Raw genomic sequence first — 144179 nt, 5'->3', positions numbered from 1 at the left:
TTTTCGGCTCCCTTTATATACTGTATTACCCTTTCAATATCCTCATACACTTTCTCTGTATCATCTTCAGCTTTCGACGTCGGCATACAAACCAGAAATACCGTTGTCGGTGTTAGTTTGCTATGGACTCTGATAAGAAAAACCCTATCACTAAACTGTTCACAGTAACACACTCTCTGCCCTATCTTGCTATTCATAACGAATCCTACGACCATTTACAATTTTCTGCTGCTGTTGATATTACCCTTAACATATCTGAGCATAAATCATTGTCTTCTTTCCACTTCAGTTCACTGACCCCTACTACATATAGATTGAGCCTTTGCAGTTCCCTCTTCAGATTTTCTAATTTCCCTACCATTTTCCAGCTTCCGACATTCCACGGCCCGCCTCGTATAACGTTATCCTTTCGTTTATTATTCAGTCTTTTTCTCGTGGTCACCTCTCCGTTGGGAGTCCCGTCTCGGAGATCCGAATGGGGAACTATTCTTGAATCTTTTGCCAACCATGATGCGTTTTAGATACAAGCTACATGTCCTATGGATACACGTTACGTGTCGTTAATACAGTGGAATCCATTGCCTTCTGCGTCCTCATGCCGTTGGTCACTGCTGATTCTTCCTCCTTTAGGGGCAGTTTCCCACCCCTAGGACAAGAGAGTGCCCTGAATCTCTTCCCGCACCTCGGCCCTCTTTGACAAGGCCGTCGGCAGAACGAAGGTGATTTCTTATGCCGGAAGTCTTTGGCTGCCAATTCTGATTATTAATCAAAATTTAAGCAGTAGGGGGATTCGAGTCCGGGACCGCGGACATTTTGATTGCTAATCAAAGATGCTACTCCTAGACCGCGGATGAATTAGGCACTGCATATACGATTGTTAGTCTGCTCGGCTCTTGTCTCCGAAATGGCAACACACTGGGCTTCTGAAGTATTAGTAAGGCAGAAGCTGGGCAATCATGACGTCATTTACACCAGATTTCACATCATGTCAGCGTCTCCGGGAGCAATGTATGTGCTGCGATGCGTAGCAACTGCTAAGCCAAGGGCTCTGGGCGGCGTCTTCTGCAATGTCAGCTTCCACCAGGTGGTGTAGTTAATGAGTCGCCCTGTGAAATCATCCTTATGACTCCTTTCTCATGAGTCAGTTAAAAGAGCAATTCGCTTGACTAAGTGTAGCCGCCGTGCCACATTTTCAATATCGAGTTTTATCCCGCAAGTAATTCTACATCTATTATACTGATGCATCCAACGCACGTTGCATAAAATATGCCATCGTGGATTATATTGTCGTGGGTAGAGCAGAATATGATATTACTCTGAGTGATCCATATATACAGTCGTCTGCGTTGTTACATTCCTCTACAGCGGTTAGTCCTTCATTAAATCACGATTTAGTTTGCAACCTCCAAGGGAAACTCAGGACGCTCAAGTCGTTGGCATCCACCGTTTCACTCGCTTCTGGCATCCTTGCGTACTGGCAGCATGTCTCACTTCCGCTACGACATCGTTACAGATACGATAGTGAGTGCAAGTCCCACTTTTGTGTCTGACATGCGCATTATGACTTGTCTGCAAAACTGCTGAAAGCTTTCGCCATCTGGACTGAATAAAATATCCAGTACCTTGAACGTACATTATTTTGCACTCCTATTTCGTGATACTACATAAGTGGCAAATATTTTTGTTGAGAGTGCATGTGAAGTGAGATTTAAGTTTATGAAATTGATTTGTAGTCTCTCAATTTATTGATTGGCGACTCCATAGTGTCCTGTGCACTACGACCAGATAATGGGTATACTTGAAAGGAGAGACAGCATTGGTCGTATATCTTTGTTTATTATCGCAAAATCGATTTTCGGTCACTTAGTGACCATCTTCAGTGCTGTAATATATAACTTAAATTAGTAAGCACTGGTGTTAATAAGCTTACGGCGATCACATATACTACAGTCTACGTGATCGCCGTAAGCTTATTGACACCAGTGCTTACTAATTTAAGTTATATATTACAGCACTAAAGATGGTCACTAAGTGACCGAAAATCGATTTTGCGATAGTAAACAAAAATATTCGACCAATGCTGTCTCTCCTTTCAAGCTCTCAATTTATGTTACATTCTAAAGCTTATCCTATAATAAGTTACGTTACCAATACTCATTAAGCTTGTAGCTACAGTGATCAAAATGATTAATATGTTCTAGTTAATAAATTTACTACAATTATGGCAATACCTGACACAGTAAAATTGTGTGCCGAACCGGGACTCAGACAAGGATATCACGGGCAAGTGGTCTACCCACTAACCTACCCAAGCACGACTCACGACTCTCCTCACAGCCATACCTTGGCCATATGTAAACACCAGAGTAACTATTAATAGTTCATTCACTGAGAGCGAACCGTAGACTTAGACATTCATCATGAGTTTTCTCATTTGCATGCCTCATAATCTTACAAGCAGAGGTCCCTTGCGGTGTGATCGACATTTTGGAAAACATCTGTATGTTAGGTTGAGGTCCCAGGTACCACATCCTGCAGTCACTAGCTCTGGTAGGCCCTAGCTTGCGAATAATCGACGAAAGAAGTTCCGGAATGCCGCATGATGCTCTAAAGCTTTAAGAAAGAAATATTATACAGCATGAAAGCGTAATGGTTACAGTACATGCATTACCTACAGTAGATTGTGAGTTCGAATCCAATCACGTGCTTCTAAATATATGTTTTTGTTTTATAACTGTTATTGAAATGACATTGAACATACACTCCTGGAAATGGAAAAAAGAACACATTGACACCGGTGTGTCAGACCCACCATACTTGCTCCGGACACTGCGAGAGGGCTGTACAAGCAATGATCACACGCACGGCACAGCGGACACACCAGGAACCGCGGTGTTGGCCGTCGAATGGCGCTAGCTGCGCAGCATTTGTGCACCTCCGCCGTCAGTGTCAGCCAGTTTGCCGTGGCATACGGAGCTCCATCGCAGTCTTTAACACAGGTAGCATGCCGCGACAGCGTGGACGTGAACCGTATGTGCAGTTGACGGACTTTGAGCGAGGGCGTATAGTGGGCATGCGGGAGGCCGGGTGGACGTACCGCCGAATTGCTCAACACGTGGGGCGTGAGGTCTCCACAGTACATCGATGTTGTCGCCAGTGGTCGGCGGAAGGTGCACGTGCCCGTCGACCTGGGACCAGACCGCAGCGACGCACGGATGCACGCCAAGACCGTAGGATCCTACGCAGTGCCGTAGGGGACCGCACCGCCACTTCCCAGCAAATTAGGGACACTGTTGCTCCTGGGGTATCGGCGAGGACCATTCGCAACCGTCTCCATGAAGCTGGACTACGGTCCCGCACACCGTTAGGCCGTCTTCCGCTCACGCCCCAACATCGTGCAGCCCGCCTCCAGTGGTGTCGCGACAGGCGTGAATGGAGGGACGAATGGAGACGTGTCGTCTTCAGCGATGAGAGTCGCTTCTGCCTTGGTGCCAATGATGGTCGTATGCGTGTTTGGCGCCGTGCAGGTGAGCGCCACAATCAGGACTGCATACGACCGAGGCACACAGGGCCAACACCCGGCATCATGGTGTGGGGAGCGATCTCCTACACTGGCCGTACACCACTGGTGATCGTCGAGAGGACACTGAATAGTGCACCGTACATCCAAACCGTCATCGAACCCATCGTTCTACCATTCCTAGACCGGCAAGGGAACTTGCTGTTCCAACAGGACAATGCACGTCCGCATGTATCCCGTGCCACCCAAGGTGCTCTAGAAGGTGTAAGTCAACTACCCTGGCCAGCAAGATCTCCGGATCTGTCCCCCATTGAGCATGTTTGGGACTGGATGAAGCGTCGTCTCACGCGGTCTGCACGTCCAGCACGAACGCTGGTCCAACTGAGGCGCCAGGTGGAAATGGCATGGCAAGCCGTTCCACAGGACTACATCCAGCATCTCTACGATCGTCTCCATGGGAGAATAGCAGCCTGCATTGCTGCGAAAGGTGGATATACACTGTACTAGTGCCGACATTGTGCATGCTCTGTTGCCTGTGTCTATGTGCCTGTGGTTCTGTCAGTGTGATCATGTGATGTATCTGACCCCAGGAATGTGTCAATAAAGTTTACCGTTCCTGGGACAATGAATTCACGGTGTTCTTATTTCAATTTCCAGGAGTGTAATTTATAATCCCGTCATTCATTTAAGACTGCATCTACGTTGTTTTTGTCCATAGTCCAATAAGAATGTATGTTTTAAGTGTTTGTACGATGATTACCATCCAAGAAAATGAACATGTTGTAATGCAAAATTACATTTTGACACCACTGTACATTTTAAACATTATGATAGTTCAATAAAAATAATTAAATTTACGTGCAGATAAATTTGAAATAGAGAAACAATAATCTGAAGAAATAATGAGACACCTGGAACAGTTAATATGGTGATTAAAATGATGTGACAAAGGAATAGAAATAAAAAATTCATATAAACCAATTAATTTAATAATACTAATCATGAAAGCTATACCGATAAACATTGAAAAATAAAAGATAACAAGACACTTGACAAAACTGGATCGAACAATGTCTCGCCTAAGAGCCTTGCACTATATCCATTGTGTTACGCGACCTCCTTCTACAACATTTATTTTTTAAGGCTGCAGAGCATCACTCGAAATTCTCAATAGTTCTTTCGACGATTAGCTGCACACGAGATCCTACCACTGAAAATGGTTGCAGCGTGTGATTTCTGCAATCTTAACCTACAATACCATATAGTTGATCTCAAAATCTCGATTTCACCCCTGGGAAACTAACCTTGTTAGTTTGTTTATTGAACAAAGCTGTGTTGACCGCGTTTCATTAGCTGCCGCAATTTACTTTGTGTTTTTAATACACGTACAAAATTTATTACGAGGAACCTGTCAACTCTTCCTGAATGTTTCACATTATCTGCGTTAACACGAGTTATCCCGTAATGGTGTGTAGTACGATGGCGCAAAATTCCGCCTGCAGAGAGACGTAAGGGAAGTAATATTTTAAAACGAATAGTGGTAGCTGACGGCAGCGAGAAAAATGTATTCGTGACTCAGAAGACGATTTACGGTTATGTGGCTCCTGGGTGTGGCGGTCTGAGGTTAGTACCTCCCAGGAAACTCTGGGCACTGCATCACGATACAGTCGCTGCGAGCGGCCGGGCAGTTAAAACTAGCTTCGATCGCGCGCCGGTAACTTACCGGCCGTGCGCTTCCGCGCGAGTTCGGGTCCCATTTCCTGTTTTTAGGGCATCGGAAGTTCGAGTCGAAGAGGTAACTCGCATCACAAAAGCATCGCGCGCCTGGCACGGCACAATCACAATCGAAAATCTGATTGAGAGTAATTCACGGCGAGGGATCTTTACCAGTACTGGCCACATGGGAGGTGTAAACACATCTCCAAATGTAGATGTAGATTACATGCTAGTGGTCTACGGCTCTGACAGGCAGAATGGCTGTCTCATCAACGTTGATTCCACCACTGTCATGGTTAGACGACTTACCAGCTACCGCGAGGTATGTAGGAGGTGGAAATTCTGCGTCTGTGGAAAACACGGTTAATGTTTCTTTAGGTACAGTAGCGCATGATTTATTCTATGTGGATGGAAGTAAACTTCTGGAAGAAGTACAAATTTGCGATATTAAATGCCCATTCAGTTATTGAAATTAAAATTTCCACTGATTTACATCGTTCATTGCAAGTCAAAGAAGCAAAAACATAACAGTGCAAGTATAGCATCACGAAAATAGAAAGGTTTTTTAAATGAAACGTAGACATAATGACCGTAATAATAATGAAAGATGTGCTATTACCGTCTTAAGCTGTTGGTAAAATATTTTATTCGCACAACCAGTTTAAGTCGTCTCACCATTATCAGGTTCATAAAAGTTTTCACAGCATCATCTTAGCCGAAGTATGTAATCATTATCACTAGGTGAAAAAACAATGAATTATACAATGTTATCGTAATGTTATATTAATTACAACGTCATATTTTTTATAGGTGAACGATGTAAGTTATACTGCATGATAACAGAGCATATTTCATGGTTTTTCACCTGACGATAACGATTTTAGGGTGCCACCCAACACGATGCTGTGATTCATTTTATGAACCTAATGACAATCAGATGACTGAAATTGGTTGTGTAAATAAAGAATTTTACTAGCAGCTCAAGGAGGTACCATAACATTTTTCAAATATATACAAGGAGCGGGGCACAACCCTCTGAAAATACTTCTTTATAAGCATGGGACACAACGACGGAACATCACGTCATGAAACTGGCGTCAACATGATTTGTTAGTACGAATATAATCTAATGACATTGCGCAATGTGTTGTAGTCCATAAAGAGCGTCCTCACAACGGAAATCGTATCAGCGTTCACAGTAATTACAAGATGGAATGTTTAAACAACAAATGTGGCTTAAACCTTGCACATCTGTTAACAAAACTACTTCTTAAACGTGAAATTTCAGTTAACAGGTTGAAAATGGCATTTCAATTCGACGACGTCAAGCTACCTTGAATTGTATTACAATGTGAGTCATGTAAATGAACACAATATTTCATGACTCTCCGAAAAATCCTTAGGTATTTTTAGCTATAGTACTGAAGCAGGACTTGGAGGCAATCTGGGGAAGCGTCCAGCTACTCTTGACGTGGGAATCATATTATCTTGCGTTCGCGTAACTAATGGTCTATCAGTTTTTTACACTACTGGCCATTAAAATTGCTACACCAAGAAGATGACGTTCTACAGACGTGAAATTTAACCGACAGGGAAGACGCTGTTATATGCAAATGATTAGCTTTTCAGAACATTAACACAGGGTTGGCGCCGGGGGCGACACATACAGCGTGAAGACATGAGGAAAGTTTCCAACCGATTTCTCAAACACAAAAGCAGTTGACCGGCGTTGCCTGGTGAAACGTTGTTGTGATGCCTTGTGTAAGGAGGAGAAATGCGTAACATCAAGTTTCCGACTTTGATGAATGTCGGATTGTAGCCTATCGCGATTGCGGTTTATCGTATCGTCACATTGCTGCTCGCATTGGTCGAGATCCAATGACTGTTAGCAGAATATGGAATCGGTGGGTTCAGGCGGGTAATACGGAACGCCATGCTGGATCCCAACGGCCTTGTATCACTAGCAGTCGAGATGACAGGCATTTTACCCGCATGGCTGTAACGGATCGTGCAGCCACGTCTCGATCCCTGAGTCAACAGATGGGGATGTTTGCAAGACAATAACCATCTGCACGAACAGTTCGACGACGTTCGCAGCAGCATGGACTATCAGCTCGGAGACCATGGCTGCGGTTGCCCTTGACGCTGCATCACAGACAGGAGCGCCTGCGATGGTGTGGTCAACGACGGTCCTGAGTGCACGAATGGCAAAACATCATTTTTTGGGATGAATCCAGGTTCTGTTGACAGCATCATGATGGTCGCATTCGTGTTTGGCGACATCGTGGTGAACGCACATTGGAAGCTTGTATTCGTCATCACCCGGCGTGATGGTATGGGGTGGCATTGGTTACACGTCTCGGTCACCTCTTGTTCGCATTGACGGCACTTTGAACAATGGACGTTACATTTCAGATGTGTTACGACCCGTGGCTCTACCCGTCATTCGATCACTTCGAAACTCTACATTTCAGCAGGATAATGCACGACCGCATGTTGCAGGTCCTGTGCGGGCCTTTCTGGATACAGAAAATGTTCTATTGCTACCCTGACCAGCACATCCTCCAGATCTCTCACCAATTGAAAACGTCTGGTCAATGGTGGCCGAGCAACAGGCTCGTCACAATACGCCAGTCACTACTCTTGATGAACTGTGGTATCATGTTGAAGCTTCATGGGCAGCTGTTTATGTACACGTCATCCAAGCTCTGTTTGAATCAGTGCTCAGGCGTGTCAAAGCCGTTATTACGGACAGAGATGATTGTTCTGGGTACTGACTTCTCAGGATCTATTTACCTAAATTGCGTGAAAATGTAATCACATGTCAGTTCTAGTATAATATATTTGTCCAATGAATACCCGTTTATCATCTATGTTTCTTCTTGGTGTAGCAATTTTAATGGCCAGTAGTGTATTATACTACAATCAAGCAGCATTAACTCGATCGAGGACGGTAAGTTAACGTAGATGTATGACTCAGTTGCGTGTTCATATTTAGTCATGACGTCGCAGAGGTACACCACCCCAAACTTTAAAATACGGCACAGGAAACATTCCAACGAAATGAAACTATGTGGTTCCGGAGTTTTTTGAAGAATCAAACGTCTATGATGTATATGTACAGAGTGAAGCAACGAATGAAAATTCGTACCAACGCCGGGGTTCAAACCCAGGCCTCTACTCAGCAAGCAGATGCTCTAACCGCTACCCACCCTGGCATAGGCTCTTCGATCAACAGTAATGACTACCATAACACACCTCCCTCCTCAGTCCAAATCAAGTGGGTTGAGGCGTGACTGGTAATTTGGACTGAGGACGGAGGGGTTTTAGGGTATTCCATACTGTTGATCGAAGCCCCTATGCCTGGGTGGGTAGGGGTTAGTGCATGTGCTTACTGAATAAGAGGTCTGGGTTTAAATCTCGGCCTTGGTGCAAATTATCAATATCCTTGAATACTTTTTGTGGTTCTGACTAGTAGGTTCAGCAAACCAAATTTGTTTCCTTAGGTTCTCCTCTGCTTGATCAATTAAGGGTATAGCTGCAGGTGTTCAGCGGAGTTGTTGTTCCATGTTATGCACTATATTTTGACTACCGATCCAGTTGTTTGTGTTCAGGTGCTGCGATATGTGCCATTCCGCAGCACAGAGTGCTGGTTGACCAACCCTCCACACCCAGGCATCAGGCGAAGACGGCTGGGATGCTCGGAGCAATATTGCACATAAGATGCAAACATATAGGCGGAATACCTGGAAGCACACATTAATCAAAATCAAACAGTTGACTGACGTGATTAACTAACGAATAAAAATGCCAGAAAACAACGATGCTAGTATATAACATATTCGCGTCGCTCAATTGCTTCATGCAAGCCACTTAGACACTGCAAGTAGGCTGTTTAGGTTTTTATATTGGTAACGCCACGTAGCGTTCTGTATGAAAATCACCGGCTGTGCTGTGTGCAGTCTGTGGCTGGTTAGCATTGTTTTAATATTTGCTATTGTAGTGTTGGGCAGTTGGCTGTTAACAGCGCGTAGCGTTGCGCAGTTGGAGGTGAGCCGCCAGCAGTGGTAGATGTGGGGAGAGAGATGGCGGAGTTTGGAGAGCGGATGATCTGGACGAGTGTCCATTAGAGATAGTAAATATGTAAGACTGGATGTCATGAACTGATATATATATATATTATGACTTTTGAACACTATTAAGGTAAATACATTGTTTGTTCTTTATCAAAATCATTTGCTAACTATGCCCATCAGTGGTTAGTGACTTCAGTAGTTAGAATCTTTTATTTAGCTGGCAGTATTGGCGCTCGCTGTATTGCAGTGGTTTGAGTAATGAAGATTTTCGAGAGGTAAGTGATTCATGAAAGGTATAGGTTATTGTTAGTCAGGGCCATTCTCTTGTAGGGGTTATTAAAAGTCAGACTGCGTTGCGCTAAAAATATAGTGAGTCGGTTTAGTGTTGATCAGAATAAGTAAAGAGAGTAATGTTTGAGTACGTTCAGTTTTGCTCAGCTGTTCGAAAAGCAGATAACGTAAGAGGTTTATCAGCACAGTCATTCATTAATTTTTCTAAGGGGTCGTTTCAACACTACTTTGGCGACGTATATGTCCATAACTTCTCTAGTAATGTTATAGGGGAAATAACGTGATATCCGAACTAAGTGCATTTAGTGATGGGTCTTCATATCATTGAGAGGTGAAGGTTAAATTCAGTATACCGTTTCCAGAGGAAGCTTGATCCGACATCTTTCCGGTTTCCAGGCAGGCGCTCTACCGCTGGATCACAAGGCCTGAGTGAGAAACACTTAAGTACAAATAGCATAATGATAATGAGAATTATATATCCAGATACACAAATAAGATATAAGTGGCGTCTCTTATTTCGAACATGTGGACTCTATTTTTGATCCTATGAACTGTAACGTCCCCTTTGAACAATTATACAAGACTGTGCTTAACCTGACACACAATATTTTTTAGCGCAATGCAATCTGACTTTCAAAAATCCCTGCAAAAGAATGGCCCTGAGTAACATTAAACTATACCTTTCACAAATCTCTTACCTCACAAAAATCTTCGCTACTCAAGCTACTGCAATACAGCGAGCGCCACTACTGCCAGCTAAATAAAAGATTCAAACTATGGAAGGCACTAACTACTGATAGGGATAGTTAGCAAATGAAAGATATTAATAGAGAACAAACAATGTATTTACCTTGATATCATCATATATAAATATAGCAGTTCATGACAAATTTCAAAACTCCGCCATCTCTCTCCCCACATCCACCACTGCTGGCGACTCACCTCCAACTGCGCAACGCTACACGCTGTTCACAGCCAGCTGCCCAACACAACAATGGCGAGTATTACAACAATGCAAAGCAGCCACAGACTGCACACAGCACAGCCAGTGATTTTCATACAGAGGTGGCGTTACCAATAAAAAACCTAAACAGCCTACTTACATAGCCCCCATGCTCCCCACAAAAAATTTTACAGATTGGATTGGGCAGTGGCCAATACAGATTTGAAAAAAATTTTTCATAATTACAATAACAAAGAAATCAAATGCACACACTTATTGATACTATGTTGGTCAAAAGCTAAAATTTTCTCACAGTCCATTAAGATAGTCCTGATCATTCATCATAATAGTAATTACAGGTTTCTTTTTCACAAAGTCTCATTAGTAAAAGAAATTGCACACAGAAGTAGTGGATTTCTATGCAGTCTTGAAGAAGTAGTGTTGTCCTTCCAACGGAAAGACAGTGCTGACTCTTGACATGCTGACAGGTAATGGGCCACAATGGAGCAAACCAACAGCAGAGTCATTCGAAGTTTTGAAGAATATTGGTAGGTAGGTCATCACAGAGCAGACCCACTGGAGTCCTGGTAGAGATTGTGGTATTGGTGGGCCACCAGAGGTGCAGACCCACTGCAGTCCTTGTAGAAATAATGGTATCGGTGGGTCATCAAAGATGCAGACCCACTGTAGTCCTTGTAGAAATAATGGCGTTGGTGGGTCATCATAGATGCAGACCCACTGTAGTCCTTGTAGAGATGGCCAGCAGCCCTCTGTTGCGATTGTGCAGGTGCACAATCACCATTGAACAGTCTTGCGGATAATATTGCAAGTCTATAACCACCACTTGTGCACTCACAAAGTTTTTGGAATTGTCCTTAGAACTAGCAATGCTGTTATCCAGTCCCTTGCAGAATTATTAACACACGTGCAAACACTAGCAGTCCCTACTTCTCACATATTGTCCATATACTATGACCAACAGAAACGTGTGCAGTGAAATGTAACTTACATGTTAATAATATCATGAACTGGTGACAATTACAATTTTATAACATAAGAATACAATAACAAAGGTACAAAATACATCATTAAAAACATAACTATACAGATAACATTTGTAGTACAGGCTTTACAAAAGAATCGAACTAACATATACATCAGTGGAATTATGACATGAATACATACATAAAAGATCACAATAACTTTTGAAACATCAACTTCACACATGAGCATTAAACAGAACGGAATTAATAATGTCTAACATCTTTACAAAGTAAATAACATATTATTAATGTCAATTATATTCGAGGATAACAGTATTCCTCATCATAGTGAATGTAGCTTAATATTAAAAGAAGAAAAAATTCTATGAAACTACACAGAGGCAGGAAGAAAACAAATACACAAGGGTACACAAACACATAGTGGGATAACACTAATAGGAAAGGACAGGGTTCGTTTTCAGTGTAACATTTGGTACTGCAGTCCAACCCAAAACTTCATATATCTTTTTTCTTATTTCATCCTTTGTTTCCACCAAAAAAATTCTATCTAAGCATGCTTTCTGTATTTATATGTTCACACATTTCTTACTTCAACATTTATTTCCAAGAAAATCCTACCTAAACCTGTTTTCTGTACTTTTTTTCGTATAACTTCTCAATGCATTTCTTCCAATTCATCGCAACTCATTCTCTTAGAGGCTACCCCCTCTTAAGCTAACTTAAATCTACTGAGCTCAGATGCTAAACTAAGGGACGAGGCAATGCAGCAGCACAAAATAAGTAACACAAACAGCAATGACCTAAAAAATGGAAAATTACAAAGCAAGCTACAGTAAATCTAAATTACCAAGCAATGCAACATTACAAATAATATGAGCCAATGTGCAGCAACAAGAAAAATAAATTAGTAGTAAAACTGGCTTAGCAGAGTAACACAAAGTCAAATTCAGTAACACTATGCCTGGCAAACAGCAGTAACTTATACCTAAACATGCCATAGCTCAAGCAGAAAAAATATTACAGTAAAAACAACAATGCAGATAAGGGAAATGTATATTCACATCTTAATGTATATGTAATTAATGTGGTGCACCACAACAACTTATTGTAAAAAAAAATATTACCATGTACTTGAAAAGAAAATTATGTGTCCAGTTACTGTTACTAGTCCCTTCTTATTGTTCTTTCCTTTCCAAGTGCACCTTTTTTTTACAGAATGTGGATTACAAAATTATCATTTAATAGATCTGTTGACAGAAAGTGTTCACATTAGCAAATGCATCTAAGTTTATTTTATAAAACTAATGCTGTAACACAGCTGGAAAACAGGTATCAAATGAAATAAGCAATTACGCAAACCAAAGCATAAAAATATCATTCAATAGTCATGTGACATTTCATAAGTTAGTAGAAATTCTCTCAACTCTCGTAGAAAGACGCTTGTCGTAATCAGGTGCGCAGATGTAAAAATATTTCTCGTCATTTCATTAGGCATTTCAGTAAATATCATAAATTACGAGCTCGACAGTATGCTTTCAACAAGAAAATGTCAATAGCGAGGATTATGGCCTCCCCTTTTTTTTTCTACCTGTGCTTCCGGAAAGGCACACCCTAATGGCTTGTTCTCCAGGTGTCTGACACAGCTGTGTGCCGACGACGCACGTGCAGGTGGTCACTTAACTTTCTTACGGAAATATTTACGACAGCAGTTTCCGCTACAGTGACAGTCTCATATAAAATGTTTCACAGGTCAAGAATTTGCGTTGCAAATGTGTAGAAACAAAATGCTATTGATATAACAGTGTCCAATAAATTTTCGCCAGCATTGTGATACATTCACCCATATACACACATTTCATAACTCTTAAAGTACGATTCTTGGTTTCCAACAACCTTTTCCACAAATCAGAGTCCCTAATCACTACTCATTATTCCTTACCTTATTCGTCGACACTTCTTCAGTATTTCATCATAAGAAATACGTAGCATAATCAAACTCCTCATATACGGTATCATCATCTTATTGATCATGAACGTACCTCAACAGCATAATACACATCGTCGTCGTAATAATATCATTACACCTCAGTCAAATCTCAAAAACGTCGTAGCTTTCTGCATTAATGTCAAAACCTAAAAAAATTCTCTGCTCATGTCAAAAGTGTCATCTGCCTCAAACGTACTTTAAAAATCATGATCTCATACCAAATACATCATTCAAAGCTCTCATAATATCACAATGATTCCGAGAAAATATGAACAGTTTACAAAGTACAGACAAAATACAGTTTCATAAGTGTGAAGTTACCCAACTGTGTATTGCGTAAACATGTGACACTGATGTAGTAAAAAAATGTTTATCTCTCAGTTAAATGATCAGATAGCTGTGTAATTTGTGTGTTAGAGAAATATGGTACCGATGTGTAAAGTTGTATAAGCAAATACCATATTAGCTAGGGTTCCTTGTGGTTGCCACACACATGGTACACAAAGTAAGTGTGTACCCCCCTGAGGATTAATGTAATTATACCCTCAGGTGTTACAGATTACAGCAATGGAATGAAATGTATCACGGAAAACTTTCTTTGTAATTCAAAAATCTTTAAAAATAAATGTTTTAAGTACAAAATTAATCACTGAAATGCGTGTCCTGTAGCGCTAAATGTGCATCTTGTTGTAAGATAATCTCTGTGGAAGTGTCGTAGTTATTTTCCTCCGAAAGCTAAGTTCTGCAGAAGCCAATGTATTTACCTCATGATAAACAAAAGTGAAATGCTTTATGTATAGATATCTTAGTTATTACGCTTATTGCCATGATGAATAAAGTACTGTGCTGTAACGTATTGTTGTGCTACGGAAAAGGCAGTCTCATTGTAGCTATACCACAAAAGTTACTACCAAAACCTATTTTACTTTCCAGAATAAAACAGAAAACTGTGCAGATATAAAACAGAAACACTGCAAAAGCAACATTGTAAATTGTCACTCATTAGTAGCGTCATGATAAAATCGTGTAGCTGTCACATAAACTAAGCACTGTGCCATCTGGTATCTCACTGAAAGTACTTTAAATCCAGAATATATTTTCAAGTAAACCAAAATGTTGCATTAAAATCTCATTAGCACTACTGGTAAATGTTCTAAGTATGTAAGCCTTATAGTCGTTCCATAATCGTGCAACTAACAAGCAAGAATATACACACACAATAACACTGTGACGTCTGTTCACTATAACAATGCATTCATCATTTCTGTTTAAATAAGTTCTCTTGGTTCTTGATTGGATATTTAACTTCAAACATTGTTGCATATTAACAGATTCTAAGTCTGACAAAGCATACTAGAAATGTGAAGTGAAAAGTTTTATGGCAAAGACAAAGTTAAAAAGCAGATTATCTTTCAATAAACGGTTTTACATGTGAAATGTGGTGTAAATCTTTACTCTTCCTAGGATGCAGAGTTTCAACTTTAACCCAATTATCATGCGGTATACGTCGTTAAGCAATACTGGAATTTTTCTTAAGGTTAGCGTCTATGTCATTTTTCTCTGAGCCAGCCGGCGCAAGCGGCTGCCTGTGGTGCGAGTCATTGTCTGTCCCTTTGTTGGCGCGCGTCGTTATTGGGACTTGGAGACCTAACTTCTACAAATTCACCGTGACGAGAAGCCCCTGCTCTGTTGGAATCCCGCCAGTTCTGATGCAATTCAGGTCTGTCGTTACGATCACATCGTCTGTCGTCATGTCGGTAGTTCCTGTAGTTTCTTTCTTGTCGGTTAAGTGGTGGAGAATTTCTCCCTGAATCGTAACTGCGCGCTGGACCGTTGCGTCTAAAGTTATTCTGTCTCCCGTAATAATAATTATTTTGGTTCCCATATTGTCTGTTTCTCTGATTGTCTCTGTGATAGTCACTACCGCGGAGAGGTGATCTTTCCCTGTAATTATTACTACTCTGCCAACGGTTGTCGTATGGGTGGTGTCTATTTTGGTCACGATTTGCGTTGTAAGAATAGACCTGTCGTGTCCAGTTATTGTTTCTGTCGTCACGGAATTGTGACAGAAGTGACCTGTAGTGATTGTTTTCCTGTTTTCGCATCCCGCGACTGTCTGTGTCAATTTCCAGTTCTTGTAACAGACCCTGAAAAGCTTCAATGTTGTCTTTGCGACGTCCTGCCAAAATAATATGTCGTAAATGTTCAGGTAATTTGATTAAGCAAATGCGGATGAGTTCTGAGGGGCTGTATGGGTTTGACAGGTACTGATTCTTGTGCAACATGTCTTCAAAATATTTCACAAGACTGGAGAATTCAGATTGTTCGAAATGTTTCATCATTATGATGCCATGTTTTACTCGGTCTTGTGTAGCTTGAGACCAATATGCTGAGAGGAAGGCATGGTAAAATTCTCCTTCACTGTGACAATCGTCAATGACCGATCGCATTCTCACAGCTGGTTCATTCTCTAAATAGCCACACATAAATTCTAACCTGTGCTCCAATGACCAGTTGGGAGGAAAATAATGAGAGAATTAATGGAGCCACGCTTGTGGATGAATGTCGTTGCCGGAATTCTTAAATGTTTTGAATTTACGTGTAGTAATGAACAGCTTATAGTCAAAATCATCATGTCGGCGAGTCGCATGTCGGTCATTGTTACGTCGTGTCGGCTGTTCAATCTCAAAATTCGGTGCACATTGCCAATTTCTTTCATAATTTCCGAAATGCGCTGTGTTATTATTTTGTGGCTGTTCCGTATTTCTATGTCCCTCTTCCCGTATTGGGGCGCGAGTGTCCTCTGAAATACGTAATTCTTGTACTACTTGTGCCAACTGATCTTGCACTTCCCGGATTTCTCTTTTGTACTGTGTATTGATTTGATTTTGATTTTGTTTGAATTTTCTAATTTCTACATACTCTTCAGTGTCAGTGAAGGCTACAGGTCTTGTGTCATTCAGATCATCATCTACCTTTGTAGATAAGTAAGTGACCTGATCCGAAAGTTCGGCTACTTTCTCCGTTAGTGTACTTATTTCCTCCATGTGTCTTTCTGAACCAATTTTCAGGGTATCTACTGTGTCCTTTAAGTTTTCCTGAGTTCTTGCAAGTTGCGTAACCGAATCGGTAGATGCAACAGAGTCAATTTTAGCTTGCAAGGTCTCATGATTTTCATGAACAATAGTTTGCAGTTCTTTTATGGCTGCTTCGTGATTCTGTAATACATTTTCATGACGCGAAAGAATTGGTTGGAAATGCTCACAAATTTGTATTTTTACGTCATTACAGACCTTTTGACATTTCGATTCGATGTTATGTAACTCAGTGGTTAAATCTTCACGTGTTTGTTCAAGTGTAGTGTCTAACTTTTGAAGATTTTGTTCCATTGTGTCTAACTTTTTGAGATTTTGTTCCACTAACTGTTGCTGTGTTTGTCTCTGGTGTTGTTCCATTGTGTCTAACTTTTCAAGCTTTTGTCCCATTTGTTGCATTAATTGTAATAACAACGCACTGGTGTCTGAAACATGTTCCTCAGTGCTTTTCGGCAGTGAAGTTGCACCGGCAACATTCACATTTTGACAAGCAGAAAATGTTTCTTGACTCATTTGAGAAAACGGTGAGAACCCAAAACCTGAGTCTACAGTATTTGCAATATTGTGTTCTGTCATTCCCGATTCCTGAGGCGAGCTGTTGCCGATCGATCGATCGTTAATGCTTCCCTGTTCACTAATTGTTTCACTGCCTACGCCATTGTTTGCCGCCCGCTCCATTGCCCTATGCACAATTACCAAATTACTACTTTGAACATCAGTTAATTCATTACTCGGTGGCGCTAACACACTGCTTTCGTTTTCACTGTCATTTCTCAGTTTACTTTGGAGCCTAGTATTACGTTTTTCACACGCCATAATTCTCACAATATTTCACACGATAACACAGAAAAGCACAATTTGAAGAGCAAAATAAGAGAACACATTAATACAACACTGAAAATAATATCTAGTTAATTGCAAGCGCAGCTGCGAAAAACTTGCTGCAAATCTACATGCATGCCACAACTGTTTTACTGTACAACAATGAAAAACTACAACTACAAAGGAAATTCTCTCTATAATTACGCGCTAGCATTAAACAAAATCTACACTAATTACACAAACTGCAAGAAAAAATCAGAAGATTCCAGGTTCGAATCCTGGCAGGGTCGACATATGTAACGTCCCCTTTGAACAATTATACAAGACTGTGCTTAACCTGACACACAATATTTTTTAGCGCAACGCAATCTGACTTTCAAAAATCCCTGCAAAAGAATGGCCCTGAGTAACATTAAACTATACCTTTCACAAATCACTTACCTCACAAAAATCTTCGCTACTCAAGCTACTGCAATACAGCGAGCGCCACTACTGCCAGCTAAATAAAAGATTCAAACTGTGGAAGGCACTAACTACTGATAGGGATAGTTAGCAAATGAAAGATATTAATAGAGAACAAACAATGTATTTACCTTGATATCATCATATATAAATATAGCAGTTCATGACAAATTTCAAAACTCCGCCATCTCTCTCCCCACATCCACCACTGCTGGCGGCTCACCTCCAACTGCGCAACGCTACACGCTGTTCACAGCCAGCTGCCTAACACTACAATGGCGAGTATTACAACAATGCAAAGCAGCCACAGACTGCACACAGCACAGCCAGTGATTTTCATACAGAGGTGGCGTTACCAATAAAAAACCTAAACAGCCTACTTACAGAACCAAGACGAAAGGTAATTAAAGACATCAGATACCAGTAGGCACTGATTATAACAACGTGGCAAGTTGAAAATTCATACCCGGGCCTGCTGGTTACGAGGAAGATGCACTGACGACTACGGCATGTGGACACAGTGGTCACCGCAACTGCACAGACTTTCCTCCGCCCATCTATCTCACCCAAATTCTCAACTTCAGCCAAACGCTACAGATGTTGTGCCCCTGTCATTAGCGTCATTAGTCGCGGCGTCTCGTCGATTCCCATAAGAGTTCGAGCCGACTAAGGCGATGTTGGTTAAAGATCCCTTCAATGAGGATATCAGCGAGCTGGTGCACAGCATCAGTAGTGTGTGGTTGAAGTTGAGAATTTGGCGCTGACAGGGGTCTTGCTACTGTAGTCCGTCCAGTTACGATGGCCACTGTGTCCAGATGGCTAGAGGTCAGCGCATCTGCCTAGTGAACAGGAGATCCGGCTCGAATCCCTGTCCAGAGCAAATTTGCATCTTGTCCCATTGATATAAATCAATGCTTACTGCCCGCTAATACTTTAATTCCTTCGTGTCTTGAGACAAAAACGTGAGGTTGTCTCTGTGTATTGTATTATTCCGAGAATTATTCAACCACAGGAAAGTTTCTCAGAATTTTACTTTGAAATTTTGATAGGCATAACTGTTGTGTTCGGCTTGAATCTAAATCTATGTTCCAAAGATTGGATCTTTTAGCAGTTCTGCCATTGAAATATCTGTACAATACCTTTACAAGACTTTAATGCTAAACTACCCGTCTTCTCATTTTTGTGTTGGTTACTCCTAAAATAACGTTCTATGAATAATTTCCGTAACATGTTTTCTGTGTACTGAACAGTTTAATGGTAAATCACTTTTCCGTAACAATTTATTCAGATTTTTAGAAATAACGCGGCCTCACAGTTTTTGAGGCTTTTATCGTGTTATAAACCTACTTGAAAACGATGACTGTGAACTGCATTTTCTCGAGCGTGGAACAGCTTGGAGCAGGCAGATCAAATTTAAAAGAGGACCTAATTGTAGTTAGGATGTTACATGTGACAGTATCAGATACGTGGGGCGTTTATTAAGGAACCGAATAGCTTTTTTTTGGAAGTAAGTTGGCTTTATTCAGGATTCCAGAACACCACATTATTCCCGATTATTTCAGCTGAAAACCCTAGTTTTCAACGTAATTTACATTCAATACTACGGCCTTACGCCACCTTGACAGAAGGGCCTGTTTGCCCGCATCGTATCACTCTACTGGTCGACGTCTGAGTGATTGTTTTGCTTCATCAGTAAACTCCTCATCATCTCCATACTGCTAACTACAGAGTGCATCCTTCATTGGGACAAAAAGATGGAAGTGAGACCGTGCGAGATCCCGGCTGTAGGGTGAAGTTTTGTGAGCTTCTCTCAGGTGCGCAGGCTTCTGTCATTCTTGCGTTGTCGTGGATACGGAGAAGTTCGTTTAAATTTTTGCGGCGACGAACGCTATCAAGTTGTTCCTTCAGATTCCTGAGGGTAGTACCGTACACTTCAGCGTTGATAATTGCACCTTCAGAGTCCCATAAGATCGACTCCATGACTTCACCAGCTGAGGGAGCGGCTTTGAATTTTCTATTCGACATTGCAGGAATCACATATGTGTGCGGCTGGCCGGCAAGAGGGAGATCAGACAGATTTCCGCAACATTGTTGCGATGATGGCAGACTTCTCTCCCAACGACTCACCGTAATTTTGTTTACTGCCAGGACTCCGTAGACATTCTGTAAGCGCCTATGAATATCTGCGATGCTTTGGTGTTCCGCGAAAATAAACTCAATGACACATCTCTGCTTGGAAGTCATCTCCGTTACAGACACCATTTTGGAGGCTACGTATTACGCCGCCACCTATCAGAACTTCATAAAACTATAGGGGCTGAAACGGCAACTTTGCATGACGTTCCACAAAAAGTTCCGCATTTTTTCCACCGAAATTGCGGAGATAATAAAGTGTTTCGTTACTTACTGAATGTCCCTCATATTTTCAGTGCAGCCTGTTTAACAAAGCACACCAATCACAAACCTGCAGACAAGAAAATGTTACTTAGGCTGGCGTCGCCATGTGTACGAGTGTTTTCTAAAATGTCGTGATCTTGACACCTGTAGCAGTGGTTTAGAACAGAAAGGTACTTGATGGAGATGAGCGTTTGGCGTCATTGGCCGGGAGCCCCTTACGGGGCAGGTCCGGCCGCCGTGGTGCAGGTCTTATTACATTCTATGCCACATTTGGCGACCTGAGCGGAGAAAATCCCCGACCCAGCCGGGAATCGAACCCGGGCCCCTTAGGACTGCTGTCCTTCACGCTGACCATTCATCGGAGAGGGAGGGGGGGCGGGGGAAGGTATTTTACAAAAACGATAACGATTTTAGCAGTACTTCTTGTCTTGGGTCGTAAGTACTATGCAATACATATTCTAAGACAAATACTAATCTATTCTTCAATTAAAGAATTTGGAAGGCATACCTGAAAGACAGTAGGGAAGACAGATCCATTTCAAAGGCTGAGAGATCAGCGCGTCGAAAGATCGTTGGCTTTCCGGTCCATACCAGGCCGCCGGTAGCTGTGCTTTGTGAGGGTTCTGGAACCGACCACAATAAGCTACACGAGAACAATGAAGAGCAACTTTGGGGACAAGCATAGGCTCTTGTTTCGATAGCGGGAATTACCAACCACGATATCGGTGTACTAGACGCATACACTCCTATAATGGAGTCCAATGAAGCATAGAAGAGGCGATGTAACAGCAGTCGATGGCAGTAGGCGAATGTATAACACGGACTGTACTGCTAAAGATTTTATCTTACCTTTCGCTGATGATGAGTCATGATATGGATTCAAAGAACTTTTGGGAAAAATATTGCTTGCATCAGGACATGCCATAATTGTTAGTGAATAAATCTAAAGTATTTATCTATTCGAAAAAATTAAATTTCTTTTGAATTTCTTAAGCAGTACAGATTATCACAGAAGGAAAGCGCTGAAATCAGCCACCCTTTTAGATGATTGCTTTAGTTCGTCGTAACTCCTTTCTGGCTGGAGCCTAAAGTCAGACGGCACGGAGGGTGTTTCTCTTACAAATGTCACGTTTTTGGATATCGAGGTAACTTTTCATTTATAAATTACAGCATCGCCGAAGACAAAATAATGTGACATTTTTACAAGAAGTCGTCGATCACTTCTGACAATGGGCTCAGTCCTGAAACTAGTTACAGGGAAGCAAAGCTTTTACAAAAATGTGTGGCTGGTTTCTGTGTTTTCCTTAACGTTAACAGCAGTACTTTTTTCAAGACATTATGGGCAAAATAAACAATTTTCGTTGTCACTGACGACTAAAATGTATCTGTATATATGCCCAGTAAAAAAATCCGATTAATCTATATAAAACAAAATTGGGACTGGTGTTTCATGGTAAAGCTCGTTTCTGTAAACTGAGAGGTTGTGGAATCGAAACCAGTCGGAACGCGAGAATTTTCAGTCTGCCTTTTTCCTCGCCTTGACCTTTCGACGATCTGAGAAGTCACCACAACGACAAGTAGTTCGAACTCCACGTTAAACTGTAGGCACTCTTTCTCCGGTTTGTTAAATGGGATAGATTGAGGGAAAATGGTTCAAATGGCTCTGAGCACTATGGGACTTAACTGCCAAGGTCATCAGTCCCCTAGAATTTAGAACTACTTAAACCTAACTAACCTAAGGACATCACACACATCCATGCCCGAGGCAGGATTCGAACCTGCGACCGTAGCGGTCGTGCGGTTCCAGACTGGTAGATTGAGGACGCGCAGGTCACGGAAGTTGCGTCTAATCGAAAGACTTGCTACCAGTCATTGACCCACAACCAGTTATTATTATTATTATTATTTTAAATTGTTACTAAAATTAAGATTTACACACCTCAGTGTATTTAGAGTATATTATGCCTCGTAATATCCTTTGTTTATGTGCTATAATTTCTTTGATATGTTTTCATCACATCTGCATGAAATATATAATTCGCTCGTTAGTGACACTCAATACATTGCAGTTTAAGGCGAGTGCTATTCACCAAAAATGCTCCATGTATTCACCTATCACGTTCGAACATGTAGTATATTATAACCAACCTAGATTTTTTCAGTACAGACATGTAATTTCACTATCCTACCGTTTGTAATGAAGAGAAGTTAAGTAACGCATTCGTCACATCAAGTAAAGAATTAATTCAAAGAGAGTTGGATTTCATAAACAAACACTTCAAGAAGTTCAGTTTTACCAAGAACGCGTATTGTTACCAACAAAATGGAATCTTCTGCTTGTCCTGCATTCTAACACGGCGTATATTTTATTTTCATTTACGCATATCATTAAAATATTCGATAAGTATCATAATTCTTTGTAGCTGTATACAAAGTAACCATAACTGAGCACCGAAATCTGAAAAAGAAAATGTCTCCATCATTGTGATTCCAAGTATCTGCATTTAGAAACACGGATTCCTCGAGAAATGATCAGTTTTCCATCTCAGCCAATATACCAAGCACTATTGTTTCCACGAAACATAACCTATATGGTAGGGAATGCAAGTGGAAGATATCTGGAAAAGTGAAGTGGACGTCATATGGAATCTATGTACAAGACACAAAACTGACCTACGCTACAGTACTGGTCTTGTATTTGGAGTACTCATCACATAGGAATGACAGCAGAAATTTGTTTGACTTCAATGACGTGTTAGCATTATCGTGAAAGGTCGGTGTAGTTCAGACGAAAGTGTAACAGATATGCTCAGGGAATTTAAATGGGGCTCTTTAGAAGAACGTACTTCCAGTGTAGCCGTGATGGGTTAAATTAAATAACTGATATTCGAACTCTATTCAGCGCCTCCACTGACTCCGCTGTACATCACGGGTAGGCTGCTAGCTAAGAGAGACCATACTAAGTGGGAGTCAGAGCTCTGTTGAATTTGTAATGACATATTGGTGTTCTGGTACATATCCGAAGATTGATCTGATGCTGCTCTCCATGCACCCTCATCATCTCTGAGTAACTTACATCACGTGAGCTAGCTTGTTGTATTCATGCATAGTTGTTACTCTACAATTTTTACCCCAACCCCTAACCCCATCACACAGGCCCCTCTATTATCAAACTGTCTACTTCTTAATGACTCAGAATGTGCCAGATCAACCGACTATTTCCTTTAGTGAAGTTGTTCCGTAATAATTTTCCCCAATTCAAATCGGTACCGCTTTATTTATTTCGATAGAGCCATATAATATTCAGTATTCTTCCAGAGCACCATTTTTCAATAGCCCCTGCTGCCTTCATGTTTCAAGCAATTCCCATTCACCTTTCACTTTCATTCACAACACTTTCGTATTGTCATAGGTTAGGTAAATCTAATATAAATTATCCTCATGTGTTATCTGTTACGAGGTTTGCACTGCATATACTTTTTCGAAATCTCGTAATCGTTTCCCATGGTGACGCCTAAGCTTGAAATGTGACTTAAACATGCCTAAAACCTTCCTCTGTAATAACGCAAAATCACGGCGCCCTGTGACGTCACCCTTCAAACAAAAAGATGTTTACACATGCGAAGAAAAGGCTACAGCTCAAAATGTCATGCGATGTGTAAGGTGGGTTAATGGAGTCACGCGGGCACGAAAATTCGCCGCAATTCTGCTCAACTGTCGACGAGTCGAACGATGGGAAGGTCATCACACCTCCTCTTACCCACATTTCACACCTTCTCTCGATGCCCCTGCGGTCTCGGTCAGAACTGCGATATCCGGATGGTCTCCTAATGGGTGTCAGAGGAAAACATTTCAGGTACGCCGCCGCTCGTAACCAAGAGGAAAAGTCCTGAGCAAATGACATACAGATCGCCAATGAAACCAACCCTTCCCTTGAAGCGTTGATTCATTTGCTGGTCAAAAACGACAGTTCGCAGCGCGATGAACAGCAGGACACTAAAATACTATGCTGTGATTGGCTGCTTAGTTTTAACACTACGCTGTTAATTATCTGCAGAGAGTGAGAGAAGAACAGGAGGAGGAGGAGGAAGGAATGGGGAATAGGTGATGCGAGAGGAGGAGAGGTAACGGGAGTGTTGGGATGTGGTTCGTCACGCGGAGATACTGATGATGATGCTGACAATGATAAAATCACAGATAAAGACGGTGTGGCGCATTACGTTATAGATTAGGAGAGAGCGTGACTACTGGCATCTTGGTTTGCAGTGTCACTGCGCCATATGTACGCACCCAGCACTAACTTGACACTGATTTACTTACAGCCCACATCCCGTATTTCTAAGACTTCCTAGACAGTTAGCTAAGCAGTTAGGATTTTGAAATATGACGTGGGCGTCCATATTTAGACAGGGTTATCATCAATAAAATGTTATCAGCTACGCAATGTCATGTCACAGTATCACAGAATATTTCCTAGACCGTAAAAGCTACCCTGTTTGAAAGACACTTCGTAAACTTTATTCGTATCGAACCATCACATAGCATGCAGTTTACACAGTCGTAAGGGCTGGATGGGAGCCAATAACAATTTGGCAGCCTGAGTCAGTTCGTCCCATCTGTTCCAAAGGATCAATTGGAACAACGTTGTTCACAAAACTCAGCTGTCCAGATATTGAGTTTCGGAACACATATTCAACGTGACAGAAAAAATTTAACACATACTACTTATCTTTCATGCATTGTGAAAACTTGCTTCATTAATATTATCTATTGTCAGTTGTCCTTCACTCATAAACAAGATATCCTCACTCAGTCGGATATTTTGTATTCTGTGATATTTTGCGTCCTCCGACAATTTTTTGCATAAGCGGATGATCAGCTATATTTTACTGTTCGTTTGTGCCTTTAAAAGTATTAAATAACATACAAAACAAATAAGTAATTCTGCGTATAGGTACCAAAAGAGAATTTACTTGAATGGCATAATTTCATAGAAACTCGCCTGCCGTACATTACTGTCTTCAAATGGAATACTCAAGCCTGTCAACGAAGACAAACAGTTAGAGGTAATGAAACATGAAATAGACACTGATATTATACACAGGGTTGATACAAAACCCATGAAACGTTTGAAAATTTTACATAAATAGGTGGGTAAAGTTGCTAAAGTTCGTGATTACTTTATCGAACGTTTTGGCGGCAAGTTAGTTTAGGAAACCGAAGGCAGGGGGACCACAGAGAGTAGTTGTTGAAAATGACGGTGAATGAGGAAGAGAGAGCATTTAGTGTGATAGAATTCGCTGGCTGCCAATCGGTAATGAGCGTGCAAATATCTTTCCGTGGCAAGTTTCGCAAGAGACCACCAGCTTACAACAACATAGTGAAGTAACACATGAAATTCGAGAAAGATGGTTGGTTGTTTAATGTAAAATGTTCGAGCCGACCAGCGTGTGAGGACAATAGTAGACCGAGCGAGGGACGTGTTGCTGCTAAGCTCCATAAAGTTTATCTATCCAGCTAGTGGAGAACTGAAAATCCCTCAGCTAATAGTGTGGACTGAGACGTTCCCATGACCGTGCATAGACCGTGTTGTTGCCGCTGAATTTGTGCTGCTCGAGTGGGCACGAAGAAAGGTACCTTGCGAGGCAAGGGATACCGATTTCATAGATTTCATCTATTAGCTTTACCCGCTGACCTCACAGAATATGCATGTCTATGGAGTGAGCACAGCATCGTCAGTCAGTTACCGATATCAAACGGCAATTCTCAAGTGACTTCAGTTTAAAGCTATTTGCACTAAGATCCTGTTCTTGCAGAATTATTTCTTAGTTTCGTTAGGATCAGTGACGGCGAATAACTGTTGCTCCTAAGGATCTACATCTACATCTACATGACTACTCTGCAATTCACATTTAAGTGCTTGGCAGAGGGTTCATCGAACCACAATCATACTATATCTCTACCATTCCACTCCCGAACAGCGCGCGGGAAAAACGAACACCTAAACCTTTCTGTTCGAGCTCTGATTTCTCTTATTTTATTTTGATGATCATTCCTACCTATGTAGGTTGAGCTCAACAGAATATTTTCGCATTCGGAAGAGAAAGTTGGTGACTGAAAATTCGTAAATAGATCTCCCCGCGACGAAAAACATCTTTGCTTTAATGACTTTCATCCCAATTCGTGTATCATATCTGCCACACTCTCTCCCCTATTACGTGATAATACAAAACGATAGTTGCACCCTTTCGATGTCCTCCGTCAATCCCACCTGGTAAGGATCCCACACCGCGCAGCAATATTCTAACAGAGGACGAACGAGTGTAGTGTAAGCTGTCTCTTTAGTGGACTTGTTGCATCTTCTAAGTGTCCTGCCAATGAAACGCAACCTTTGGCTCGCCTTCCCCACAATGTTATCTATGTGGTCTTTCCAACTGAAGTTGTTCGTAATTTTTACACCCAGGTACTTAGTTCAATTGACAGCCTTGAGAATTGTACTATTTATTGAGTAATCGAATTCCAACGGATTTCTTTTGGAACTCATGTTGATCACCTCACATTTTTCGTTATTTTGCGTCAACTGCCACCTGCCAGACCATACAGCAATCTTCTCTAAATCGCTTTGCAACTGATACTGGTTTTCGGATGACCTTAGTAGACGGTAAATTACAGCATCATCTGCGAACAACCTAAGAGAACTGCTCAGATTGTCACCCAGGTCATTTATATAGATCAGGAACAGCAGAGGTCCCAGGACGCTTCCCTGGGGAATACCTGATATCACTTCAGTTTTACTCGATGATTTGCCGTCTATTACTACGAACTGCGACCTTCCTGACAGGAAATCACGAATCCAGTCGCACAACTGAGACGATACCCCATAGGCCCGCAGCTTGATTATAAGTCGCTTGTGAGGAACGGTGTCAAAAGCTTTCCGGAAATCTAGAAATACGGAATCAACTTGAGATCCCCTGTCGATAGTGGCCATTACTTCCTGCGAATAAAGAGCTAGCTGCGTTGCACAAGAACGATGTTTTCTGAAACCATGCTGATTACGTATCAATGGATCGTTCCCTTCGAGGTGATTCATAATGTTTGAATACAGTATATGCTCCAAAACCCTACTGCAAACCGTCGTCAATGATATAGGTCTGTAGTTCGATGTATTACTCCTACTACCCTTCTTAAACACTGGTGCGACCTGCGCAATTTTCCAATCTGAAGGTACAGATCTATCATTGAGCGAGCGGTTGTATATGATTGCTAGGTAGGGAGCTATTGTATCAGCGTTATCTGAAAGGAACCTAGTCGGTACACAATCTGGACCTGAAGACTTGCCCGTATCAAGCGATTTGAGTTGCTTCGCAACCCCTAAGGTATCTACTTCTAAGAAACTCATGGTGGCAGCTGTTCGTGTTTCAAATTCAGGAATATTCCATTCGTCTTCCCTGATGAAGGAATTTCGGAAAACTGCGTTCAATAACTCCGCTTTAGCGGCACAGTCGTCGGTAACAGTACCATCGGCACTGCGCAGCGAAGGTATTGACTGCGTTTTGCCGCTTGTTTATTTTACATACGACCAGAATTTCTTCGGATTTTCTACCAAATTTCGAGACAATGTTTCGTTGTGGAACCTATTAAAGGCATCTCGCATTGAAGTCCGTGCCAAATTTCGCGCGTCTGTAAATTTTAGCCAATCTTCGGGATTTAGCGTTCTTCTGAACTTCGCATGCTTTCTCCGTTGCCTCTGCAACAGCGTTCGGACCTGTTTTGTGTACCACAGGGGATCAGTTCCATCTCTTACCAATTTATGAGGTATGAATCTCTCAATTGCTGTTGCTACTATATCTTTGAATTTGAGCCACATCTCGTCTACATTTGCATAGTCACTTCGGAAGGAATGGAGATTGTCTCTTAGGAAGGCTTCTAGTGACACTTTATCCGCTTTTTTAAATAAAATTATTTTGCATTTGTTTCCGTTGGATTTGGAGGAAACGGTTTTGAGCCTAGCTACAACGACCTTGTGATCACTAATCCCTGTATCAGTCATGATGCTCTCTATCAGCTCTGGATTGTTTGTGGCTAAGAGGTCAAGTGTGTTTTCGCAACCATTTACAATTCGCGTGAGTTCGTGGACTAACTGCTCGAAATAATTTTCGGAGAAAGCATTTAGGACAATCGCGGAAGATGTTTTCTGCCTACCACCGGTTTTGAACAAGTATTTTTGCCAACATATCGATGGAAGGTTGAAGTCCCCACCACCTATAATCGTATGAGTGGGGTATTTATTTGTTACGAGACTCAAATTTTCTCTGAACTGTTCAGCAACTATATCATCGGAGTCTGGGGGTCGGTATAAGGAGCCAATTATTAACTTAGTTCGGCAGTTAAGTATAACCTCCACCCATACCAATTCGCACGGAGTATCTACTTCGACTTCACTACAAGATGAACCACTACTGACAGACACAAACTCTCCACCACCAATTCTGCCTAATCTATCTTTCCTGAAGACCGTCTGAGACTTCGTAAAAATTCTGCAGAACTTATTTCAGGCTTTAGCCAGCTTTCTGTACCTATAACGATTTCAGCTTCTGTGCTTTCTATTAGCGCTTGAAGCTCAGGGACTTTCCCAGCACAACTACAACAATTTAAAACTACAATTCCGACTGTTCCTTGATCCAAGCACGTCCTGTATTTGCCATGCACCCTTTGAGATTGCAGCCCACCCCGTACTTTCCCGAGGCCTTCTAACCTAAAAAACCGCCCAGTCCACGCCACACAGCTTCCGCTACTCGTGTAGCCGCCAGCTGAGTGTAGTGAACTCCTGACCTATTCAGCGGAACCCGAAACCCCACCACCCTATGGTGCAAGTCAAGGAATCTGCAGCCAGGATACAATTACAAAGACTTGAAAGGAGTAACAGTTACGTTTTACAGGCAAGTATGCGACACATATGCTTCAGGAGGCAGCGTATGTTGAAGAAAAAAATTCCATTCTACTTATCTGAGTGTTAATTTGACATACTTTCATTCTCTACGTTTGGCCTAGAAGACTATAAACATGTTTACGTAGATGAAAGTATGGCAAATAGTGTGTCGAGCAATCAGTCTGAAAAACCGTTGAACGAACTGCGGTCTTTGAGTACGAATGAAGTTTTTATACCTAATAGTTTCATTCTTGCTATCTTCCGTAATGAAACCAAAATATACGTAGAGGACGACCTAAATAATTATTTAACGTGCGTATGTTATAAGTCACAGCAAGGAGCTGTAACCTCTTAGAAAAATTATAAGGCCATTATTAAACATTTGAAAGAATAACTGTAGTAAATATATGCTTGTGACCTAAAACAAATTAATGATAATAATGAATTACAAGTGTTTTGCTGAAACACATAAAATGTCTGTGTAGGAAAATTCTAAAAAATTGGTTCAAATGGCTCTGAGCACTATGCGACTTAACTTCTGAGGTCATCAGTCGCCTAGAACTTAGAACTAATTAAACCTAACTAACCTAAGGACATCACACACATCCATGCCCGAGGCAGGATTCGAACCTGCGATCGTAGCGGTCGCTCGGTTCCAGACTGCAGCGCCTAGAACCGCACGGCCGCTCCGGCCGGCCTGGAAAATTCTGATTAATATGAACTTTGAGATACACATACCTTACTTGGAAGTGAAGAGATTGTGAAATGATTAATAATGCAACACTCTTTGGACACAGGTAGAGCTGCCAACAGTTAAGTTCTTCTGCTGACTTTATCTTGCGCACGCGCGAAGCTGCAATGGGTGTAAGATATTAAGTGTATTACTCTGCGAGGCATTTTGAAAGAGAGATACTACAGAAAAATGCCATTCCCGTAACTGCGATATGCGGATGTATTTATCACGCTTCTGTTAAACTTGCTCTGTAACATACACATACGACAGATCTACTGCTAAGTCGAATTCTGTAAATTGATACCCTCACGGGAATATGTATATCTGAACAAAATATAAAGAAAAATTTTCAACAAAACTCTATCGTTATGGCTGCAGATAGGTGATAAGGAAACAAAATATTCCAACACGTTTATCTCGGAAACATTTCGTGCGTGGCTTTTTCCCACAGAAATATATTCACTTGAAATGAGCGCTTTTGTCTCTCCTGGACTACTGACCTTTCCTCCTGGGATGCACTGTATGCAAACTACACTGGACATTGATGCTGAATGTAAATTTGGCGGCATAGCTACACCGAAATTACGGATCAGGCAAAAATGTTCACTTCCATTCACATCTAATTTCATTTATACTTTTGAAAACCCGTTTAGTTGGTTAGAAGATACGAAAACATAGATCCAGTATTTAGTTGCAACATTATCGTGGAAACCAGTGATGTTTACCGCTTTGACTCAAAAAAGTAAGGGATTATATGTAAAGTTTCAGGACAAATAGTATTCTAGGAGGTGGTAGTATATCCTATTTCGAAAAAGCGTTTAGTACAACACATGTACAGTTTTGTTTGTGGAGATAGAAATGTTGAATTAAATCCAAACAAATAAGCACATAAGATATTAACCAAAGGCAAGAGATTAATTTCAACAGTGATGTTCATAAATTCCACCTCCGACTACAATGCACTTTCGAAATCTCTTGAGATTATCACACATAGCTTTTTTGAGGTACTCGTGCCATTTTTTATGAGGATAGTAGTAGTATGGTAGTCTGCCTTGAGGGAGGTCTTGTCATGGGTTAAGCCTCTTCCACTTTTGTCTGTCCATAACCACTCTTTTCATTTCTGAATATTTGTCTCTTTTGATATTGTCCACCATTTGATATCTTATTTTTCCTCTTCCCCTTTTTCCCTCTACCACTTCTTCTATTCCTTCCTTCGATAGACAGTCCCTCCTCAATGTCCAAGCCAGTTCCGTTCTTTTCTTTCTGATGAATTTCAGCATGTTTCTTTCTTCTCCAACTCATCTTAATACTTCATTCCTTACTCGGTCTTCCCATTTCGCTTTTTCCATTCTTCTCCACATCCACATCTCTAGTGCCTCCAATCTTCTTTCATCTCCCTTCCTCAATGTCCAGGCCTCTGCACCGCAATGTGCAACGCTCCAGATGTAACATTTGGCAAGCCTTTTCCTCAGATTTTTTTTTAGTGGTCCTCAAAATAATTTCTGGTTTCTCTTGATTCCTTCTTTTGCCATTGCAGTTCTTTTTTTTTAAATTTCTGTTGAGAAATACATATCATTCATTATTACACTTACCAAGTAATTGAAGATATTCACTTGCTCTGTTTCCTCTCCCCATATTTCCATACGGCATTTTCTCACCTTTCCTCCAATTACCATGCTTTTCGTTTTATTCTTGTTAATCTTCATTCAATATCCCTCACATTTTGTATTTAGATTATCTAAAATTTGTTCCATCTCTCTTGTACACGCTACCATCACAACCATGTCGTCTTGCAAGCACTATTAAGCACTATTAATTTTCCGAAAGATCAATTGATCTCTTGTGTTTGCTTTTTCTTTGTAGATTTCCCATGTCATACACACCCACTGGCAGAAACCCGAAGCGCCCATTTCTGCTGATCCATATACCGCGAAATGTTAGGTTTAGATGATGTGTCACCTGATAGCTAGAATTTGCAGAGGCCCCGTCATCCTGGAAAAACATACCCATCCACGCAGCCATCGGAACCTCCTCCAGTAATTCTGGAACCTCATTTTCAAGAAATGTAGATACTGGGCCTTGTAAGACCATGCCTTTAATACGAAACCACACAGTCTTGAAAAGTATCTCCAAAAAGCGGTGTGGGTTGAGATTTTTGCCGAGGCATTTTTGTGAGCTATGTGTATTAGTGATATCGTGATTTCGTGGTGAATGGAAAAGTGGCTTCTTCAATCAACAGTACGTACTGGATTACTCGGCGATTCGCTGTCAGCCATTGACAAAAATTCCAATCGTCTGTCTTCGTGGTAGGTGCTGAATCCGTTATTTATGCTAAAGTTATAGTTCGTGAATTCATAACGCCCGTCAGTGACAGGTACAGAAATTTTTCATATAACTGTTGAATATTACGGTCTATGGTCTTCTACGTCATTCATAGTGTGTTGATTTGCTCATTCAGATGAGAAATGATGCTGGCCACTGCACCAATCTCACACAATTTAGTGAAAACACAACTAATCTCTCTTGACTCAGATACCCCTATGGTTAGGACGTAATCTGTCTTTTTCTGTACAAGCAGCAGCAGTGTTATGTAAAACGACAAACTTTGGGAGATGCCTCGGGACACCGAAACAAATGTTTGTGTCTAATATCAAATTTCCCTACGAGGACTTTTTAAACCGGTAGCTGATGTTGTCTCAGGATCAGTAAGCTATCATACTCTGCGAGTTTGCATGGGACAATGAAAACACTTTATAATGTGTTTTCCTGGTTGCCAAAAAAGTAAAACATAAAAATTTTGATTCTTTATTATCGTGAGACAACAACATTATTATAACACAATTACTCTAAAGCACCTCTACTGACTTTTAAGCAGAGGTTACACCGATGGTCATGTTCAGTCTAACACGGTTAAAGGCTACAGGATTGTCCTTAAATCCTACTGTTATTCCTATTGTCCGGACAACCGGATCCTTTTCTCATGCAACAGGTGATTTGTAAGCCGTGGTACAGGACCACCGCTGCCAATACACTTTCCGGGAAACTGTCGGTTCAAGCACCGAAGCACAAGGCGACTGAAATGTGCCGGCGCCCCGCCACGCTGGAACCATTTTCACTGTCTAGTAGCGAGTGGCACGTCATCCAGGAACTCTGGTAACGGTCTGGGGAGGAAACTCTAATAACGCCTGTTGTTTAATGGCCTAGGCACTAGGGGTGGTCCAATTGAACAGTAACCAACATCGTCCCACACATTTACGTAGAACCGCAATTGATGAGTGCGAGTATACGCTGCATGTGGGTTAGCCTCACTCAAAACATGCAAACTAATGGCTCCATCACCCCGAACGTTGCATCTTCTGTACACGGCACAGAGGACGGAAGCGTAGAATGCTTTTGTCACTGTTCCAGGTACCACTGAGGAAACCAAGCTCTGTTTGGTTCCAGATTGTACACACGCTAGAAGACAAATAGATAAACAATTGCTCATGAACGACGTTTCTTGCATTCGTCTGATTCGTTCCCATGCTATGCGCCATTGTACGAGCACTGAGAGTGATTACGGTCTCCACTGGGGAAAAATGTGTCCGTAGGTAATTGTGACACTTGAGAAAGATATTTGGTGTCCCGTACAACCCTTCAGAGTATGTTGGTTTAAATAATTTTCATCCTGTCTTGTGACAGCCAGAGCGACAGCACCAGCAGCAGCGAGTACTGTTTGTATAAAGCGTTTATTTTGCATTTTGTTTACGACCTTCCACTAAGGAAGGGGTTCTATTTGTGTTTATCTGCTCTGCATAGTAACTAACAGTTCTTGATAAAACTTTACGTAGTTTTCGTGTTAGATTTCTTAGTGTTTTCTTGATCGTTTAGAACAGAAAGCGCCCTAAAACCGTCTTTTGTTTGTTTCGCGGCCGTTAGCCACTAGTCACTTGAATCAGCAGTTGTCTTGTGACAGCCAGAGCGACAGCACCAGCAGCAGCGAGTACTGTTTGTATAAAGCGTTTTTGTACTTATTTGCTGCGCTTAGCTTTTAAATAGTTTTTCTGGGAAAACCTAGCGTAGTTTTCGCGTCTCGTATTTCAGTGAGTGTTTCTTTATTATCAGAGTAGCTCATCAGAAGATTATCTTGGGAATTTGTCACCGTATAGAGTAGGGTAAACATAGTCATGTGTAGGGGCTGTGGTTGTTGTGAGCGGACGCAAGGAGAATTGGCCACTCTTCGGGGGCAGGTGGAGGCTTTCTCTGTTAGGCTCATCGAGCTCGAGGCGCAGGCGTCGGCTCGTAGTGGCGTTGGGGCAACTGTGGTGAGACCTATGCCTACTTCGGTGGCCTTGGAATCACATGGAACCCCTGATGTCGCTGCGTCTTCCGGCAGTGAGCATGTTACCGGTCAGCCATCACTCCAGGGTGAATGGCGGACAGTGGTGGGCTCGCGCGTGCCTGGCCGAAAGGCGAAGGTGGGATCTGGCCGCGTGGCAGCTGCCTTACCCCTTTCCAACAGGTACGGGGTGCTTCCTAGTGGTGATGACAGCGTTTCCGAGCCACCACAGGGTGCCTCGCCTGTTGGGCCAGTGGCCGATTCTCCGGCAAGGTCCCGACAGTCACAGAGGGCGGGCCTATTAGTTATAGGGAGCTCCAACGTTAGGCGGGTTATGGAGCCCCTCAGGAAAATAGCGGGTAGGTCGGGGAAGAATGCCAGTGTGCACTCGGTGTGCTTGCCGGGGGGTCTCGTCCGTAATGTGGAGGAGGCCCTTCCGGCAGCTATTGAACGCACTGGGTGTGACCGGCTGCAGATAGTAGCACATGTCGGAACGAATGACGCCTGCCGCTTGGGTTCTGAGGCCATCCTTGGTTCCTTCCGGCGGCTGGCTGATTTGGTGAAGACAACCAGCATCGCACGCGGAGTGCAAGCTGAGCTTAATATCTGCAGCATAGTGCCCAGAGTCGATCGCGGTCCTCTGGTTTGGAGCCGTGTGGAGGGTCTAAACCAGAGGCTCAGACGACTCTGCGACTATAATGGTTGCAAATTCATCGACCTCCGTTATTGGGTGGAGAACTGTAGGGCCCCCCTAGACAGGTCAGGAGTGCACTACACACCGGAAGCAGCTACTAGGGTAGCAGAGTACGTGTGGCGTGCACACGGGGGTTTTTTAGGTTAGAGGGACCCCCCCTTGGGCGAAACGATAAAATACCTCACGGCTTACCAGAGAGGACATTATCATCGTTGATAAAGAATGTCCGTCCTCAGAGACCAAAAACAGGAAAAGTTAACGTAATATTGGTAAACTGCAGGAGTATCCAGGGCAAGGTTCCTGAATTAGTATCTCTAATTGAAGGAAATAGTGCGCATATAGTATTAGGAACGGAAAGTTGGTTAAAACCGGAAGTGAACAGTAACGAAATCCTAGACACAGAATGGAATATATACCGCAAGGATAGGATAAACGCCAATGGTGGAGGAGTATTTATAGCAGTAAAGAATTCAATAATATCCAGTGAAGTTATTAGCGAATGCGAATGTGAAATAATCTGGGTTAAGTTAAGTATCAAAGGTGGGTCAGATATGATAGTCGGATGCTTCTATAGACCACCTGCATCAGCAACCGTAGTAGTTGAGCGCCTCAGAGAGAACCTGCAGAACGTCGTGAAGAAGTTTCGTGATCATACTATTGTAATAGGGGGAGACTTCAATCTACCAGGTATAGAATGGGATAGTCACACAATCAGAACTGGAGCCAGGGACAGAGACTCTTGTGACATTATCCTGACTGCCTTGTCCGAGAATTACTTCGAGCAGATAGTTAGAGAACCAACTCGTGAAGCTAACGTTTTAGACCTCATAGCAACAAATAGACCGGAACTTTTCGACTCCGTGAATGTAGAAGAGGGTATCAGTGATCATAAGTCAGTGGTTGCATCAATGACTACAAGTGTAATAAGAAATGCCAAGAAAGGAAGGAAAATATATTTGCTTAACAAGAGTGATAGGGCACAAATCGCAGAATATCTGAGTGACCACCATCAAACGTTCATTTCTGAGGAAGAGGATGTGGAACAAAAATGGAAAAAATTCAGAAACATCGTCCAGTACGCCTTAGATAAGTTCGTACCGACTAAGGTCCAAAGCGAGGGGAAAGATCCACCGTGGTATAACAATCATGTACGAAAGGTACTACGGAAACAAAGAAAGCTTCATCATAGGTTTAAGAGTAGTCGAATCATAGCTGATAAGGAAAAGCTGAACGAAGCGAAAAAGAGCGTAAAGAGAGCAATGAGAGAAGCATTCAACGAATTCGAACATAAAACATTGGCAAACAATCTAAACAAGAACCCTAAAAAGTTTTGGTCATATGTAAAATCGGTAAGCGGATCTAAATCCCCTATTCAGTCACTCGTTGACCACGATGGAACCGAAACAGAGGACGACCGAAGAAAGGCAGAAATACTGAATTCAGTGTTCCGAAACTGTTTCACTGCGGAAAATCGTAACACGGTCCCTGACTTCAGCCGTCGCACGGACGCCAAAATGGAAAATATTGAAATAAACGATATCGGAATTGAAAAACAACTGCTATCACTTAGTAGCGGAAAAGCATCCGGACCAGACGAGATACCCTTAAGATTCTACAGTGATTATGCTAAAGAACTTGCCCCCTTTCTATCAGCAATTTATCGTAGATCGCTGGAAGAACGTAAAGTACCTAGCGACTGGAAGAAAGCGCAGGTCGTTCCCATTTTCAAGAAGGGTCATAAATCAGATGCGAATAATTATAGGCCTATTTCGCTTACGTCAATCTGTTGTAGAATAATGGAACATGTTTTGTGTTCTCGTATTATGACGTTCTTAGATAATACAAATCTCCTTCATCATAACCAACATGGATTCCGCAAACAGAGATCATGTGAAACTCAGCTCGCCCTATTTGCCCAAGAAATTCACAGTGCCGTAGACACTGGCGAGCAGATTGATGCCGTATTCCTGGACTTCAGGAAGGCATTTGATACGGTTCCGCACTTACGTTTAGTGAAAAAAATACGAGCTTACGGAATATCGGACCAGGTTTGTGATTGGATTCAGGATTTCCTAGAAGAAAGAACACAACATGTCATTCTTAACGGTTCAAAATCTGCAGATGTAGAGGTAATTTCGGGAGTACCGCAGGGAAGCGTGATAGGACCTTTATTGTTTACAATATACATAAATGACTTAGTTGACAACATCGGTAGCTCCGTGAGGCTATTTGCAGATGACACGGTTGTCTACAAGAAAGTAGCAACATCAGAAGACTCGTACGTACTCCAGGAGGACCTGCAGAGGATTAATGCATGGTGCGACAGCTGGCAGCTTTCCCTAAACGTAGATAAATGTAATATAATGCGCATACATAGGGGCAGAAATCCATTCCAGTACGATTATGCCATAGGTGGTAAATCATTGGAAGCGGTAACGACCGTAAAATACTTAGGAGTTACTATCCGGAGCGATCTGAAGTGGAATGATCACATAAAACAAATAGTGGGAAAAGCAGGCGCCAGGTTGAGATTCATAGGAAGAATCCTAAGAAAATGTGACTCATCGACGAAAGAAGTAGCTTACAAAACGCTTGTTCGTCCGATTCTTGAGTATTGCTCATCAGTATGGGACCCTTACCAGGTTGGATTAATAGAAGAGATAGACATGATCCAGCGAAAAGCAGCGCGATTCGTCATGGGGACATTTAGTCAGCGCGAGAGCGTTACGGAGATGCTGAACAAGCTCCAGTGGCGGACACTTCAAGAAAGGCGTTACGCAATACGGAGAGGTTTATTATCGAAATTACGAGAGAGCACATTCCGGGAAGAGATGGGCAACATATTACTACCGCCCACATATATCTCGCGTAATGATCACAACGAAAAGATCCGAGAAATTAGAGCAAATACGGAGACTTACAAGCAGTCGTTCTTTCCACGCACAATTCGTGAATGGAACAGGGAAGGGGGGATCAGATAGTGGTACAATAAGTACCCTCCGCCACACACCGTAAGGTGGCTCGCGGAGTATAGATGTAGATGTAGATGTAGATGTACACTTGTATCATACCGAAATACTCAGCATCTGTAAATACGTGTGGCATACTTAAGCAACAGAGCAAAATTGGCCAATAAAACCCCATTACAACGAAGGTTGATAAATTCAATTATATCAACGCTCACCCTAACAGCTTGAATTTCAAAACGAACCTGACAATCGATAAAAAGACCTATAGAAATTTGAATTTCATTACTCGGAATGAAAATCTCTGTAAGCAATAGAAACTGTAGATGTACTTCATGATTATTGGAATCTATGCATACTAAACCTCCTAAAATATATATGCTCCTACTGAAACGCCTTGTGTTATATACTTCTGACTGCTTCTAGGAGACAGCGTACTATAGGTTTCATTTACTGTCATGAATTAAGCTTAAACGCTGGAACACGTGCATTTAATGCAGCACTTATCACTTCCCATGCGAAATTACTTGGTGTAAAACCTGCACTCCTCTGAGTTTCCTTTTTAACTAACGATCTTTCATACATTTGAATATTAGACCGACTCATTGTAAAACACTAAAGCAGCTAAAATGTCGACGATTCGACATACTTTCTGCGGTGTTCTTCAGAGCGTTTAACTGGTGGGTATTGGTGAATGCCTTCTCTTATATGCCGTCTATTTCGGTTATTTGGTGGAAATGACGTCATATATCAGGGAAGTCACTGGACAATTTGAAGGAAGGTTGCTATGGAAGGCTATGGCTGTATGTTTGTGGCTGACTGGAAGTAACACTAGTAAGTAATTTTTGAGAACATTTCTCGTGTAGAATATCAGTGGTCACGATAAAATTTTAAAAAAATTGACCTAAAAACAGTCTTGACCGCAATAAATTATTTATTGGAAATAGAAACGAGTCTCCGTCAAAATGTGACAATCTTCAGACCAGTTGACGTTCGTAGATCCACAAGAGCTGCTCTGTTCAACGTCACCGCCTACCTCCATGGCGTAATATTTTCTGAAGATGATCACATTTTGACAGAAACTAGTGACCATTGCATATAAATACTTTATTGAGGTCAAGACTGTTTTCATTTCAATTTGAAAACTGTAGTAGGTGATTGATAGGAAGTAGCGTATCGACAGGCTGTTGCCTTAGTCACTTTGGTACCTAACTGGCATATCACTTTCGGTGGTTATTGGTAGGAATAAGCAAATCGGCAGCATGAATTCAGCGTGTAATGTTTTCCTGCAGCTCAGCTTTGAAGCTGCACGACAGGTCTCTAGTGGCAGCTGCTTTCGCTGTATTTTTTTTTTATTTCTTTATTTCGGCTTTGTGTTACGAGGACCAGACAGCCGACAACGATTATAAAATGCCAAAGAAACATAACTGCAAAAAAGCAGGATAGAACAAAGTTATGTAGCTGGCATACAAACACACTATAAAGTAAAATAAAAGAGCAATTAGACAAACATCAGACAGCCGGCGGTATTGTTAACAATGACATTGGTACAGAATTACAAACACCACTACACAACAACATTATAAAGAACGTGCATATTCTCTTACAGAAAACGACAAAAACATGAAAGGGCAAACACAATACCTCAAACAATCAGTACGACAACAGCTAAAGAACGAAATTACAAATAACATCATGCGTATAGCAATATGAGAAATGTAGCAAACAGAATGACGTACTTACAGTAAAAGAAAACCCCAAAATGAGAAACACAATACAATTAAAGATATGTACAATTGTGCAGGTAGAACAATGACATAAAATGCACAAGAGGCCAATAATGAAAATTTAATGTACAAATAGAGGTCTGTACAAAAATTGAAACACAAATCGTGCACCCGATTACGAACTGGACTGATGCCATGTCAAAATGAAGACCTCGGCAACTCGTAAATAAAATTGGATGCCGCTGGCTTTCAAATAGTCTGTGAGCAAGACTATATTTCTCAAAACGGTGGAGTAAGACATGAAAGCTCGTGGGGAAGGGGGGGGGGGGGGCTCCAGCAACCAATTTCTTACACAAGACTAATTGTGCAGTCGTGCGCTTGGGACATGCCAATATGAAGTGGTTAAGATCCGCTATTGCCTTTGAGTGGTTATCACAGTGTCCAGAAGTGATAATCTTCAACCGATATAGGTGCGCGGGGTAACATCGTGTCCTAGCTGCATGCGAATGATAAAAGTCACAAAATATTATAAGCGTCCAGAGCATAATCGTTTCCGACCCCACCATACTCGGGAACCATAAGGAAGTTACTCACAACGTTATCTACCTTGTGGTTGAGTTACGCAATATGTTACTTCCACGTGAGTTTCCTATCAAAATAGACACCAAGGAGCTCAGAATGTGACCGAATAGGAAACGCGTACAGGCCAAGATGAAGTTCGGATGAGAAGTTATTGCACCATTTCCTCGTGAAATAGGTTATAAACAGCTCTGGTGGTTGCTTTTTGTGCTGTGATATAGTGATAATTTAGATTCTACTTATAGGTTGCGTGGACAATTTTTTACATATTACCGTTCAGTAAGTATAGCTTTTCTGTATATTACGTTTCTGTAATATGTAGAAAGTCGTCCACAAAACATGTAAGCAGAATTTAAATTATGACTATATCGCAGCTAAAACCAACCGCCAGAACTGTTTATAACCTGTAGGTACATTGCCCTCAAATGTAAACTAAACAGTAAAAATATGTACATATTCCATGCCACTGAAGATGCCTTGCAGAAAATAAAGACGAAACGCGTATGGCACAAAAATTTTGTTTCATTGAGTTATAGTCAGGCGGTCTAAAAAGTAAAAATTATCGATATGCAGTAAAAGGGTGACACCTCCTCGACCAACGTCTCTGTCCTGTCGATAAACCTGGTATCCTCGAAAGCAGAGCAGAACCCTGATGAAACCACTTCGCTGAGAGGGTAGCCACTGTTATCCTCCGTAACGAAAGTTCATGTTGAACGGGACCTTAACTGGCAATCACAGACCATGTATTCTTTTGGAGGATCCTAAAGCCCGCCACAGCTATTAGGTGTAAGAAGGGTCGTTAATAGTTGTCGTAGAGGTTGTGTACGTAAAGCTTCACGTGGCTGAGCCTTCCCATCTTCCAAGCGGTGCATAATAAAAGAGGTAATCTTTTAGATGACATGGTCATTGTTATTACAAAGTGGCAACGGTTGTTGACCGTACGGAGGAGGATATGGTTTGGGTGATGGTGGGCTTGGGAGATATGATGAGAGACAGAATACTCGTGATGAATGTCTGAGAATCGCTACTGCCACACTGACCTAGGAGCACTCCATGTCGACGGACCTCTTGTGCCAGAGACAGCACCCGATCTGTCTGCCGACTGGAAGTCATGTTGACGATGCCTGGTATCCTGAGGGAGAGACCCTAACTGAGGCGACTGCTGCGGTGGCGTTGGTCGTGTAGAAGAATCATGTAAAACAACTATTGGTTGCGTGGAATGCCTTGGAACTAGAGGCGAAAATTTCACGGGATTTTGGGGACTAGGAGACTGTTGGAGGCCAGCGGAGTAGGAGAGATGCGTACTGCCAGTTACCCTCCCCGATGCAGCGTAGGCCTTTGCACGTTCGAACTCTTGGATGGAGAAAGGGCGCGCATGAACGTTCTGTCACTGGGTGCGGACCAGAGCAATTTAAACACATTGGAAACGGCGCCGCATATGATTCCGCTGCGTGTGGACCACCATACTTACTGCAATGACTTCAACATTGGCTTGCCCGATGATGTAAACGCGAACGATTTCTCCACTGGCCGATTAGAGCTACGTGTAGTTCCACTGGACAACGCGTCCACAGAATAGTAACATATGAGACCAGAGTTTGAGAGCAAAACACTGGCAGACAGACTGGAAACGGTATTGTTTGTTCAGGATGTGAATAATGTTTCTTAGTTTATCGTTTCATGCTTGCGACAGGATTTATGCTCTCCATTGCGTCAACGATTTCCTTGTCTGTCTGATGTCGACATCACGAGTAAGGCCGTAAGTATGAAGCAGGAAGTTGGGAATGTAGATATATGTAGGAAGTTGGGAATGTAGATATCAAACTTGCGATGTTGAAAACAGGGACTTCTATGAAACAGCCTGAGCAGTTTTCGTTTCTAAGTCAACTCTGTGTGTACCTGACTAACTAATGTCAACAATGTCGTGTTTGAGATGAGAGTTATAGGAAAATAATAACTTACCTACCGATATTGGGTGGAGTTTGCCAACGTTCTTATCTAAGCTTTCCAGAAAGGTAATGTTGAACCCTGCTTCGGAACGGTTATACCGATTCTTGACAACTGACTTTACGGCCGCAGCAGTGGAAATCAACGGTTGACTCTGAGAACGTTCTGAGTTTATATGCACTGTACCATTACTAGAACGGGTATCCGAACCCGATAAGTGACACATATTACAGTCTTGGACAGGAAGTGAGTCGGCACACAGCCCTTTACTAAGGGTACCACTTTCCTGCTGCTGACTTGCAGGTGAGTTGGCAGCAAGTGCGAAGTGGGACGGATCGCTGGAACTATTGATGGTAATGGAAATGAGCGTTTGGCGTCATTGGTCGGGAGGCTCCTTGCGGGGTAGGTCCTGCCGCCTTGGTGCAGGTCTTATTACATTCGACGCCACATTGAGCAACCTGCACGCCGTTTGGGGATGAAATGATGATGAAGACGACACCCAATCCCTGAACGGAGAAAATCTCCAACCCAGCCGGGAATCGAACCAGGGCCCTTAAGACGGCAATCCGTCACGCTAACACTCAGCTACCGGGGCGGATGGTGATATTGCTGGAGTAGCTGTTGTTGAAGCCGCAGTACTTGAAACTGCTGCTGTTGAGCCAGTTGTTGCTACTGAAACTGCAGTTGTTGATGAGGGTGGTGCGAAAGCTGCTGTCCTGATGATGTTGTAATTACTGTTGTTGTTGTTGGTGGTGGTGGCGGTGGTGGTGGTGGTGGTGGTAGTAGTGGTGCAGCTGCTGCTGCTCAGATGCTGTGTATCCGGGAGAGGTAATTCACCCTGCTAGATCTCATCATGATTGACTGACATCTGTGGGAAACACACATCTGTCGGTGTGTGCAGATGACATATGTCTAGTGCCTATTAAATGACGTGAGCGGTATCAGGGAGATCGGCCATTTTATGGTGAACTATACAGCACTATCACCGCGAACGTGTGGCAAAGAAAAAATACATAATACTGCGTATGCTAAAAAGTAGGTAAACGATTCTCCTCGAAAAACGACTGTATGAGTAGTGAACTACTAGTACGAACGCTAAGAGTATTAAGCACTACGCTCGTTCGCGAAACGCAAACAAGTTACGGCCACTTGGAGCGCACTAGCGCGTACGTCTGAACGCCGTGGTAGGCGGATGTGAACTCCTTTCTTAGTTGAACCCGGGTCATGTGCTACTGCTGGCTGACGAAGACAGAAAGAAAAAAAACAGCGTCCGAACAGGCCTTAAGGGTCCAACGGTGCCGATCGGCCGCCGTGTCATCCACAGCCCTTAGGCGTCGCTGCGTGCGGGTATGGAGGTGCGTGCTGTCAGCTCACTCCACTCCCAGCCGTTGTCAGTTTTCGTGACTACTGGCGATACTTATCAGTCAATTAGCTTCTCAATTGGCCTCACAAAGTGTGAGTGCACCCCGCTGGCCAACAGCACTCGGTAGATCCGGACGGTGACCCATTCAAGTAATAGCCTAGCCCGACAGTGCTTGACTTCGGTGAGCTGACGGGAACCGACATTACCACTGCGGTAAGGCCGCTGGCGGCTGATGGACACAACCGGGCTGAAACCTCTGACAGCCAGGCCGTAGGTGACTTGTAGCCTCCTCCCTGTTCGGGCTGTTAGGGCGCCTGATTATTTCAATAGCCACTCTTACTTTCTGCTGCGGAGAGAGCACGCGAAGTTCTTGAAAAGGAGAACTGTGACAATCCTGGAGGTGTTCAGCTACATCTGACTTGTTCTGTACTAGTCGTACGTAGCGCTCACGTTCCGACAAGCGAGTGCTAATGGGTTTCCCGGTTTCACCAACATAGGCTTCGCCACATTCACACCAAAGTTCGTAGACGCCTGCAGTGTGGAGGGCATCCGAGTGATTCCTGGTGGCCCTCACGGATCTTGCATCTTGCGACCTCTCTGGAATATGGGTTTCTTTCCTCCGCAATGCAGAACCTTGTTTATGTCGTCACTGACACCTCTCACATAAGGTAAGCGAGGAACAGAAAGAGTTTTCTCTGTACCTTTGTCTCTACTGTCTTCGCCGTACTTCACAGCTCGTTTTATGCATCTGGTGTTGTATCCATACGCGCGTGATGTCGTGAACATGTTCCATTCATGTTGGACGTGGGACCTGCGTGCATACGTCATAAATATGGACGCGAAGTTTATGGCCATATAGGTGAATTGGAACAACAGAGGAAGACAAAGGAGAAACTGCTCAAATTATTTCTGCTAAACTGCACCCCATACACCGCCTTTCAACACATTCGACAAATATGTCGTTGTTCTTCTGACATTATTAAAACCAAAATGACAAATACGGCCAAGAAAGGTGTTAAGGAAAAACTTAAATTTTAAATGTATCTCTAAATCCTTATTTATCTTTTTATTTTGTTTGGTCATACTTACGGAGTTTCGTTGTTCTACTAACATTTTGCGTCCTATAAATGAAATAAAATAATAAACAATGATGGGAAGAACTACGAAACAAATGACACAAAAGGCAATAAATTACATTTTGTGGAAAGAGCATCGTAGAAACCCTTATGATATTTAGGTATGATGTTGCGGTTAACCAATTTATTTAGATCTCCATATCGTTCTTTGCGAGAGTTATTTTCGTAGCATAAGCAGGTTTTAAATCCAAATTGCTTTCACCGATATTTTCTCTCTCTACATTTAAACTGAACTTGCCTCCACTCAGACTATCTGTGGCTATTCTTATACTGAAACACGTGACTTCCCTTTCCACATCGAAATTATTTAAGTTCAGACAGTTTGAAGACATTCCCGTCAACGTCCTTGGCCATATAGAGAGCCATCTCATCATGGAAAGATTTAAAGTCCTTGAGATCTTCAAAACACATGTCTCTAAGATGTAGACGATATCCCTTCTCTTTTGCATTTCGGATGACTGATAAATATTGATCGGGTTCGTAAACTGGACATTTCTTCCTATCACTCTCAACTGATCTCTCAGCGATGCTATCTGAACTACGTCTCCACCGTTCTGCGTGTGACCACGAATCAGACACTTGTGCGTAGTGGACCGACTATCCAGCCGTTGTAACGGGTATAAGTACACTGCAATTACATATCTGTAACTGAAAATAAAAGTTTTAATCAATGGGGTTTTTGCAACAGAACCATTTTGTTACACGATTTCTGCGAATCGCAATCTGAACTTCTGGTGCTTCCTTGTTCTTCTGCCATCCTCCACAGCTGTCGTTGTAAAATAGGGCATTCGTTCCAGGAAGGTTCTTAGATAACTCCTCATTGTATAAGACAAGTTATTATTTCTACCACGTCTCTATTCCTAATTCGCTCATGCCAGAAATAGCAGATACCTCTGTAGTTTCCAAACCTAGTAACACGCAATAAACAAAAATAAGTAAAACAGACTTCAAGAGTAATAACAGATTTTGGAAAATTGGATATATGGACAGTTACCACGAAATTGTAACAGTTGGCCTCGACTTGTAGAGACAGGCAGATATTTTTCCCGTTGGAACTGGTAAGACTGCTTGTGAATCACAAACCGCTAGTTGTATCTCCTTGTTTTGAGCTAACTGCTTTTCCTAGTTTTTATCTACGCGACTGAATTCTTTCTCTTCGTGATGTTCTTGAAAAGCACTTTCTACATTTTCTTTCTATTCATCTGAATCGTTTTTGTAAGATTCACATTTCTCGCACTTACCCTTCATTGGCACAAAATTTCCGATATTAAATTCGGTCTTGAATAAACGCTCATGGGCTTGTAAATTCGCAGCTGGCAAGCTAGCGGAAGATCACTCTCAAGACTGATTTGTTTGTGTTTCTGCAATGGTTCAGCCGCCGTCGATGAATTCCTCTTGTTGTGTCACTCCTTACATACTGATTATCAGTAAGGCGAACTGAGTTTACATGATTCCTAACTGACTCCAAGGTCTCTGGATGTTTTCCATTTTGCCCCTTTTGTCCGCGGGTGACATCCCAGTCCTAGTCATTTCGCTTCGATAACGCTACGGATTGGCCTCTCGGTTATTCCCAAAGTGTTTATCAGAAACGTTTTGTGTACATGAATCTATGCTCATCCTTCATCAAGCAGAAACCGCTATTCGGCTTTTTAGGTTCTCAGGCAGTAAGGCTACGTCATTTCAGAACGAGCGTTTCAGTACATGAAATCAAAAAATCTTGTCGTCTTTGTAACAACCCCAGTGCCCAGTAATCGCCGGCCGGAGTGGACGAGCGGTTCTAGGTGCTACAGTCTGGAACCGCGCGGCCGCTACGGTCGCAGGTTCGAATCCTGCCTCGGACATGGATGTGTGTGATGTCCTTAGGTTAGTTAGATTTAAGTAGTTCTAAGTTCTAGGGGACTGATGACCACAGATGTTAAGTCCCATAGTCCTCAGAGCCATTTGAACCATTTTTTGAACCCAGTAATTGGTGAACAGCTTTCATCTGTAGTGTTCTGATAGTTTTTTTGTAAACGTAGCACCCATTTAGTGAGCACTAACAATTTTTCCCTTTTTTTTGATACATAAAATTTTCCACTCTTTCTCAACGATTTAGTTTTTACTTTGCTCCAGTCACTAACATTCGGCATTCTTTTTTTTAGGTTTTTTAATGGGAGATTTTTCATTATGGGTTAGTGATATTTGTCTTAGATTTGACGATTCATCACTGGTTGAGGGTTGATAATTCTCACTTGATTCATAAGACAAATCTGGACTGCTGCTCTGTAAAATAGATGTTACTGGCACACTTTTAGAAACTGATTTTGTCGCACTTGCCCTTTCAGCCACATACAAATCTGTGGTTTCCGTCATTTGTATCGCGCTGAACTTATGTTTTGATTGTGATGCCTCTGGCTCCACCTTGCTCAGTTGGTTTTTTTTTTTTTTTTTTTTTTTTTTTTTTTTTTTTTGTTATTTCGCGGTGTGGGATTGATGGCTGTTTCTCTATGCTCCTGGCCCGTATTAGTACTTCATTTTTCTTGCCCATCATGAGCAAGGCGCATAATCTTCTTTGCTCGGTCGCTCAATTTTGTCCCCATAAAACAGAAATGAAACTGACGTAATTGTATTCAAGCCATTTTGATCACATCAGCATCGACGCTAAGAACATTTCTAACACGAAAGTTATTATAAACGTCCAGGAAACAATGACGCTAAAAGCGATTACGACGCTGGAGCTACTCAAACGTGGGGAAAACAGAGTATACTTCCATTGTTATCGCACCCAGGGCTTCTGTTGAATTTAGTCTCAATCTGCACTATTCAACACTTCCGTTGTTATGTGAAAGAAATCGTTATTTTTTGCAGCGTCAATTCGGGATAAAATGTCGGGCTGAAAGACTCTAGCCTCCATCATCATCATCAGGAGCAACTGACTGTCTTCATTGCTTTTTTTTCCTTTATTGGATTACGATTCCCCCTGAAGGGGTTGGACTGGCAGCAGCTTAGTACGCTGCTCTTCAGCCTACAGAATTTTTAACACATAAGAAGATAAGAAACAATAAAAGCAGGCGATAAAACGGTGACGTAAATTGTAAAACGGCGGAAAATTGTTGAAAGTTAAAACAAATAGTTGGCAATGATAATAAAATACACAGGAAGCAGACAGGGGTAATAGTAGACAATCAATTAAAAAAAAACCACGGCGACAGTCTGGTTTCTGTTCGCAAAAAATACAAAAATCACACCCAGCGACATTAAGATGTCCGTTCGCAGCACTTCGGAAAAGATGCACAACAGTTAACAATCACTGGAAACACTGCACTAATAAGTCGGCACAACACACCATGGGGAAGGGCAGGTGTGAGGGAGGGGAGCGGGCTGGACAGATGAGGGGGGAAAAAGGGAATGGGGAGAGGGGAGAAGGGGGGAGGGACGACGGAGCGAGAGGACTCAGAAAAGGTGGAGCAGGCAGGCGCGAGAAGGAATGGGGAAAGACAGAGGAAGGAAACGCAAAATGACTTGGGGGTGAGAAGGGAGGCAGAAAGAGGGGAGGCAGAGAAAAAACATGATGGAAGGGGGGGGGGGAGAAGAAGGAGTCCGGGAAAGTAGATGAAGGGTGTAGAGATGGAGGGTAGGGGGAGACACAACAGTAAAAGCGAGGCAGAGGGTGGGGGTCGAGAGGAGCAACCTGGGGATGAGGGGGATCAAGGGAGTGAGAGGTGCACAGTACGCGGAATTGTTCAAGGAATAGGAGCAGATGGGGGAAAGGAATCAGGTCGTAGAGGATGCGCATGGGGGACGGGAGGTGTATATGGAAGGCGAGGCTGAGTGTATGGTGCTCGAGGATAGGGAGGGAGTTATAGAATTTGGAGGGAGGGGAGGCGGGTCTTCACTGCTGCTGTGGTGGCCTTATACAGCCCATGGATGGCTTGTGACTGGTCGGTTTGTGATTGGCCGGTGATGACATACTACTGTCGCAGACGATGTCAATGTCTGCGCTGGTGGCGCCACCACTTCCGTGGGAATGTAAACACTGCAAGGAATGTCTTTGCTGCTTCCCTGCATGAAGTGCTCTTTCCCATGATCCGCTCAGATAATATCTGCTAACACGATTGAAGGAACCGATGGGCTTTGTAGTCTGGTCCCTTCAACCCCCACAAACCAACCAACCATCACAGTTGAAGTTCTTCTCGCTTATTCTTATTTCAACACCCTCCTTAATAACAGAATCTTGATATGTGGAGGCGTGTGACAAAATATTTTTTTCATCAAATAGTATTTTATGTTTGTTAGTGAGGTTGTGCTCCGCTATTGCCGATTTCTCTAGTCCTCTATTTTTAAAATGCTGTTGGTGCTCTGCATAGCTGCTGGAAATGGTATGAATGGTCTGACCTATATTACTGTTTCCACATTCACAGGGGTTATTACAAATTCCAGAAAGCCTGAGGCCGAGACTGTCCTTAACGGGGCTCATCTCTCCTTAATTTTCTTAGGAGGACAAATAATCGGTCTTATACCCCGTCTACCGAGGACTGTTCCTATTTTACTGGATATAGCGTCGCAAAAAGGAAGAACCACAATCGGTGGTTCATCCTGTGAATGTGCAGCATTTTCACGTTTCCTTTTCTTGGAGAACGCTGTCTCTATACTGCGTGCATCATAACCATTCTTTCGGAACACGTATTTGAGATGGTTAATTTTGGAATTCAAGTGGTCCTCGTCAGATACAGTACGTATCCAGTTAAACAACAACACAAGGGTGAGAACGAAATCTTTCGTGGCAGCACTGTTATGTAAAACTTTCTCGGTTTTCTTGCCGCAGGATAAAATCTCGAGCTTTCAAGGATAGCCACTATCGTCATCGTCCCCATCCGTTGAGTCAGGGATCGAGACGTGGCTGCACGATCCGTTACAGCCATGCGGATAAGATGCCTGTCATCTTGACTGCTAGTGATACGAGGCCGTTGGGATCCAGCACGGCGTTCCGTATTACCCTTCTGAACCCACCGATTCCATATTCTGCTAACAGTCATTGGATCTCGACCAGCGCTAGCAGCAATGTCGCGATATGATAAACCGCAATCACGATAGGCTACAATCCGACCTTTATTAAAGTCGGAAACGTGATGGTACGGATTTTTGCACCTTACACAAGACATCACAACAACGTTTCACCAGGTAACGCCGGTCAACTGATGTTCGATTATGAGAAATCAGTTGGAAACGTTCTTCACGTCAGCACGTTGTAGGTGTCGCCACCGGCGCGAACCTTGTGGGAATTCTCTGAAAAGCTAATCATTTGCATATCACAGCATCTTCTTCCCGTCGGTTAAATTTCGCATCTGTAGCACTTCATCTTCGTGGTGTAGCAATTTTAATGGCCAGTACTGTATGTTGATTGGTAAGTCTGGATGATATGTCCAACAATTTAGCAAGTTAAAATTTATTAATTGGTAGATAATTTCTCAGCGAATTATGAACGTGGAAAATGCAGGTTCGCACTGTCGTTCCGAACTTCACCTGCGAGCAATCTACGTCTCGTAATATCTGTATCGTAATAATTAACTAATTTCGGTATGGCGATATACAGACCTTGAGTACTTGATTTTCGTTAATTGGATTTTATTTTTATGCAAAAACTATTGGATCATTTACCATATACGGTAACGGCGTCTTACAACAATACAATTTCTCTCCTCCTGTCACATGTCCGATCGCTCCATTTTCTTCACAAAGTATCTATAAAACAAAATCTTTGATTCGGTATTACACAGAGATGCGTTGCGTAGCGCGGAACGTCCGATTCACGAAGTGAGTATATGCCGTTCGCCACAATATTAATTAGTCGTATACAGATTAGAGTTTTTCACATCACAATGTCATGGTTATTCGAATGGAGATACGTATTATCTGAAGCTTGGTTAAGTATGTCTTTCATTATTAACGAAGGCAGCAACAGTGGATTTGTTGCGGTCAGTGTTCTAGATCGAATTCCGAAGTGACACCCAAATTAGAAAATAACTAGTTTTTAAATCGCAAACACGAAAGAAAGAGAAGAGGAGCTTCAAAACTTTGTAAAAAAGGACCAGTTACATGGCTGAATATCAATGCAGATGATCCAAATTCATTTTATCTGTGTCTTAGTCACAATGTCATTCACTCCTGGCACGTCGTTCTCTTCTAAAAACAAGAGAAAATCAACCTCAAGTTAACATGTCGATATGTGTTACGTCTTATAAATTTTCCTACATCTACATGACAACTCAGCGATACGCAGTTAAGTTAAAATTGCTACACCACGAAGATGACGTGGTACAGACATGAAATTTAACCGACAGGAAGAAAATGCTGTAATATGCAAATGATTAGCTTTTCAGAGCATTCACACAAGGTTGGCACCGGTTGCGACACCTACAACCTGCTGACATGAAGAAAGTTTCCAACCGATTTCTCATAAACAAACATCAGTTGACCGGCGTTACCTGGTAAATGGAAATATCATGTGGATAGGGCCTCCCGTCGGGTAGACCGTTCGCCTGGTGCAGGTATTTCGATTTGACGCCACTTCGGCGACCTGCGCGTCGATGGGGATGAAATGATGATGATTAGGACAACACAACACCCAATCCCTGACCGGAGAAAATCTCCGACCCAGCCGGGAATCGAATCCGGGCCCTTAGGATTGACAGTCTGTCACGCTGACCACTCAGCTACCGGAGCGGACAGGCGTTACCTGGTGAAACGTTGTTCTCATGCCTCGTGAAAGGAGGAGAAATGCGTACCATCATGTTTCCGACTTTAATAAACGTCGGATTGTAGCCTATCGTGATTGCCGTTTATGGTATCGCGAAATTGCTGCTCACGTTGGTCGAGATCCAATGACTGTTAGCAGAATATGGAATCGGTGCGGTCAGGCGGGTATTACGGAACGCCGTGCTGGATCCCAACGGCCTCGTATCACCAGCAGTCGAGATGACAGGTCTTATCTGCTTGGCTGTAACGGATCGTGCAGTCACGTCTCGATCCCTGAGTCAGCAGATGAGGACGTTTGCAAGACAACAAGAATCTGCACGAACAGTTCGACGACGTTTGCTGCAGCATCGACTATCAACTCGGAGACCATGGCTGCGGTTACCCTTCACGCTGCATCACAGACAGGAGCGCCTGCGATGGTGTACCCAACGACGAACCCGGGTGCACGAATGGCAAAACGACATTTTTTCGGATGAATCCCGGTTCTGTATGCAGCATCATGATGGTCGCATCCGTGTTTGGCGACATCGCGGTGAACGCACATTGGAAGCGTGTATTCGTCATCGCTGTACTGACGTATCACCCAGCGTGATGGTATGGGTTGCCATTGGTTGCACGTCTCGGTCACTTCTTGTTCGCATTGACGGCATTTTGAACAGTGGACGTTACATTTCAGATGTGTTACGACCCGTGGCTCTACCCTTCATTTGATCCTTGCGAAATTGTACATTTCAGCAGAATAATGGACGGCGGCATGTTGCAGCTCCTGTACGGGCCTTTCTGGATACAGAAAATGTTCGACTGCTGCCCTGGCCAGCACATTCTCCAGATATCTCACCAATTGAAAAGTCTGGTCAATGGTGACCGAGCAACTGACTCGTCACAATACGCCAGTCACTACTCTTGATGAACTGTGGTATCGTGTTGAAGCTGCATGGGCAGCTGTAGCTGTACACGCCATTCAACCTCTGTTTGACTCAATGCCGAGGCGTATCAAGGCCGTTATTACGGCTAGATGTAGTTGTTGTGGGTACTGATTTCTCAGGATCTATGCACCCAAAATGCGTGAAAATGTAATCACATGTCAGTTCTAGTATAATACATTTGTCCAATGAATACCCGTTTATTATATGCATTTCTTCTTGGTGTAGCAATGTTAGTGGCCAGTAGTGTACTCGCTCTCCCGTTAACTTCGTTATTTCCGATGGTAGAAGACACTGTTTAAGGCAACATTTCTAAACCAATTACGAATGATGAAGTTCTGTAAACGGAATAAACTTACAGAGACGTCGATAACCTACACCGACAGTTACACAAAGAAAGATTGAAGAGGCTTCGATAAGTACGACAGAAGTAAGGTGCATCTTGGCCTTAAAATACCATGGTGTTTATGCTCAATCGCCACTTATATTTTTGACAGTTTCGTTCTGTTTGCTAATAGTCGCTCAAATCTCTGAGAAGGATCTTATGCCGATTAAGTGGCTGTCGTCTGTCTCGATATTGTTGCTGATGCAGTCTTAGTGTGGGTTGCATAAAATGGCAGCGGTAGGGGCAGCTCAATCACCTTGTATATCGTTACTCACTCTTTCTTTACCTTCCCTCTTTCCTTCAAAAACTTCAGACAGTGAAAACAATGAAAATATCTGGTAGGACGTGGCACACACCTTTCTTGAGGCAACTGCATAGCTATTGATGACTTTGTTGACTTCCAAAAACAGTTTCCATTCTAAAGATGTAATGTGAACAGACAATATCAAAAACATTATCTTCCCCCTCTGTCTCTTTTGTAGAGGTATTATGAACAGTTTGAATTTGTTTTAGGAAATCTTCCTGTAGTACCGTGTTTGGAATAGGAGTATAATTGTTATAGCTATTGAATTACATTAGAAACTGCCGTCTGCGGAGCAACAGTCGACGTCGTCATAAGAAGAATGAAGAACTCAGCTCAAAGCCACGTTTTTGCGGTAAACAACATTCTGTGCGCTCGTGCGATGCTTTGCGGCGACAGCAGAAATCCTTTTAACGGAAGTGACTTTCATTTCGCGGTCGCCACGTCTGCGCCTGGGATATACAGACCGACGGACGTGGAATAGCGCGGAAGTTCGTTTCATTTCTCAGTAGACTGGACACGAAGTCAGGCAAAACTCGCCACCACCACTGCAACGGAAATTACTCCGTCCTTTTCTTCCGCTGACATTTTTTCCCACAATCCACTGAAACGGTATTCTCTCAATATCGCTCGAATTTATGTCTTTCCATTATTGCAGATGCCATTCCTGTACAGCCTGTCTGAAAGCTCTGTCTGTGAAACAGACCGCCAGAAGTAAGATAGCTTATGGCATTTTGGGTAGCTCTGTCCCCTTTATCGTGAGCGCACCGAATCTGCTTTCAAGAGAGGAGGAATTTGAGGCAGAAGAGTCACGTAAAATTCGTGTATATTTCCTGAACTGATGGATCTGACATATTTCGTTTCTATAATAGCATTCTGATGTCGTCATACAGTCACACAACTTGTAGACATTTGAAAGAATACTTCATATTTGCAGACAGGCTGATGTTTAGAAGGCTAACGGTTTGTTATTTTCTTTTACCAAACAGTTAGCTACAGGGAAATAACAAAAAAAAAATCCATTTTACACCCATACATCTAATTTATTAATCTGTATGACCTAAACATGACAGATAGCGCTACAGGGAAATAACAAAAAAAATTTCATTTTACACCCATACATCTAATTTATTAATCTGTATGACCTAAACATGACAGATAGCCATGAAAGAGAAAAATATCATCTGTGTATGAATATTAGCTACGAATATTACGTAAGGATGTACCAAGCGAGCCACTTTCGTCGGTGCATTACGAGGTCATACGCATTGAACAACCGCTGACTGATTGCGAGTTCGAATTAAAAAGCGACACAGTCACACCCTGTCTGTAAGCAAACATCCCACAACGCAGTATGGAGAGCCGCTCAAACGCCGAGCAAGGCAGAGTTCAAGAGTTTAACATTTCGAAACTTCAGGAGTTCAGTGATCAGAAGAGTTGCCGCCTTGGACGACCGACAGCCTACAGCGGATATCATGCGAATGAGCATGACCTTCAGTTAAGCTTGTACACTAAGGACGTGGAAACCTTGTCTGTTCGTACGTCTGGACTACAGCTGTTGGTTTGGATCGCACTTGTCTCCCTGCTTATTCCATTTTTAATTATCAGCATTAGTTTTATCTGTGCTGCAGAATTTTTTTGAAATTACAAAAATTACTCTGTAAAGCAATTTTTTTCCAAATAAGAAAAACGGTTCCAGTGCACAACATTGTAAAGTGCCAAGGAATTGCTATTCTACTCAAGATTAAAAATGTTGTAATCGAGAAAATCTGGAACACTATCACTCTACTACACAACAGTAATCAGTAAGCGAAATCTAATTAAGAAGAAGTGTTATCAGAAGCCAGTTAAGAATTAAAAATATTTTGTAATAGAAACTATTGGCAACTAACACAAACTGTCTGTTTTAAGAAAGGTAAGACATTTAAAAAATTACAGGAACTCAGTTCATTTGGGAGTATCATGTTTCTCATGGTAAACTTTTCTTCATTCAGGCTTACAAGATAGCGCACTACCGATGAGGTATGGCTAAATGTCCGCACGTTATGTAACTGTTTTTAGAAATGTACTGAATTTTACTCACCGCAAACTGAAGAGTTAACAGTAACCTCCTAGCAGCCTTAATATATTATAACGCACGTAAATATTTAGAACTTGGAATAGTTATATTGCTGCACAAAACACAATCTCATGTTTGACAACAATAAAAACAGCAGAAAATGCTCGAAACTGCTTATGACAGCTTATAGTGCATATTCCGTAACATGATTCTAATTTAGTCAGTGTACTGAAATACCGACCTGAAAACGTCGTGTGTTCCTGGGTAGCCTAACCCTCTACAGTTAAACACTCTCTCCTGCATATGTGGCCAGATAGGTTCATTCTTATTTTCTGAATTTGTGTAGCCATATTATGTCTAGTTGCTTTACAATTCTTGAAGGTATTTTCCATTTGTCGTTGCAACTACAAAAATCATGTTTTTTTTTTTTCACCAGACGCATTTCACTTTATTGTGGTAGGGCATCATCAGTGGTCGGTAATTAAGTTATTCAGGTTTTAATTTGCTTTATTATTTTACTTCAAGATCGACGATCACGCACGGTAAATTTAAAGACGGTACTATGACAGAGTCGTCTGAATGATATAAGGTCATATAACTAATCTACGAAGAGGAACGTCTGTAAAACTTTGTTCGATCGATTCTTTCCGACGGCAGTGTTAAACCCTTTTCTAGTAGGTTTGATAAGGCGGATAGAGGATAATCGGAAACATTAGCGTGTGCAGTCTCACGTTCATTCAGTCGCCAGGCAAAAGGGGCACTGTGAATCAGGGAAACACTTGTTACAAATTACAGAGCCCAAGTTCGAAGAACAGTTAAACAATTCGTTACTTTCTCCCCTATACATGTCTGAAAAGGAACTGGGTGAAAAAATCAGAGTTATTCGAGCTCACATGTACTCTTATTAAAAGCCGCTAATCACACGCACGCTTGGGAAATGGTCGAGAAAAGAAGTGCTAACAGTACACAAAATACTCCCTACTACACATCTCAGTTTGATATCCTGAATGAATGAAAGTGTAGTCGTAGATGGTATGATAGATGAAAATTATTCAACTGCATATACGCTGATTGTCGTGTGAATGTATGGCCTGCCAAAACTCCCGAGTTCACCACATTATTGTTACCCATCTATATACGAGTATGTACAACACACGCAGAAACGTATTTAATAAACTAATCCGTTACAACCCAAATATCTGTATCAGTAAGCACACACATACAGCAAACCACTGAACAATGCACGCCGAAGGTATATCACGTTATCAAAGGTATCGCAGTTTCTTTCCATAGATTATGAGAAATTAGATATAATGAACACTTCTCCACAAGAAAAGAAAAGATGTTTATGCAGGGTATAATTACCAGAGGACATGGCAGTCTGTAAGATGGCTTAACTTCAGCGGCGATAATTTCACCGTGCTCCAGACGTGAATGAATTAGGACGAAACTAAGGGGAATATTAAGTACCTTCGGCGTGTTCTTCACGGTAGTCGCCGTTGCATGTATGTAGCTATTTCGATTGTAACGGCCTAGTTTAGTAGATATGTTTCTGCATATACACTACTGGCCATTAAATTAGCTACACCAAGAAGAAATGCAGATGATAAACGGGTATTCATCAAACATATTTATAATACTAGAAATGACATGTGATTACATTTTCACGCAATTTGGATGCACAGATCCTGAGAAATCAGTACCCACAACAACCACCTCTGGCCGTAATAACGGCCTTGATACGCCTGGGTATTGAGTCAAACACAGCTTGGATGGTGTGTACAGGTACAGCTGTCCATGGAGCTTCAACACGATACCACAGTTCTTCAAGAGTAGTGACTGGCGTATTGTGACGGGCTAGTTGCTCGACCACCATTGACCAGACGTTTTCAGTTGGTGAAAGACTGGAGAATGTGCAAGCCAGGGCAGCAGTCCAACACTTTCTGTATCCAGAAGGGTACGTATAGGACCTGCAACATGCCGTCGTGCATTATCCTGCTGAAATGTACGGTTTCGCAGGGATAGAATGAAGGGTACAGCCACGGGTCGTAACACATCTGAAATGTAACGTCCACTGTTCAAAGTGCCGTCAATGTGAACAAGAGGAGACCGAGACGTGTAACCAATGGTATCCCATACCATCACGCCAGGTGATACGCCAGTATGGCGATGATGAATACACGCTTCCAATGTGCGTTTACTGTGATGTCGCCAAACACAGATGCAACCATCATGATGCTGTAAACAGAACCTGGATTGATCAGAAAAAATGTCGTTTTGCCATTCGTGCACCCAGGTTCATCGTTGAGTACACCATCGCAGGCGCTCTTGTCTGTGATGCAGCTGATAGTCCATGCTGCTGCAAACGTCGTCGAACTGTTCGTGCAGATGGTTGTTGTCTTGCAAACGTCCCCATCTGTTGACTCAGGGATCGAGACGTGGTTGCACGATCCGTTACAGCCATGCGGATAAGATGCTTGTCATCTCAACTGCTTGTGATACGAGGCCGTTCGAATCCAGCACGGCGTTCCGTATTAGCCTCCTGAACCCACCGATTTCATATTCTGCTAACAGTCATTGGATCTCGACCAACGCGAGTAGCAATGTCGCGATACGATAAACCTCAATCACGATAGGCTACAATCCGACCTTTATCAAAGTCGGAAACGTGATGGTACGCATTTCTCCTCCTTGGACGAAGCATCACAACAACGTTTCATCAGGCAACGCCTGTCAACTGCTGTTTGTGTATGAGAAATCGGTGGAAACTTTCCTCATGTCAGCACGTTGTAGGTGTCGCCACCGGCGCCAACCTTGTGTGAATGCTTTGAAAAGCTAATCATTTGCATATCACAGCATCTTCTTCCTGTAGGTTAAATTTCGCGTCTGTAGCACGTCATGTTCGTGGTGTAGCAATTTTAGTGGCCAGTAGTGTACTATAATGTGTTATGAGTACTTGTAACGTGGAGCCGGTTTCTATATTTCTTTAGTAGCCTTGTAGACGTTCAGTTGTTTTCCTCTATTATTGTTTTCAATAGGCTAGGGTTTATTTCCTCCAACATTGGTTTCCAGTCTCAGACTGTGTTCTACGCCCTTCCATATAAACTGTGTGTTAAACCTTAAAATTTTTTCCTTGACTGTCAGACATTGTGGTGTACTTTACTGTCAAACATTGTGGTGTACTTCAGTGTGTGACTAAAGAACCCGTCGCTTTATTTCGGAAAAATCTCAAGTTGCCCTTTTTTTGGAAGGCTCCTGGAGGTACTACGTCGCCAGTTGCAAACGGTTGCTGTGCTTTACGTGGTTTGACGCTGTCTTCTTTCTGACTTAATACTGAAATGCGATTTGATTTAATTCAAAAAGCTTTAAACACCCTGGTAACTGAATACCAAACTGCTTCTAGCCTTGGGAAAGCAAGCCATGACAAAATTATTCTATCTGATGTAGAAGCTATATGAGACAAGCGGAATAGCCACAAACTTCAAGAACAATATAATAATTGCAATTCCAAAGAAAGTAGCTGCTGGCAGGTGTGAATGTTATCGAACCATTAGTTTAATAAGTCATGGATGCAAAATATTAACAAGAATTCTTTACAGGAAAATCAAAAACCCTGGTAGAAGCCGACCTAGCGGAACATCAGTTTGGATTACGGAGAAAGGTAGGAACACATGAAGCGATACTGACCTTGCGAATTACTTTAGTGGTTTAAAGAAAGGCAAACATGTGTTTGTTTCATTTGTAGACTCAAATAAATGTTTACTTGAATACTCTCTTTGATATTCTGAGGTAGCAGGGTTAACGTACAGGGAACGAAAGGCTATTTACAGTTTGTACAGAAAGTAGATGGCAGTTATAAGAGTCGAGGGGCATGAAAGGGCAGCAGCGGTTGAGAAGGCAGTGAGACAATGTTGTAGCCTACCCCCGATGTTATTCAGTCTGTACATGCAGCGAGACGTAAAGGAAACGAAAGTAAAATTTGGAGTTGGAATTATAGTTCAGGGAGAGGAAATAAAAGCTTTGACTTTTGTCGATAACATTGTTATTCTGTTAGAGACAGCAAGAGACTTGGAAGGGCAGGTAAACGGAACGGACAGTATCTTCAAAGGGGGATGTAAGATAAACATCAACAAAAGCAAGGCAAGGACTACCTGATTAGAAGAAGGGATCGGTTGATAGGACACATTCTGAGACATCAAGCACTCACGAATTTGGTATTGGAGGGAAGTGTGAGGGGTAAAAATCGTAGAGGGATACCAAGAGATGAATACAGTGAGTAGATTCAGAAGAAGATGAAGAGGCCTGCACCGGATAAAGGAGCATGGAGAGCTGCATCAAACCAGACGACCACAAAACATTGAGGAAACATTCGTACGTCAACAGGCCGCTGCCAGAAACGCCATAACGTAATGTAGGAATTCCTTATGGGACTCTAAAACGATACATTCTGCGTTCCCTTCTTCACAACATTGTGTAATGTTTCCACGAAACTCGTCATTAAATAGTTTTCTACAGCTTTAGAGGACGCATCGGAGCTAGCGCCAAAAACCTACGGTATTACGCTGGCGTAAATGCAGAGCGTGAAGATATTGCAGAGCGCAGGTGCGGGTGAAAGAAATTAATTATGCTTTTGGGCTTCGTCCAACTTTAACGCTGCGGGATCCGACAACCACACTTCGTTTAAAAACACTGCGCTCTCGATTACGAGCAACGTTTCTGATGTTTTTAGTATTGACTGAGAATGTAATTTCTTTTCACTTATCCGTTCTACACTGAATTTGGAGTACACCACGGTTTTTGTATTATTTGGACCAGTAATTACACTGTTACCGAGGTTGCCACCACTGGTTGATGTAAATACGAAAGACAAAAACCGAAATCGCTTGAACTATATTGTACATAATTATAAGATACGCATGACTACTGGACTAAATGATAGTAAGGGAAAGTTGTTTCGAATGGAATAAATGTTAATAAGGAAAGGGGAATTCGAATCCAATTCTGTTTCCACGATGAACTTGGAAAACGTCTTCTTACAAGACCATTTGTCATAAAAGTTCGATATTCCCAAGTAACTGAAAAACTAATGAAGCATGCAGTGGCAGGCATTGATGGTAGGTCAAGCGTGACAAAGTAATAGCTGGGAGTACTATTGCAGTTGGCATACACTGCGTGGTCAGATACATGGGGCGAATGTCGAATTAGTTTTGAAGTACCCATGTGAAAGACTTTTTTCTCCCCCTCCCACTCGACCAGACACACACACACACACACACACACACACACACACACAATTACTAATTACACTGTAACGAAGGAAGTTTAGAGTTAAATTTCACGTCCCGTTAACTAGGAGATCGAGACACAACTTCGAGAAGAAAAATTAGGGTGGTGAGTGGTTCTAGTCCCGTCTCTTTTTGCGACGGAATGAACTGGGAATTTGGATTAAGGACGGCGTGGCTATGGGAAGCCCATTAGCTCCATCCATAGCCTACCTTTTTATGGAAAAATTTCAAGACGTCGCCTTGGACACGGCTTCAGCTAAGCCAAGTTGCTTTTATCGTTACGTCGATGACACTTTTATCATCTGGCCCCATGTTCTTGAAAAACTGGGGAATTCTTAGGACAACTGAACAGCATTCACGGACACATCAAGTTGACGATGGAAGTCGAGACAGATGGTGCATTACGCTTCCTTTAAGTTTGTGGGATTTTAGCCACCTGACGCGGCTGCAAGCCCGAGAAAATTTTATTAATTCATATCACAGCGAAATCATGCATTCATACATGGATTAAGTGATTTTGAAATACCACTGAAAACCTAATTAGGTTGGCTGGGAGAGGATATGAACATCACCCTTTTGAAATTCGATCACAGTGAGGCACGTACTAAAGCACCTCATTTCACTGTAAATACATTACAGAGGTCCTGCTGCACATTGCACATCGCCTACGCGCAAACCAGCACAGCGTTATTAGCGCTAATGTGTAGGTTTTTAATTTGCAATCTAAATGTTCACTGCAACTTCTGCCACTGCTGGGACAACTGTTCCCCTGCGACGCTGGAAACCACTGATTTTATTTAAATAAGAAATCAGCTTTTTCCAGATCCATAATGCACATTCCTCAAATCCTAAAGTCTTTTATTTATGTTATAGCCAGACTGAACGACACTATCGCATGGTAGTGTCACGTACATACTTGGTTCAACTATAGAAAAAGTACACTACTCCGCAAAATTGAAGGACGAGATACTACAAGCAGCATATTAACTATCGGTGGAAAATAATGATGTGTGGGAGGATACTGCCAGAGGTCTTAGAGCTGTGCACATAAACCTGCACGTCACATGGTGTGACATTAGCGCGACTATAGCGTCAAATGGAACAGGCCACACAACACGCTTGCAGCTGAAGAAACGGCAAAAGACAGTGTGTATCAATCACGGAAACTTACGCTGCAGTGGGATGGTATTCTTTATTACAACATGTCCCGGAGATACAATATTTTTGCTTCCCACGGGGAAAAATCATCCGCGAATTGGAAGGACTAAGTGTGACGAATATGGCGTATCAGTTTAGTATTGCTCACAGCATTGTTTCACTTGTGTGGGGAGTGTTCCGAATCACAGGCACATCTGGTCGAAGGAGAGGAAGTGGTCGACCAAGGTAAACTGCAGCTGTGTATGAGCGTTACATTGTGCAACAAGCAAGTGTTGACAAAACGTCAATCTGCTAGTGTAATTGAAACCGCAGTTAACAGCACCGTGAGGCACGCAGACTCACGCTGTACAGAGTGCAACGACTACATCGGGGCGGATTCTTTGCCCGACGAAGAGTACTTTGTGCTTCGTGGGTTCTGTTGACACACGCACATCGATGCCAAAGTTTGGATGGCGTCAAGAGCATAGGGTGTGGACCAACCATGAGTGGGGTTGCGTGCCATTCACGGATAAGAGCCGTTTTCGGTCTGAGTAGTTGTTCTGGACGTACGCTCATGTTGCGAGAGGTGGGAGCAGGTGATGCTCCCAGAACTACTGTCGACCATGATCGTTTTGGTGTCTAAATGGAGGTGTAATGTTATATGGGGACACTGACCTTCAGACATGGCAGTGTCACACGTCAACGTTATTTTGACACTGTGTACCATTTCAGGCGTGCAGTCGGCTGTCAATGCGCAACCGCAACAAACAGTTAAGGTTGATGAGCCCGTGCAATGACAGGATGTTCGGCATACGGACTGCCTTCCCTTTCCCTTTCCTTGAACTCCATCAAGCACGTGTGGAGAGCATGGGGAGACGCATTGCAGCACGTCCAGCGTGGGTGGAGGAATGAAACACCCTCTCACAAGAACTCTTTTCCAACGTTGTGGCCAACATAGGAGGACGTTGTAGATCAACAGAGCTAGCATTGCTGTTCGTGGTGATCACGCACCCTATTAAGAACCATTCCTCGCCTTTTTTAACGTGCAAGGAACCATAAAAACCACGGTGACTTTATTGTAATTATTGTCTTTCAACAAAGGTAATTCCTTGTCGTACCTCCTCTACTATACTGTATCAGTTCTTTTCACGTATGGTCGCAATTTCATCGAGCTATGGTGCTTGGCAGAGACACGTCATGCGAAAGTTACTTTCACCTTTAAATTTTTCACCCCACTGTAGTACATGGTACTTGTGGTACGAACTGGGCTGAGTTGCTACATCCATATAGCTTCCTCACGTATTTCTTTCCGGCGGTATCTGCTTGAAACGCAACCAATTTTTACCTCGTATTCTTGCGAAGCGTAACGGAATCATGTCACTCGCTAACTGCAACAACTGAGGCTGGAGCTTCCAGTTCCTGCTATGTAACATAACTGTGCAACAGCCGGAGTAGTACCTGCTACTACAATCAAACACTCGACCACTTCCAGCGGTGCAGGAAAACGATACCAGCAGTTTCTCTCAAAGTTTCGTTCCAAACGGATTGCCAGAGTTGCAGTTTTGTACAGAGCGTAGAAAAATATGCTACAATGTTGTTTCTAGAGCCATATAACTTCTTACACACGTGGACATCCTCTCCGTCAGCATGATAGTGCCGGACCACACACAACACTACGACTTTTTCAGCAATCCGACGCGTTAAGTTCAAAGGCATCGATCATCTCCACATAATCTGTACTTGATCCCATACGATTTTCATCTGCTTGCAACAGTTACATACCTTCGAGACGTTTAATTTCATTGTGATGAAGTGCAAGCAGAGATGACGATGTGGCTCCATCAACAAGATTAAACATTCTACAGTGACGGTCGCCAGGGTGGCTGTGGAGAAACAAACTGAAGAGCCAAGGAAACTGGTACAGGCATACGTATCCAGACGCAGAGATATGTAAATAGGCAGAAGACGGCACTGCGTCCTGCAACGACTATCTAAGACACGTGTCTGGCGCAGTTGTTAGATCGGTTACTGCTGCTACGATGGCTGGTTATCAAGATTTAAGTGAATCTGAACATGGTGTTAAAATCGACACATGAGCGATTGGGTCGGCCGAAGTGGCCGTGCGGTTAAAGGCGCTGCAGTCTGGAACCGCCAGACCGCTACGGTCGCAGGTTCGAATCCTGCCTCGGGCATGGATGTTTGTGCTGTCCTTAGGTTAGTTGGGTTTAACTAGTTCTAAGTTCTAGGGGACTAATGACCTCAGCAGTTGAGTCCCATAGTGCTCAGAGCCAGCCATTTGAGCGATTGGACACAGCATCTTCGAGGTAGCGATGAAGTGGAGACTTTCCTGTACCACGATTTCATGAGTGTACAGTGATAACAAGAAACCGCTGAAACATCAAATCTCCGACATCGCTGCGGCCGGAAAAAGATCCTGTAAGAACGGGACCAACGATGAATGAAGAGAATAGTTTAATGTGATATAAGTGCAATCCTTCCGCAGATTGCTGCAGATTTCAATGCTGGACCATCAGCAAGTGTCAGTGTGCGAACTGTTCTACGAGACACCATCGACATCGGCTCTCGGAGCCGAAGAATCACTCGTGTACCCTTCATGACTGCACCGCACAAAGCTTTAGGCCTCGCCTGCTCCTGTCAACACCAACATTAGACTGATGATGACTGGAAACATGTTGCCTGGTCGGATGAGTCTCAAGCTGTATCCAGAGGATGGACGTGTACAGGTATGCAGACAATCTTATGAATCCATGGACCCTGCATGTCAGCAGGGGAGTGTTCTAGCTGGTTAAGGCTCTGTAATTGTGTGGAGCTTGCGCAATTGAAGTGATATGAAACCCCTGATACGTCTAGATACGACTCTGACGTACGACACGTACTTAAGCATCCTGTCTCATCACCTGCATCCATTCATGTACATTGTGCATTCCGACTGACTTGAGCAATTCCAGCAGGACACTGCGACACACCACACATATAGATTTGATTCAGAGTGGCACCAGGAGAACTCTTCTGAGTTTAAACACTTCCACTGATCACCAGACTCCTCAGACATGAACATTATTGAGCATGTCTGGCAGGTGCTGTTCAGAAGAGATCTCCACGCACTCGTACTCTTGCGGAATTATGGACAGCCCTGCAGGATTAATGGCGTCAGTTCTCTGCAGCACTATTTCAGACATTAGTCCAATCCATGCCACGTCGTGTTGCGGCACTTGTGCGTGCTCGCGGGGCCCTACACGATATTAGGCAGGTGGGCCAGTTTCTTTGTCTCTTCAGTGCAAATAAGTAGACTAGAAGAATAAACTTTGTTTTCTTTAAGAAACTTTAAGAATTTTCGCATAAAGAGTCAGGAGGCATTACATTTTAACATGCCCACGTACAAGTATTTTTACCGCCCCGCCAGCAGTGTATTCCACCAAATCACTGTAATATATGAACTGTTTCCAAATCAATTTACGCATCTAAATATCGCACTGCTACTGTAACATTAAAAATACTACTACCTTAACCTCTGTATGAGATGTAAGTGAATGTTGAGGTGCCATCTGACACACTGTCTGCGTATGTTGACACATAAGCGGCCTGTGGCAACGCCCCTACGATATGGTCATTACAACCTAGCTGACGCAGGGAAAGATGACACTCTACGGTCGTGCTATGAGTGTTACGTCGTTGCAGCAAGTGACACTTCATTGACCACTGCGTGATATCCACGAGAGATATGGGCCCACACCTAACTTGTAACGTCACACTACTTGCCTTGCCCGACATCCATCGCTAGTGCTCAGTGTCCAGCAGGGAGCACGGGAAATCAACATGTCAACTAATAGATACCCACAAACAATTTTAACTTTGTCATGTGTTATCGAGAGCTTCCTTGTTTTTAAACGCGCAGCTAAGAATTATTATTAGACCCAGAAGAAGGTTACAGTCACTAAGGCCGAAACCTTGGTTTCCCCATCACAGTTTTTTACATCATGACGCTGTAGGATACTCAGAAAACCTTTGTTTCAACTGACTCTGGCCGCGGAAGCCCATACAATTAAATTATTAACACCGTCTGAAATAGTAACTTCCTCCACGCCGGAGACGATCCTGCAACTCGTAAAACTTGTAGTGTCACGTGATCTGATGCACTCCGTAGAACACGTACATCTCGTTGCTCCATTTCTCCGCTCGATCACGTCTATCAGACACTGTTGGATGTTCCAAGTTTGTTTTACGGAAGCCTCTGAAGTCTGCACAAGTTCTCATTGCCCAACCGAAACGAGATGGTTTGTACCAGGCTATTTGCAAGCTGCCAGAACTATGGAACTCGTAAATACTAGGTTTAACTGATCTTCTTGTCTCGCATCTGGTTTGCATATAATGTATAATCGACCTGGAATACTTTGTTTCTGGAAAACTACCCATTCCGCTGAAAGACATTTACATCACACCATCAGCTGATTTCGGCGCTGTGCTACTTTCAAGTGATACTCGCATCGTAATTTTACACCATCGACACATGTGGATGCATATAAATGTTGTCTGCCATTTTAATAGACGAGCATTGTGGTAGATGCACACGAAAGTGAACGTCGTTTCATAATCGTCAACCGTTTAAAACAACATTACTGCAGAACTGTAACTATTCGACTTTCACATACCCTCCCTTTTCGGCTGCGGATAAGGGCCTAGTCCAGTCAGCAGGTCAGTCGCGCCTCAAATGCGAGAACAGGCCTTCCTCGTCTGTTTCGGGAGATTTTGTAGACTCGCCGACCTTACCAGATCAGTTCCGGTCCCTTCAGCTGCTGCCTACCAACTAGCGACAGAGCAGGTTTTTATTGCAAAATCAGTTAGTGAGGTTAGTCCAGTTTACCCATCTTGATACAGTATGAAGCACTAAGATACCTGGTGCTTATATCTATCACAGATATGCCTAAAATTATGACTAGATACTGTTGGAATAGTCCCAGAAACTCCTAAGAGTGACGGCTTGAAATGCAGCATAATGTCTTGTCCACATTATTTTTTCATCACTCGCGATGTTTTTGAGATCATGTGCTGTGAGGGGATTAATTTGCGATCAACGTATACGTAAACGGACTATCTTCTTGTTTGGGGTTTCTATTAATGCAAAATTTACCTTTCAACAGGATTCACGATGTGTTGTTAACTTCTATTGACATAATACCGTGTCTGCACCACTGTTGCGTTCGAGCGAGTGTCAGAGTTGGGCTCTTCTCCAAACTGCCGTTAGGCCTACCGAAACTAAGGTCAGTAATTCTGCATATTCATTTCCACTCATAATTGTGAATAAGTGTTGCACGTATTTGTCGCAAAAAAGATCGGGCCACAGATTCGCCCATATGTGCACCCCTTGGCAATACATTTCGTTATCTTGCGTGCATCTTGCGTGCAACTGCTATCTGCATTCCATTCCGCAATGCCTTTCCCCTTCCTCCCCCTCCTACACTTTGACAGTAATCTCTTGGGAGATAACCTCGTGGGAGATGATGTGCTGAGACTCCAGAGGCCTCTTAACAACGCAGATGCCTCATTCAGTCAGAAGTTTTTTTATTTTTTGAACCACATTGGTACGTTAGATGTATAGTGTTCAGAATCAGTCTCCTCACAACGCACAGGATATTTCTCATAGCGTCTGTAGCGTCTCCCATTGACCAACGTCTAGCATTTCTGTAACCCTCTTACGTCGTCTTCTCAAATCCGTAAGGTAGCGTGCTGTTCTGTTTCGTCCAAGGTGATGTAAGTCCCAGACCGACGAGCAACAAAACAAAATCTTTCGCTAGTGAGCAATCGTAAAGCGATACCTCCCTTCCACGTCGTAGGTTTACATCTTCCTTGGATCTTAAAAATCGGTCTAGAGACAGACCTGCAAACACTTGCGAAAAGACATGGAGAGCTAAAACTGTTTTCTTCCTGGTTGTTTACCTACATCGTGAACAGTTAGGGTCCCACCAAGTTTCCTAAAGATACATTGCTCAGCAGTTCCGCTACTACCGATGCTCCTTATTTGAACCATTTTCTTTTATCCATCAGTCATCTGACTGGTTGACGCGGCCTACCACGAATTCCTCTCCTGTGTCAACCTCCTCCCCTCAGAGTAGCACTTGCAACGTACATCGTCAATTATTTGCTAGATGTATTCCAGTCTCTGTCGTCCTCTACAGCTTTGCCCTCTACAGCGCCATTAAGGTCATTCCCTGATGCCTTAACAGGTGTCCTATCTTCTTCTTCCTTCTCCTTGTCAGTGTTTTCCACATATTCCTTTCCTCTCAGATTCTGCGCGGAACCTCCTAATTCCTTAGCTTATAAGTCCACCTAATTTTCAACATTCGTCAGTAGCACCACATCTCAAATACTTCGATTCTCTTCTGTTCCGGTTTTCCCACAGTCCGTGTTTCACTACCATACTGTGCTGTGTTCCATCGTAGATTTTTCAGAAATTTCTTCGTGAGATTATGGTCTGTGTTTAATACTAGTAAACTTCTCTTGGCCAGGACTGCCCTTCTTGCCAGCGCTAGTTGCTTTTGATGTCCTCCTTGCTTGTCCGTCATTGGCTATTTTGCTGCCTAGGTAGTGGAATTCCTTAACTTCATGTACTCCGTGACCATCAATCCTGATGTTAATTTTCTCGCTGTTCTCATTTCGGATACTTCTCATTACTTTTGTCTTTTTTCGATTTCCTCTCAGACCGTATTCTTTACTCATTAGACTGTTCATCGCGTTCAGCAGATCATGTAATTCTTCTTCAATTTCTTTCAGCATAGCAATCTCATCAGCGATTCGTATCATTGATATCCTTTCTCCTTGAATTTTACTTCCACTCCTGAACCTTCCTCTTACTTCGAGCATTACGTCTTCGATGTGCAAATTGAACAGTAGAAGCGAAAGACTATATCCCTATCTTACACCCTTTCTAATACCACACTCTCTGACAAACCTAAACACGAGGACGAGTTGTTTCTTGCTGTTGTAACTGATTCTGTTCACGTTAAGGAATAATATAGACTTCTAACCATACTTGTAATCAAACATGTTTCTCCGCAAGCTGCTAAATCTATTGGTCTTACAATGGCGTACTTAGAAATGATTTCTAAATGTAGCTACCAGTTAAACGAATGTTAACTAACTCTACCATCGCCTTCGAAAAAGTGTGTGATCTGTCTGAACTCACACTAAAGATGCCAACACCCTGCCTTCCCTGCCCAGACGGCCTCTCTATCCGCACAATCTACGTATCCTATCATATTGTCTAATGAGATAAGCAATTGTTTGTCACCACTTACGTATATGAACTCCCACCATCCCAGCGGCAATTCGATTTTCGTAGTAAAGTAAACGGAGGAAATGGACAGAAACACAAAATTTTCAATTGATTTAGCAGGGCAAGTTGATCAACGTGGCTGTGGCGTTGGCCGTGGCTTATAACCATTAAAATAATAATAAAACAATAATTATCGATGCCGCAAAGTAAGGAAGTGAAGAAAGAGAAAATATCAACAAACTTTGTCGCTCATACGACATTGTGCTCCTGGGATAAATTATCGCATAAAGGGATTTTCAAACCCAATTGATACGGTATAGGTACTGTACAGTTTTACTTGCTTCTGCTATTTATCTGCTAATCTGGCACTGGCATGGTGATTTGAAGAGAAATTACAACCTAAATATATTTATCTCCCAACAGTGAACGTGTTTCCTGAAAAATCTCTATTTCATCTAAGTCTCGTGCGAAAAGAAAGAGATTTAGAGTTTATTACTGAAAAAGCGGTCCATTCCACGCAGAAGAATGCCCTCGCTTGCAGACCGGTAGACTGCTCCGTATTGTTATTCCTCTCGTCTTCCGGAAGCCGCCTGAGTTAATGATGGTTCCCCGGGGCAACGTATCGGACGTGACTTCACGAGCGATTCTCCCGTCGAAGTTTGCACTGTCGAACCCTCGCGACCGGGAGGGAAACTAAATTAATGACGTAAGAGTTCACGCGTGTTCGTCCTAGTAATTCAGAAAAGGAGCGATCACTTTTTTCCGCTCATTAGTATTTGAAAGGATAGTGTTTCCGTATAACGTGAAACCCCATTGGAAACAGGAAGTGATGGGTTTCCTACCCTGAAATATTTTGACCGTCTTCAAAAAAATCATTTACGCTTTACATAATATTGTGATATTTCCTGTTGTTTGTATTAATAGCTTTGTTACCATAGTACATTTGTCTTTTACTAAATACTGATACTGCTGGAGTAGATGTTAGAGTCTGACATGCTTCAATTTCTCAATTGTAGGGAGAGTAATACAATAGGCACGAGAGTTCGATATTAGCAATAAATTTATTTGTGAAGTTAAAAAAGTTGAGCATATGACATGTCTCTGAATGGAATATAATTATGAAATGATAATTACCTAATGATAATGTCATACTGCTATGGGAAGGTCGTGGCTATCTCACCACCCAAATACGTTGCTTACAATATCTGTTGTCTATTTTAGTATTCTTCTCAGCGAAGTCCCATTCCGTCTAATGCCTATTCTATCGCCTGCTAACACGGTTCCTTAGGTAACATATGTTTTATTCTTAATTTTTAGGTTAAAGTTCAGTCTTGATCACGTCTGTTTTAATGGGTAACCGGTTTCGGTTTTTTCTATAAAACCATCATCAGACCCATTGGCTCCCTTGGGTTGGTAGGTGGAGCTCTCCTTGCTGCTGTGCAGTCAACTGACTGTCAGTTGACTGCACAGCAGCAAGGAGAGCTCCACCTACCAACCCAAGGGAGCCAATGGGTCTGATGATGGTTTTATAGAAAAAACCGAAACCGGTTACCCATTAAAACAGACGTGATCAAGACTTAACTTTAACCTAAAAATTAAGAACTGACTGTCAGTTGACTGCACAGCAGCAAGGAGAGCTCCACCTACCAACCCAAGGGAGCCAATGGGTCTGATGATGGTTTTATAGAAAAAACCGAAACCGGTTACCCATTAAAACAGACGTGATCAAGACTGAACTTTAATCTAAATATAACAATTGATCACTGTATTCCAAAAATGTTTACCATTATTCTTAATCTTTTCTACACTTACTTGGCAAGTTGAAAGGTGGCTATACTGAGCCACTGCGCCAGAGTTTGCGCCAAAGAGTATTATTAAGCCGCCTCCACAGTGCTTGGAGAGAGCTCGTAGTAGTCAGTGCCTGTTAAGAACTCGTAGAAGTCAGTGCTTGTCGAGAGCTCGTCGTAGTCAGTGCCTGTCGAGGTCTCGTGGTAGTCTGTGCTGAGATGTTGTAGCAGAGAGTGTTTGTTGAGATGTGCTATTAGGCAGTGCTTGCTGAGATGTGATATTGGAGAGTTCTGGTTGAGATATAATGTAAGGATTAGAATGATTTTCATCAATATAAATGAGGTAATTAACTCCGTTTGTTTTTACTTCAGTGTCCTAAATAATGCGTCATTACAGGTTCAGTCAACAAAGCATCTGGCATATGTTCTGGTATTAGAGTTTAATTCTGCTTTCCTTACGCAATTATAGTATTTCTAATTTTCTTTTATCACGTCAGTATAATTGGTATTTAAAAATTCTTGTCTTGTTGAAGAAGAACCGTGCCAGATGTGTACGTTGAGTCACACTCCCACACACAGAACAATTACATTTGTGCTTGGTTTCGTAGGTTTCATAGTTGCTGGGGACTTAATTAATTCTGTTAACGAAAAATTTCATTTCATTCTTGTTGTTGTTCTTTGCAGTCAGATAGCGTAATAATACTAGTCAGGGCCAACCGATTACGAGACACAGCGTAATCGGACATACAGCTACTAAAAACTAAAAAAGTATTTTCAATCCTATTTAATTAAGCCCCCATGCACGTGGCGACCGCTGCTTCGGATCGTCCCTTGGAATTCTTCTGATTGTAAAAATCGTAGATGGTAGTATTGTTGTAGTAATTTGTAGTTAGTAATTGTAGTCTATTTTGCATGTGTAGATTTGGTAATTGTCATTCTTCTAATGGTATTTTTTCTCAGAATTTGGTTTGTTGTCTTGTTTACGCGTTTGACAATTTAGTGCAATTATTTCAATTGTTCGTTAATCGTGTTTGAGGGAAACATCTCGTGTGTATGGTATTGTTGGAGATAAAGAGTCATTGTGTGTAATTTTCATATAGTGACGAGTTTGGTATATTTTGTAAATGATTACGCGATCAATGAAAAGGGCGAAAATGATGAATAGTGAGAATGACGAAATTGTTGACATGGCGAACTCGCCAACACAGGACAACAGTATGATGAATAATGAAGTGGAAAACAATTTAATAAGTCGGGAAGACAGTCCGGAACCATTTCAAAATTTTTCTCAATTAGAGAATTCACAGAATACGAGATTAAGGATAGAAGATTCTGAAATAGTATCGAACACAGATAGCCTTACAGCTATGACAAAGGAAGTTGGTTCTGTGGGAAATGTTAGGGGCGAAAAGAATTTCGAACAAGTTAGTACGGAGCAGTTGATGAATGCAATATTAAATTTACGATCTGAATTAAAAACAGATAGAACAATGGAAACACAGGTTAGATCTGAATTAAACACACAGATGGGAACAATGGAAACACGGTTACACTCATTGGGATCACAAATAGGAACAATTAAAACCGAGATGGGAACTTCGGGATCTGAATTAAAAACTGATATGGGGACACTGGAAACACGGTTAGACTCACGAATAGGGACATGTTTCAAAAATATGAAAGATGAGTTAAAGAAAGAAATCAGAGAAGAAGTACAACCGATTTTGAATTCTCACAATAATAGATTAATTGCAGTAGAGATTAGACAAAGGGAACAGGATAGAGAACAGGAAGAAAGAGATCGCGTGATAGTACAAAAATTTTCAGAGTTAAATTTACAACGTGCACACGATAAGAAAGAAATATTTGAGATAATCGAGGAATCCGTACCAAATGACAGAATAAATAATCTAACACAACAATATGAACAGTTAACTACCAAATGTGTCAATACTGAAACCCGAGTCGCGACACTTACGGAAGACGTAAATAAACAGAAAGAAAAAATAGGTGATTTAGCGGAAAGAGTTGAGGAGATATCAGATAAATTGACAAATCTTAGTTTACATGGGGACAGAGATTCGGATGATACAGCTCCATTACCATTTGCAGAAACCGAAGAGTATCAGAACATAAATAAGCATGTTGCGAATCAGGGAAAATTTAATGAACGCGTGAAAAGGGAATTTGAGGCATTAAAAAAGCAAGTCAAACAAATTGAAGGCGAAATTGTAGGAAAAGACAGTAGAAGAAGTTTAGAATCACAGATAGCAGAGGGGTTTGAAGAAAATAATTTGTTTCATTTACGGGATGCAACAAGAGAGCGCCAGGCGCGCGAACTTTACAATAATCGACATTTGGACTGGGACAGACGCGGTAGGTCTTTGTCGCCACGAGGCGAAAACTTTGACTATAAACACTTTTTGACTGTCCGGAAATTTAAGATCTTCCGCAATTCTAAGAATGACATACATCCATGTGCATGGTTAGATCAATTTATGTACGCACTTCCACCAAATTGGCCACTAAGTTACAAACTTGAAATTATGTGCGGCTATGAAAGTCCTCAGGGGATTCACTACTCTAAGTGAATATGTGCCGTAGCGAGCATAGGGCCCCGAGCTGTAGTGGTGCTATTTCTCTTTTAGTTTTCTGTACCACTGCCTACTCTTTTACTATTCTTTGCATCTGTCAAACCAACTCTTCGACTATCAATCTATCTAGAGAGTAAGTAGACAATAACTGGATATGACGATTTTACCCAAAAGAGATTTCGAAAATTACTGTTTGGACTTACTGTACCTTCAGCAGGATTCATTCGTAGCTTAAATGAAATTTTACCTGTTTATCTTCGTGACAACATTACTTCATATGTTGACGATATTCTTATTGCTAAACATTCTTGGAGTGAGCACAACAAAATTTTGGATTCATTGTTACGTATCTTTGCAAGAGTTGGCATTACAGTAAACTTAGAAAAATCTGAATTTGGTCGTTCTCAGGTGAAATTTCTCGGTCACATTATTGCTACAGAAGGTATTCTTCCTGATCCAGAGAAACTAGATGCTATTCAGTTCGCAATGACATTCTTTTTAAACGAAAATCGGTCGACAACTCTGTTTGGTTAGTTTGTATTCCTGATGAGTGGGTCAATAAATTGATTTGGTATACGCATTTCAGTTATGCACACTTTGGTCCCAGAAAATGCTTTCATAAATTACGAGAAAATTGCTACTTCAGTAATATGGAGAAACGTATTCGATCTGTTCTTGCCAAAGGCAAATTATGTCAAAAGGCTAAGCCGCCAACAGTTTCTCACAGAGCACCGTTGTTTCCTATCATTCCAGCGAAATTAAAGGAGATGGCTGCAGTCGATTTGTTCGGTCCAGTGGTTCGATCTACTAATGGTTTTGCGTACATTTTCGTAGCGGTGGAGTTGCCATCAAAATATGTGTGTTTTACACCTTTACGCAAAGCAACAGCTCGTTCAGTATCTAACGCTTTCATCAAACATTTTCTTAAAGAAGTTGGTCATGTTGATAAGGTTATATCAGATAATGGATCACAGTTTCGTTCTAAAATTTGGCTTCGTACTCTACAGCGTCGTAAAATTAAACCAATTTTCATTTCACTTTTTCACCCTCAATCTAACGCTTCAGAGAGATGGATGAAGGAAATCAATAAATTGTGTCGTCTTTATTGTCATCAGAATCACAGAACTTGGGATCAGTATCTTCATATTTTTCAAAACATTCTGAATGAACTTCCTAATGATTCAACTTCTTTACCGCCTATATTGACATTAAAAAATAAAGCACCAACAAATCGCATTTCTGAAATAGTTCCTTTTCCGCCTTCACGGAAACTGCGGCATTCTGAAGTTGTCAACCTGGCTCTACGAAATATTGCATCTGCGGCTGCTAGAAGAGAGAGATCAGCTAAACGTCCTGGTCGTTTAAAAATCTTGTCAGTTGGTCAAAAAGTGTTAATTAAGTCTCATCGTTTGTCGCACAAAGGAAAAGGCTTGTGTCGCAAATTTTTTCTGCTTTATAACGGTCCATATAGAATTCGTAAAATTATTCATGATAACACTGTCGAAGTAGAAACTCTTTAATCTCGACGCTCTAAAGGAATGCATCATATATCTAACGTAAAAATTTTTGTGGAATGACATACTTTTGAGAAACCAACAGCTAGATGTAAACATGCGGAGAGTACAAGGATACCGCGCTGTGTTCTGGCGGCGGCACATACTCAAAGCAACAGTCAAGTCTGAGCGCCGCACAAGGCAGTCGTCGACCGGAAACAATTGCTTCCTACGTCACGCGCCTACAGCTGATCGAGTGCTCAGTGCGAATGCACCGACAGCCGCAAACAAATACACAGTTTAATTTCTCCGATTAAATTCAGTATAAAGCTATAGTGACTTGATGAATTATGTTATTAACATTCAGTATTTTTCAGGATACGGTTGTATAAAATATTTAAGAACTTCACGTAAATTCTGTGCGTGTCCGACGTTAAGACGACTTGTTATCGAGAAATTTTCAGGAAGAATGTAATTTCGAAGAAGAAACTAATAAAGTAAAGAAAAAAAAGGGGGTAACTATTAATTGAGTTCATTTTTCAGGTAACATATTTCCACTTAGGTACGTACTTTAGACGTAATTTGCTGCTCGCGATTACGTGATTCATACTTTGTGCTAATTTCATGTTCTATGAATTTACTTGTGAAGCGACGTGCTTGCATACGTTAACTGATTTTGACAATGATTTTTAATGAACTGGGTTGTAACTTGTGTATATTATCGCTTGGCTGCACCGCTTTTTCACTGATGTCATATTTTTTAATTATGTGCCTGCTGTGCTTATTTATTTAAATTATAATTGTCACCTGATTTATTGTGCTGATGTGGTTAGGTATGTAAGTTCTACTTTGTGATTTACCTGCTTGCGCCTTCATGTTTACTTATTATGATTACATATGAACACTTATTTGCTTATGCTAATATGATGCTAATGACCTGTTTGCTGCTATGCTTATGGATTGCATATTTATACATTTCTGTTTGTTGTCACAACTACTCTTTAATTTGGTATATAGCAATTGATGATGTACAGTGTACGAACATAGAGTTTAGGTCACATTATGGATTAATTATAGATTGTTTGCTTGGCAGAGCCTCGTTGTAAGAATTGTGCTGCATACACTTGTTGACATTCTGTTCTCTACTGGTATATTTACTCGCTATTGCTTGTTTTGCTTACGCTCAGTGCCTTATATTTTTAAGATAAGAAAATGAACTGCTATAATTCGACGAACGACATTCGTACAAAGAACTTCGTTGAAGTCACATGAGCTGAGGTTTTATGGAAGCTGTATAAATTTATGCTAATAGGAAGGAGGCTAACGACATGACATACCAATACTAGGTTTAGACCATTGACAGTCATTACACTGCATTTTTCGTGAGCAATTGAAATAGGAAGTGACACTTGACACAAGAAATACTCCACATGTTTGCTTCTGTTTGCCATAATTCTTGAAGTGGTGTGCACACTGTGAAATATTATGATTATTCACACTCCATAATCGTACTTAATTACTGAGAGTTATTCGAACTAAGTCTGTTAGAGGTCATGTATGCATTTCTTTTGTTTATAATTCATAATGAGTAGAAGATTTGGCTCAGATGGATTACACAGAGGTTGTGTGTTGACAATGTGTCTTCGGATTGTATGGGATGATGAGGTTTGCATTAGAATTTTATCTGTACTTGTTCGAGGAGACTGACTAGAGGAAAGAGTTGTTATGGAAGTGAAATGATATTGGTAATAAGGTTTATATGTATCGACGCATTGAAGAGGTATTATTGAGATTGTGTGAAGTTGATGATTATTGGAGTTTTGGTGGATAAGAGGTAAAGTAAGTGAGATGCATATTTTTTTTGTTGGTCTTATGGAACAGAGGATGAAGATAGCAGACTAGAACACTAAAGTAGAAGGAAGGTAATCTATACACACACTTTGTTAAATCACTAAGCAGTACATACTTTTTTTTTGAAGAGAGGAAGTATTTGCATATCTTGGCTCACTGACAGTTGTTCAACAACAGTACATTTTGATCTGGCTTGGCAAACATTGGTCTTGACATGATGACTATGACATTGACTTAACTATTATTGACTGTTATACATTGCTGCCACTACTACTTGATACACATGATAAACATGAGATTTTGACAGAATTACATTTACACAGTTAACACCATTCAATTACACAGTAGTACTTAATGTGGATGAAAGATGAATGTGAGTGTTTTGTGTGTTTTCCTTTCCTAATCCTACCCACCTATCTCGTAAATATTATTTTATTTGTTTGTAGTGGCTTGCACTGACACCCATAAATATTATAGGTTTACTGATATTTGAGTATTTGTAATAGTTAATATGAAAATTATCTGACATCATTTGTGTGTTTGTTATGATTTGTATGTTTAGTGTAAAAGCATTTGTATGTGCATTCAAACTGTTGTTCATGGCTGAACTGTCTGATTAGTGAGGGTAAATATTATGAACTGTTACCTGCACTTTTTCAACATAATGTGTGACACTTAGGAATGATTAATTTCTGCTGATGAACAGTGTGATCAGGGATAGTGAATATTATGGACTGTTACTTGTACTTTTTCTACATGATTGGTGTCACTAGGACATGTTTAATTTGTGCTTATATACTCTGATGAACAGTGTGATCGGTGATAGTGAATATCATGGACTGCTCTCTGGACCTGCTCATCATTGCTAGGTGTAATTGATGGACTACTTGTATGGAAATGAAGTCACTTGTTGCTGTCTGCACCTACTCAACATTGCTGGGTGCCACTGATGGACTGCTTCTACTGAACTAATGTGACTTGTTGCTATATGTACCTCTTCAACTTTACTGGGTGCCACAGATGGAACTGCTTCTACTGAAATGATGTCACTTGTTGTTGTCTGCACCTACTCAACATTGCTGGGTGCCACTAATGGAACTGCTTCTACTGAAATGAAGTCACTTGTTGCTGTCTGCACCTGCTCAACATTGCTGGGTGCAACTGATGAACTGCTTCTACTGAAATGATGTCACTTGTTGCTGTCTGCACCTGCTCAACATTGCTGGGTGCAACTGATGGACTGCTTCTACTGAAATGATGCTACTTGCTGGTGTCTGCACCTCCTCAACATTGCTGGGTGCAACTGATGGACTGCTTCTACTGAAATGATGTCACTTGTCGGTGTCTGCACCTGCTCAACATTGCTGGGTGCAACTGATGGACTGCTTCTACTGAAATGATGTCACTTGTTGGTGTCTGCACCTGCTCATCATTGCTAAGTGCAACTGATGGACTACTTGTATGGAAATGAAGTCACTTGTTGCTGTCTGCACCTACTCAACATTGCTGGGTGCACTGATGGACTGCTTCTACTGAACTAATGTGACTTGTTGCTGTGTGTACCTCTTCAACTTTACTGGGTGCCACAGATGGAACTGCTTCTACTGAAATGATGTCACTTGTTGGTGTCTGCACCTGCTCAACATTGCTGGGTGCAACTGATGGACTGCTTCTACTGAAATGATGTCACTTGTTGGTGTCTGCACCTGCTCAACATTGCTGGGTGCAACTGATGGACTGCTTCTACTGAAATGATGTCACTTGTTGGTGTCTGCACCTGCTCAACATTGCTGGGTGCAACTGATGGACTGCTGCTACTGAAATGATGTCACTTGTTGGTGTTTGCACCTGTTGACCATTGCTGGGCTGGAATTATCAACTATTTTTTTTTTGAATAATTAAAAGTATTTTATGTGAACATTTGTATAAACTGATTTTTTATGTATTGTGTAAACTATTATGTAAAGCCACATGTATGAAAAGAATTTGTATTGCCTACTGTATTTTATATTTTAGGTTATTGAAAGATCAGTGCAAAGCCAAAATTTTAACCAATTATGTGATATTTAGGTATTAATATTATCTTTTATTTTTGTCTGTATTTTTGTGAACGAATTTGGTGGTATTTTCACCACCAATGCTAGCAAAAATACCATCAAATTCTGGCCTGTGGAGGAGGGGCATAAAAAAGGTGGTTACACTGAGCCACTGCGCCAGAGTTTGCGCCAAAGAGTATTATTAAGCCGCCTCCACAGTGCTTGGAGAGAGCTCGTAGTAGTCAGTGCCTGTTAAGAAGTCGTAGAAGTCAGTGCTTGTCGAGAGCCCGTCGTAGTCAGTGCCTGTCGAGGTCTCGTGGTAGTCTGTGCTGAGATGTTGTAGCAGAGAGTGTTTGTTGAGATGTGCTATTAGGCAGTGCTTGCTGAGATGTGATATTGGAGAGTTCTGGTTGAGATATAATGTAAGGATTAGAATGATTTTCATCAATATAAATGAGGTAATTAACTCCGTTTGTTTTTATTTCAGTGTCCTAAATAATGCGTCATTACAGGTTCAGTCAACAAAGCATCTGGCATATGTTCTGGTATTAGAGTTTAATTCTGCTTTCCTTACGCAATTATAGTATTTCTAATTTTCTTTTATCACGTCAGTATAATTGGTATTTAAAAATTCTTGTCTTGTTGAAGAAGAACCGTGCCAGATGTGTACGTTGAGTCACACTCCCACACACAGAACAATTACATTTGTGCTTGGTTTCGTAGGTTTCATAGTTGCTGGGGACTTAATTAATTAATTGTGTTAACGAAAAATTTCATTTCATTCTTGTTGTTGTTCTTTGTAGTCAGATAGCGTAACAATACTAGTCAGGGCCAACCGATTACGAGACACAGCGTAATCGGACATACAGCTACTAAAAACTAAAAAGTATTTTCAATCATATTTAATTAAGCCCCCATGCAAAGTTTGGTTGTGCATTTATCACGCATGATCTACCTTTTAATTTCTGCCTCTTCGTGTTATTTATTTCATTTTCTGTTTCTGGGTGCGATGAAGTCTTCACCACGTCTTGATATTTCTTCGTCTTTAGATTTTATTGTGTAATCAATTTTCTTTTCCCCGAGTTTTGTTGTTGCATCTATGTAATATATAAATCACCTAGTATATAATGGTGGAAGTTCGTGGGTAATGCTGTTGTATAGAGAGAAGCCGTAACGCTAAAATATACTGTAAGATCCGCGGAGGATCGACGCTTGGTACAGGGAGTGGCAAACCATCATCCACATAAAAAATTTACCGTATTACGTATACATAGACAGCTAGATGAATTAGAGTATAATAACACGACTGCAGAGCAACACTGGAAACAGTCACTTCCACAAAATATCTGCGATTATGCGTACGGAGCGATTTAAAGTGGAACGACCACATACAGTTAATCGCAGGTAAGCAGATACCAGGCTGAGGTTCTCTGGAATAGTCCTCAGGAAGTAAAGGGCATAAACGACAGTTGTGTAGTACGGTTGTAGGATCCTCACATGTAAGCGCAAATGATAATTCAGAATTTACTATTCCGATTTTCGGTTGTTGCTTTCATCTGAACAGCAGATTCATCCACGAAGTACTGGATGATGGTCTTTGATGTTGATCTACTTTTCTTATGATCGGGTCGTACGCGCATATTGCGAAATATCATTTGCCAAACTCTTTGGGAACTTCCAAAATATCCAAAGCTCCTACTACTGATGGACGATGTTCCAAAGTGTTTTACATCTTCATCACACCGTATACTATTTTGAAAAGAGAGTGCCATACTCTCTCCTTTGACAACATTCCTCAGGAAGCGCCAGGAAGATGAGACAAATATTGGATCCCGATTATTACCCTGGACTGTGGAAAAGCTGGAACAGAAGAGAATCGAAGCATTTGTGATGTGGTGCTACAGTCGAATGTTGAAAATTATGTGAACTGATAAGGGAAGAAATGATGAGGTTCTGCGCAGAATCGGAGAGGAGAAGAGACAGGATAATAGGACATCTATTAAGACATCAGGAAATGACTTTCACGGTAGTTGACGGCAAAAACTATGGAGGAAGACAGAGAATAGAATACATACAACAAATAATTGAGGACGTAGGTTGCAAGTGCTACTCTGAGATGAAGAGGTTGGCACAGGAGAGGAATTCATGGCGGGTCGCATCAAACCAGTCAGAGGAGTGATGACTGAAAAAAGAAAAAAAAGTACCGTATTTGGAAGAAAATTACCTAGAAAACAATTTAACTGGAATTTGAGCTTTAAGCATAACATTTCTCCATCCATCAGATTTCCGCTAAATTAATTCGTTTGTTAGGTTGAGTGTTTATTACTATTAGTTTCAATACACGTAAATTCTTAAATAGCATCCTTTAAAGACCTGTTTACCTCTGTTAACTATTGTGAGTGGAAAGAAATAGTAGTCACTAATCCCTGTCGCTTTCGGACACTTTCGAGTAGACCGAGCAAGATTCTGATTCTATTACGACGAAATAAGCGTAAACAACCTTTGATACATTAAGAAGTTATTCCGTATATTGAACAATAAAGCTCTATTGCACTTCACCCAAGATAGTGTAATAGTTCAACCGAGCTTTCACGTGCATCTCAAGAAGGAAAACCACAAATGATAGCATATTGAAAATGCATTATAAGTTCTACAGAGAATACCACAAGGACGTGCCATGAACAATTTGGAAGAATCAGAATTACACCCACACACAAAAGTCTTCCAAATGAGATTCTTAATGAACAAATCGATCTCAAACATAAAAATTATCTACAAAATTTTATTGGCGTCTTGGAAAACAGGAAGGGATAAAGAAAATACAGTAAACTAAAAGCAAAAGGTAACAATAGATAATAATCACAACAAAATTATGATATCAATGACACAAAACTAACATGACTGACTAGCAAGAATTACACTGCGAACATAACGCACCGCGAGAATAAACTATCAATCCAGCCGTCAAAAGTTTTTGACGAAAACATTCTATATTGCCTATATTATAGACATAACTTAGGTAATCATAATAATTCAGCAACAAATTGACAGTCGACACATCACTCACTGATGGAATAAGGGCATCTACTCCAACCTAGATGTAAACTGCCCTTGATGTATAATTTTTATGAACGTAAGAAGACATACCAAATATAACAGCTACAGGTTTACCTGAGAGTGGCGCTATAGCTGAAACAAGCTTTCAGTTAAGAAAAAACGATTAATTACACTATTGCAGCTTACCTAATATTATTCATTGTGCAGCGTCATATTATGACGTTTTCTGTGGTGCATATCCTGCCGAAAAGAAAAAGTAGAGCACTCACTATTTAGGAAATTACTCTCTGCAGCCGTAGAGAATGTTTTCAGATCCTTGAACTGGAAAAACTGGAATGACAACATGTTCATGGAAAACATGTAGAACGTCTTCACACTATAATGTTTGCCTTTGGTGTAGAAAAAATCTAAGAAGTAATGAGTGATACAATACGGCGAATATGAAAGTAATACTGAAAAGTATATATCACAAGATAAATATAAAGGATAATCGATATATCATAAAGATAAATATATTGCTGGAAGAAGTAAACAAACGGAGAAAGGGGTGTGGCGCGTTTTGGGAATCTGAACAGCTTTTGAAAATGAGGTTTCTGATGTGCTTAATAACGAAAGATTCCTATTACAGAGTCTCACCACTTTTGACTTCTGGACTTTTATACAGAAAATAAAGGTTTGCTCACCCAGGAGTGTTGTGAGCCATATTGTGAATAACAGGGAACGACAGGATAATCATACAAATTTATCATGGAAAACGTTGATGCGGAGGAATTAATAATTACACGTAAAGCAATATCCCGCAAGCCACACTATAATGTATTGGAGAGGGTTTACTGTCACTTCATTCCTTTCCTTCCCTTTCCGAATGTTGTGAGAGAGGAACAACTGTTGCTATGCCTCTGTGTGAGGTCAAATCTACTACACTTTAGTAGACATTTTGGTCGCTATATAAGCCTCCCTTGTTATGTCTGTCTAGAGCTGCATGAGCATATTCGTTATGGTTCCGCCGTTGCTGTAAAAACCTGTCGCAAAAATAGCTGCTCTTGTTTGGATCTACTGTATTTCCTCTATTAATTCTATCTGGTATGAGTCTCAGCAATGAGCGGTACTTTAGCATCGATCGGACTAGGATTTTGTAAGCCACCTCCCCTGGGGTTCGATTACATCCCTTGAGGATTCTCTCAATGTATCTTTCTTGCATCTGTTCTTCCTTCTATGAGTTTTATGAATTCGTTCCACTTAAAATCATTCTGTAATCCTAGATCCTTAAGGGATCTGACTGATTTCATTGTTATTCGACAATACTGTAATCATTCAATGAAGTGTTTTCCCATCTGTCTTTGTGCAGTGATTAACACTGGTTTATGCTGAGGGTCAACTGCCTTTGCCTGAAACGAGGGTTCATCCACTATAAGTCATCCTTTATTTTACTAAAGTTTTTTAGCGTTGCAACTTCTCTATTCACAACAGCACCTGCACGAAGAGCAAGAGAATGACTGTGATGATAATGAAATGATGCTGGACAGACAAGTACTTTAGCTAATGGGTGGTAGGCGAACCATGGAAATTTTTCTGTATTCCAAGAGTTAAAATAATCGAAACAACAATGTAATTTGAAGCTCGTATATGAAATGAAAACCAACTACAAATGTAGTGTACATGTGTGTACCTGAAGACTGTAATTCCTGAAAAAATCGGGAAGTGCCCATTGTCTAACGGTAGATGTAGTTGTGAAAGTTTGATACTAGCCTCAGATGATCATGTCCGTATCATACCACCATAAGGCCCAGGGAACCATACTCCACTACTCCGCCAGTTTCTTCTCAGTTTTGCTCTCTTCAGCAACTCATCGTGTACGCCGACCTGTTGTAGGTCTCCTGAAATTCGTTCTTTCTTCTCGTCTCGGTGGGTGTTCAATCTAATTCCTTCACTTATGCAAGCAAAACATTTGCTCTTTGTAGATCTACAAGTTTCCCCACCTTGACACGTCCTGCAGCACCTATGTAATATTCCCAGTACACCATTTTATGCTGATAATATTTGCAGCCATTGTAAAACAATTGCTACTTAAATTGTGTCTAACTTTTAGATAAGAATATCCATCACTTGCCATTTTGCAACTGATTGTTATTATTTCTTTAGTCGAACATGTTTCACCTATTGCATTAAACACCTTCAGTGGTCTAAAAAAAACACAATTGTTTAATTAAATTTGAATAATTTGTTTCAGACATGGTAGAATTTTTAGGCTACCTCGATATCTACAATATATACAAATACAGGAATTTTATAGGGAGCTTACTTTTATGCCTTCTACATTTATGTGTGGCCATTGGCTCTCATAGAAGCAGTAAGGAATCAAAATTCTTGGATAAATTTTCGGATAACTGTAGCCACAACCATGCTGTTAAATGCACTTGCTTTGCTGCTATGATAATTGCACTCTCACAGGAAAGGTGCAGGGTAGTAGGAGGTAGTGGATTGGATGCAGTAAAGAAGAGGCAGTAGAAACTGGGAAGAGGAGAGGTACATGGGTGGGTAAAATAGTAGTGGAGGCATTCTGCTTATATTCTGTGCGTCTGTGTGTGTGTGTGTGTGTGTGTGTGTGTGCGCTCACTCGCGCGCGTGCGCGCACGTGTGTGTTTGTGTGTGTGTGTGTGTGTGTGTGTGTGTGTGTGTGTGTGTGTGTGTGTGTGTGTGTGTGTGTGTTTGTGTGTGTGTGTGTGTGTGTGTTTGTGTGTGATTTCCTTTTAGCTAATTTATACTTTTTGTTACTTAAATGATGTGCACTACTTTTTAGCATCCAAAATCTCCTGGAAGGACGGGTTTTCACAAGTCAGTATATGAGGTGTCATCGAAAAATTATGGGAGTTCTGTAGCTTTGTGTGTTGTGTTAATCCGAAGCCTCCAAATTTCTTAGTTGCAGTGTTATTACACATGTCTAAAAAGCGTCTGTACCGAATAACCTTTATGTGTCTAGGTCTCGAGTCTATAAACCTATGTGGCCGGTTTCGATTGTGGTAGCAGTCTTCTTCAGATCGTAAAATATCGTTACAGAGTGCAATATGTCATTTTTGTCTAACAAAATACAGGGTGAGTCACCTAACGTTACCGCTGGATGTTGTTGTTGTTGTGGTCTTCAGTCCTGAGACTGGTTTGATGCAGCTCTCCATGCTACTCTATCCTGTGCAAGCTTTTTCATCTCCCAGTACCTACTGCAACCGCTGGATATATTTCGTAAACCACATCAAATACTGACGAACCGATTCCACAGACCGAACGTGAGGAGAGGGGCTAGTGTAATTGGTTTATACAAACCATAGAAAAATGCACGGAAGTATGTTTTTTAACACAAACCTACGTTTTTTTTAAATTGAAACCCGTTAGTTTTGATAGCACATCTGAACATATAAACAAATACGTAATCACTGCCGTTTGTTGCATTGTAAAATGTTAATTACATCCGGAGATATTGTAACCTAAAGTTGACGCTTGAGTACCACCAACAAAAGTAACGGTGTTCCATTTAAAAAAAATGTAGGTTTGTGTAAAAAACATACTTCCGTGCATTTTCGTATGGTTTGTATTAAAGAATTACACTAGCCCCTCTCCTCACGTTCGGTCTGTGGAATCGGTTCGTCAGTATTTGATGTGGTTTACGAAATATATCCAGCGGTAACGTTAGGAGACTCACCCTGTATAGTCATTATTTGATTATACAACATGTGACGTTTTATGATCTGAAGATGGCTGTTAACACTATCGAGAACTGCATATTATTTTGTAATCTCGCTATTTATATAAATATATCGAAAATTAAGATCCGTCTTCCACGTTCTATATCAAATCATCCTTTATGAAATATCTGTGCAGCAGGTCATATTGGATATTTAGCCTTTTGTCAGCTGTGAAATATGTTACATTCGTTTCACTCTTATCGGGGATTACACATTTTGCATAAAATGAAACGCTGCATTTTTATTATGTATTCATATAAGAAAAGAATTGTGTGTAGTAGAGTTTAAGAAATGTCAGATACTGCTTTTGATGCGACTGCTATTAGAAAACGTTACCCGATCGTTAATTTTCTTCACCCGGGGACTCGATGTTTGTGTTGTCCTCATCATTTCATCATAATTCAGAGAAACGGTGAGAGTGAACAATGAAATGATTGGGAATTTGAACGGGAGCTGATAACCAAGCCTTTGAGCGCCGCAAAAACCAAAATCATTATCATCATCATCATCATCATCATCAGAAAAACATGACGAATGGTAGAAACGTTCCGAGGACGACGAGCGCCCTTGACGCCCCAGCTATCATCAATGAAATCGTGGAAAAGGTGAAGGAGATGACTATTACATGATTTGCGGTTCACAATCACAGAGGTCACTGATGATGTTGTTATTTAAACTGGCTCATGCTACGGGAGTTTTGGTTTAAATAGCGTAACAGGAAAAGTTTTGAAATCTGAGCAAACAAAGAGGCTAACGAAAGTTGCTGGTGAGTCACTAAATGCATTTAACAACGGTATAAAACTACTGAAATGTGTCCTAACAGATGATGAAGCATTGGTTTATGGTTATGAGTGTAGCACAAACTGGATTGCCACCAATGAAAAATGCTCGACAACCACGGCCAAATCTGAAAGTTACACTCCCTAACTCCTTCAAGTCTAATGGCATTATTCACTGTGAGTTCTTGCTCCAGTGTCGAACGATCAATATGGAGAGTTAATAATGTGATGTTTTCGTGAAGCAATACGAAAAAAAGCAGGTCCGAATTTGTGGTAAAACAATTCATCACCTTGATTCCACAGTAGTGCGTCTGCTCACACTTTGCTGCTTGTTCCTAAATTTTTCACAAAAAAAAAGATAGGTCCTGTAATGATACCAAATTCTCGTTCCGAAAGTACAGAAAAACTTAAAGGACTATCGCTTACAAGCATAGACAAGATTAAAAATGGATCACTGAGAGAGCTAAAACCAATCCCTCCGCTTGAAATTCACAGGAGTTTATGGAATTGGAAGTAGCGTTGGCGTAAGTGTATAGCATCGAAAACTGACTTCTTTGAAAAGGATAACATGGACGTAGACGAATAAATAAAATTCTTTTAAAAAACATTGAAGTGCCGTTTCTGTTGAACGCAACTCGTACACTGTGTTATGCGGACACCGGAAAATATATTTTTAGTAACTGACAAAACAAGTTATTTGTCATGAACAAGAGACTTTTTCATTTTTCAGGAAGGCACTGTTGGATATTTTCCTCGGATAATTCAGGACATTCTTCGCAATTATGCTTTTATTGCCAAAGATACTTCTTTTCTTTATGAAGCATTGTTTTCTGTTTAGTGAGAAGTTTGTAAATTTGATTCCTTGCTCTCTATTGGCAACGTCAATGATAAAGGACTTACGTTGTGTTGAAAAATAAAACAGCTTCAGCTGTTGATAGATGTCACTGACTAATAACAATAGTCTTGAGAATAATTTCTGCAACCGTTCTCTTAGGATTATGGAGACATCGATCGTGGGACTGTCGGCACGTGGAGGGAAACAGTAATGGGTAAAGAAAACAAACCACGGTAGAACAACGTATTGATACTGTGGTAGTAAAATCACTGTATTTAAGACACAGAAGGTGATGTCAGCTAACATGATAATTGCCTTTTAGCACTCAGTCCTGCGGATAACTGTTTGAGTAGCCACACCTTTGTCGCCACTGGAGGCGGACGAGCGGAAACGGGAGGGATTGAGCTGACGGTGGTGGAATCGTGAAATAAGCTCGCCGGCGCTCAGTCCTCTACTTGTTTCCGAGAACCATTCGGAGGGATCAAAGGCCCCAGGACACACTGAGGTCTCGAGGGCGAGCTGGCAAATTGCTTTTCGTTGGCCGCTTTTAATGAAGTGCGCCGTGCCGTATTGTCAGGTGGTCGGGAAGCCCCTCCCTTCTCCGCCTCCGATGTCGCAACTCCAGTACATGAGGTTGACTCAGTTTTACGGAGAACAATTTCGAAGATATGAGGCTCACATAGCACGTGCCATATGTCGTAATTTAATAGACTAACAATGTTAAGCGTGCTGTGGCGCTAGGCCAAAACGCTTGTCTCAGGGCCTCCATGTTACTCAACTAGGAAATTCCAGTATTCCACAATAGATTATGCAAGTGTGACACTGATGAAGTCTGTGATATAATTCAGCTTGAACTCTTACGTTGCCATAACATAGTCAAAGTGGAGCCAGGTCTGTTCTGACTAAAGATAAGGCTTTGGTGAATACGGTGATGGTTTAGACAAGGAGCAGGAACAGTTCGTCCCACAAAGAATAACTGGACGGCATGCTATCCTCTGTCGAAAGCGTTTTTATGAGTGGCATATGTTTCAGTACACTGTTTTCTCTGTTAATGCAGCTTTACTAAACCACGAGTCACCACATCTTATTCAAGACAAATCGTCTTATGAGGCCGAATACTACCAGTTCCCGTCGTCCAACCAATGAAACATACCTTGCAGTGCGGGAATGGGAGTCTTGGTCCTGGCTACAGAGGCAGCTCTGAACTACTAGACATTAACAACGGAAAAAGCGCTATTATATTTATTAAACAGGTGATCTTGATGTGAGAGTTATGACTAGCGACACTGATGCGGGAGATGGTGAAAAAAAAACCTGCAAAGATAATGTCCTAACTGTGCATTATCAAAAGTCCATGTATGTAATGTTTGTTATAACTTGTATTGCGCTTATTAAGTGGCACTCTTTTCTAGGACTGTAAGTTGCTATTAAGATTTCTGCAGCTTGCCAAAATGAGTCTTCTACTGTCCGACGTCTCGCTTCTAAATTCGTCGTAGTAGGCTGTAACTTAGGAAAATATTTGATTGCTCGTAACAGACCGTTGGGAAACTGTCCATCCAATGACGAGATTCTAGACTGGATTCTGTGACCATTATCCGTCCCAGGAAAACATTAAAATTGTAGGAGAACACTTACGCAATGAACAAAATTCCAAGGAAAGTTGCGATCGTAAACAGGCTCTTGGGTTGCTACCAAAGCCCTTCTGTCCCGATGAGTAACACGTCGTGGTTCATATATGCCGTCTCCCTTGATATTTGAGAGGATCTAAACGACTCATTTCATTTCGTTACAGTTATGGACATTATGGTGCAAAGCAATGCCTGAACAAATTGAAGAAAATGGTTCACTTTTGTAACATGGAGACACAAGAGAGAAGGATCTTAGCAACCTGTAAGGTTTCAAAAGATGAATACTCTTTTGTTCCCACACAACTTAAAGATTTTGGCTCCTCAGATTTGTACAGTTCTTTTCCGTCGTTTTCAGTGTGTTGTTAATATATATCATTCCACTTCTGGTCACCAATGTTAATGTATACAGGCAGGGGAGGCCGGAGAAGGTTGTTACACATGCCTCGTGATGACAGTGTGCAGGAGGTTGAGCGGTCAGGATTTGAGAGTGCGCATCCAGGGCTGCCGTTAAAGACAAAACAGGAAATTAGGTAGAATAAAGAGAATGCATTTTAATGTACGGTGTACAAGGGGTGCGCCTAGGGTCGGAAGTTACCAGGTTTCCGCGATTGTACGAGGTCGAACAATTAACTGAAATGTGAAACGGAAGGGGAAGCGGTTCGTGTTAACGTACTTTTGTAGCCGGTCGTGAAAAGTCTGAAAAGACTTCTGTTCTACTTGAGGTCTGGATTACAAGAGAGAGAGGCAACTGTGTTCCGCTCTGCAGAACACTCCTGCGTCCACACACGTGACCCGTATGCCTCTCACGCTATAGGCTAAAACCAATGGCGTGAATTCGCTAAAAGTTTCAGCAGAGGTCTCACGGCGTCTCTTGTCGGCAGCTTTAACTGGACAGAACTGCCTCGGTTTTGCAAGATGGGAGACTTGTGTCATGTAGGTGTAGCGTAAGCTACTCTGGGAGAAAATCTGTAAAGATTTCACTGGGCCTTTGAAATAAGTTTTTAAATCAATTATCTAAAATATTCCTTGACTGGCTGCCACAATGTACACTTTCTTTGTTGTTACTGAGCTAACATGTATACTTATAATGTTCACTCCACTGATGACAGTTTTTTACAGTGATGGAAGGAATAGAGGTAACTCGAAAAGGTCCAAGGTGTCTAAATAGCTCAATCATGCAATAAAGTGCTTAGTTCAAAAATAAAAACAGTCTATGCTTGAAAACGACTTCCCTCAAGGTATTAGAGGAAGCTGTAGAGGGGAAAAACTGTAGCGTAAGGCAAAGACTAGTATACATTGAATAAACAACTGAGGATGTAGGGTGTAAGCTATACTCTTGAGATGTAGAGGTTGCTGCAGAAGAGGAATTCGTGGCTGGGTGTATGTAGTGGGCATACACTTGTGCGTTGTTAGCTGGTATTGGGCATCAAAACACAATTTTAGGACTGACCGATGCCATGTTTGTTGCACCTCAGTGTGAGCTTCGCGAGCACAAACTTATCCTTTTATGTTATCACGTCAAGAAATTTGGGTTTCACTGCACCTATGTTTTGTACACTTGCACACAGCGCATATACGGTATGCAGTGATACTATTGCATATACATTGGCGAGTGAACAGGCGGTCGAAATGGGCCAGTAGTGGGGCTTATAACAAATCCAAGTGAGATTCTTTCTCTTCCTATTTGATTCTTTCGATGGCAATTCTAACTCTTAAGGAATCCCTAGATTTCACTTACTGCAGATATTTGCGTAATTCTTCCCTTTTGCTGGCGACCTAGGTTTTCATTGCATTTATCCAATATTTCAATTTTTTTATCCTACTAGAGAGACTGAATTTTATACAAAAATGTTTGTATTCTAAAAAAGGTATTTTATATTAAACTTAAACGAAATCCTATAAAAATAATTATTAATATTAATACAAGTTACATTTTACAATAACGTGTGAATCTCAATTTTTCTAATGTATCAAATTTATGTCACGGTATAGATCACTGTATGTTCTTTGAAAACTATCTCTGGTAAATGACATTCTTTTGGTCGTAAGTTGTTACTATGTGGCAGTCTGTGCTTTGTCACGGTTGTGGCTCCATTTAGTTAAGTTTCATCTCTGTTTTATGAAGATATGTCGTGTATTAAAGATATGAATTGAAGAACTGTGGGCCGGCCGGTGTGGCTGAGCGGTTCTAGGCGCTTCAGTCTGGAACCGCGCGACCTCTACGGTCGCAGGTTCGAATTCTGCCTCGGCCATGGATGTGTGTGATGTTCTTAGGTTAGTTAGGTTTAAGTAGTTCTAAGTTCTAGGGGACTGATGACCTCAGATGTTAAGTCCCATAGTGCTCAGAGACATTTGAACCATTTTGAAGAACTGTGAGATGAAAAGTACGACAAATGATACGTTTCGAATCAAGAAAATTGGCTAAATAAATCAGCATAAATAAAAGAAACCAAGACCAGTAATTTGAGTAGTTTTTATAAAGGAATTTCAGTTGATGGACCACCGAAGGCAGCCAATAAAAGGTTAAAAAGCCATTGTTGTTTTACGTCTGTTTGTTTCGTTAGATTTGATTTTAGCAGAAAGGCTGAAACAGCTTTGGTCTAACCCATTACTTCCCGCACTGAAACCGGGTTTATTGTGCGGTACCGCTCCCTGTATATCTAGTTAATCCAATCAATGCCCTTAAATAGTGCAAGGAGTCCCTTTACCAGTTCTTTGAAAGACAAAATTTCTTCAGGTCTAGTTGTCCCGAAAATTCTGTGTCTCTAGCTCTACAATGCTTTCGAAGATTACGTGTGATGCAGTTTCTTCACTCTCATCTCAAAGCCTACATTTAGTGTCTTCTTCCGCTATACCCATTGTATGTAGGAGTTTTTTGAAATTTCCATGGCCGGTCATCAGTCCAACCAAGAGTTTAATCTCTTTCCTATTCAAGCCCAGGATTACAGAGCTTCTTCTAAACCATAGCTTTGGCATCATTACCTAGCCATGTTTTTGCTTATAGACCTTGGTCCAGTATTCTACGTGCTGTCTTGTGAGCCAGTTCCGTAGTTCTAGTTTGATCATAGCCTTGGTGATTGTCAGGACAGGTTCCGGTTCAGTGAATAGTCATTGCCCCCATCCTGGTCAATCTATAGGGTTGTTCATTGCCACCGATCCCTGAGCAGCCAGGGGCCAACCTAGGTTTACTCTCTTGCTTCCCCCTAGCTCTATCAGAGCTCTGTGACATTCTGCAACAATCTTAGATCTTGTTGCAGGAGCTGGCAATGATTTCAGCGCTGCCTGGCTGTCTGAATAGATGTAGATGCTACAGTCGTTGTAGGACCTACGCACATTATCCTCCACACACGCCCTGATCGCAGCGATTTCGGCTTGGAATACCGAGGCCAGTTTTCCTAGAGAGATGATTCCCTCCAGTCTTGGCTGAACCATGTACACCATGGCCCCATCGCCTTGGTCTGATTTCGACCCATCAGTGAACCAGACAATGTCCCCCATACGTTGTCGAACTGTTTGCTCCCCACTGCTCCTTGCTTCCTGCTATTATATTGTAAAGATTGTTGAAGCAGTTGGGAGTTATTATATAGTCATGCGGCATTTCCCCAGCCATTCCTATATTTACCACACTCATCAGTTTAGTTTGTGACTCTGGATATTCCAATGAGATCCATTTTTTACCAGTTTTGAGTCTGTATGCACCAGCTGCTGTCTTCATCTTGACCCAAAATTGTAATGGAGGCTTGTCCAGCGCGGTTTCCATCCCAGCGGTTGGTGTGTTGCTTATTCCACCTGCTATGGCTAATCACGCCAGTCTTTGCACCTTAGAAAGCTCCGTAGTTGCCACCTGCTGTTCTACCTTCTTCCACCACACTATGGCCCCGTTTGAGATCCAAGGTCTATCCAGTGAATACGTCTGGGGCTTAGGCCCAGTTTTCGCCGCAAGCTCTTCTGGTACTCACTAGAGTACCTTTCTCCTTGGAGAGGTTGCTCTTAATGTGAGGGGTCCATGTTAGTTTCTCATCTAAGGCTACCCCTAGATATTTCACTATCCCCTTCACAGATAGAGTTTAATCGAAAGCTTTAGATTCCACCATGACTGTTGGATATGCTTCTTCGTGAATGGTACCACAACAGTCTCCTTAGGATTAACCCTTAGACCTGTTTCCTGCACCGACCTTGCACAATATCAAGTGCCTTGTGCCATATTCCTGACTGTAACAGTAAATTTGTCAAATATTACTACGACACGGTCATCTGCGTATCCTTGGCAAAAGCATTGTCTCGAATTTAGTTCCTCAATGAGATTTTTCATCACTAGCTTCCACAATAAAGGGGACAAAACTCCTCCTTGTTGACAACCTCCAATGGTGTTAATTAACATCTTTTCATTCATACTACTCTCCAAAATTCTCGAGAGAACAGACTATGAAGTTTGCAAAGCGAGTATAAAACTCAAAAGTGGGCTGAAGCGCCGAACAAAGTAGCTATGTAGTCCGATTCTTCTCTACCACGTGGAAGGCCGGAGTTCGATCTATGGGTGGTTTGTATTTTTAAACATTGGTCCATAGTTAATATATATTTTTAAACACAGTCGTATACTCTGAAAGCATTTCCGTGAAGCGTGAAATACATAAAGTCTGAAAAAAAGAAACAGCGCTCGAGGCTGGTAATTGCTGAGTGGCTGGTTCGAATCTAGTCTCTTGTGCGTTCAGTTTGAATACCTATGTCATATACATATTTGCTAATTAGGATATATTTAATCGTCATTATTATGAAAAATGCCCGTCTTCTAATTTCCAATTAAATATCACACATAAGAATCCAATTTTCACTTCAGATATAAATCCATAATCACCGATCCTTTATGGATAAGGTTGTTTTAAAAAAAGAAAGGAAAATATTTCAGATTAATTCTTTTCCATCTCCATGTACCCTACGCTATATATATATATATATATATATATATGACGTAAGGAGAGGAAAGCTAGAGGGGAATTGAGAACATATGTCTGATATGCAAAGAATGGCACGGTTCCAAAAGCACCATAAAGTACCAAAGTACCATATGAACTTCAGAATCAAATATCAGTTACGATATCAGTTACCTCAAAAGTTCCCTACAAAATCTACTTTAAAGTTCCTTAAAGTTGTTAAAACTTGAAAGCAATTGACTGTTTTGATCGGCTGTGTGATTGTGTGGTAGGATGCCTAACTACTGCAGCGGTGGTAGTTTTTTAAACAAAGGATCATGTTCGTTGGGCATTTCTGTGAAGCATAGAGTACATGGAGATGGAAAAGAATTAATCTGAAATGTTTTTCTTTCTTTTTTTTAAAACAACCTTATCCATAAAGGATCGATGATTAGGGATTCTTATGTGTGATATTTAATTATATATATATATATATATATATATATATATATATATATATATATATATGGCGTAAGGAGAGGAAAGATAGAGGGGAATTGAGAACATATAACATCGAATGGCATTGCGAGAGTAAACATACAGTTGTATTTGTTGAGTACAAGGGACAATTTCGAGAAGACCAGTTAAACGACTTAAAAAGGAAACTTTCTGCTTAGCAGCAGATATTTACTAGTCTGAATTCAACGTTAACATGCTATGTGAAAGCGAGTTTTGTAGTAGCTCTGATATTGGCAAAAAAAGTCATATTCAGATGGCGAAATGGTTACGGAAAGCTTCCAAACCATCGTTGAAATTGTGTGTCGGGAAAAGAAAAAGAATTTCGCAAAAATAAGCCGGTACCGTCAGACTATTACTGGAAGTGTTGAAGACATTGAAAGAAGAACTTGATAAAAAATGAAAAATAATGCATCTGTGTTTACATATTATTTTCTGACTTCAGGTGGATGCACAGATATAGCGAATACCGCGTTTTATGTCAGAGGTGTTGATGCTGACTTTAATAAAACAGAAGAGTTAGCTGCATTTAATCCAATTAAGGATACCACGGAGTCACGAGATTTATTGGAAGGATTTATATCGACATTAAGTCCCCTTTTTTAAAACTTAACAACCTATGGTGGCTAACAACGGATGGTGTTCCAGCAGATGCTAAACTTTCATTGCATTATCCATCAGTAGAATTTATGTACCAAGTCCCCCGAAATGGACCATGTCATGAAGGTAGTTGTCAAAACAGTGAACTTTATTAAGTCTAAAGGATTGAATCACCGTTAGCAGCAAGAATTTCTGAAGTCTTTGGATTCAGAGCATGATGACACAGTATATTATACAGAAGTGAGATGGCCAAAAGGTGAGAAAATGTTGAAAAGAGTGTTTGATTTGAAGCAAGAAATAGAATCGTTCTTTGAAAGAAAGTCAAAGAAAGTCTGGAGTTCGAAGATAAACAATGGCTTTTCGACTTTGCGTTCTTGGTCGATATAACTAGCCACCTGACTGATGTTAATACTCGTCTACAAGGAAAAGATCAAATGATTAATGTCATGCATGATCTTATTTCCGTATTCCAAATGAAACTTGGTCTTTGGGAACAACAGTTACGAACAAAGAACTTCACACATTTTCCTACACTGTCAGAGCAATCGGGCATCACACAGACGGCAGTGATTAAATATGCTTCTTTGGTACATGAATTGAAATAAGAATTCGAAAACCAATTTCAAGATTTTTTGAAAAATGGTCTGCTTTTTCTGTATTTGCTGTATCGGTCTTCGTAGACATATGTGGACAAGACGAAATATCCAGCGTTTTACAAACACGGTTTAAAAATTATTTCATTGTTTGGAAACTCTTACATGTGTGAACAGCTTTTAAGTTGAATGAATTACATCAAATCAAAAATGAGAATACGAATCATTGATTTTCATCTGGAAAACTCATTCTGTGTAGCAACAACTTCAGTTGATATCAACATTGATTCACTCAGTTCAGTCAAACAAAGCCAGACAGCCCACTAACATTGTATTTCATTAAATTGTGTAATAAATGTTCATCCCTCAGATTTGTCTTATCTTTAAGAAATAAATTAATATTCGTTGCTTATTTTGGTTCACAAAAATAAAATTGGTAATGAGTCCCGCGGGGAAATACCCTCTCAAAATTTTGGCTTGCCTAGCGAAAAGGTTGGCCACTCCTCCTCTAGACTTTACAGCTTAGCCATTTTGCACTTTTTGTTAATCTCCTTTTTCATACGTTTGTATTCCCTTCCACCTGCTTCATTTGCTGCAATTTTATATTTTCTCCGTTCATCAATTGAATCAATATTTCCTGAGTTATCCAAGCATTTCTGCTAGGCCTTGTCTTTTTACCTGTTCAGTCCTCTGCAGCCTTCCCTATTTTATCGTTGAAGTTACCCATTCGTCCCCTACTGTATTCCTTTCCACTATTCGAGTCAACAGTTGCCTAATGCTCCCACTGAATCTCTCGAAACCCTCTGGTTCTTTCGACATCAGTTTTACTCATGAACTATGCTATGAATTCTTCTTGAATCCGCACGGTTTTTCAATTCCCTCTGGGTTTCCAGATGTACATTGTGCTTTTGAAACCAAATTAATTTCTGTGCCGGGTCTCGCTGTAAACATGCATAGTGCGGACGGCTGTCTGAGGTCCTTTTTGACGAATTCGCAGTGGTCTTACTCGGAATTTTTTCATAAAACAAGGCTTAAAATTTGCAGCAATAGTATGAGAAGAAAACCTGCGGAGATTCTGAGTCGCAGATGGCACAACAAAAAGACTGTTACAAATAAAACTTTCGGCCCGTAAGGCCTTCGTCAAAAACAGAGGACAGCTACACACACACACACACACACACACACACACACACACACACACAACCATACACATACACACGAACACACACACACACACGCACACACACACACACACACACACACACACACACAGACACACACACACACACTGAAGCAAACACAACTCACAGACACATGACTGCAGTCTCAGGCAACTGTACCTTAAAGTTTTAGTGTCTTACTAATCCAAGTCGTCTCAGAATTTTATCTGTTTCCATTATTATTCGTTATTATTTTTTTAACGTACTATTCCTATCGGTTTAGATATGGAAAAATGTGCATAATAAACTTCAAAACGTTAGTGAGAATCCAACAAACGTTCTCTGTTCCCCAGCCAAATGTCTTGGTGGGTACATTACCGGCGCTTCCGATGTACAGCTTTTACATGATGGATACGTAGTCGTCAGTCTTTTCTTTCATCAGTTTCTTGGAAAATTTGAAGTTGCGGCCCTCGTATCCTGAATGTTGTTGAAAAGTGCTCTGTTTTCAATTGACTATGCAAGCTGTAAATTCTGAGTTGATTTCGCGTCATGAACTGTAGAGGTTTCGCAAAACTAGCAGGCAGTTGAGCCGTTTCTAGCTGAACACAAGCGACTGGGCAAATAAGTGCGGAATTGACTGGCCGTGACGGAGACCTTCTCCTTGTGACTGCTAACCGTGAACGGAAATTATTTCATCCTTCTACATAAACAAATTGAATTCACAGAGCTCTACACACTGTTTTTTCTCTCTCACCCCAATGAACGAATTTTAGTGACTGACTCGTGTGTGGTTTTAAACACACGTCGCCAAAAAACATGGCAGTCACACACACACACACACACACACACACACACACACACACACACACACACACATGCGCGCGCGCTCTGGAACAGCAGCATGTCGGCTGGCACAATTAATATTCTGTGGATCATTCAAAATTCTTTTGAATACGCTCCTCGTCTTAAGTGATCCCTCAGCGGCAGCTAGTGGACTCCCAACTACATAGACAAAATTTGACCGTGAGCCTAAAAAAGACTAAAGCTGCTATGACGATACTCAATACCTATAAAACGCTAACCCAATCAGTCGTGTTTTATGTTGATGTCGCTTGGATTTCCGATCCACAAAAATATTACTGTTTCCGCCAAAGCCTCGAATGCCTTGTACTCCGTCTAGCCTTCCGTATAGTTCTACCATTACCCACTTATCTACATTGTACAGTCACAATAATGTTGCTGCCTTTCAGTTGCGTGAATGACCACCTACTGCAGCAGCGCGAAACGTGCATAAAGAGAGTCAATGAGGATCTGCAAGGTACCGGCCAAAATGTGCAGCCCTGTCGACTCCAGTGCCGTGACGAGCTGCGCTAGCTTTCTCGGCTAAGGACCCGACCCACCACGTGAACAGCCCGATTGAGGCGATCCCACAGATTCTCTGTTGGGTTTAAATCCGGAGAGTTTGTACTCGAACTCGCCGCGGTGCTCATCGAACCATGCACTCACACCTTGTATTGCCCTCGTGGCAGATGTCCTAGTGCCGATGAAAAACACGCAGCATGTAGTGGCGGACAAGGTCCCCAAGGTTAGATGCGTACTTTTTTTGATACTTTGTGCCTCCCAGAAGACCGACATCACCCTAGGAATGCCACGAAAACGTTTTCCAGGCCGTAGAACATGCAGGGTGTTTGATTTCAGATGTTCCACACCATACACGTCACCCGTAATCTCCCCGATGGAGTATACATCGTGATCATCTGACAAGGTGGCCTGTCACCACTCAATGGCCGTCCAGCTGCTGTATTGTCGCGTAAATTCCAGCCTTCGTCACGGATGAACAGTACACGTCATGTGTGCACGAATCTGGCACCTTCTGCGGACAGGTTGTCATGGAATATGGGCGGCGATTTCTCTGTCGGAGATTTACTAAGAGGGGAGCAGCAGCCCCCGTGCACCTCGGGCATGAGTCTACATCGCCCCTGCACGTTTCACAAAGGAAACTCTCCATCGCGCGCCCTCAGATTTGGTGTTAGGATGTCACAGTGGACAGTTCGTTCAAAATTCAACACGTATTAGTTTAAACACACTAACAAAGAAAATTAAGTGTTCCGAAGTGCGAAAATGAGGATATCTCTCTAGGATTAACAATGGGAACGTGTGGCACGCCCAAACAACTGTATTGTTGTGGTTACGTGATTTTGGTGTTCGATACCGAACCAGACACACCTGAAACCTAACACTGTAGGTGTGACGAATTCGATTTGTGGTGAACGGCATATACCGACTGCGACAATAGGACGTTTCGTGCTACGAAGGCATCTCTGTGTCTTAGCGAACCACAGATTTTGTTTGGGGAACTCTTTCTGAACAAACTGGAGAGGTTGGACTTGTGAGAGGAGGAGAGAGATTGTACTGTTGTGAGACACCATTACGGTATATAGTAAATGCTCAAATAGTTTTTTGCACAAAATAAAATCCAATAACTACATCAAGTATTCAAGGTGTGTACATCTCCATACTGAAATTACTTAATTATCAGGGTACAGATATTACGAGACGTAGAACGCTCGGAGGTGAAGTTTGGAACGATAGTGCGAACCTACATTTTACAACGTCAGAATTAATCAACTTTAACTTGCTAAATTGTTGGACCTATCATCCAGACTTATCAAACAACATATGTAACAACTGCTACGGCTTCTGACATCAAATGTAACAGTTGTGTTACTAAATGTGACAGTTCTGTCACTGAATGTAACTGGGTTTTCTCTTTTGATGCTGTCAATTGTCAGGATGAGCATTCTAAAGCATTCTGTCAGGGTGAAAATATTAAATAAATTAACTTTTCTCTCTTAACAACATGTGGACAGGGTGGGTTCTTCCTTGGCTAGGGTATGAGGTCGAATGAAACATCATTTTTACATAAGATAACTTTTATTGAAAGTTTCGTACAACTGTATCTTACTGGGACGTTCTGGTTCGGAGAGCGGCAGCCGTGTCGTTTGCGTAGCCTTCTGCTGCGACAGCGGCGGCGGCGGCGGCGGCGGCGGCGTCTGATTACGCGTAGCGGTGTGTATCTCATGTCGCCGTCTCGCCCAGCTGACCGGAGACGCGCAGCGCGAGGTGGCCGGTTTTAACTATTGCGAGCGAAGTCGTGCATCGGATGATACCTTGGGTGTGGCGTCCCAGTGTTTCTCTTCTCTAAGCGGCCGCGTGTGTTGTGCGTCGACCAGCGGAGCGGCGCGGCGGGCAAGGCCAGTGTCGCGAACTCGAACCACGGACTCCCGCTTGCCAGTCTTCGGCTGTCAGGTCTTCATCCCAGCTCACAGGTGACTGCTGAGGTGAGGCCGTCTCCTTCCCGTCCTCACGAGTCACCCGGGTACGTAAAATTCAGACTTCCAATACCTTTTAACTTCTGTCTTCTGGCGCCGCGGCTGTTGCTTGCTATTCCATTACAGCGGCGGACTTGGTGCGACTGTGCATGATGTAGTCTCTTCTTGCATGACGATCTTCAGCACCGAAACTGACTGAAAACTACTGCTACTCTTCTTTTCTTCCTTCGTCTCTCGTCTTCGTCTCCGTCTGTCTTCATCTGTCTTCATCTGTCTTCCTCTGTCCTCATCTGTCGGGCCCACCGCGTCTCGCGTATTTATTCACTTCAGTTCACTGGAGGTGAACGACTTCACGGCCATTGCCTCTTCTGTCACGTTGAAAAGCTTCTCGAAGAATCTTCTTAACGTCGGTCATTGGCTCTTGGAATGTAGGCGGGGGCCTCTGATCGCATGTGACGACTGAGAAACACGTGAGCCGGTCATTGCCTCTTCCGTCACGTTGAAAAGCTTCTCGAAGAATCTTCTTGACGTCGGTCATTGGCTCTTGGAATGTAGGCGAGGGCCTTTGCTCACATGCGACAACTGAGAAACACGTGAGCCGGTCGGGCGATGCCCTGACGGCTGAATCGACAGCGCCCGCTTATGTGGAACTGCTGACTCCACGGTCATTGTTTCTTCTGTTCTGCCCGCTGAATGCCAGTATGTTACCCTCTAAACTAAACCAAGTTTTCCATTTATATTCTAATTTCTAGTTCACTTTGATTTCACTAATTTATTTACTTAAGTACCACTCAACACATAGAATACAGTTGTGCCGAACGACGTGCTTAGCGAGTAAAGGTTTTAGAGATTTCAGGTGGAGCAGATAACGACAAGGAATTTCCGCGAGATCGCCGCCGCGGAATACATCTCTTGCTGTCCTGTGGTATTTAAAACGAAATATTTATATTTTCCAGGTCTTCAGGAGAGTAAAGATAAAAGAAAATAAAGAACTAAGCTAAACCAACTAAAATCAATAACTAAAGCAATAATTAAAACAAAAGCACACATAAAGAATACTTATTATTGGTAATTATTAAATAAAGAATAATTATAATTATCTAAATAAGAATAATATATTAAAGGTCGTATTCCAACCTCCCACGTGCTATTAATCGTTTCTTTTTTACTTACAAAATTATGAAATGTCCATTTGGCCACTGAAATGCTTGTTCCCTTTCTGTAATCTTGGTAGTTGTCATACTTAACATTGGTTATAGAATATGAATCATATGGTAAGAATGCATTGGTGTCGCAAGTAAATGTGATGAATAGTGAGCGCAGGCGAGATACCACACAGACGTCCCACAGAAATGAAGACAAGAAACAATTTTACAACAAAGGAATTCAAGAACCAAAACATCCAATGCGGAACGCAACTTCAAAAACGTTAAAAACATATGTTTTGACAAAGCACAGGGAAAACTGGGTGAATGTGAAACTGTTGCGTTAATTTGTTGCGGCTTATGTGCCAAACAATTATGTTTTCATGATTTCAAAATGGTTGAAACGGCTCTGAGCACTATGGGACTTAACTTCTGAGGTCATCAGTCCCCTAGAATTTAGAACTACTTAAACCTAACTAACTTAAGGTCATCACACAGATCCATGCCCCAGGCAGGATTCGAACCTGCGACCTTAGCGGTTCCGCGGTTCCAGACTGTAGAGCCTAGAACCGCTCGGCCACCTGGGCCGGCTTCATAATTTCCTTGGGAGTGATACATTCACATTCATATGAACACCTAAATCGGGCAAGGAGAGCATATCTCATTCACTCACCAGGCATACAAATTAGGTGCGTGGATTCCCGTCATATGACACGCATACTAATGCCGTGCACGACTCACCAGACGTGTTTTCACCAGGAGGTTTCGGCTGACTTGGCGCCTTGTCATCAAACGTTTGCGGTTAACATTCGAAAGCCACTTCATTTCAACTGCTGTGCAGGATCACCACTCACTATAGGTCCATTCCTTGCTGTTGCGAACGGAGCGAATAGCGGAAAGAAAGGGCACGAAGGAACTTCGAACACGGCTTGACTGGTTAAGAATCCAACACCGTGACCGCTTAACCATGACAACGGCATTGCTCTTCTATATGGTCCTATGATGCATTTGCGCTTGAGCCGTTCACGTTTCCATTTTGCTTTTTTATACACTGCAGTACACCTTCTTCCTATTTTAGTGCGTGATCTGAGTTCAGTTTCTGAAGGGCTGTCACTAGGCCCTCTTAGCACTAAATCTGAGAGGGTTCGATGGGAAGTTTCCCTTGTCCAGTCATGACTAGACTCCAGGCGACGGCACCAGTGCTTGCAGAGGCCGCTACTTCCGAGGAACATATTCGCGTCTGCACAAAACATGCCAAGAGAATAGTATCAAGAGTATTCCGTTATCGACAGCTACAAAGGCCGGCGTATAGACTGCACGAGCCAGTGCTTCCGGCCTCGAGAGTCTTTCCTGGCCTCCGGGCACGTGCTACTCAGCTCATCGTCTCAGGACGCTCTCGAAGAGCGTAGGGACCAAATTTCTTCGTTGTTTCCTTCGTCGACTTATAATACGATAAGGATAGATTTTTCTATGCCTGTGCCATATCTAATCAGGATGACATTTTCGAAACTTGGACTATTTTACTGCAAGTGTATTATCCTGCGAAACTCCTAGTGGTGTTACTACATACTACAAATAGACAGGCGACTTTTAGATAGCAGCTGTGTCAAGCCTCTGCACGAGTAGCTAGTGAGACGCTGTAATTTGTGCCTTTTGTTCTTACCTTAGAAGCAGACGTATTTTTGCTGTCAGTAAAGTCAATAAACTTGTCGAAGTTGATGCCTGTTTTGCCGGTGTCCCTGTGAGGGACACTTCAGTGGTCACTTTAATGCTACTGGACCGTCCAACGTAACAGCACTTTCGTTTATCCTACACGTGCGACAAACTTGACACCATATCTTTTCATTCCTGATTTTTAAATCTCGTATTCCGCTACAACAGTACCAACATTTCCCTCCCCAACCTACAGATCCGTGCTCCCCACACCCTGTCCCAACAAAACCTTAAAGACTTCACCCCAAGTGGTCACTAACTCTACGCGCAGATGTTCTACTTATCCTTCCGAACAGAATACTCCTCTCCCTGTCCATACCAGGGTTCCTCTTTGTGCCCCGCTCCACTCCCACTTTACTCAACCCCTTTTTGAATGTTTGATTAACCGCCCTCCTTCAAAACTCATTCTAAACTCTCCCCTTCTACTTCTTCATCTACTGGTCACTTCCAACAACTTACTCCAGTAAACCTAGATTCACGATTTTCTTAAGAAGTCTTGAGTCAATTTAGTATTTTAAATAAGAAAGCATTATTGAACTTTAAAAATTTAAAAATTTTACAATTTTAAAAATTTATAGAAAATCCTTGTTGTATTTATTCATGCTCTGGGCTTATGCCGTTGCCATCCCAAACGCATACTAAGCGGCAAGGAAATGGACTGATAAAAAAGGAAAAAGGAACTAGCAAAATGAAGTCAGTAGAACTTCCTTTCTGGGAGTGCTCATCTGGAGGGTGTCTGTAGCTCATCGTTTATTCAGGCTCACAATTTCAACTTTTCACGCATTTCCAGTTGTCGGTAATATCAGAGCGCCAGGCTGTCGTTTGCTACATCGTGTTGCCCAACCTGACAAGCTCATTCTGCATTCGTTACGAAGTACCAGGCCACACATGTAGGTCGCAGGCAATTTGGGGGCAGCGCCGCCCCCCCCCCCTCGGCCGGCGCGGCGGCCTGCCGACCGCAGCCCACATAGCGTGCGCTGACTGTCCCCGTTGTCAGAATGCTGACCCAGAGGCGAGAGCACCGCAGGCGACGCACTGCGTTTAATTAACACCTGAATGCGAGTCGCGCTGGACGGTCGCGCGCTGGGCTCAAAATTAAACCGCCGTGCGGACCGAGGCTCCGAAGCACTGCATAGTTTCGTAATGGACCACGAGGAAATGCGGAAAGGAGAAACTGAAACCAGAAACATGGAAAGTGGAGAGTCAAGGGAAAAATTTACTGTCATCCAGGAATAGTAAATCGACTACTATTGGTACGTTAACGCAAAGATTGCAGCGTAAGGACATACGACACACTAAACAGACGAAGCCTGGACAAATAGTAAACCGCAGCCAACAGATGTGATGCTAATACCTCGCAGCACCGGCTCTAGCCGTGCTTATGGTCTCACTTCGATGAAGAAGAAAGGCCGCTAGATTCCTCAGGTACGCCTTATGAAATTGAAGCCTCTAATTGGTAGTTAGGTTCCGTAGAGCTACTAAAGAAAGACATCGAAGCAATTCAGGGGCAGGCAGCTAGATTTGTTACCCGCAGATTGGAAAAACACGCAAGTATTGCGGAGATGTTTCAAGAACGCAAGCGGGTGTTATTGGAAGGAAGGTGAGGTTCTTTTAGACGACCGCTACTGACATAATTTAGAGAACCGGCATTTGAAGCTGAAGGAAGATAAAGTCTACTGCTGCCAAGGTATATTTCGCATAAGGACCTCGAAGATACGAGAGACTGAGATCGTATGAAGATATGTAGACAGTCGAGAGATTAGGGGTCGTATGAAAATATATCTAGAAGGTCATTTGCCCCTCACTGTATTTCCGAGTGCGACAGGAAATGAAATAATTAGCAGTGATGCAGGGTATCTTGTGGCCCCGGACGCACCATACGGTGAACTGCGGAGTATGTACAGTATTAGGTTGGTGTTTAAGAATGTAATGTTTGGTAACGGTCCCATTGCGTTTATCTATCAGTTGTCATTTTTGTCTGTGGTTCACCGTTACTATTTTATTTTACATACTGTTATTTTCTAATTTGGAGATAATAATGGAGCTGTGGACGATAGAAATTGGAGTGTCAAGTGAAGAAATCGGAACATTTCATACATATTGTGAGTTCAGTAGAGGAGTGACTGCAGCGGATGCACAGAAGCATTTGCAGCAGGTATGGCGACAATTCCATTGGACAGAGCACGGCAAGAAGGTTTTCTCGTTTTAAGGAGGATCGTTTTGACATTAGTGACTCTCGACGTTCATGAGGACCAGCGGCGTTTAATGAAGACCCTTTCAACGTATTAATCCACTATGATTCACAGTTGTGCACTAGAGAACTAACACATGTGATGAACTGTGATCATTTCACCATCGTACGCCACTTGCATGCAGTAGGGAAGCTACAAGAATCGGCTGAATGGCTACCTCAAGCTCTACGTCAAAATCACAAAAATCTCCGGGTGCGTGTAAGTGCATCTCTACTTGTTCATTATCAATTGGTTCGTGAATCGTACAGAACATTCCTAACGAGTTTCGAGACTGGTGACGAGAAATGATGCCTTTATGTTAACACAATTGAAAGGAAGTAATTGTTGTACACAAACAAAGCAGCAACTCTCTGTACAAAGATCTGTTCGTATCCACAAAACATAATTTATGCATCAGATGGGACAGCGAACAACCACCTCGAAGACTGCATGAAGTGATGATAATGGGAGATAACGAACACCAGCATTCTGCAACACTGGCAAAAAACACTATACAGGAGTTGAGTTGTGGAAGTCTTTCCGCACGCACCTTATTTCCCTGATTTTATTCCCTCAGATTTTGACCTCTTCCGTTCACTATCGTACAGCCTCCAGGAAACCTTTTTCCGGATGAAAATGCACTCCGAACATGGCTCGACGAATTGTTCGCCTCAAAACCGCGTGATTTCTACAATCATGAAATTAGAAAGTGACCCAGCGTTGGCAGACCGTTGTAAATAATGAAAGGGCGTGTATTATTAATGACTAAAATGTGTGTTATGTGTACCTTATGGGAAAACGCTACGAATTTGTGCACCAACAGAATATGTAGATGCAGATTTAAAAGTTGGCCGCTACGTCCCACCCGCTGTTCCAGATACGACACTTTCTACGGCATTAATATCGTGTCAGAAGCCAGTCGATGTGCTGCAGGGTTTCTGACAGTTCGTCAAATCAAGGACGTACGCGTACACGCCTATAAACATGGCTGTCAGCGTGCAGTACAGAATTGTCCGCAGTCTACTCATCACGAAGACGTACAATAGGGAGCGAGAGTTGGTGACTAGAAATGTCTGAAATAAACAATCTTACTCAAGTTGTCGGTACAGTGAGTGACTGAGGGCGCTCGACATCTTGCCTCATTTGAAAAGAGCAAAGTTGTGACGAACCGGGTCACACAATATGCTTCCATTCAGCTACTCCCCAATATCTGTATTATTTGATCCATGGAACATGTGCAGATTTATGTCCCATTTTGAACAATAGCCCTTTCGACAGATCTTTTTGTGTCATCGGTCTTGTAACTGATTTTTTGCAGGCCGCCACCAATTCGTCTCCTATGCCAATCCCTTCATCTCAGAGAACCACTTAAAAACTGCAACTCAATTATTTGTTCATTTACTGCTGTCTCTGTCTTCTCTACAGTTTACACCCTGTACCACTTTCTCTAGCACCACGGAAGTTATTTCCTGATGTTTTCACACATGTCCTATCATCCCGCTCTTTCTATTTCTCAGTGTTTTCCATTCGTTCCTTTGCTGATTCCGTAAGGGTCCTCCCTTTTCATTACCTTATCAGTCCATCTAATTTTAAACGTCCACATCTCAGATACTTCGACTTTCCCACAGTCCATGATTCACTTCCATACAACACTGTACTCCAAATGCGCTTTCTCAGAAACTTCTTCCACAAATGAAGGTATGTGTGTGACACTAGCAGAGTCCTCTTGGATAGGACTAGTCTGATTTCTGTGTCCTCCTTGCTCCATCCGGCACCAGTAAATTTGCTGGCTAGGTAGCAGAAGTCCTCATTTCACATACTCTGTGACCACCAATGATGATAAGTTTGTTTCTCTTCTAGTTTCTGCTACCAACCATTGCCTTTTTCTTTCTTCAGTGTCCGCTCAACCCATACTCCGTACTCATTAGAATGTTCATTTCATTGAACAGATCATGTATTTCTTATTATTTTCATTCAGGACAGACATGCCAATAACGAAACTTATCATTGATACCTTTCACCGTGAGTTTTAATCACAGCCAAGTCCAGATGTACTCACATGGAGTTACCTTCACAATGTTCGCTTCTTTGTCTGTGTCTCGTCCACACCTCAGTCCATCTGTCCTCAGGCATGGGACTCCACTGCTCGTCGCCGTATTAGGAAGTGGGTTCTCTGTTGGGCATGAGGAAGAGGATGGTGGGGGTTTGTCCACGGATGGTTCCTGATAACAGAATAATAATATTTATTGATCAGCTGTAACACATTCCTTGTTGGCCCTCTGAACGAGTTTCCTTCCACTCATAATATTCTTGCCGGTGCCGAAGGTGGTCGAGGACACTCAAACATGCGTCCGCTGCTGCGATTGTAGCTGCGCTGGCGTAACTGGAACCCGCTGCCTCAACAGCGGCGCTACGGCCTTACTGGGTCACACTGCAACCACTGGAACCACGAGACGTGGTCCTCTGGTGCGACTGCGGATGGGGGGCATGACGGCGGCGCCAGTGGGCCAAGTCATTGCCTTGTCTCAGCGACCATCCCCGGTTGCGGCTGTCTGGCATCAGCTTGCTAGGGTCCCCGCCTCTGGCCACGGCGTTTCTGGAGGCAGAGCCCCAGGACTGCGGGTACAGTGTGTCACCACGATGCACCCCAGATGATGACTCTCGTTACACGGGGCTGCCTATTGGCAGCGTAACTAGTACAGCGACGCTGTCGCTCTAGCTCCTAGTAGGCAACGACCTGTGTTACGATGGCGACTATTACAATGACTGCAATGACAGTGACGACACCGAACTAGTGGCAGTGCTGAGTGACACAAGCTGTGCGTCATCCAAATGCCTCACACCTGTCGATTATGACTTCAGTCCTTAAATACGACTGTTACTGATATTTGCGGTTCTTCCTCCGTTGTAGGTGCGTGGAATACTCTGGTGTTTGTCGGCTGGCGTAACTGACCCAATTACCGCCCTCGATGTTGATACCCTGACGTGCTACGAACTGCTACTTGTCAAGTCCTCTACTGGTCGGTGACACAATGTTCTCCTTCATGTTGCCCAGCTCAGCGCTCCGCCGACCCAGCTGCGTCATGGTACCATTCAGAGAGCTGTTCAACATAATGTAACACACTACAATTTCTGGCTCTCAATATTCCTTCACATTTTAACTAACCTTATTACTGTAAAACTCCTACTCCACATTCTGCCTCTATATCTATTTACACTTGACTCTATTTACATGGTTTTGAACCGTCTACCAGTACTGAACTTGCACCGCATTTACACAGTTCACTTCCGTTGAAACTATATTTTGTGGCTCGTTACTACTACTTACGCTCCGGTTCTCCTTCTTATACACTATGGTTCATTATGATGCTTGAGCCTACATGGTCTTTGCGTTCATGACTGTTTACACATTGCACTGCCTTGTTTGGGGGGGGGGGGGGGGGGGAGGGGAGGAGCTGCTGATATATTCGTTTCGAGCATGTAGGCTGAAGGTTGGGAGGGGTGAGATTTGGGCCACTCTTCTCTTGAACAAGAAATGTATATCTCCAATTTCCACAAGAAATACACAAGCGGCTGATGATGATCCAATAATTACATTGCCACTAATTCCTCTGTAGGTTTTCACATGCTCTACGAGATTTTCCATGGTAATATGGCCATGAAGGGTGGCAATCATCTAATCCTGAGAGGTGAGCAAGCCCTTATCAGTTGTACCGTTAAGAACTGAAAGGTTTTCGGGGGGGGGGGGGGGGGGGGGGAGGGCAAAACTGAGGGAGGTCGGTCAGCTACATAAATTAAGGAATGGATCATACTGAAGGCTACGGTTCCAGTTATCACAGTTGGAAAGCGGGGAAAGTGGGTCCAGTATCTCAAAACGAATTCCATTGAGTATTAATACTTGACTTTGCAGAATTAACCGTTGTTTGCCATCTAAATTGCCTTGCTCGTAACATCTACAAATAACGACTGTCGGCTCTGCCACCGAATATAGCCATTGCTGCTCTACCCACTGGAAGTATTCCCCCTCCTCTGACAATACTTCCTTACGGCATTCCGCGACATCCTTCTCGGAATGAAAAAGCACAAACCCACAACAATTCGGCACTGTATGAATTAATTTCGTAGGGCAGATGATAACTGGTCCGGTGCGACAGCTCTTATGTAGACATTAGCGCGTGACTGTGTCTGTCTGGTGCCACTAGCAACATCTGCTGCATCTTTAGTTGGACGTTTTTCTGCAAAGCGCCCGTGCTATAGGGTAAGTATGTATTGCATGGTACCCAAAATAACTCGTTTCACAGGAAGGAATAAAGGTTTTTCTAAATCCCAGGAGATCAAAATGGAACTAGATGTCAACAGATCTTTTAATAACGGAATGCCGCCTCACACTCAGCTGCCCAATGGAACGTCAGTTCTTTCCACAGTAACTGCATGAGAGGTCTTGCAATTTCCGCAAATTTTGGAGCATACCTACGGTAAAAATTCACGAGACCCAAATAAGATTGCAATTCCATTACCATGGTGGATTCTGGAAAATTCTGAACAGCCTCACCTAGTTTTGGATCGGTACGAATTCCATCCTGCCCTCTAATGTGAACCAAATTATGAACTTCCTGCAACGCAAAATGACGATTCTCTAAACTACGCACAGATTATCAAACACTTTACACAACCGCTCCAAATTTTCTGGAATATCCTTAGAAGACACGATTATGTCGCCCATGTGCACTATGCACTCTTCTGGTTTTAATCTGCGCAGCACGCTATTCAACAAACACTGAAAGGTTGACGATGCGTCCTTAAGCTCAAAAGGTGTGCAACGAAACTGAAAGTGTCCAGTCAGCAATGAGAACGTAGTTATCGGTCGGTCCTCTGGAGCCGCTTCCAACTAGTGGTAACCACTATGGACACCCAGTGCGTGAAGTACTGACGCTGACCCACCTTGTACAATGTTTCAGTTTTATTAGGCATAGTATAAATATCCAACAGCGTTCTCTCGTGGAGGAACCAGTAGTCACAACAGAAACTATATGCTTTGGCTCTATCTGGTGGTTTTTTGCTAACAATTAGTTGCGAATCATGCAGCTTATTGCAAACAGTTTGAGTCATAACAAAACGTCCTGTGGCTGCACGAAAAGCATTATATAACATGATGGCGTTGCTGTCAGGGTTTCTCCGAGCAATAATCCGTAGGTAGCGGTCATCCACTGCAGTAGAAGCCCTTGGGCGTCCTGAGCGAGGCATGTCATGCACAGTTCCTGTGTCTCTGTATCTCCTCAATGTTCGAACAACATTGCTTTGGTCAATTCCGAGACACCTGGACACTTTCTTTGTTGAGAGCCCTTCCTGGCACAAAATAACAATGCGGACGCGATCGAACCGCGGTATTGTGCGTCTAGGCATTGTTGAATTACACACAACGGGAGCCGTGTACCCCCTTTCTGGTGGAATGACTGGAAGTGATTGGTTGTCGGAACCCCTCCGTCTAATAGGCGCTGCTCATGCATGGTTGTTTACATCTTTGGCCAGCTTTTTTGACATCTCCGAACAGTAAAAGAGACTATTTCTATGATATAATACCCACAGTCAACGTCTGTCTTCAGGAGTTCTGGGAACCGTGTTGATGCAAAACTTTTTTTGATGTGTGTAATTCCACGTCAACAGTTTTCCTCTAATGTTCTGTCCTGTTCTTCAGGTCGTGCTGCCTTACTCCTTAGCGCTGACTAGTCGACAGAATAGTACTCCCTCATCTAACACATCTAAAGCCTAAAGCAGGGTACCCTGCTACAACTTTACTTTCTCATGGACAAAATTAAATTATCAATACAGACAGCACTACCATTTACCTGCAATCCTCCCGAAAGCAGGAGACACTACGTAGTGTAAAACAAGTAAATGCATCTAGTACTTCGTTATCCACCAAAGGTTCAGTAATACACAGTGAGTTCACTGGCAGGCCAGTACTAACATCACTTCAGTCTATTAACCTGTATCTTTCCATATATGATCCTGGAAACTGACTTCAACGGACTTTTTATTCAGTTTAATTGTTTTTCCTTGCCTTGGGGCGGACCTTGAGATAGTGAAGGTATTCTGGCTGTATTCAGTTTTACTGTATCCCGTTCCAGGTCAATTATGGCGTGATGTGCAACTAGGAAGTCGAGTCCAAGAACAAGGTCGTATGTATCGCTAACCACAGAAAGGACTTCTGCATCCACTTACAAGTTAACCTCCCCCAATCGGAATCTGAACACTGCAGCACCGAGAAAATTTACACGCCCTCCACCTACTCCACTTAAAGTTCAGCGTGGTGCACCTATAGTATTTGCCCCAAATACTCACTTGCTTGCAACCGATACCTGAGAACCCGTATCCAACAACGTTTTTCATAATTTATCACCCCCATAGCTGGTTAGGAAAAGACCTGCCTCTGCTTTCTTACACGCGCTAACTCTTCCTGGAAGCGTAGCATAATGGACACTCAACCCCTGCACCGTTTAGCTGCTGACCGGAAGATCTGTCCTGTGACTGAAACTTATTTTGTAGCTGATTTCTGTTACGGCATTGGCGATCAAAGTGACCAAATTTTTCACATTAACGGGAACTTTGTTGTCTGTAATCATGACCCTTTAGTCCACACTGAAAACAATTTACGCCCACACTAAACGCTGTCTGATGTTCACGTGGCTCGATTTCTTCTAATGGTAATGCAATATCCATTGCTTCACTGAAATACTTAGGAAATTTCAAAGCTATCTTTTGTGACACTCCCTGTTTCAACCTCCTAAAAAATGCGTCAAATGTTCTCTGCTCTGCTTCCCGCAGAAGTATCGAGTTCACCCTATCATCATCCGCGTGTTGAAAGGTACCTACAGTAATTTTACAAATACGGTCGGCAAAACTCAGTCGATTCAACCTGCTTACGAAAGAACCTAGTATGTGATTCCCCTTCTTGAAAATCCTCATATGTGTTAACCTTCCTCAGATTCTCATTACACGTAACATTTCCTGTAGCATTTCCCATTAACTTCAGTCTACCGACAAGAAATAAATACTTTTTACTCCATCTCCCATTTATGGCAGCTATAGCCAAATTGTCGAGAAAGATAAAAACATCTTCCCCCTGTATCCCCGAATATAGGGTAACCAATCCCACAGCAGTGCCATCCAGGGTTGGCCAATTTACACCTATCTGTAATTTATCTACCTCATCCGTAAGTTGGTCAATAACCTCAGAGGCTGAAAGTTCCTTCGGCATGACTACAATTTAATCAAGAGAAAAGTATACCGAAATTATATAAAAATTATCATGGCAAAAGAGAGGAAAAGGGACACAAACAGCCTCCAAACGAAGGTAACTGAAATCGGCACTTACTTCCTTTGCTGCGTGCCACACCACCGCTGTAGGTGCTCTACGTTGCTGACTCCTAACTCCACAAGTTTCGCTCCCCACGCCCCAAGCTGTCATCCTGACACCAGTGTAAACAGGCACTGGACTCTACTGCCTACCGCTGGATTCGAATGTGGTTCCTCTGCTGGGCGTCAGTAAGAGGATGGTTTAGGGGGGGGGGGTGTCCACGGATGACTCCTGATGACGAATAACGACATTTATTGATCAAATACAATTGGTTGTTGGCCCTGTGGATGATGTTTGCTTCCACTCGTAATATTCTTGACGGCGACTAAGGTAGCTGGTGGATGATCACACTTGAGGCCACTGCTGCTTCATACCGCAGCGGCTGGAACTACGTACAGCAGGCTTCTGTTGTGAATCGTGGGAGGGGGGGGGGGGGGGGGTCATGGCGGCGGCGGCAGCGGGACAGGTCAATGCCGTGTCCCAGCGACCATCACTGGTAGCGGCTCTCTGGGGTCGGCGGGCCTGGGTCCTCGGCTCCGGTCTCTGTGTTTGGGGAGCCACCGTCCCAGGAGGCAATGTCAACAGTGTGTTATCATCACAACGCACCCTATTTGCATTATAGGCGGCTGCACCGGTCGAAGTGGCCGAGCGCTTCTAGGTGCTTCAGTCTGGAACCGCGCGATCGCTATGGTCGCAGGTTCGAATCCTGCCTCGAGTATGGATGTGTGTGATGGCCTTAGGTTAGCTAGGTTTAAGTAGCTCTAAGTCTAGGGGATTGATGACCTCAGATGTTAAGTCCCGTAGTGCTCAGAGCCATTTGAACAGGCGGCTGCTTACTGATGGCTCGCGATGATGGTGGCGGTGATGACTACAGCGGCGTCGTCATTATGGCGCGTCCTAGGTAATGACCTACATGATGACGGCGACTGTTACGATGGCTACGGTGATAGTGATGAGATGCTGAGTGACACAGGTTCTGCGTCACTCCAACTCCGCATGGCGGTCGATGATGATGAACTTGATACCAATCCTTAAATACGGCTTTCTGCCGTTGATTTTCGCGGTTCTTCCTGTTGAGTAAGTCAGTAGATGTTGACCCCCTGTCGAGTAGCGAGCTGCTTCTTGTCACATATTCCACTGGTCGGTGACTCAGTGTTCTTCGTGTTGCTTAACTCGGCCCCCCGCCGACCCACATGTGTTACGGTGCCATACCACTGAATTGCGCAATGGAATGTAAAGTACATACGACTTTTGGCTCCCAGTATTCCTCACATCTTAACTAAATTCAATTCTGTAAGACTCCTACCTTTCACTAACTTTATGACTTGGACCTTGTTCTCATCTTACTACGTGGATTGCATACGACCGAGCAGAAAACATCACTTCGTTGCTACTATTGACGTTATTGGTGGAGTATCGTATGACCCACCTGCAGCGCTCCAAAGCGATCAGTGTTGTAGTAACTCTAAGTCTAGCATGGAAATATCAGCACCATTTCATTTTAGAAGTATAAGTTTCCGTATGTACAAGGCTTGTTCTCTTAATACAGAAAGTAGCAAGGCAGGGAACTAAAATAATGCAAAACAACGATTTTCGCAGAAAAGAGGCTTGAATGAACAGAATTAGGCTTTGGGGAAAATTAATTAGTTAATGTCGTGTGGCTAGAGCCTCCCGTCGGGTAGACCGTTCGCCGGGTGCAAGTCTTTCGATTTGACGCCACTTCGGGGACTTGCGCGTCGATGGGGATGAAATGACGATGATTAGGACAACACAACAGCCAGTCCCTGACCCTTAGGATTGACAGTCTGTCACGCTGACCACTCGGGGGGCGCGCTGGGGGGCAAGATGAGAGATATTGTTGTGAAACGGAACCATAGGTAATTTTCTCGTAAGGTTGTTAGCAGCTGTAAAGCAAGTTCTACGTAAGTAACCGCACAGCAGGTTGCAAAAGAAAGAAAGCAATATTAGTAATTAAAGTTCCGTCGACAGTGAGGCCATTAGCGATGGAGAACAGGGTCGGGTTAGAGAAACTTTGAAAGGAACGAGCCCAGCATTTTCCTGAAACGATTTGGGGAAATCACGGAAAACCTAAACCCGGATGGCTGGACGGAGATTTGAAACATCTTACGAGTTCGAGCCCAATGTTCTGACCACTACACCAACTCGTTTGGTGGCAGTTTTCAATTTTCATATAAGGCGTACGTGCAGCAGTATCCATGCTGGAAGAGCTTTGACTATCGTTTGTTTTGTTCTAACTTCTCATCTGTACATAATACTATACACCTCTCATTTGCATCATCACCACTAAAAATGAATGAGGACTCTCATCGAACGAGTCTTCGGACAGAAGACAGCCACAACAACAAAAACAATAGCAGCAGTGGTTCTATAAATAAGTAAAAATTCACCCCATGTCTATATGCATTCATGTAGAACATAGTCTTCTGAACTGAATGATTTTTTTGAAAACCTGTGGAGTTTCATTGCATCCCAACAAGAGTCTGAAAGTGCAGCAGAATATTTCACCAATCTTCATCACAGTCAAAACGAATTTATTTCTCAGCTCAGTGTCTATGATCTATGAAAGAGCTTACTATACATCGTTTTGTTTTGACTGAAGGGCGACATCTTGACAGCCATAGAACAGTTTCTGAACTGTCCTTTCAGAAAACACACGTGTAAATTCATGGTGGTTCAAAATTAATGTAAACGTATTACTGCTTTGTAGGATTTATTACATTCCGCTTACAATTATGAATAATACATTAAAAGAAAGAGAAGTTCAAACCGTTTTCCGTACAAGTGTTAAATGTGAGCACCATTCGTCACACAAAGAGCCGATAGGCAGGCTCTTCCCAAACCTTGGTCATTGTGTGTGGAGTAACTGTTGCAACAATGTTGTATCTAAAGTTGGGTAGATCTGCTGGTAGTGGCGGCACATACACATGACCCTTCATGAACCCCCATAGGTAAACATCTCATCGCGTGTGAACGTGAAGGTCATGCAAAACAAGCCCTATAATCCGGACCCTCGCGGCCAATCTAGCGGTCAGGTACAACGTCGTTAAACCAGTCGCGTCCTGGGTTGAAAAAAGTGCTACTGAGGCGGCGCACTATCTTTCTGCCAAATGAAGTTCTATGGTCAACTTCTTCTAATTGAGGAAAGAGCCATAGTTATAGCGCATCAACGTAAGAAACACCAGTTACAGTTGCTTCTCCGGAAAAGAAAGGCCTAGAAAGTTTCTGCCGAGATACGGTACAAGTAACATTTAGTTTAAGGGATTCTTGCTGCATCTGTACAATCTCGTGGCGATTTGCTGATCCCTCGACGCACGTATTATGTGTTTTCACATTCCCACTTAGGTGACATGCCGATAAATCACAAAAGGCGACACGATCCAGATATTCTTCTTCGTCATGTAGCACATTTCGTGTGAAACGCTTACATGTAAACCGTGTTCTCTAAGCTTTAGATTTGTGACAGATACGTACAATATAGATGTAGTTGAATGTATCTCTTTACAAGACACCATACAGACGTCACTCGAACTGTTAATTCACGATTATTCTCCCGAATCGATTTCTTGAAGCAACACCAGAAAATGTACTTCAGACACTCTTGGCTATTTTTTTTCCTTTATTGTTATTTCACTCCCCAAAATTGGGCGGTCTGGCTGCGGCATAATACGCTGCTCTTCAGCCAAGGGAGTTACGGAAACAACGTAGTCAAATGAGAATAAAAGCACATAACAGAGAATGATATAAAGTGATGAAAAAAAAAGAAACAAGAACAAAAATAGATGAGTATAAACTGTAGATTTAAAAATACCATAGACGAAAGCCACACACATATATGAAGAATGAACACTGTGAGTCGACACGAAAAACAAAGAAACACCATTGGCAACATAAACGAATAATGCTGGTGGAACGTAGCACTGCATATGGCCTTGAAGTAACACTGACACCACAACGAAAACGTTAAAAATAACAGCACTGAAGGGGACCTACCACTGCATGAAGGGAGGAGGGCGAAGAAAAGGGAGGGGGAGAGACAGTTAGGTCGAAACGGGAGGGGGTAAGAGGGGGCCAGTAGAGGAGAGAAGGATAGGAGCTGGAAACCTGGGGGGAAGAAAAGGAGAAAGAAGGTGTTTGGCAGGGGAAAATTAGGAAGAAAGAAAGGAGGAGAGAGGGAGAGAGGGAGCCCTATGGAGGGTGGGGGGATGGAGGAGGGACTAGATCTGGTAGATGGAAGGCACGAGGACGTCATCCGGGGGGGATAGTTGGCGGAACCCACCTTGGTCGAGGGTATGGAGTGTGTGGAGATGGAGACCAGGCGAAACACTGCGGTAAAGGTGCGGCAGCGGAATAGGGTGTGAGAAGATAGGGGAAACGAAAGGATGAGGGGGTGGATCCAGTTTGCGAGAGACGTATAGGATCCGTATTCGTTCTAGGAACAGGAGGATATGGGGGAAGGTAATCAGATCATACAGGATCCGCATGGTGGACAGGAGACGGATGTCATAAGTGAGGCAGAGTGCATGGCGCTCAAGGATTTGGAGGGATTTGTAGCAGGTGGGGCAGGGGCAGACATCCAAGTGGGGTGGGCATAAGAAGGAATGGGGCATATCAGGGACTTGTAGGTATGTAGGATAGTGGAAGTGTCTAATCCCCATATTCAACCAGAGAAGAGTTTGAGGAGATGGAGACAGTTAAGCGTCTTGGCTTGGACTGTGAGGAGATGGAGGGTCCAGGACAGGCAGCGGTCGAAGGTGATGCCAAGGTACTTGAGGGTGGGGCAGCAACAGATGGTAAGGTAGAAATCTAGGAGGCGGAAGGAGGGGTTGGTTCAGTCCATGATGATTTCCTGGGTCTCGGAGGGATTGATCTTAAGGAGCCATTGGTTGCACCATGCGGTGAACAGGTCAAGGTGGTACTGGAGGAGGTGCTGGGAACGTTGGAGAGTGGGGGCAAGAGCAAGGAAGGCGGTGTCATCGGCATATTGCAGGAGATGGATGGGTAGTGGGGGCTGTGGCATGTCTGCTGTGTATAAGAGGTAGAGGCGAGGGAAAGGACAGAGCCTTGGGGCATGCCTGTGGAGGGTAGAAGGTGTAAAAGTTGGAGTTGTGGATAACATAGGAGAGACGGTGATAGAGGAAGGGGGCAATCAGGCGAACCAGTTGATGTGGAGGGAATAAGTCTGGAGTTTGAAGAGGAGGCTGGGATGCCATACTCGGTTGTAGGTGCGTTCAAGCTCAAGGGACACAAAGATGGCTGCGCGACGGTAATTGAGGTGAGAGGAAAGGAGGTGTGTCAGGTGGAGGAGGAGATCATTGACAGGGAACGAAGGTTGGAAACCACATTGGGTCAAGGGAAGGAGGCGATGCTGGTGGAGGTGTTGGCGAATGTGGTGGGTAAGGATGGACTCCAGGACCTTGCTGAAGACCGACGTGAGACTGATAGGGCGATAGGAGGAAGTGTCGGAAGGAGGTTTGGTAGGTTTGGGAAAGATATGGATCCGGGAAGTCTTCCACAGGTTGGGGTAGAAGATGGTGGAGTGGGTAACATTATAGAGGATGGCTAGGATTGTAAGGAAGGAGTGGGGGGCTTCTTTGAGGTGGCGGTATGTAATACGATCGTGACCGGGAGCCGTGCTGCATTTGGTGCGTAGTGTGGTGACGATGTCTTGTGTGACGATAGGGGTGTAGAGATCGGACGGTGGTGTGGCCCCCAAGTACTGAAAGCTAATAGCCAGAGGGGGAAGAGAGGTGTCAGTGCTGTCCTGGATGTCAGGGAAGATGGAGTAGTCAAACTGGGGATCGTCAGCGATGGAAAGAGACAGATGGGAGGCAAAATGATTGGCCTTACTGGTATCATCCGGGAAAGAGTGGTCATCGTGTAGGAGAGGATAGTGTGGAGAAGCTGTCATGCCAGTAAGGCGGCAGAAGGCTGATCAGTACTTGGAGGAGTTAATAGGCAGTGAAGCATTAAGAATGCTTTTGGTTATTCTGTACCCTTCCCTTTGTGCACAAGTACACAAACAAAACTTTTAGAGTTGCTCTTTAATTTGATGTATTATTTTTGATTGAAGCATTCAGAATTCAAGTGCTGCCAGCCTAGAAACCGTATTAGTGAGATATTGGAGAATAAAGATCTATGAGAATAAAAAATAAGCATAAATTAAGTTATTTAGAAGCCGACAATTGAAGACATGCCCAGAAAACAGTGTTAACCCTCAAATGTGAAAGCTTAGATATAAGTGTGGCCATCTGTTTACGGGAATTATGAAAATTGACATCAGTCTCACCCTAAACATCACATTAGGATATTTAGGCGTGAAACCAACGTCAGTTTTCATAGTTCCCCTATCCAGCAACAGATGACAAAATTTACCTAAGTTTTTAATTTTAAGGGTTAGCCTATACTTCCGCGCAAGTCTTCAATTGTATTTGACTTGTTCTATGCAAAATAGAGAACATGGAAAAAACACTGGAGACTGCAGCAAACAAATTAGTACACAACATAAAAGTTCCAAGTTTAATCTTTCCATATCCATGCTTTTACTGACTACATTTACCTATGTATTCACACATAGAGTAGTTCATCGCCCCTGGCAGACCCTCTCAGTTTGTTCGTCGTCGTCGTCTGTGTGCTACATCGGTGTTTTGTTTGGTGATGTTCTCCAGTGACGTCAAGAGCTGTGATTTTAATTGTGTGTTGGACTTGTGCATAGTGTTGCTGTCCATGACTGTTATGTGCTACGCCACCCATAGCAACTTTTATGCTCCGGCCGTACTTCGCGTTGTGTTTCATTTAATCGTCACAGTGTGCGTAGACTTTAAAAATTTTTTCACCATTTTTATAGTTACCCCCTTTTTACGCTGTGTTCCATTATGTTTCTCATGTGTCTGTTTCGCCATATTTCATCGTTGTTTTAAATGACTCCCTCTTGTGTACTATCTCTCAGCTGAAGAGCGGCTCCTATGCTGCTGTCAGCCCGCCTCATATGGGGCATTGAAATTCATTAAAAAGTAGGTTATGTTGTTGTCAAAGCATGTAAGTAACAAATCTGCAAGCAAACTATGTTTCGCAATACGTTCTGAATTAGTTTCCCTCCATTTTCTTCTGAACAGTCGTCTGTGTCAATAGTAACGATTATTTGGTGTAATGCAAATAAAAGACTTTTTTTGACATGTGGTCCGGGTGGGGCATAAATATGGTAGAAAGGTCACCTTCTCGGTGATGGAGGCTGCAGACAGGATACAGCTCAAGTCGATGAATCTCCCCACCGACTTCGGAGTCCTGCAGCATTTCCTAAGGAAAGTTTTTGAAAGACGAGGCCAGAAATTCGATCTCGGTGACATTTACATACAATCAGTCTTGGCAAACGGTCGCATTGCCTTCGACAGGAGTAAGAACTGGCCGGATGATCATATACACACATATTTCCCATAATGCCTAAAATAGCCATTAGCCACCTAAACACTCACAACAGCAGACTGGTGATGCAGGAGCTACGTAAGGTGGTGGAAGAGAAGAGACTAAACCTGCTCTGCCTGGAGAAGCCGTACTCTCAAGCTGGGAGAATAGCCGTCACAGCCGCAACATGGCAAACTGTCAGCAGCGGGGGTGACCCGAAAGCGGCAATAATAATCGCGAACAAATCATTGCAGGTAACGACTCTCTCGCAGTATACTAACAGTCACTCCAACGTCGTGGAAATGCAATCTCCAGCAGGAGTAATAAATCTCATAAATATGTACTTTCAGTATGGAGACAATATCGAGGCATACTTAGACCATCTCACAAGAACAATCAAAGCGTTGCGGTGATGAAAAGTAATAGTAACTACGGATATAAATGCGAAGTCCCCCATCTGGTACTGTGTCACAAGAGACACAAATGGAGGAAAAGCAGAGGGATCGATCATGGCCTTGCAACTTGTGGTGGCCAACAAGCCTAGTAACCCTCCCACCGACATAGCGGGAAGATGACAAGGCACAAATATCGACGTAACGTTAACTACACCAAACGCCGTCAACATCATAAAAAAGTGGAAGTTCGAAGATAACACCACCACAAGTGGTCATAATCTCATCACCTTCACTTTAGGTGACCTCGAGTGTCACTGGGTCACGGGATGGGAGTTTCACTTTAACTATAACAAAGCAGTTTGGGAGTGCTTAGCGAGAGAGTGCGACATTCCTGTGTTACCAGAAGGTGACCTACAGCAAGGCATAGACGTGAACAATTATACCGAAGAGCTGGTGAGTGCTATAACTAGAGTGGTGAAGGCAGCTGTACAAACTAGGAGGAAGGCTATGTCGGCCTCTCCGCCACCATGTTGAGCTGAAGTATAGAGTATGCGCCAGTCAGTCAGAAGCCTGAGGCGGCACTACCAGCGCAGTGTTGTCTGGTGGGAAAGGCAAAGATGGCTGCAGCAATACCGGGAGGCAAAGGAAAGTTCCCAAAAAGAACTTCCTGTGGTAAGGGTACGGAGCTGGGAAAGCTATATACTAAATCAGGTAGCTATAGACCCATGGGGGTGTACCTACAAATTACTTAGAGGAAAGATCCGCTCTCCAATGGTGATATCAACAGTCAGGCATGGGTACAGGATGACGCAAACCTGGAAGGAAACTGCTGAGGTCCTCCTCCAGTCCCTACTGCCCGACGACAGATACCGAAAGCCAGCGCAAATTAACAAATGATCTTGAAAGCTATATTAATGACAGGGCAGTTACCCCCTTTTCTGAAGAGGAGGTGCCTGCCCACATTAAATCACTAAAGAAGGGAAAAGCCTCCAGGCCAGACGGCATTGTGGCGTTGGTGGTGCAATTTTCAGCCCCTCGGCTGGTAAGACCAGTCACCCAATTATTCAATGAATGCCTTAGACAGCAAAAGTTCCCGAAGATCTTGAAAACTGCAAACATTGTAATCATCAAAAAAGGACACGATAAAGACCCGATTGAAACAAAATCGTTCAGACCGATCTGTTTGTTGGACTTGTTTGGAAAATTACTAGAGAAACTGTTGGGTGACAGACTAACTGCGCATCGAGTGCTCTGCAGTATGAGTGGCAGGCAGTTCGGCTTTAGGCCTAGGCCGTCAGCATCTGATGCAATCGCCCTGGCCCTGGCCGCCGAGGTCTCTGACTCTGCCCCGTACAAGTACGTGGTAAGCATCATGGAGGACATCAGAGGCGCCTTTGACAACCTGTGGTGGCCTTCGCTCTTCTCCTGTCTACGGGAGAAGGAGTGTCCAGGGCCATTATACCGTTGCCTGAGGAGCTATTGCGAGGATCAGGAGGTCTGGCTACCGTCCCCTAGCGGGAAAACTGGAAGAAACAATAACAAAGTGATGACCCCAGGGTTCCGTGTTAGGCCCCTTGCTCTGGGACATCCATATGGAACCACTGTTGGATAATGTACAGCAGAGCGAAGAGGTGCAAGAATGGTAGTCTACACGGATTACCTCCTCTTGTTGGCTGGCGGCTGTAGCCGCGAAGATATAGAGCCAAAAATAGAAAGGGCAATGGAAAAATTACAACTCTTGTGCAGGAATACAAAAATGACAATTTCATCGAATAAGTCCACATATCTTCTGCTAAAAGGACAACTCTTAAGCAACACTACAGTGAGAATTGAGGGCTCACCAGACCGTTGGTGATGCGAGGCACACTACTGGGGAATCATCATTGTTGAAAGGTGGACTTTGGAAAGTACAGTGAAACTGTAACCTAAAGAGCCCTACAAATACTTAATAACCTTATCTCCATTGGTCACAAAAGATTTAATCTTCCCCCTCATTTTATAAAACTATATCACACTAGTATATTAACATCAATAGTGGGTTACGGCTCGGGAGTCTGGGAGCATTGGCTCAGAGGGTGAGAAGAGTGGAGAGGAATATGATATTAAGGTCAGTGGGGGCGTACAGTACATCCCTGGGTGGGGCCCTATTAGTGATAATGGGGCTCCACCCTCTGGACATCAAGATTAGAGAGCAGGCAGCATGGTTCTGGGTCAAGAAATGGAATATTGAGGAAACGATGTTCGGGGTCTTCGGAGTGAGACAAGGGTCGGATTAGAGGAAGCCGTGAGGAACTCTGGCAGAAATCGTGGGAGACAGATGATACTGGTCGTAGAACATTTCAACTTGTGCCGGACGTGAAAAAAAGGTCATGAATGAAGTACTTTGAGCCAACTCGGCGAGGGCCCTATCCGAAATATCTGTGTCGGTTCGGGAGGAGGGTTACGCCTGCGTGTGACTGTGGCGCACCGGAGGGTACTCCCGACCATGTGGTATTCGAGTGCCCCCTTTTCAATGATATCGCAGCCACGTTACGACCTCAACTACCCAACAATGACACATACTTCCTACTCAAACGTCAGAAGACATTTCGAACTCTGCTGGAGTGGCCGAGCGGTTCTAGGCGCTACAGTCTGGAACCGCGTGACCGCTATGGTCGCAGGTTCGAATCCTGCCTCGGGAATGGATGTGTGTGAGGTCCTTGGGTTAGTTAGGTTTAAGTAATTATAGGTTGTAGGGGGCTGATGACCTCAGAAGCTAAGTCCTAGAGTGCTCAGAGCCATTTGAACCACATAGCCAACGAGGTATCACGGAAGCTCTAACAGAATATCTGAGGGAAAATCGAGAATAGCAGCAAATAACGAACTGTGTGCCAGTACTCTGATCCAGTACCGCCAGTGCGTGGATAAGTCGACTCACAATACAGATGGAATCCGCCACATGCAGGACTAGGAGGATAGGGCACAACAAACCAGACTGAGATATGCACCGGACTTGACGCAGGATAGGATCTTAGTTAGTAGGACTTAGAAATAGGAAACACAAATAGGAAGCTGCAGCGATTCAAGTCACCCTTGGCCTGCCTAGTGTCAGGGGCACGCTAATCAGGGTTAGATCGGTGGACAAGGCCGCGCAGAAGGTTTATACATATCACTGAGAGACCTGTGACTCTGCAGGCAGTACAGGTTTAGTCATAAGTAGGCATTAAAACTAAGTAAGAGCACTAATAGAACAGAAATTGCCCATTGTCTAACTGTACTGTAGCTCACTCGTAATTACTGAAATTAGCTGTTAACAAAATGATATTGTAACATTTTACGACCCACTAATCATGTGAGGTGGTGGGTTGCATATGTATATTATAACGATGAAGAACAAAGAATTTTTTGAAAAAAAGAGACTTTGAAACACTTGTCTTCTGTTTTAGTTGCCAAATAAAGTGCTGCCATTTAATACCACACAGCTCAACTAGGGGCTGCATTCAGTAGTCTGCCGAAAACATCCCGTTAGGCATAGAGTACTATACCTCTGTTGTCAAAACATAATTTTTGTGGTCTCACCCCACTTGTACTATGATCACTTCAATAGTAAGCAGAATGTAATAAATGCTACAAACACTTAAAATCCGTAAGTTCATTTTGAAACATCGTATACTGTGAAAATATACGATTGGCACCATATCTTTTGCTTTCCTCTAACGAACTATTACTTCGATATTCTCTTCGGTTCCCAGGAAACGCATTTCATTTATCATCTGGAGAATCGGTACGCGTGCCAACGAGGACGCAGTGTAGCTGCGTTCACTGGGCTCTTGCTAACTCTTCGAGCGTGAACCGGGACGGCGTATCGCTGCAAGCGAACCGGGTAGTTTTCTTCGGTGTATCCGAGAGTTCGGTAGGCGTGCTGCGGACGAGCCCATGTGTTTAATTAACACGAGGCCGGCGCCAGAGGTGGAGGGGGGGGAGCAGTAATGGTGACGAGGTAAGGGTTAGGGGGAGGTGCCGGTTGACAGGACAGCGAGGCGGCTGCCAGTCGAACCGACCCCAACTCGAAATTAATTAACACTGCAACTTGGCCGGGGTCGGATCGTCGCGCTGCGCCGCGCCGGGCCGGGCCGGTAAGGCATCAATACATCATGCCGCCCATTATCTACGTGCTGTGTTATTAATTAAAACTGTCGCATAAACAAGCTCGCTTATAGCTAGGTGCGCTCAACTGTTTATCGGGCGCCGCTCATGACGGAATTGCTGATGAAGGGGTGCAAAAAGGAATTTGTCATCGGTGGCTAATAACGAAGTTTCTTGTTGGCGAGCCTTCCTGAGTAACTTTTTCTCTACACTGTAAGGCGAGCCTTTGACATGAAGCGATACGGCGTCATAGCCAGGCGTAAACAGGGGTATGGAATGCTTCAGTAACTTGAGATTGTTGACCTTCTCAGCTCAATAATATATTATTAAATGTCCACTGAGTTAAAACAAGGTTCAATTTTACATTACAGCATTTCTTGCGTAGTCACTGCAGCCTCGCTGCATTAAAGCATTCATTATATCCTGATGGAAACAAGTTGGAAAACCAAAAAACAAGTATTGTAGAGTAATGAAATTTTGGAAATACATTTGTATAGCTAACATATTTAAGAACACTGCAAGGTAGCAGTTTAAGGGGTAAGCACGGGATAATCTATTGAAAATGTGGGATGCTTGCACATGAATAACAAGTGTAACTGCCAGAATATTGAATCCAAATTTGCAAACATGCATGCATTCAGTTCTACAGGTGACGGATGTCAGTTTGTGGGATGCAGTTCCATGCCTGTTGCACTTTGTAGGTCAATGTAGGTGCTGGCTGTGGATGACGCTGGAGTTGTGGTCCGATGATGTGCCATATGAACTTCATTTGAGGCGTATCTGGTGATCGAGCAGCCCGAGACACCTTGCGACACTCTGCAGAGCATGTCGGTCTCCAACAGTGGTATGTGGGCGACCATTATCCTGTAGGGAAACACCTCTAGGAATGCTGTTCATGATGGCAGCACAACAGGTCCAATCACATGACTGACGAACAAATTTGCACTCAAGGTGCGCGGGATAACCAGGATAGTGCTCCTGCTGTCATACAAAATTGCGCTCCAGGTCATAACCCAATGTATAAGGCCAGTGTGTCTAGCACGCTGATAGGTTAGGTGCAGGCCCTCAACTTTCCTGCTTCTAATCAGCATACGACCATCACTGCCACAGAGGTAGAACCAGCTTTCATCGGAAAACACAACAGACCCACAGCCCGCCCTCCAACGAGCTCTCGCTTCGCACCTCTGATGTCACAAATGGCCGTGGTTTGGTGTTGGTGGAATACACCCAACAGGGTGCCTCTCTTTGAGCTGCCCTGTTCGGAACAGCTCGTTGTGTCATTGTGGTGCCAAATACTGCTCAAATTGCTGTTGCAAATTCAGTACGAGCACAATGGTCTTCCCTCTCAGTAGTGGCACGAGGTTGTATGGAGCCCGATCTTCTTGCCACCCTACATTCTCGTACTACCGTTGTCAGCAGTCATGTACTGTGGCTACATTCCTGCCGCAGCTTTCCGTAATATCGCAGAAGGAACATCCAGCTTCCCGTAGACCTATTACATCATCTCTTTCAGACTCAGTGTGGTGCTGATAATGGCGTCTTTGTAGCCATAAAGGTATTTTTGACTAACATTAACTCCCACGTCCAATCTCAAAGGCAACTAAGGCTCAGGATCGTCACAACATGTATTTGAAGAAAACCTGATTTGCATCCTCATAGAGGCGCTACTAGCATCACTCTTATGCGACTGTCGCAAAATTTTGTTAATCATCTGTCAGATGCAAAAACGCGCCTACCAACTTCAGATAGTATCAAGAACTCCTTCTAGGCTTTGCAATAGTTTTTTCCATCAGTGTGTGTTACGCTGATAACGTTCCCCTTCTTGGACACATTTTTACCAAGAGGGAATAATCATAAAGCTAGACATTAAGCATAATATCTTACTGAAACATACAATAATCGCGTTCTTCGATTGTCTCTTAACACATTTGATTGCAAAAAACCTCTCGTGACTGACTTGGCTGATAACCAACCATATTCGCAGTTATCGTTAAACGTAGCATTTTTACACACAACACATGATCGGTAGGTTGTTTCTGTGTATGTCTGTTAACATTATAAATAACATCATAAGGTAACTAGTCACAGTATAGGAGCTTAGGTCTTCAATGATTTCCAAGGATTAGTGTATTTGAGCTAAGCTGTACCTGACGATGGAGGAAAAACTCCGAAAGTCATTGTAAAATATCTGAAAATTCGCTAACTAGTCACTGGCTTTTTAATTATGTTTTTTACGTGTTACACGGTACACCTTACAGACTCCAAAGGATCTGGATTTTAGTAGTTTTGGAATGAGAGTGATTCAATGTTTTACAGACCCTTAAAATTTAACAACAGAAGTTTAATCGATTTCCAGCTTCTTTAACGGTATCAGAAATACGAATGGTGGGATATGAGACTCACACAGCCGTATCCTCTTTCCTTCAGTGGTATTGTACACTCATTGTCTTAACATTCGAGAGAAATACTAGGTTTCCACATGTGTACTGCAAGTTAATTAGATATACTTTATGCCAGCTCCAATTTTAGTGTTTCGAAACAACTCCTGCACTGAGGAAAATAAGAAATCTATGACATCGAAAGTGTAAAAAAAAAAAAATCGATTTCACAAAAATCTTCTAATCTGCATCAATTCCCTTCAACATGTAGTCCACGTAATGTGTCACGCACTGTTCAGTCACTCAATAACCTCCGGTAATAATGGTGTTCCATTTTTACATTACTGCTGTATGTATTTTATCGGTAAACGACTAGCTTCTGCCTATTAATTGACAATGGCCTAAATGTGAAGAACAATACTTACTTGCAATAAACTGTTTTCTGTGGTAACCCCCTTACTAGCTTCTGCCTATTAATTGACAATGGCCTAAATGTAAAGAACAATACTTACTTGCAATAAACTGTTTTCTGTGGTAACCCCCTATGAAAAAAATAATGGTGTTAATTTGGAACCTCGTGCTTCTTACTCATAGTAAGCAAATCGTAGTTAATTTTCGGATTAGCCTTGAGGACAGACATGTTTTGAGGATACACTAGATCTCGATATACCACTGTCAATGTCAGAACGATCCGCATCTTTTGGACTTCCCGATAGTCAGATAGCTCCTTATACGTTCTAAGAAATTTATTAAAACCTGTCACGCACTGGATAATTAATACGCTAAAGTGACAAAGAAACTGGTATAGGAATGCGTAATCAAAGACGGAGATATGTAAACAGGCAGAATATTCCGCTGCGGTCGGCAACGCCTTTATAAGATAAGTGTCTGGCACAGTTGACGGATCGGTTAGTGCTGCTGCAATGGCAGGTTATCAAGATTTAACTGATTCGAACGTGGAGTTATAGTCGGCGCACGAGCGATGGGACACAGCCTCTCCGAGGTAGCGATGAAGTGGGTATTTTCCCTACGATCATTTCAAGAGTGTACCGCGAATATCAGAAATCCAGTAAAACATCAAATCTGCTACATCGCTGCGGCCGGAAAAAAGATCCTGCCAGAGCGCGGCTCCCCACGTCGGAGTTTCGAGTCCTTCCTCAAGCATGAGTGTGGGTGTGTGTGTGTTGTCCATATCGTAAGTTAGTTTAAGTTTGATTATGTAGTGTGTAAGCTTGGGGACCGATGACTTCAGCAGTTTGAGGGGATAAGTCCTTACTACAAATTTCCAAAATACTTAAGTAAAGGTATCGCCCAATTCGTCTTATAAAACACGGATAGACCTCTCTGTCTTTCATTGTCGAGTATGCAAACTGGTATTGAATTTTTGTGCGTTACTGTAAAGCATTAACATATGAATTACTCACTGAGAAACGTAAGTGCACAGTTAATTAATAGACAAGAGATTATAACTGCAGAATGTGTGGAACAGGTGATGCAACATTATCATGGAACTAATTTACAGATACCGCCAATGACTGCAATAAAGAATGAACCCAGAAAAATAAGTACGAACATCAGCAGAATCACTGAAGTGCGTAATGGAAGCAAGTAGCTGACTTAGAATATTAAAACTGTGCATTTAGCTCCTGAAGAAAGTTAACTTTCATTGCGTCCCCTTTGATTCGCTGATTACTTTGCCAGCCCGGTCTTACAACTCTTATACGGTCACAGTAACACCTGGCAATTCTGAGTGCAGCTCGCCCTCTGTACTCAGCGCTAAAGTGTAGACAACCCTCTGTAAGAGAGCAGGTCTTGCTTCAAGGGATGTGTGACAGCAAGTCGTTTCTCTTCCTTCTTGCAGCATCCACAGTTGTCTGTCTTAACCCTCTGAAAAGCTGCTGTTTCTGCCAGTCTAGGAATCCCACTGGTAAACTGCAGCAGATATTGTGAGTTCCAATCAGCAATGAGTTTGTGAACAAGTTAAACAAACTCCTACTACAGCAGATTTTGTTATGACAAACCAATGATGCCAGAGTGTGAAGACTAAAAGAGAAACTCTCTCCCACTGCAGGGCAGGATTCTAAAGCTGATAAAGCAAAGAACTTACATGTAGACACAAGTGGGAAAGCATGCGTTCTACAGATATAAGTATTATGAGCCACTCAGCAATACTGTTGCAAGGATTTTAAACGAATATTTTTCCTTGGTGCGGCTGCCGAGAAAAACGGTAAGTCTCACTCTGTACCATTTCTGAAGGCTACACCTGGCTTAGAGTTTATAGTTCCTTTCCCCTCACAAACAGAAAAAAACTAAAAAAAAAAAACGGAAAAATATAATCATAATGAAATTCAATAAGGAACATAATAATCAGCATAAATAAAGAAAGAGCAATATGGGGATTCCTCCTATCATCTTCAACAGTAATGTTTTACAGTAGATTATAAGCCTTCTGAGCATCACGGTGGGCCGAGATGGAACAAAGCATATTCTGCTTCACCTACTTCGTCAAGGATAGCGTTCAGCTCTTAAATGTTGAGATACAGCTAGAAAAAGCCTCCAAGGCAACAGAAAATGATAGCGTCTCAGCACAATAAAAGAAAGGAAGAAGAAGAAGTAAATTAGATGGATACTCACTAGTAAAATTGAATAATGTACGTAGTTATTATGCAGCGTTAATCGGTCGACTACATTGAGCATGGGTTTGCATATAACATTACGAAACATGTTATGTGACAGATTGGGGATGAGCTGCCACGTCATATCAGCACTAACTTTAAATTCTCAGAAACTTTTCACTGGTGTCCTTCACAGTCAGTTTGGATTTTTGGGGTGTTTTGCAAAGTACACTACTGGCCATTAAAATTATTACACCACGAAGATGACGTGCTATCGACGCGAAATTTAACCGACAGGAAGAAGATGCTGTGATATGCAAATGATTAGCTTTTAAGAGAATTCACACAAGTTTACAACCGATTTCTCATACACAAACAGGAGTTGACCGGCGTTGCCTGGTGAAACATTGTTGTGATGCCTCGTGTAAGGAGAAGAAATGCATACCATCACGTTTCCGACTTTGATAAAGGTCGGATTGTAGGCAACCTGGATTGCGGTTTATCGTATCGCGACATTGTTGCTCGCGTTGGAAGAGATCCAATGACTGTTAGCAGAAAATGGAATCGGTGGGTTCAGGAGGGTAATACGGAACGCCGTGCTGGATCCCAACGGCCTCCTATCACTAGCAGTCGAGATGACAGGCATCTTATCCGCATGGCTGTAAAGGATCGTGCAACCACGTCTCGATCCCTGAGTCAACAGTTGGGGACGTTTGCAAGACAACAACCATCTGCACGAACAGTTCGACGACGTTTGCGGCAGCATAGACTATCAGCTCGGAGACCATGGCTGCGGTTACCCTTGACGCTGCATCACAGATAGGAGCGCCTGAGATGGTGTACTGAACGACGAACCTGGCTGCACGAATGACAAAACATCATTTTTTCGGATGAATCCAGGTTCTGTTTACAGCATCATTATGGTCGCATCCGTGTTTGGCGACATCGCGGTGAACGCACATTCGAAGCGGGTATTCGTCATCGCCATACTAGCGTATCACCCGGCGTGATGGTATGGGGAGCCATTGGTTACAGATGTCGGACACCTATTGTTCGCACTGACGTCACTTTGAACAGTGGACGTTACATTTCAGATATGTTACGACCCGTGGCTCTACCCTTCATTCGATCCCTGCGAATCCCTACATTTCAGCAGGATAATGCACGACCGCATGTTGCAGGTCCTGTACGGGCCTTTCTAGATACAGAAAATGTTCGACTGCTGCCCTGGCCAGCATTTTATCCAGATCTCTCACCAATTGAAAACGTCTGGTCAATGGTGGCCGAGCAACTGGCTCGTCACAATATGCCAGTCATTACTCTTGATGAACTGTGGTATCGTGTTGAAGCTGCATGGGCAGCTGTACCTGTACATGCCATCCAAGCTCTGTTTGGCTCAATGCCAATGCATATCATGGCCGTTATTACGGCCAGAGGTGGTTGTGCTGGGTACTGATTTCTCAGGATCTATGCACCCAAACTGCGTGAAAATGTATTCACGTATCAGTTCTAGTATAATATATTTGTCCAATGAATACCCGTTTATCATCTGCATTTCTTCTTGGTGTAGCAATTTTAATTGCCAGTAGCATAGTTAATGACGCGCTAAGCTGTGATAATTACGAGTTTCTCGAGCAATGTTCCCGGCTTATTATACATTGGGTACAGTGTGTAGTGAAAAAAAGGTGTATTGTAAGTAATGGCAGTAATTACAAAGCCAAGGCTAATATATGCCATTTCAGCTTCATATTCGGTGGAACAACAAAGTTTGAATAATTTCACTGTTGCAGCATTTTGTGTATAGAGCATTATTGTAAGTAATGCACCAACGCAGCAACTAGCGCTATGTGAAGATCCATTGAAATATCTGCAGCTTACGAGAAGTGGTCATTAATAATCTTCGCATCTCTGTTTTTTGTTTGTTTGCAACAACATGACTGTAGCTCTCGTACACACTGAAATTACGCATTGAAATCTTCGCGTCTCAGTCGATGTTACCTGCAAACAACAAAATTGAAACTACGCGACTTTACTGATTGCGAGGTTTTAATTAAAATTTTATGACTACATCTCGTAAGACTCACATCAGCCGATGTCAGAGAACAGGCAGCTGCAATTTGCGCATCTAGTGCTGAGTACCAATATACCCGTAAATATCAGTAGTATGCCACTATTCGTGCGCCAAATTACGTAAGTGCCAAATACATCGGAGCCGGCCGGTGTGGCCGTGCGGTTAAAGGCGCTTCAGTCTGGAACCGCGTGACCGCTACGGTCGCAGGTTCGAATCCTGCCTCGGGCATGGATGTGTGTGATGTCCTTAGGTTAGTTAGGTTTAATTAGTTCTAAGTTCTAGGCGACTGATGACCTCAGAAGTTAAGTCGCATAGTGCTCAGAACCATTTGAACCATTTTGAACCAAATACATCGGAGAGTATTGGTCCATAGAAGGAAATCACTAAAAGCACGTGATCTAACAAACATTCAATTACGAATAACAGACGGAAGAAAACTATGCATCAGGTACCGCACATGTCTCACCAAAACACACAGCCGCAAAGCACCAACCTTGCACATCTGTGTAACAGATAGTAAGGTTACTACATTGCAAAAGTACATCGTAATGTTCGTTTTGTCTAATGTCTTTTTATTTGTATAATATACATTATTGTATTTATCAATTCTGTGTAATTATTGGAACTCTATTAATTTATGTTTTTCTACATAAATGATATCTAATAATGTGTAGTAATTACATCAAAGACATTTCAGTAATCAACTAATTCTGTAACCTCAGGCCACGTAGGCAGATAACTCGTAATTCTTTGGATATATTCGGATGAAACAAGTTGGGGAACTCCGTCTGAGTAAGTGGCGAGCTGCGTGTTAGCACGCGCGCTAAAGCATAGTACGTAACGTTTCGTAGGGGTGTTTGTCTCTGGAAAGAAATAGCTTTCCTGCACTGCGTGTAATCTCACAGGAAATCAGGTCGACGTCCTGTAACAAGCACACTTGTTAGAATAATAACTGAGCGAAATCTCACCATCATCGGCGGCAAAAGGGGAAAGATCTTAAATATTTATATTTATTTTTGTAATATAGTGACGATTAGCGTTTTTCAAGGGTGTAACGATGTATCACGTAACAAGTTAAACATTAATAGTTGACTAGAAACTACGCTGTTGTCCAAGTTGTAATGTGAATCCTACTGTGTATGAACAAATTTAGTTACGAAGGTTGTAAAATTATCAGTGCTGCTTCACAGCTATGAAGGTGCTTGTTCACTGCTATAGTTGCTAACTTCTGTTGTTGTTGATGACAGAGGAAAACATCAAGGGCCTCAGCAATGAATTATTCTGAGTTCTACCTTAAATTCAACGGTGCACCGCTAAAAGGGGTCTGTTCCACTGCAATATGAGTATAGCTTTGCGGTCCACACAGGTAGTAAAATGTCTCTCTTTCCTTAAGTTTCTGTCAAAACATGTTTAACTTTTTAATGTAGAGTTTCTATGGCATTTTGAAAAGTATAAGTTTTTCATTTGAATTGTTTAATGGTAAGTACTAGTTTCTGTGTTAGCATGCCACTGCCACTGCCACAAAACTCTGATGACGTTAAAGGATGCTAAATTGGTAGAAAGTGATATAAAAATTTAATAGCCATTGTTCAGTGTGTCGTCGGAATTTAATTACGTTATCTGATGATAAAGGCTTGGAAGTGTTTTAAGAGTGTCATAAGGTCGTCATTAGTTACTATGGTGATGTGGGTGCAAGTGTGTTACTTGGTGGCTAACGAGAATTCATTAGAAAAATGTCGCAAGCCAACCGCTTAAGTAAAATAATATCCTAAGTTCAGTAAAGAATACTTACCAAATATAAGTACAAATCAAGTGCAGGTAATAATCACAACTCATTTGAAATGAAAAGAGCATAAAAAAGTGTAAAAGCCAGTAAGGGTCATTTCTAGTACAGTGGCTTAGTGAAGGTCTCCCAAATAAGATAGTATTAGTAGCTGATAGCACACTTAGTACTCAGTTATTGTACTAGCATATGAGACCAATAATTTCGCTTAGTCTCCTTCCGCCGCCGAGCAGTGTCAGCAGTGCGCAAGTAGCAGCATTACTGCATTTACTAGGCAATCTTGTATTTTAATAACCGTTTAAATTTTGTTGATTTGTTTGCGTTCTCTGTCGATTAGTTCAGACGTTCTTTGCAAAACAGTTTTTAGCATGGATAGGGACTGCAACAGCTGTGTTCGGATGCAGGCTGAGTTGGCATCCCTTCGCTCCCAACTTCAGGCAGTGTTGGCTTCGGTCACACAGCTTGAGGCTGTTGCCAATGGGCATCACTGTGGGGGTCTGGATGGGGGTTTGTCGGGGACGGCCAGCTCGTCCCACGCATCCCCTGATCGGACTACGACTGTGGTTGCCCGGGATACTGCCCGCATTGAGGCTGATCCCTCACCTGTGGTAGAGTGGGAGGTCGTCTCAAGGTGTGGCAGGGGGCGAAAGACATTCTGGAAGGCTGAACGGAAAGCCTCTCCAGTTTGTCTGACGAACCGGTTTCAGGCTCTGTCTCAGGCTGATACTGATCTTCGGCCTGACATGGCTGCTTGTCCTGTTCCAGAGGTTGCCCCTCAGTCTGCAAGATCTGGGCAGTCGCAGAGGGTGGGCTTACTGGTAGTTGGGAGCTCCAACGTCAGGCGCGTAATACGGCCCCTTAGGGAAATGGCAGCAAGAGAGGGGAAGAAAACCAATGTGCACTCCGTGTGCATACCGGGGGGAGTCATTCCAGATGTGGAAAGGGTCCTTCCGGATGCCATGAAGGGTACAGGGTGCACCCATCTGCAGGTGGTCGCTCATGTCGGCACCAATGATGTGTGTCGCTATGGATCGGAGGAAATCCTCTCTGGCTTCCGGCGGCTATCTGATTTGGTGAAGACTGCCAGTCTCGCTAGCGGGATGAAAGCAGAGCTCACCATCTGCAGCATCGTCGACAGGACTGACTGCGGACCTTTGGTACAGAGCCGAGTGGAGGGTCTGAATCAGAGGCTGAGACGGTTCTGCGACCGTGTGGGCTGCAGATTCCTCGACTTGCGCCATAGGGTGGTGGGGTTTCGGGTTCCGCTGGATAGGTCAGGAGTCCACTACACGCAACAAGCGGCTACACGGGTAGCAGGGGTTGTGTGGCGTGGGCTGGGCGGTTTTTTAGGTTAGATGGCCTTGGGCAAGTACAGAAAAGGCAACAGCCTCAATGGGTGCGGGGCAAAGTCAGGACTTGCGGGGACCAAGCAGCAATCGGTATTGTAATTGTCAACTGTCGAAGCTGCGTTGGTAAAGTACCAGAACTTCAAGCGCTGATAGAAAGCACCGAAGCTGAAATCGTTATAGGTACAGAAAGCTGGCTTAAGCCAGAGATAAATTCTGCCGAAATTTTTACAAAGGTACAGACGGTGTTTAGAAAGGATGGATTGCATGCAACCGGTGGTGGAGTGTTCGTCGCTGTTAGTAGTAGTTTATCCTGTAGTGAAGTAGAAGTGGATAGTTCCTGTGAATTATTATGGGTGGAGGTTACACTAAACAACCGAACTAGGTTAATAATTGGCTCCTTTTACCGACCTCCCGACTCAGCAGCATTAGTGGCAGAACAACTGAGAGAAAATTTGGAATACATTTCACATAAATTTTCTCAGCATGTTATAGTCTTAGGTGGAGATTTCAATTTACCAGATATAGACTGGGACACTCAGATGTTTAGGATGGGTGGTAGGGACAGAGCATCGAGTGACATTATACTGAGTGCACTATCCGAAAATTACCTCGAGCAATTAGACAGAGAACCGACTCGTGGAGATAACATCTTGGACCTACTGATAACAAACAGACCCGAACTTTTCGACTCTGTATGTACAGAACAGGGAATCTGTGATCATAAGGCCGTTGCAGCATCCCTGAATATGGAAGTTAATAGGAATATAAAAAAAGGGAGGAAGGTTTATCTGTTTAGCAAGAGTAATAGAAGGCAGATTTCAGACTACCTAACAGATCAAAACGAAAATTTCTGTTCCGACACTGACAATGTTGAGTGTTTATGGAAAAAGTTCAAGGCAATCGTAAAACGCCTTTTAGACAGGTACGTGCCGAGTAAAACTGTGAGGGACGGGAAAAACCCACCGTGGTACAACAACAAAGTTAGGAAACTACTGCGAAAGCAAAGAGAGCTCCACTCCAAGTTTAAACGCAGCCAAAACCTCTCAGACAAACAAAAGCTAAACGATGTCAAAGTTAGCGTAAGGAGGGCTATGCGTGAAGCGTTCATTGAATTCGAAAGTAAAATTCTATGTACCGACTTGACAGAAAATCCTAGGAAGTTCTGGTCTTACGTTAAATCAGTAAGTGGCTCGAAACAGCATATCCAGACACTACGAGATGATGATGGCATTGAAACAGAGGATGACACGCGTAAAGCTGAAATACTAAACACCTTTTTCCAAAACTGTTTCACAGAGGAAGACCGCACTGCAGTTCCCTCTCTAAATCCTCGCACAAACGAAAAAATGGCTGACATCGAAATAAGTGTCCAAGGAATAGAAAAGCAACTGGAATCACTCAATAGAGGAAAGTCCACTGGACCTGACGGCATACCAATTCGATTCTACACAGAGTACGCGAAAGAACTTGCCCCCCTTCTAACAGCCGTGTACCGCAAGTCTCTAGAGGAACGGAGGGTTCCCAATGATTGGAAAAGAGCACAGATAGTCCCAGTCTTCAAGAAGGGTCGTCGAGCAGATGCGCAAAACTATAGACCTATATCTCTGACGTCGATCTGTTGTAGAATTTTAGAACATGTTTTTTGCTCCAGTATCATGTCGTTTTTGGAAACCCAGAATCTACTATGTAGGAATCAACATGGATTCCGGAAACAGCGATCGTGTGAGACCCAACTCGCTTTATTTGTTCATGAGACCCAGAAAATATTAGATACAGGCTCCCAGGTAGATGCTATTTTTCTTGACTTCCGGAAGGCGTTCGATACAGTTCCGCACTGTCGCCTGATAAACAAAGTAAGAGCCTACGGGATATCAGACCAGCTGTGTGGCTGGATTGAAGAGTTTTTAGCAAACAGAACACAGCATGTTGTTATCAATGGAGAGACGTCTACAGACTTTAAAGTAACCTCTGGCGTGCCACAGGGGAGTGTTATGGGACCATTGCTTTTCACAATGTATATAAATGACCTAGTAGATAGTGTCGGAAGTTCCATGCAGCTTTTCGCGGATGATGCTGTAGTATACAGAGAAGTTGCAGCATTAGAAAATTGTAGCGAAATGCAGGAAGATCTGCAGCGGATAGGCACTTGGTGCAGGGAGTGGCAACTGACCCTTAACATAGACAAATGTAATGTATTGCGAATACATAGAAAGAAGGATCCTTTATTGTATGATTATATGATAGCGGAACAAACACTGGTAGCAGTTACTTCTGTAAAATATCTGGGAGTATGCGTGCGGAACGATTTGAAGTGGAATGATCATATAAAATTAATTGTTGGTAAGGCGGGTACCAGGTTAAGATTCATTAGGAGAGTGCTTAGAAAATGTAGTCCATCAACAAAGGAGGTGGCTTACAAAACACTCGTTCGACCTATACTTGAGTATTGCTCATCAGTGTGGGATCCGTACCAGATCGGTCTGACGGAGGAGATAGAGAAGATCCAAAAAAGAGCGGAGCGTTTCGTCACAGGGTTATTTGGTAACCGTGATAGCGTTACGGAGATGTTTAATAAACTCAAGTGGCAGACTCTGCAAGAGAGGCGCTCTGCATCGCGGTGTAGCTTGCTCGCCAGGTTTCGAGATGAGGTATCGAATATATTGCTTCCCCCTACTTATACCTCCCGAGGAGATCACGAATGTAAAATTAGAGAGATTACAGCGCGCACGGAGGCTTTTAGACAGTCGTTCTTCCTGCGAACCATACGCGACTGGAACAGGAAAGGGAGGTAATGACAGTGGCACATAAAGTGCCCTCCGCCACACACCGTTGGGTGGCTTGCGGAGTATAAATGTAGATGTAGATGTAGATGTAAATGTAATTGAAGAAGAGTCATGATGATCTCTCCGTTCCCACAAGATACCGGACTAGTCTTCCATTCGGATCTGCGGGAGGGAATTTCCACTTGGAGGTGACCTGACAAAAAGAGTGAATAAGCAACGAAAGAATAACGTTCTACGAGTAGGCGCGTGGGATGTCGGACGTTTGAATGCGGTAGGGAAGCTAGAAAATCTGAAAAGAGAAATGCTAAGGCTCAGCCCAGATACAGTGAGGTTCAGTGAAGTGAAACGGAAAGAAGACAAGAATTTATAGTCTGAACAGTGATTATCACCTGGTTTTCACCTGGCGTGAACCAGGAACCAGGTACCAACCCCTTAATGTCCGAAAGGGACCTACATGGAGGTGGGTGGGATTATGATTAGTGCACGAACACCTGTGCATGTCTTTGATAGAGGAACTGTAACAGGTCAGGTGTATCGGGAGGTCATTCCGCACCAGTATGTCTGCCTTTCCAGGGGTGCAGTGGGTCCATCCTCATGATGGATGATAACGCACGGCCCCACAAAGCTGCCATCGTGGAGGAGTAGCTTGAACCAGAAGATATCAGGCGAATGGAGTGGCCTGCCTATTCTCCAGACCTAAGCCCATCGAGCACCTCTGGGATGCTCTCTGTCGACGTATCGCTGCACGTCTTCAAACCCCTAGGACACTTCAGGAGCTCCGACAGGCACTGGTGCAAGAATGGAAGGCTATAACCCAGCATCTGCTCGACCACCTGATCCAGAGTATGCCAAGCCGTTGTGCGGCCTGTGTACGTGTACATGGTGATCATATCCCATACTGATGTCGAGGTACATGCGCAGGAAACAGTGGCGTTTTGTAGCACGTGTGTTTCGGGACGGTTTTCTCAACTTATCACTAATACCGTGGACTTACATATCTGTGTCGTGTGTGATCCCTTTGTGCCTATGCTATTAGCGCCAGTTTTGCGTAGTGCCACATTGTGTGGCACCACATTCTGCAATTATCCTTAATTTATGAGCATGAGTGTATATGAGGAAAGTGACCGGGTAGTTCTGTACGTAGATGATGAAAATGTAGTAGTCATAGGGGAAAGGAATCCGGTTATGTGGGAAGGAACAGAAAAAAGGGTTATCAGAGAATATGGGCTTGGTAGTAGGAATGAGGGCCGAGTTCTGCAGTGAATTTCGGCTAGTAACAGCGAATACTCTCTTCAGAGTAAAGATTTACGTTATGTCTCCACCATGGTTCTGAAGTTAGATATCAGATTTTAAGATGTATCTAGGGGTATATATAGACTCAGATCACAATTGAGTGATGAAGAGCAGTCTGAAGTTTAAGAGACTAGTCAGGAGGAGTCAATGCGCAAAGAAATGGGATGTGGAACTACTCAGGAGTGAACAGATACGCCTGAAGATCTCTGAGGCTACCCATACTGCAAGAAAGAAAAGCTCAGTAAACAGTACAGCTGAAGAGGAATGGACATCTCTAAAAAAGCCAATCACAGATGTTGGAAGGAAAAGAGTAAGTACCAAGAAGGTAGCTGCGAAGAAACCATGGGTGACGGATGAAATACTTTGGTTGATCGATGTAAGGAGGAAGTACAAAAATGGTGGGGAAACCAGGAATACCGAAATACACGTCACTTAGGAATAAAATAAATAGGAAGTGCCGGAATGCTAAGATGAAATGGGTGTATTAAAAATGTAAGGAAATCGAAAAGAAAATGACGGTCGCAAAGACTGACTCAAAACAAAGGTCAAAACAACTTTCGGTAAAATTAGAAACAGGGGCAGTAGCATTAAGAGTGCAATGCGAATTCCACTGTGTAATGCAGAGGATAGAGCGGATATGTGGAAAGAGTACACTGGTGTCTTTATGAGGGCGAGGACTTGTCTGATGACTTGTCAGGAGAAGCAAAAGGAGTCGATATGAAAGAGATATAGTATCCAGTACGGAAATCAGAATTTAAAAGACTTAAGATAGAAAAGGCAGGTGGTATACAGCATACCATCAGAATTTCTAAAGTCACTGTTGCGGGGGGGGGGGGGGGGGGGGGAGGAGGAGGAGATGGCAACAAAACATCTATTCGCTATCGTTTGTAGAATCTACGAATATGGCGAAATACCATCTCACCGTAATGACGGAAATAAAATAAATATTAAGGAGTGAAATCAAAATTAAAGGAAACTGAATATCAATAATAAGATTCGCTGATGACATTGCTGCTGTTGACTGGTTGATTTTTGGGAGGGGAGTAAGCAGTGAGGTCATCGGTACCACGGGAAGAGGAAAGTACGGGGAAGGAAATCGGTCGTTGCCTTTCAAACGAACCATCCCGGCATTTGCCTGAAGCGATTTAGGGAAATCACGGAAAACCTAAATCAGAATGACCGGACGTGGGTTTGTAGCGTCGTCCTCACGAACACTAGTGCAGTGTGTTAACTATGACATTGCTATATCCTCAATGAAAATGAAGATGAATTATAGTATCCGCTCAATGGAATGAACAGTCTAATGAGTACAGAATAAGAACTGAGAGTAAATCGAAGAAAGACGAAAGTAATGAGAAGTAGTAGAAATAAGAAGAGCGAGAAACTTATCATCCGAACTGGTGATCACGAAGTAAATGAAGTTAAGGAATTCTGTTACGTGAGGAGCACAATACCCCAAGACGGAAGGAGTAAGAAAGATATAAAAAGCAGACTAGCACTGGCAAAATGTCATTCCTAGCCATGAGACGTCTAGTAGTATCAAACATTAACCTTAATTTAAGGAGAAAATTTATGAGAGTGTACGTTTAGAGCACGGCATCGTGACTTAGTGAAACATGGGTTGTGGGAAACTGGCACTGAAGAGAATCGAGATGTGGTGCTACAGAAGAACGTTGAAAATTAGGTGGACTGATAAGGTAAGGAATGAGGAGTTTCTCTGCTGATTTGGCGAGGGAAGGATATATAGAAAACAGTGAAAAGAACTAGGGAGAGGATGGTACGACATCTGTTAATACATCAGAAAATAATATCCATAGCACTAGAGGGAGTGTAAAGGATAAAAACTGAAGAGGAAGACAGAGATTGAAACGCATCCAGCAAATAATTGAGGACGGAATAGCAAGTGGTACCCAGAGATGAAATGGTGGACACGGAGAAGAAGACTGATGATACAGAAAAAATTAGAAATGCTATCAGTATATATATATATATATATATATATATATATTTATTTATTTATTTATTAATCAGCACACATAAGAATCGCAAGAAAATACCTGCTCCCAGAATGGTGCTACCTATTAACAGAATAGAACGCACTGTTCACCAAAAGTAAAGGTGACACTTCTATGTACGGAATATTTCGCAGGGAGACACCTGTTAAACGCGGGTTTATATCGCAAGCGAGGCTTTGTGACTCATTTATATTTACTATCCCAAGCATTAGACCACAGGCAGTTGACAAGCAGACCAGCCAAACAGCCTGTCGGCTCACAAGTGCAATTTTATATGGGATATCATTTTAAAAACCTCATGTTTATTTCCACTATTATCAAGTGTAGATGTTTTGGCTTTAAGCCATGTTAACTTTATACAGGCTGACAGATCTATATGTCGTTGTTATTTGCTGTTATATACATTAGTCACTAAAGGTACTAGTGATGATGGAACGAACATGAGTATGTACAGACTGCTGTTTTACGATATATGGACACGTGTGCTCGCGCTGCTTAGCAGCGTTACGAATGTATATAAACATGATGTCTTTCAAAAAATTTCACATGACTGTGAATCCCAGTTATAAAAAGTTAATTCATATGGGACATAAAACTGTACACACCGCTCTACTCACACCCTGTGCTGTGTCTGTTTGCAACGTCCTTCAACTTACGGGGAGGAAGGACTCTACTACTCTGACTTCGTGTAATATGTTATTCATTCCACGTATCAGTAGAATCAGTAGATTCTTACACCGTGCACTGCACACACCAGGCTGCGAGGCACGAGCTGGACATACTGAAGCCTGCACCGTGCGTGATTCTTAGTCAGTGAACTTGCTGTATTTCGGCTGCAAAGAGATGGCGACACGAATCGTCCAGTGAGCGAGTGAGCGGCAGGATCGGTGACTAAGAGAAATCCAACTAGGCAGATTTACTTCTCTCCAGCCACTGGAGAAACAGAAACGAACGAACGGACTAGTTACTAGTGTACAGTGTTTCATCCGGCCGGTGTGGCCTTGCGGTTCTAGGCGCTTCAGTCTGGAACCGCGTGACCGCTACGGTCGCAGGTTCGAATCCTGCCTCGGGCATGGATGTGTGTGATGTCCTTAGGTTAGTTAGGTTTAAGTAGTTCTAAGCTCTAGGGGACTGATGACCTCAGATGTTAAGTCCCATAGTGCTCAGAGCCATTTGAACCATTTACAATGTTTCAAAAAGATTAATCTGATTTCGCAAGATTATATATTAAAATGAAAACAGAAATTTGTGGTAAATTTTTACTTAAGCGTCGGATGTAGAGGTATATCGTGGCGCCAGTTGTAAGTAGCCGGTAGGTGTCTCACTGGTGCAACTAGCTTGTTCATCCGCTCGCTCGTTCATTACCCGTCATGCCTTGAGTCGAGCTGACGATAAAAAAAAAAAAGTGATAAAAGGAATTTTGTGTACTCCATTTCAATAGATGCGTTTCACTTGCAACTGTGCAGTGCGATTTTTATCGACACTACAGGAGGTCACTTCTTACAGCTCAAAGAATTCAACAAAGACACGAGGACGTTAATGTCGCTCATTATTTATGTAAGGCAATTCCCACAGATCTCCCGCTTATGCCCGTTCGAGGGGTTGACCGCATTCAACGATTTCTCAACTAGTTCACAGGCCTGCTAATCGTGCCAGCCAGGAATTATCCATTCTTCAAGCGTCTATGTGACGGATTGCGTAGCTACGTTTTTCTTTCAAATCAGGTAGAATTAAATCAGTGCCACAAGCTCTTTGAAATGATGATAAACAAGACCGTACCGAATTTTGTGAAATCTTTCTGTGAGTGGAGTGAGCTAAGACCACCAGAATGGCCACTACTGGCAACCACAAGAACCAGGAACTTGCAACAGTTGCGAAGAAACACTGTCAGTTTCGAGCTATGCTAAGTTTCTAATTCCATTCATATACAGCACACATTATCGTGATTATTTTCTTATGTTCAACACACTTACTATTTGGAAATTAAAAAACTAACGTTGGTGGTGCAAAAACGGAGAGAATCTAATTCCTCTTTAAAAATTGTTACTCTTTAATAGCGTCTCTTTTTATGGAGGAGGAGGAAGATATTAGTGTTTAACTTCCCTTCGACAACGAGGTCATTAGAGATGGAGCACAAGCTCAGATTAGGGAAGGATTGGGAAGGAAATCGGCCGTGCCCTTTCAAAGGAACCATCGCGGCATTTGTCTGAAATGATTTAGGGAAATCACGGAAAACCTAAATCAGGATTGCCGGAGAGACGTTTGCACCTTAGTCCTCCAGAATGTGAGTACAGTTTGCTAACCACTACGCCATTCCACTCGGTATTTTTTATACCTCGGGATCATATTGTGATACTGAGATACGCCTTGAGGCACATCCAAAATCTCTAAATTTCTAAATTATTTATTTTGGTCGTCCATAAGCTTGACAAAACTCCCACAAGGTAGCTAGATCATTTACAACTTGAAATCTAGTAGCTAAGTGCATAGCGATGAAGAAACGTTTACTTCTACACTGTCGCAAAAGATATGTCTCAAAACATCTGTCAGATAAAATCTTATGAAAGTACTCTCAATTCCGTAGAAATACCCATTATAAACAGATTTTGGAATTCGATATTTCATAAGCGAATCCGTTTCAAATTTTCATATTTAGTCAGTTCGACGTATGAACACATTAATTGTTGATTCTCAAGACGGGAAATAAGATTGTTAAGAACAGGTATCAAATTTGATCTTCAGTTTTTATAAAACTGTGTATGTCATACCATAACAAACTTGACATTTATAAAGTTTTGAAAGGACTCTGAAATTCAGGTTCATCTCAGAACACAAGCCTTCTAAGCCAATATTAGTCGTGCATGGAGCTGTATCGATCCCAGTACTCGTAGAAACTCTAAGCTTACCGTTAATTTCAGAGGGGTTCCTTGGCATCTCGATTGGTGGCGCCCTGGCTGCTCGGCAACAGATTTAAGCTCACGCACAGCTGACACTCGATCCGCTGCGGTTTGGCTGCTTTCGTGAAGCCTTGTGGGGGGGTATGGCGGCTTGTGCCAGAGAGCCGTGGTGGTCGTATAGCGAATGTTAACATGGAGGGCCGAGCCTTCGCCTACTGGGCCTTCCCCTGCCTGTGACATGAAGAGGCCGCAAACTGGCGTTGGACATTGGACGTGTTCCCGCTGCCGTGGCCGGTAGACGTGGCCAAATACACCGTCCCTGATTCGCTTTGGCCTGATACAAGAACTGCCTTGAACACCATTTTTTGTGGGCGTTAAGTGTTGCTCACGATTCGCGAGATAACGTCCTCCTTCTGCTGTCAGGCCGAGTGTCATTTGTTATTTGAGAATAAACAAATTCGGATCGTTCTACCGGCCGCGCTTAGCTAATGTGTAAGAGGTTTTGTCTATATTTTCTTATATACGGTAGTAGGGGGACAAATATACTCAGTTTTATGCCCTCGTGTTTCTGTTGGATTCAGAAGTTCACGTACTGCCTGCCACTCGATTGCTGTATAAATTTAATTTGCTCTCAATGTGTGCGTGTGTGTGTTTCAGAATTTGTCGAGCATCTGTCTGGAGGTCGGCGGAAATTGTGTTGTGACCGTAATTTGCTAAGTCATGCGCTCTGGCCCTCCCGGTGCCTGCGATCTTGTTGATCATGAGAGTAGTTGGTAACGCCCATAATCTGCATCACGGACGTGTAAATTATTTTCAATTTTTCATTTTCATTGATTGCACTCGTGAGTGAAATAGTAAATCCACTTGGGCTGCCGGCCGCG

At 42.6% G+C, this 144179-nt stretch overlaps 1 protein-coding gene and 1 pseudogene across 1 annotated transcript; both read right to left on the bottom strand.

Moving 5' to 3' along the window:
* Positions 1-42937: 42937 nt before the first annotated feature.
* Positions 42938-112286, bottom strand: LOC126474592 (uncharacterized). Its single transcript, XM_050102067.1, has 3 exons — positions 112194-112286; positions 106878-107040; positions 42938-43017 (listed from the first exon to the last, which is right to left on the bottom strand). Exons 1-3 carry the CDS (start codon positions 112284-112286, stop codon positions 42938-42940), a joined length of 336 nt encoding a protein of 111 aa, XP_049958024.1.
* On the bottom strand, positions 43678-43796 carry LOC126475703 (5S ribosomal RNA; annotated as a pseudogene).
* Positions 112287-144179: the final 31893 nt, after the last annotated feature.

Source organism: Schistocerca serialis, chromosome 4, assembly GCF_023864345.2.
Source record: "Schistocerca serialis cubense isolate TAMUIC-IGC-003099 chromosome 4, iqSchSeri2.2, whole genome shotgun sequence".
Taxonomy (NCBI): Eukaryota; Metazoa; Arthropoda; class Insecta; order Orthoptera; family Acrididae; genus Schistocerca; species Schistocerca serialis.
Note: the sequence above shows the minus strand (reverse complement) of the source record. Positions and strands in the feature narration are given on the sequence as shown.

What these genes read in the sequence shown, in the direction of transcription:
- LOC126474592 (XM_050102067.1), bottom strand. Translation starts at nt 112,286, where the DNA reads ATGACAGCTTGGGGCGTGGGGAGCGAAACTTGTGGAGTTAGGAGTCAG. An exon ending in TGTGGCACGCAGCAAAGGAA is followed by an intron (nt 107,041 to 112,193) that starts GTAAGTGCCGAT and finishes TTCTGTTATCAG; the next exon opens with GAACCATCCGTGGACAAACC. An exon ending in CATTGTGAAGGTAACTCCAT is followed by an intron (nt 43,018 to 106,877) that starts GTGAGTACATCT and finishes CCGGATACACAG; the next exon opens with CATCTGAGCAGCAGCAGCTG.